Below are 144179 nucleotides of genomic sequence, written 5' to 3'. Positions count from 1 at the left end.
TACGAAAACGTCTAAACAGTCGACAATAGCTCTTTAGTTACCGAACTATACCCATCACGCCCCGTATATACACAGTAAACACTTCAAACATTACTAACTTGTACTCGTTGTTCATAAAACGGTTAGAAAAAATCGTCTTATTGGATCACTATTCCAATGGGAACTGCCAGATTGTGCCGCTTATGTAGGCTAGTTCCTGTCCGGTACTTCTTGAAAGGTCTTTTATTTTCTCGAATGACGGCGCTAGGTCTACAAGGTGCTTACACTGTCGACACAGGATAAGCAACACGCAACGCAATCGGTGAGACGTCCTTGTTAACACAAATAAAACCAGCGGAGGCTGTATTTACGTGTTGTGCTAAAAAATGGCGTTTGTTCACTACTTCAGTGAAGCTTGTAACAGTATTTTGCAAAATCGGGACCACATTGGGTCTTGTCGGGATGTCAGGACAAGGAGGTCCATAATATCTCGGTGACGGCATCTGTCACGATATATCGCTACCAACACTATATGCACTGTGAACATTTTTGCGTAAATATTTTGCTGCTTCTGAAGGTTCGTTGTAACGAGTTTTGGGTAGTTACGGTATCAAGATAGCATTCATTACCTTGAGGAAGAAAGAGAAAAGTAAAGTAGGTGTTTCGATACTTCTGATCAGATATGTACAACTAGTTGACATTGACAATTGACGTGTCTAATCTTTTCCTTCATGACGGCGTTTTATTCGCTACGGGCATTTTCAGTGAGGCGAGGGTGGAAGAATAGCAGCCCATTCTTCCCAGATATTCTATGAGCCGAAACTGGAGAATGGAGGGACATAGAAAGGTGACTTCGCTCCAGACCCTAGCGGCCGAACTCATCCCTAAGGTTTCTAGTTGGGTTAAGGTCAGTACTTTGGACAGGGCAGTCAATTCCAGGAATGTCACTGTCAGCAAATAATTGCCTCACAGATGATGAATTATGACAGAAAGTTCTGTGATGCTGCTACAATAAAACAGCATCTCCGAACAGTTCCTATACTGTAAGTAGTACGTAATGCTACAAAAGTGTTCGGTTACAGTGCTTTATAAAACGCTAAATGCGGAACAATGTGTGCGGAAACATACGGACAGCACCATAACAACGAAAACAACCCAGACGATAACACGATCTCCTATGCTCCTCATTGTTAGAACAAAACATGATGACAGAAAATGTATCACCGAATAACCAGTGGCAGTCCAAGGGAAAGGTTTGGGTTTGGCGAACGCCTGGTAAACATCACTCCAGAACACACTTTTTTTCGTTCATCCACTATGAAGTGGCATCGCCCTTTTCTCCAATCGAATGAAGTTCAAGGACACGTGCAATTGACTACTAATCTTCGCTGGTGGCGATTCTTGCGTCTGCGAGAAGACGTATGCGTGAAGCGTAGTACTACTACACCCTAGCAAAAGATCTGGCAGAGAACCCGAGAAAATTCCGGTCTTAGGTAAAATCGCCAAGCGGTCCTAAGGCTTTCATTCAGTCCCTTGTGCGTCAGTTTGGTGTGGCAGTTGAAGATGATAAAACGAAAGCGGAAGTTTTAAATATCACGTTCACTCAGGAGAATCATACAAACATAGTGTCGTTTGACAATCGGATAGACTCCCGTATTGATGACATAGTAATAAGCATGCCTGGCGTAGAGAATCAACTGAAAAGTTGGAAAGCAAATAAATCACCAGGTCCGGATGGATTTTCAGTTCGATTATACAGACGGTACTCTGATTCATGATAAATGTAAGCTAGGAAGGGGTCAATGACGCACTCACCCAGAACAAAGTCCCAAGAGACTGTAATTCTGCGGGTTCGTTCTTTTACCCTTCTTAGAAACTACGGATATCTGTCTTGAAAAAAAGCACAGGTGACTCCAGTATATATTTGCTGCAGAATCCTTGAACATATTCCCAGTCCGATTATAGTAAACTTTCTTGAGACTGAGATGCTTATATGCACGAATAATCGTGGTATTAGAACGCATCGCTCGTGCGAAACTCGTACTGCAAACAAGGACAACTGGCAAGCTATCATGTGAGAAAAGGGCAGATTCAATATTCCTAAATTTCCGGAGGGCAATTGACTCGCGCACTCAGGGTCCCATACAAACTTGATTACACTACTGGCCAACAAAATTGCTACACCACGATGATGACGTGCTACAGACGCGAAATTTAACAGATAGGAAGAAGATGCTGTGATATGCAAATGATTAGCTTTTCAGAACATTCACACAACGTTGTCGCCGGTGGCGACACCTACAGCGTGCTGACATGAAGAAAGTTTCCAACCCATTTGTCATACACAAACAGCAGTTGACCGGCATTGCTGGCTGAAACGGTACGCATTTCTCCTCCTTACACGAGGCATCACTACAACATCACGCTTCCGACTTCGATGAAGGTCGGATGGTAGCCTATCGCGATTGCGGTTTATCTTAACCAACGCGAGGAGCGATTTCGCGATGTTAGCGGAATATGGAATCGGTGGGTTCTGGAGGGTAATACGGAACGCCATGCTGGATCTCAACGGCCTCGTATCTGTAGCAGTCGAGATGACAGGCATCTTATCCACATGGCTGTAACGGATGGTGCAACCACGTCTCGATCCCTGAATCAACAGATGGGGACGTTTGCAAGACAATAACCATCTTAACGACTAACGTGGTTGCACGAATGGCGTAGAGTACACCATAGCAGGCGCTCCTTTCTGTGATGCAGCGTCAAGGGTAACCGCAGCCATGGTCTCCGAGCTGATAGTCCATGCTGCTGCTAATGTCCTCGAACTGTTCGTGCAGTCATTTTTTCGGGTGAATCCAGGTTCTGTTTAAAGCATCGCGGTGACCGCACATTGGTAGCGTGTATACTGGCGTATCACCCAGCGTGGTGGTATGGGGTGCCATTGGTTACACGTATCGGTAACCTCTTGTTCGCATTGACGGCACTTTGAACAGTGGACGTTATATTTTGTGTTACGACCAGTGGCTCTGCCCTTCATTCGATTCCTGCAAAACCCTACATTTCAGCAGGATAATGCAAAACCGCATGTTGCAGGTCCTGCTGCCCTTCTTCAGATCTCTCACCAATTGAAAACGTCTGGTCAATGGTGGCCGAGCAACTGGCTCGTCACAATACGCCAGTCACTACTCTGAAGGAACTGTGGTGTTGTGTTATAGCTTAGATGGAGTGTACAGGAACAGCTGCCCATGGAGCTTCGTTTGACTCAATGCCCAGGCGTATCAAGACCGTTGTTACGGCCAGAAGTGATTGCTCTGGGTACTCATTTCTCAGGATCTATGCACCCACATTGCGTGAAAATGTAATCACATGTATTTATAGTAGAATATATTTGTCCAATCAATACCTGTTTATCATGTGCATTTCTGTTTGGTGTAGGAATTGTAATGGGCAGTAGTGTATATACATAGATAGTTCATCGACGTCGGAAATCGAGACTCGCCTCTATCAATGTCGATAACACAATTTGCAAGATATACGTCCAGCCATTCCTGAGAAAACCGGACGGACGGACAGTCCGATAACATTAGACAAAATAAAATTTTTTCTTGTGATATGATATTTGGCAAGGAGCAAGGTTCCACAGTACCAGCAAGTTAATTTATAACTACGATTCTAGGTCGACAGGAATTACTCTGTAAGTTTTGATGAATATGTTTGCGAAAGCAAAATATGTGAATTAAGTGGGCGTATCTTTTGAGTGCATTGATTTAGAAGCTTATATTTTCTGTACCACCAAGCGACCGTATACTTTAGTATACTACATAAATTTAAACTTGAATCTTCTACCCGTTCCTGAGAAAAGGTTTGGAAGAGTCAGACAGATGGAAAACGAAAAGATCGTATGAAGATTCCGGTATTACCTACTGAGGCACGGAACCGTAAAAACTATGTCGCTGTTGGCCGGCCAGTCGCAGCTTCCTAACTGACCACTTATTTCTATTTAAGATCTCCTTTATAGTATAGGAGGTGGTGTTAAGAGAACAGCGGTATGTAGCAGTCCACATTTGGGGACATAATTGTCAGTACTTCATATAACACGCATGAGAAGAATGCAAACACAGCCATAAAGCTCACTGAGAACCTGTTTGTGAAAATGATATAGCCTGGGAAATTACAGATATTCGCATACGCAGTGTTACAAGGAATGTTTAAACGTGGGCGCCATTGCAGTGTAATGGTGTTACTGATATTCCCTGATGAAAGTTGTTCCCAGTGTGTTGTGAGGCTGTGGTTAACATATGCGATTTCTTGAACTGGTCACTGTAAAACGCACGTGACAATCACTGGTAATTTTAATTATTTTATTCCGTACAATAAATACTTTTTGGGTAATGACGAGCAGACAGGTAGTTGACATGTCTCAGACTGTAACTTTAGCATAGATAATTGGCAGTACTTTCGAAAAGAGCATTTCGGTTGCTGATGAAAGGGGTTACATGAAATGGTGTTCCGCCCCTTAATTCTAATTATATATATATATCACTGGAGACAGACAAAAGTGAATAAAAACATCAACAATACGACAATATTTGACAAAGGTAACCCTCCCTTAGAAAGGACACCAGACGCAGTTACTTACACCAATACTGACTCCAAACATTATGTTCATGTGGTTAATAGCGTGTTGTCGGATACAGGACACGCACAATCACTGCCGTATTGCGCTTGAAAATCGAACAGAGTCCTCGACAGGTTCCTTGAAGCAGTCGCACGTGACGTCCACGCTCGGCTCATTGCAGTTACTGTACGGTACAGGCCAGTTGTTAATAAGTTCGGAGCTGGAGCCCGAAAGAGTCCCAGATATATTCCATCAGGTCCATACCAGGCGAACTTGGTGGCTAAGACATCACCGCGACTTTGATATCGTGGTGCTCAAACCACTGTAATACGACTCTAGTCTCGAGATGAAGACTGTTAACCTGCTGTGAGCTGCTGTAGCTGTTGGGAACACATCGAGCATAAAGTGATGCAGATAATGTTCACGTAGTCCACGCTTTTGTGGTAACAGCCGAAAGTACATGCCTGTATTATGCTACGGGGAACCACACCGGCGTCCGCCTGTGAATCGGTTCATGTTTCACGCAGTCGTTCGCCTGGATTGTGGCATGTCCGGACGCTCCCGTATGCTGTCGAACAAGGTTTATGGTATTCATTCGACCAGGCGAGACGTTTCCATTGATCTACGGTCCTGGGCGTACTATCTCCTGACCATTGCAGTCATAACTGATGATTCTATGGGTTCAAAATGCTATCAGGTATGGTTTATCTGCTGTAGGGGACCGTACTCAGCCATGTGCGCTAAACGTTGTGCTTCGAAACACTTAATCCGGCACCAGTATTGTACTCTGGCACCATATGTACCACAGATCGCCGCCTATACTGCTTTACAGATAAGCCTCCGACCTCCACGTTCTGCGATGTCGCCTGCTCGTGATTTCACAGTCCTTCTACCACTTTCCATAGATGCTCATGACAATAGCACTTAGACAGCCGACCAACTTTGTCAAAGTCGCTTGTGTCAGTGTAACTGGGAACGAGCGTCAAAGGGCAGAACGATGCGACCCGGTAATTCCCCAATTTACGGACCGTGTCATCGCTGGAATGATTCCCTGTTCGTGTTTTCTCTGCGTGTGTAAAAGGGTCCAAATGACTCTGGGCACTATGGGACTTAACTTCTGAGGTCATCAGTCCGCTAGAACTTAAGGCATAATGACTGTCATTTTGTTAATTACTAACCTTTCAGTGGTAGAATCGATCAGACTCGTTCAGGTTTAATTGTAAGTATCCCATGCGGACGAGAATTGATCTGACATGTGCAAGAGGGTGGATTTTTATTGCGTAAATTGTGGCATAAAAGTAGACTTCTCCTGTGACGCACTAGATTCTGCACGGCCTAGCACAACAGCCGTGACATGGGGCGATTTAGAACATTAAAATTACCCATCTTCAATGATGGTTGACTCCATTTATAAATTGTTAAATTTTTGCCACTCTTTTGAGAAACGCCACATCTGGCTCTGTTAACTTATGAGACGTTATTCCATGTATTGTAATGAGAGTCAGTTGCTTTACAAATAAAATAAGACTACTGTATAACGAAGCGATCAGAAAGTAAAGGGTACAACAGCTAAAAGTAGCAAAATTTCAGATCGAAGTACCTTTGCGATGAAAAATAATTCCTCGTGCTGGTACATTCCAATAATTTGTCACTGGTCATTGTTCACAATATGAACAGGGGAGAAGGCATTCGTTTCGGTTGTCAGAATACCCTCGCAGAAAATACAAAAAGAACGCCGGAATGCATTTAGCGACCAAGATAGGAAACAATACGCAAGGGGTGCAATAAATAACGGCGTTACCTGGGGGATGCTAAACAAGCAGCCCTGTGAAAAATTTATGAGCTGCAGATGTACAGCCACAGTGGATGTTTTTCCACCGGCGATTGCGTGAAACAAGGCACGGGGCCAAAGACTGCAGGGAAGGGAGCGTGATAAAGGCATATAATACTCAGAAAAAAATAGTGGATAAAATTTAGAAGCAATGATATTATTTTGGTTTTCTGTTGCGAAGTACTGCAGTGGACTCAAGCACCTGTGATGTATTATAGTAAAAATATCTCTGGGGGATCAGAAGCAAATTGGTTCTCCGTAACAGCTCGTCATATCGAACAGTTACCCTTTTTGCGGCAAAGTTTTGAAATCACGTTTATTTTCAGAAACTTGTTCTCGTTTTATTGCTGTTCACGTATGAGTCTTGTATTCTGAACTACGCAGGTATTTACAGGTCCTGTGTCGGCAATAAGAACGTCCAACACTCTATAAATCCTGTAACTCCATGAATCTTACATCTAGAAAGTCGACGAATGCCATGTGATCACTTCCCGGTCCTAATTATAAAACACAATTGAGTGTCAGATTTGTCATAAACCTTGCTTCCATTATCAAGCGCAGCTACAGGTTTCCAGATGGCTTTACCTTACCTAGAGCCAAACTGATGGTCATCTAACAAATGAACGTGTCATTGTATGTCTACCTAGAAAAGCTTTCGGCAACGCAAAATGGTGCGAGGCGTTCTAAATTCGCTTGAAAATAGGAGTAAGCTGTGAGGAAAAACGGGTAATATACAAGAACCAAGAGAGGGAAAAACAAGAATGGAAGATTAAGAACGAACTGCTCGGATTAAAGAGTGTAAGGAATTTACAATTTCGATCTGAACGTCGAAGTAGTAATGATCGATACAATGCTATCCTATAAAATACTTCCAAGTAATTGATGTACTTCAGCAAAGCAAAAAAGACAGTCGAAGCATTTGAGGTATTGCGCTGTAGATGATTGATCACAATTAAGGAGGCTGATAGGAGAAAATAAGAATAGAATAGAAAAGAAAAGAAAAGAAAAGGAAAGGGAAGAGACCCCTCCACAAAATCGGAGAGGTGGAACAGATGTGGATAGTGTATGTTCCTATCCGCTCTTCTTGTTAATACTAAGACTAGGTATAACTTTATAGGAGAAGATAGTTCCCTGAAACACCATGAGTTTTTCCCCTCTACAATTATTGAAATATATCCAACAAACAACTGATTTGTAAACCATCCATCATATGGCTGTCTCTACGTCCTCAGTGTGTGCCACATTTTACTAAACTGTGTTTTATTTTCAGACCCGAGACATGTAACGGATTTCCCGACAGATTGTCGTCCGTTTTAAGTAACTTAAGCTACGCTCGTATGAAAGTTATAATGTTTTATGGTTTGCCAAAAATGTTTTCCAAGACTTTGGGGAGGCGCTCTTAATGTGTTAACCGGGTGACCGGCCTCACCACTTACAAAGAACTTGGGCGAGCCAGTCATATTTCCCTGTTTCTTTCTTTTAGCTCCTCAGTCGTTTTACTTAGGTTGTAAATCCAGATGCAGCACTTGTCACCCTTGACCCGTGGCCTTAAGGCGTATCTGATGGAGTGACCGTTTGCGTCAACGCGGGTGAAGTTGGTCGACTGTCGTCGCACATACTATGTACGACGTGAAATTTGACAGTTATATGTGTGACGCATAGCAAGCATCTCACATATTTTTAGCGAAGTCACTCTATTTTATTGATTTTGTAATAAAGGACTTTAAACTGTCATCTTCAGAAGTGAAACTGGCTTACCAATGATTTGACCCAAACTGTCGAAACAGGTAAAGTGAACCAAATAAACGATTTTTTGTGCAGATGAAGACTGACTTTTTATGTTTCTTGATTTGTTGTGCAGCTTCTGAACTACAACAATGAACAGAATTAAAATACTCAGTTGTTTTAGGAATTTATGATGTCGTATTTCGACGACTATATTGCATGAGCACAGTAAGTAAAATTGCGTACTATGTTACCTTTACTAGCATCGCAGTTGTAACGATTTTCAGCGTGTATGACAAACAGCGCATACGTTGCGAGCGGTCGCCGCCCTGTTTGATATGCGACAGCCGGTTTTCTCGTTCCACGCGAGCGTCCCGCAATATCCCCGCATAATTGCGGCTAACGACCCGAAGTTTCCGGATGGCTGCCACCACGAAGGTCGTTCACATACCCGCGCTTCCGGCGGGCGCTAGCGCCATGATAATAGACTAGTTACGGAGTGCAGTCCAGTAGTCTAGACCACTCTTCACTAATAGGGAACTTCCACACTCAAACGCGAACATTTTCTCAATACTGGCGGTGGTAATAAAAACGTCACAATAGGCGGCCTGGTCTGCAAACCCCTTTCGATATTTGGGAGAGCTACATTATTTGATCCGAGTCAATACATCTGTACCCACTCGAACTTTAATATTTTTATTCAAAGCTTATTTAGTCAGACAGTCGGGGGCCACACGAATATTATTCCTATGAAGGTAGGTAGGTTGATGGTCTAATACGCTTACATATTCGCTCTCGGAACCCATGTGTAGAGACCTAATAGGTTAAGAAAAAACGATTAATTAAGGTTTTCGTTTTGTTGAATACGTACTTCGAGAGCAAATCGGGTGCTAACTGGGGCGCTTGTCATGTGGTGCAAGACATAACGTAGTAATTACAACTGGAAACGAGGTGCACGTAAGTTGACACTCATCTGAACGCATGTTTTACTCTTAGGTATTGTTGTGAGGACTGGAAAAGAGGTGATAACTTTACATGAGTCGTTCAACAAATAAATTTCTTATTACTTTGCATGAGACATGAACAGAAAGATGAGAAATGGAAGCTGTCTCGGGCTATTTATCATATAAATACATCGTATTCACCCCACATATTTTAGCTTTTGGTTTGCGTTATCAGCCTCCTGACTGAGATGAAGGTGTTGGCACAGAAGAGGAATTAGTGCCGGGCCGCATCAAACAAGAGAATCACTTGCAACCTACATCCTCGAAGATTGGAATACATCCAGCAAATAACTGCCTTTCTCTACTTCCATGGTGCCTATAAGAGAGCTGTAAAGGGTAAAACCGTAATGTCCTGTCATTCTGAACTTATCCTTATCAGTGTTTTCCACATATTCCTTTCCTCTTCGGTTCTGTGCAGAACCTCCTCATTCCTTACCTTATCAGTCCACCTAATTTTCAACATTCATCTGTAGCACCACATCTCAAACGCTTCGATTGTCTTGTGTTTCGGTTCTCCTACAAATCATGTTTCATTACTATACAATGCTGCAGTCCAGATGTACAATCTCAAACTTCTTCCTCACATTAAGGCCTTTGTTTGATGCTAGTAGACTTCTCTTGGCCAGGAATGTCCTTTTTGCCATGGCTACTCTGCTTTTGACGTCCTCCTTGCTCCGTCCGTCATTGATTATTTTACTGCATAGGTAGAATATTTCCTTCAGTCCAGTTGTTAAGTTTCACGTTGTTCTCATTTCTGCTACTTGTAATCAGTACAGAATATGGATTGAGAGAAAATCTAAGAAAGACGAAAGTAATGAGATCGTTCATTCCTTTCAGAAGATCATGTAATTTTTCTTCACTTTCACTGAGGATAGCAATGTCATCAGCGAATCGTATCATTGAATTTTAATTCCATTCCGGAACTTTCTTATATTTTCAAGGTGAAATAGTATCATCATTGCTCCTTCGATGTAGAACTTGATCTGGGCTGAAAGACTAAATCCCTGTCTTAAACTCTTTTTAATCCGAGCACTTCGTTCTTCATCGGGCACTTTTATTATTTCCCTGTTTTAGCTATAAAACCCTAATTTTCAGTGTAATTCAGTGCTATGGCCTGAGTCGACCTGAATGTGAGAGCCTGTATGTCATTATGGTACCACTCTACAGGCCCTTAGTCTCACCCAATCTCTTACTGCATCAATAATATTCCCATCATTGTTGTAGTGTTTCTGACTTTCCTCGGAGTCCATCCTTCACTAGTCCGAAGCGATAAAGTGTGAATTCTGGGCTTTAGGGGTCACAAACCATTTCTGAATTTTTCTGCCTCATCTACCCTAAAGACCGTTCACATTTTTGTGGCCGCAAATACGTTGTTTCTTTGACTCTGATGTCTATTGAGAGTTGAGTATTTGACCATGAGAGAAAATGTTGAAGAGAATAAGCCTTTTAGAGTACCAGAAAACTGTAGCGATGAATTTGTGGCTGTGGGTTATATCGGTATACCCTCAGTTGCCAAAGATAGACTATGACAACGAAACAGTAATCTTTTTAGGAGACGAATCGGCAATCCATGGAATGGCACCAAACGACGTTTCATGCTTATAGTGGAGAACCCATATTCGTCACAACTTTTGACAAGAAAAAGTCACCAACAGCCTGATAACGAGCAATTATTTCGGTACACAGCAGGGGTAAATTCAAATACTGTGTGCTAGTGCACTAACATGGCTGTGGGCATATAGGTTCCTGTATTACAATAAGCTAGTCACGTTTTATCTACGTATTCCTATTTTTTCCAATACGCGTTTCGGGCTATCAACCATATTCAGTTGATGTAGTACGTAATTTAAACTTCATTTAGTAAATCGTTATAAACATTGCTTTCGGATTGTTGTAACTAAACAAAATTGCCATTTTGCACAAACCAGCAGCAGCATTTTAATTGCAGTTTGATATTTGCTATGTATTACCCGCTAGGTATACTTCTTGATGCGCCTGGGCATTGAGTCAAACAGAGCATGGATGGCGTGTACAGGTACAGCTGCCCATGCAGCTTCAACACGATACCACAGTTCATCAAGAGTAGTTGTACGACCGCATGTTGCAGATCCTGTACGGTCCATTCTGGATACAGAAAATGTTCGACTGCTGTCCTGGACAGCACATTCTCCAGATCTCTCACCAATTGAAAACGTCTGGTCAATGGTGGCCGAGCATTATCCTGCTGAACTGTAGGGTAGAGCCACGGGTGGTAACACATCTGAAATTGAACAGTGGACGTTACAAGTGCCGTCAGTGCGAACAAGAGGTGACCGAGACGTGTAACCAAGCAGCAATTATGTACTATTATTTTATTTGAAATGTACTATATATTCTACACACACTTGAAGTGACACTTACAAAGAATAAACGCAGATCAACTACATTACTTCATGGAGGACTACTATGAATTTTTTTATGCAAAATGTACTATATTACAATTATTTAACCAATTCCTACTCCAATTATTAAATGAGTATTAAACTGATAATCACACACAGGACTCGGTACATTATGGTAAGTAATTTGAAATCTTGAGTTATTTAAAAGATTTACTTGCTGAAAGTACTATTTTTAAGTCAAATTGAACTTAGACCATAGATAATATTTTTAGACGCACACAGACATCAGTTGACAATATGGCGAGTACTGCACTGGTTTTTGAGAGTCAGACAATTGAAAAAGTGTTGGTGTACCATTATAAATGCGGAAAATGGAAGAACAGTGAGCAGTTTAGAAAGTAAGTACACCTTGCGAGGAATACATCGCAGATATGCAACACGCATAGGATAGAAGCTAAGCAAAATTGTTATTGCGCCTAGGCCAGTTGCAGCATCCCAAATGATAGTTGATGTTTATGTACTAATTGATGAAATAGTACGTGTTACGCCAATGGAAAACGTGTGAATAAAAATACATTAAAAAGTGGCTGGTACATGTAATTTTTTTATGCCACTGTATTGGTCAAAGATATCGATATAATCCACAGCCACAGGGACTATGATAACGAATCAGTACTTTTTTGTTACAGTCGTCTTTTGATTGCGATCATCTGTAGTGGACATCAACTGCTCAGTGTTTGAAATTAGTACAAGAGGTTTACGTAGACAAACGTGTGCATGTTTCCTGCATCTCTTTTAGTTCTTTCACATCAGAGGATAGAGCGTGTCTCTGCCCATATGGAGCAGCTGTAATGAGAATTAAAAAGTAATGGCTTTTACGTGGCAAACGTGAACACATCGTGGCACTCATTCCCCAGCAAGGCGCTTTGGGAATCAATTCATGATGTAGACAGGCAGCCCGATGAACAGATTCTGTAAATTGAAGGTGGGGGAGGGGAGAAAGGAAAGGGAAGGGAAGGGAAGGGGAGGAACTATTGGTGTCAGCTGCATCGGTACTTAATGCGGAATCAGCGAAGACGAGTAAAAATGTGTACTGGACCAGAATTCGAATTCGCGAACTCCCGTTTACTAGGATGTTGTGTTAACCACTGCGCCACCGGGACACGGTGCTTATTGCTGTTGAGCAGACTGTCTCGGCTCATCCCTAGGTCGACCCACGTTCCCAGTTATTGCCTACTCGCAGTTCTCGTCCATGTACTCCATGCTCGCTACTCAGAGATTCCCGCAGGATGTCGAACGTATTGAGTATCCGTACTAAAGGTGGTGGCTTCATTGTTATTTCTTACAACTAATCCGCCTCCGTGGGCAGACATCATGCATTCATATAAATGAACTAATTTGTTATGACGGCTTGTAAAGCATGCCTTTTTTAAAAATTTCTTATGACACTCCTGACCTCTATTGCAGCTGTGCGCGTTTTACGTATCAGAACTTAAAAGTAACATATCACTGCATATAGAATCTTTCCAAGGTTCCGTACCTCACTCGGTAAAAACGAAACTCTAAGTGGATCACTTTGCTGCCCGTCTGTCCGACTGTCTCTCCCCCTATTAAAAATCCTATCTGCTCCTGAGAAAAATGAAGTCACAGGGCCGGCCAGTGTAGCCGCGTGGTTCTAGGCGCTTCAGTCTGGAACCGGGCGACCGCTACGGCCGCAGGTTCGAATGCTGCCTCGGGCATGGATGTGTGTGATGTCCTTAGGTTAGTCAGGTGTAAGTAGTTCTACGTTCTAGGGGACTGATGACCTCAGAAGTTAAGTCCCATAGTGATCAGAGCCATTAGAAACATTTCATTCCTGCCGGGCTATATGAGTGGCAAAGTCGTTCGCTCGAACGGTCCAAAATAGTCTTCAAAACAACCGCGAACATTTTGTAGATGACAATAAGCCATGTCATCGGGCCGCAAAATTCCATCTTTGTGTGGGTACATGGAGATTATTTGTAACCATTCACGAACTTCAAGTAGCCGAACATAAACCTTTCCACTCAATGATCTGTCCAATTGGAAAAGAGCATCCGATCCATTCCATAAAAGCACATCGCACACCCTTATGGAGCCGCCAGTAGCTTGCACAATGCCTTGCTAACGATTTGAATTCGTGGCTGCATGAGGTCTGCGCCACACTGGAACCTTACCCTGAACTCATACTAACTTAAATCAGGACTCATCTCACCAGGCCACGGTTTTCCAGTCGTTGATAGGGTCACGAGTCCAGGAGAGATGGTACAGGCGATGTGCTGTTAGAAAAGGCATTCGTGTCAGTCGTGTGCTGCAATACCCCATTAAAACTAAATTTCGCCCTAGTGTCCTAACCGATGTGTTTGTGAGTGCCGACATAATGACTTTTGAGCTATTTCAACGCAGTCAAAATTTTTCACACCGCCAAGGGACTAAAGACCTTACCTGACAAACTTACTCCTCAAAACCTATACGTGAGCTGTCTACGAGTGGGTATCAAAAACTAACGCAACACAGTGTGGGGATGTAGGACATACACTAAAAGAAAAATTGGCTCCGTGCATTATGGGACTTTATCCTAAGTTCTAGGGGACTCAGATGTTGTCAGGTTTAAGGAGTTCTAAGGACGTCACACACATCCATGCCCGACGCAGGATTCGAACTTGCGACCGTAGCAGTCGCCCGGTTCCAGACTGAAGCACCTAGAACCGCTCGGCGACAGCGGCCGGCCGGCCTGACATACACTGAGGTGACAAAAATCATAGATGCATATATTCAGATTGAGTTAATATCATATAGACAGGGGGGGGGGGGGGGAGGAGGGAGGTTGTCTTGGGGAAGAGACCAGACAGGGAGGTCATCAGTCTCACGGGATTAGGGAAGGACGGGGAAGGAAGTCGGCCGTGTCCTCTTAAAGGAACCATCCCGGCGTTTGCCTGAAATGATTTAGGGAAATCACGGATATCCTAAATCAGAATGGCCGGACGCGGGATTGAACCGTCGTCCTCCCGAATACGATTACAGTGTGCTAGCTACTGTGCCACCTCGCTCGGTATAGACAAGGCATAAAACGGAAGCGCACTGGTGGAGGTGTCATCTGAGTACTAATGATTCATGTAAAAAGGTTTCCGACGTAATTATGGCCTCAAGATCTGGAAGACTTTGAACGTGACTTCCAAATGAACGCTTCGGGCGTTCTGTTTCGGAAATCGTTCGAGCATTCAATATTCCGAGAATTACAATACCAGTAACGTGCCAAGAGTACCAAATTTCAGGCTAATACCTTACGACGGACAACGCAGTGGCCGACGGTCTTCACTTAATGACAGAAAGCAGCGGCGTTTGCGTAGAGTTGTCAGTGCTAACAGACAAGCAGCACTGCGTGAAATAACCACAGGAACCAATGCGGGACGTGTGATAAACATAATCCAAATCTTGCGGCATTAATCGAGTAGGAAACCTCTCCACATTAATCACCTGAGTACTAACGACAGCGTGTAGACAAGGCATAAAATGGCATTGCACTGGTGGAACTATTAACTCAAAAATCATGCATATATATACATTGGTGTGAAAAACTTGAGCTTCTATATCAACGCAATCAAAAGGTACCATCATTTATATGGGTACACACAAATTTACTCCGCAGAATCTATAGATGGGCTTTCAACGAGTGCCTTTCAGAAACTAATGCAACACGGAATAATGAATAAAACCATCCTGCTTTGAGAAAAAAATTAATAGACCATATTACGTCCCACTTTCGTCGCTAGAAAGCAGTATTTTTCAACATAATCTACGGCCCAATGAAGGATGCGCTCAGCGGGAAGCAGTAGGTGGTGGATGATGGGGAGGTTAATGATGCATCTAAACGTTGGGTCCGACGTCGACCAGTAAAGAGTTACCATGCAGGCATACAGCTCCTCCCAGTAAGACGGCGCAGGCCGTGGCATTGAACGTAAAGATGGGGTATTCAAAGGTGTGTGCCCCTGGCAGCCTACCAGAAGTCCTGCAACTGGGAGACACGTTTGTCAGCACTGCCAACAGAAACGTCCAGTTGAGCAGCAAGGTGGTGTTTGTGATCCAGCGATCATTTTGGGTGAGAGAGTCTGCACACCAGGTACAGCTGTGTGCTGGTGGCCGGGACGCGGGAGATGCGTTTTTATCATCGCAACAACGTCGCGCAAACCTGTCTCCTCGCCTAGCACTCAAAGTGATTTGGTTGTGCCAGGCGTCCGTAGACACAGAGAATCGCAGATATTCATATGCGCTTCCACTGACTCTCGTCTAGAAGAAACCCAGTGATAGCTGTCTGCTGGGAACCGACTCCGCTACAGACGTCATTTCGAAGGCTACGTGTAGCACCGCCCATGATCGTAAATCCATGAAACTATAGGGGATCAAGAGGGAATAATCCACGATGGACCACAAAAAACTCCAGATTTTTTTCCTCAGCCAATATCAGATGAAATAAATGAGTTGTATTACTTCTTCAACGCCCGACATACGTTAGGGTCGGCCTTGGCGGTCTACCTGTAACGCCCCTGCTCGGAAACGAGAGGTAGCTGTTATATCACGGATACTTCACTTTTGATTTCTCGCGACTTCTCACATCGTTGAGAGGTGAAGGCTAGGTGAAAACGAAAAGTGGTTCGGATTCCACGTTGCTGTTGATCTCCTTTTCCCTGCTGGATAACTGGTGCGTCAGGAACACGCAAGTAGCCAAAGTGACATTACTATTACTGCTATTATTATTATTATTATTATTATTATTATTATTATTATTATTATTATTATTGCTACTACTGCTACTACTACTACTACTACTGATACTGCTATTACTACTAATATCTACACACACAAATAAATTTGTACCGCACCTCTAGACCGCAAGCCCTATTTGCATTTGTTCGGGATTTTTTTTTTTTTTCAGCAGTTATCGGAAACCACACAGGTACTTATGAGCAACCCTGTAACATGGTCTCATCTTATCTACGTACTAATAAACGAAAGGGTGCCATCTGCCAGCTAAATCTGACTAGTCGGAAGTAGCTTTTTGTAGCAGTCGAATGGCGAAGGACCGATATCGTAACTTCTTCGGCACAATCAATCTCCGAATAGTGAGGGATCACTTTCTTGCACTCGACTCTCAACTTCGTTTAAAAAAGAAAAACCACGACAAGCCAGAACGCATGCGCGAACTGGCACTGCCTGCGCGTTAGTGCATCGTATTTATTAGAGGGACAAGTTCATTCCGAGGCGTTTGTCTGTTTATTTCAAATCTTTGGCATTAACAGATTTCTTAAACATTAAAATAGCGGAAAGCATCAAAATATCCATATAAACGTCTTAAGAATTGAATTGCACAGGTTTTTATTGCTTCTATCTCTGGATAGTAACTGTTAAGTCTCTACCACAGTTACGTTTTGCTGGAAACTTCTAATTAGTGTTTCGTTCGGCGATTTATATAAACAATCCTGACGGTAAAAGGCGGCTCTCGGGTACCACTGTGTCATTACCGCGGCGCTGTATAAGAGCTGCAGTGCTGTGGGAGAACGTATGTGCGGTATTACGGGACTCGGGCGCACCTGCGGCGGACAGTGGCGCAGATCACGCCCCTGCTATTACGTACTCCACTGTGACGGGCGCGTAATGCGTGCTGCATAAACGTCAGGCGGGCGTGCGCGCGCGCGATCGCGACATTCACATCGCGCCAGTTGATATGCGAGTGCGTGTAGCGGCGGCGTGCTCGCCTCGCTAAGCACGCGCGCGCTCTGATAAAGCGGCACGACTGCGATGGCCGATTACCCGGTCAGGCCTTATTCTGTGTTCCGTCAGACCAGACCGCAACCGTGCTAGACAAGCACGGGAAAAAAAGAGAGAGAACAGGTAATTTACCTGTACTGCGTGGGGTTCCGTCCACGATTGTTTCAGAAATGCGCAAATGTATGGATCGGTCCTTTTTTCTTTCTTTCTTTTCGCTGTGGACTATGTGAAAGTGAAAGAAAGGAAAAACAGTTGAAATAAACGTTTCCCTCCAAAACGAAGAGAGAAACATCGAGATATTTTATGTCCAAGTTGCTCCAGCATTCTTCTTGCCTTTTTCACGGAAACTTTGGCAACTCTACAGTTTCCTTCTCAGCGGCAGTTGTTCAGCATTATCTTGTTTTGTAAATTGGAGTCCGTCTACATCTCTTTTTAGATTATTTGTACCATGTATTCACTTATTTCGAGAGACTTAAATGGGTAAGTGTTTTTGTCTGTTGAGATTCGTCCTTTAGGGAGATAGCTGTCTTTCCAATATGTTCATGAAGTTGATGTGTATGGGCGCATCCAACCATAAGTATTGCAGCGGCTCTTGTATCATATCTGCTCTTTTACTGGTTCCTACGACGCTACTGAAATGGGCTTTCACGGTTTGTTAATACCACTCAATAAACAGTGAATGATGTGCTTCAAATCCCTTTGGTCTACACCTTCCGTCATTCACCCTTATTTTATTAATAAAGAAGTATGTTGTATACATTGATAATACTTTTAAAAGGAAACAACACAACAGGCCTTGTAAATCGCCTAACTACGTAGGTGAACTAGTAAAAAATAATCGTTAATATGTTTAGGAACACAAACTTCAACTCACAAATTGCCTTGAACAGACATTTAATTAATTAGCATTCAGTTGTTTACTATGTCCCCACATAATCAACTCAACTTCAAACCAGATTTCAATGCACTACCTTTTTGCAGACATTTAATAGCAAGGAAATGGCCATACATAGTAACCTCTGAACAACAATTCAATTGACTTAAAAAAAAAAAGCACAACCACCTAAACATGTTTAAAGAATTATGGGAAATAAATATTATTTGCATATACAATGTGTCCAAAACAGCTGTCTATCCACTACTTCCAGCACCTCAGAGGACACCACTTAACACACTGAATTCAGAGTCATCTAAACATACCGCACAATCTGCGCAAAACCACATAATACTCCTAATTTTAAGCGTAGCGCACTCATGCAGGAAGTTTATCACAACATACAACTTCTGAATCTCCGGGTGACTGGCCTGGACTCGTGAAATGGATCTACCAACACATCATTATGGCCAATAAACCGCCTCCACTCTCCACTTGCGAGGCACAAATAGGATATGTCCTGCAACACACTGATTAAAATGTATAAAACAGTGTTTGTTACCAGATTAACACTCACTGTCACAGGGAAACGTTATTGTAACGAACTGATGTCGGTTGTGTTTTTCAGCCACGTAATTTGTGTGTTTAATCAGAAACAAAATCAGTGGCACGCAAGGTGGTCAGTAATAGTAAGGCCCTTAATCATTTTCCCATTCAGAGGGGCGTAAAACAATAACACTTAAGCAGAGAAGTATGAATGCATTTGAGAAATTCAGTGACTTACAACTACTATGTTTTTAAATCCAGAATACAAGTCCTCACAGGATAAACGCGGCCTTACTTAATGGACTCCTAATAGTAAGGTCAAGCGTCCAAAGCACACTGCTCAATAAATACACCACAACAAGTACACTCAGTAATCGCCAGAACGATGGACACAGAGAGACGGCGAGCGAATGTTCACTAACCGTGTATGAGTCAAGCGACCTGCCAAGAGAGGAGGAGGGGGGAGGGGTGGGAGAGGGAGAAAGAGAGGGGAGAAAAGATGCTATGGGTAGAGGAGACAGTTGGAGGGGAGAAGGGTGGGAGCTCGGGGGAAGAGGGGTGGAGGAAGGGGACGGGGGAAAAAGAAAGAGAAGGGAGGGAGTGTGCCAAGAGGAGAGGTCACAGGAAGTGTGGGAGGGTAGGATCAAAGTTGATAGGAGAGTTAGATGGAGGGGAGGAGGACATCATCAGGGAGGGGGAGTTGCCGGAAGCCACCTTGGGAGAGGGTATGGAGGGTGGAGAGATGGAGACCGGGTGGGACGTGGGAATACAGGCGCGGCAGCGGGCGGGGTTGGGAGAGGATGGGCGAGACAAGCGGGTGAGGAGGATCGAGTTTGCGGGAGGTGTACAGGATCCGTATGCTTTCAAGGAAAAGGAGGAGGTGGGGGAAAGGAATGAGATCGTACAGGATCCGCGTGGGGGAGGGGAGACGGATGCGATAGGCGAGGCGGAGAGCATGGCGTTCAAGGATTTGAAGGGATTTATAAAAGGTAGGGGGGGCGGTGATCCAGGCCGGATGGGCGTAGCAGAGAATAGGGCGGATGAGGGATTTATAGGTGTGGATGATGGTGGAGGGGTCCAGACCCCACGTAGGGTCCGAAAGGAGCTTGAGGAGGCGGAGTCGGGAGTGTGCCTTGGCTTGGATTGTCCGGAGATGGCGTCACCCTCGACCGTCGCCTCTCCTGGAGCCCCCAAGGTACTTGAGAGTGGGAGTGAGGGCGATAGGACGGCCATAGATGGTGAGACAGAAATCAAGTAGGCGGAAGGAAGGGGTGGTTTTGCCTACAATGATCGCCTGGGTTTTGGAGGGATTGACCTTGAGCAACCACTGGTTGCACCAAGTGGTGAACCGGTCAAGATGGGATTGGAGAAGGTGTTGGGAGCGCTGCAGAGTGGGGCAAGGGCAAGGAAGGCGGTGTCATCACCAAACTGGAGAAGGTGGACGGGGGGTGACGGCGGCGACATGTTCGCTGTACACAAAAGGTACAGAAGGGGAGAGAGGACGGAGCCTTGGGGCACACCGGCGGAGGGAAAAAAGGTGCACCATCCATAACACGGATTCCTAATGTAGGAAGGACGGTGAGAGAGAAAGGAACCGATCAGACGGACATAGTTAATGGGTAGGGCGAAGGTTTGGAGCTTGAAGAGGAGACCGGAATGCCATACGCGGTCATAAACTTGTTCGAGGTCCAGTGAGAGGAAGATAGTGGAGCGACGGGAATTAAGCTGGTCAGAAAGGAGATGAATGAGGTGAAGGAGAAGGAGAAGGAGAAGGTCGTCGGAAGAGGACGACGGCCGAAAGCCACACTGGGAAACCGGAAGGAGGCGGTGCTGGCGAAGATGCTGGTGGATGCGGGGAGAGACGACAAACCTGGCAAACCGCCGTCTGCCGTCTCTTCCTACCGTCCCATCAGCCTTACATCGGTCTTCAGCAAGGTCCTGGAATCTAAGGAACATTAGGATACGGGAGGTTTTCCACAGGTCGGGGTAGTAACCGGTGGGCAGGACTACATTGTAGAGCCTGGTCAAGGTGGAGAGGAAAGAGGCAGGAGCTTCACGAAGGTGACGATAGGTGACACGATCGTGACCAGGAGCGGTGTTGCGTTTTGTGCGGAGTGTAGCAATGAGGTCCTGTGTAGTAATTGGGGCATTGAGTTCCGAGTGTGTAATGTTGTCCAAGTACTGGAAACCAGGTGCGAGGGGAGGGATAGAGGTGTCAGTTCGATTGCGGACTTCCGGGAAGAGGGAGTAATCGTGTTTTCCATCCCCGATGATCCCCAGTTCATCAATCAGGTAGGAGGCAAAGTGATTGGCCTTACTAAGGGTGTCAGGGAAGGGGTGATCATCATGGAGAAGAGGATAGTAGGGGGAGGGTTTAGTTCCGGTAAGACGACGGAAGGCGGACCAGAACTTGGATGAGTTGATAGGTAGGGTAGCATTTAAACGAGTGCATGTCTGTCGCCAGTCCCGGCGTTTCTTGGCCGCGAGCAAATTACGAATGTGTCGTTGGAGTTGCCGGTGGCGCCGTAATGTGTCCGGGTCACGCGTGTGGAGGAAGGCACAGTAGAGACGGCGGGATTCACGGAGGAGGAGGACGGCTTGTGGGGGTAAGGTAGGACGGTGGGGGTGGATAGCGAAATGGACACGGTTTGGATATAAGCAGCATTTTGTTCTCTAACTCGCAATGGCATCACTTCTTTCTCGTCTCTATGGGTCCGTGACTGATGTCACTAGATGCAAAGGGTAAATACATCATAAACAAGGACGCAGCATGTTCCCGACAGCGTAGGCGCCTCTACCCAGCAAGTCCGCCTCAAACGCCCAAACACAATCAGGTAACGTCTCAAACTTCCCTCTTGCCACCACACACGGTGTCGGTAGACACGGCTTCACGCTCCGCGCACTACTACCTACCGCATTGTTTCTGCTCGCCCTCCAAAATCCAACTACTCCACTATCCCAGGTGCCTCGCCGACTTCCCCCGCGAGGGGGCGCCACTTCTCTCTTTCCTCCGCGATACAGCGATAACATTATACGCGGTACGTTTGATAAATCAAACCCGAGCCGCCACGGCTCAGCTATTGACCGACTTTTTTTTCGTTCAGCTATTCAAAGAGCCATTTCCACCACCCGCATTTCTTGTGAAAATTTCAATACTGAAATCAATTTGATTAAAACTACTGCTATCAATAGCAACTTTGACTCTTCTATAGTAGATTATACGTTTAGTAAGAAAACCAGTAACAGAATCACGACCCTAGGAGTTACTAATAATGCACCTAATGAAAACAAAAATGTTTCACTATACCATTTCTGGCTCCAATTTCTTACAGGATACAGCGTCTGATTCAAAATATATACAGTTGTAAAGTAACCTTCGCCGGTCCCGTTGGTCGTGCGGTCTAACGCACGACTTTCTGGGCGGAAGGAGCGCCTGGTCCCCTGCACGAACCCGCCCGGCGGATTTGTGTCGAGGTCCGGTGAGCCCGCCAGTCTGTGGATGGTTTTTAGGCGGTTTTTCATCTGCCTCGGCGGTTGCGGGCTGGTCCCCTTATTCTGCCTCAGTTACACTATGTCGGCGATTGCTGCGCAAACAAGTTCTCCACGTACGCATACACAACGATTATTCTACTACGCAAACATAGGTGTTAAACTCGTCTGATGTAAGACGTTCCCTGGAGGGTCCACAGGGGGCCGAACCGAACAATAACTCTGGGTTCGGTGTGCGGCGGCGGAGGGGTGAAGTGGACTGTTAGTGCAGTCGAAACATTGGTCAATTTGACATTTAATTACAGGATGTGTGATAGTGACCTCGCTTCACATAATTACTAACGTACGGTTGCTGGATCTCAGCCAATAAAAATTTTTAAAATTTCAGGTCTCTAGGTATTTTTCTGTAATTCCCCGTGGTTCTGTTATCGCCTTTTTCTTTAAACTTTCTGCTGCATAAAGTGCTACCGAGCGAGGTCGCTCCATGGATAGTACAATAGACTTGCATGTGGGAGGACGCCGGTTCAAACCCGCGTCCTGCCATACAGGTTTAGGTTTTCCGTGATTTCTGTAAATCCCTACAGGCAAATGCTGGGATGAACGCAGAAGTAAATCGGTCGTGCTTCTCTACACTGAGCTTTTGTGCCGTCTCCATGTCGTCGGGACGTTGAAACATTATCTTCTTTCTCTCTTCATAAAGTGCTTTTGGGTGAATTACAGTAGAATAGTATCTACGTTTAGCATTGTCAGTGTTTATTTCGTAGTATATGCGTCCTTTACTAAAGCAAGAGTTGATGAAGAGGGAGTGTGCTGTTTTCATTTTATTGTTTCTTTCTCCGAAATGTCTTGGCTTGTAGTCTGTCCTAGATACCTGGATTTGTTAGTTATAAAATCGAAGAGGACCTATCAAAACTAGACATGGAAAATATGATATACGTACTTACAGAAATTTTAGGTCAGTTTTCTGAAGCAATGCGATGTAACTGTCAAAACATTCGAAAAAATAACCCTTCGAAATTAGAATATTTTAAGCGTTGCTAACAGTAAACAGTTTCGAAATTGTTTGCAGAGTCCCACGGTAGATGATTACGCAGCGTATACATCTTGTAATTACGATGTTGCTGGTTCGATTCATGTTGTTAGCATTTTTCTTTGCCTTTGTCTATATTCTATATTTATTATCATATGGAAATACCATGATAATCATCGTCCTCATGGATAACGTCTTTTGGCCTGCTCTGCATCAGAATTGGCCACGCGTCTCTCCAAGCGACGCCGAACACATCTCTGTCCTGTGTTGGAAACCATTGCAACTCCAGCTGAAAAACACAGACTGAACTGGAAAGACTGCCTGGAACGTATATAGTATTGCTCCTTTAGTTATCGTATTACTACACATAAGTTCATTTCTTGTCTAATAGCGATGTTGCTTTGATGGTCTCACTACGAATCGGAGGAACATCATCTCTGATGATTCGATTTGTCATGATTTATCTGATGTTGTTACCAAAGTAGCAGCTTTGCCTTTGCTGCTGAATGTTGGACCTCCTCTTTAATGTTTCTTTCTGTACTTTATGTTTTAACACGCGTTGCTTGGTTCCACAGAATTGCCTGATCCGACCGCTCTTGGCTCTAAATACCTACAGTGCAGTTTTAAAAGAATTCAAACTATTTCATTTGTTCAGTTATTGATATCTCTCTAACAACTTTGGCTCCTACAAGTTCCAATCCATGAAAGTCTTTGCCATTAAATACAGACTGATGATATCGATAGATGAAACAAAAGTCAGTCTCACTCAACTAGAGCACCGCAGTCAGCAGCGTCACGAAATCGAACTTACAATAGCAGATTCTGAAGGAAAGCTATTGTGGTAAGTTGATTATTAGCATTCTTAAGGAGTCACTTAATATAATCAACATTGATATCGTCAATAAATACATTAAAGAGGGTCGGGGACAGCAAGTAGCCTTGTCTACCTTCTTGATTAATATCGACAGATTTTCTCCCACTCTTTAAAATACAGAACATTATTACATTGTAGTTGTTTGACAGACAAGATACAACGGAAAATGCTATGGGGATCACTTACGGCAATACTATCGTTATACGTCTTTTCATAATTGATAACGAACATAATCGGTACAAACACAATGTATTGGCAATCTAAATTTTCTTCTTTCTCCAGTTTCTAGTCCAAGGAGTGCTACAACAATGTTTTAGGGAAGACGGACCATGTTCCAGATGTAGTTTCAAAAGTACGTGCTGCCTCTGTTGCTATCACCCTCTTATCTATAATTTTAACACACAGTTGGTAGGTTGCACATTGAACTGTCCCATTTCCAACAAAGGAAAAAAATCCGCTAAATTCCTATTACAAAGTCGATAAAACTCAAAGCATTATTCTATCCCTCCTGGCACGTGTCCTTTCAGCCATAATATATTTCTATAATATAAACATGGCGCTGATTAAATGAAGTTTTCACAAACTAAAACAGATTTTTAAATTTTCCATGCGCTGCGACTTTTCTTTGTTCCTTCGATTACTTTTTGAGTTCTTCCATTGTTATTACATAGAGAGAGTAATTGGTATGATGTTTTTCTGTTGTTCTCCTTCATTATCGGCCCATAAACAAATTTATAAAGCACCTGAAAGAACAAGATTCAAATGGCTTTGAGCACTATGGGACTCAACTGCTGCGGTCATAAGTCCCCTAGAACTTAAAACTACTTAAACCTAACTAACCTAAGGACATCACACACATCCATGCCCGAGGCAGGATTCGAACCTGCGACCGTAGCAGTCGCGCGGTTCCGGACTGAGCGCCTAGAACCGCTAGACCACCGCGGCCGGCAAAGAACAAGAACGAAGTATTTTACAACAAAACATAATATCCGGAAAGCAATGGTTAATTGTGTCCTCTACTAAGGTTTTCATGTTTAAATAAGTGTTTATATAGTTGTTGTTGTTGTTGTTGTTATCTTTGCTTCATTCTTGTTCGAGATTAGTTTACTTGCGCGTCTGACCTTTTATCTTCCATCTTTCTGTATTAAACGTTTATGATGCTAAGAGTTTACGTTATTTGTTTCACTGATCGGCATATGATAGTTAGTTCTGATTTTCTGTTTGAGTAATCAGAATGACGTTTCGAATTTTCTACCAAATATTAATTCACATTTTCACATGACTTGCAGCAGAAAGTTAAATGGATACCTTTTTTTATTAAAAGAGTAGAATTCAGAATTTGTTACTTATCATTTAATTGGTAAGTAATTATTCTGTTTAAATAATAGCTTCAGTTCAATTTTGTACAAATTTTCTTTTACTGTTATCTTAGCTCACCCAGATGACGGCGACTGATAACCGTATCGGAACGTTTTATAATATTACGTAACAGCGCTCGCAAATCTTATTCTCAAGAAAACTTGAAAAAAATCGTCTTTGAAGAGTATATGTGGTACTGCTTTAATAAACTGATGTCTAGGCATTGACACTGAAATATTATAAATATGAAAAAAATAGAAAGAGAACAACAGTCCACAAGGTCACCTATTTTAAAGAGGAAAAAAAAGCACGCTTGCAAGATATCAGCCCCAGCAATCGAATCTACCGGAAAATTTGAGCCATAATCCTGACACAACGCAGTTCTAGCCTTTTCGAAAGTAGAGTATCTTAACTGCCTCGCGCGCCGGTTGATACTCACTCCCCAGTGAGTGGGACGGACGAGTGTAGTGAGTAAGAGATGCGTGTGAAATACTACAGGGCCCTTCAAAAAAAGAAGGAACGAATTTCTATCTTTTGTAGTTTGGTAGCAATAAATGCTTGAAACATAGTTCCAACGTTCCTGGAAAGAGAAAATTTAAAATGTTTAACACATGGTGCTCACACTGAATGCATACACACCAAACATCAAAACAGATAACGTGAGACCAAGTGTTTCTTGTGTGGCAGGAAATAAGGAAATAATTCACAGCTTCAACAATGCGTTGTCGCAGACTTTCAAGAGTGTCACGCATAGGCGGGTTACAAACGCCGTCTGATACGTAATCCCACGGACAAGAGTCACAAGGTGCGAGGTCTGGAAACGTGGAAGGCTATCGGCAATGAAGTTCATCTTCATATTATGCTCCTTATCTTCCAATCCAATGGCCCGGAATGGTGAGATTCAAGTAACATAAGACGCGCTTAGAGAAATGAGGCGAGGTACCATCTTGCATGAAGTCATCTGAATCATCTTCAGATTGAGAAAATAGGACGAACCTATGAAGACGTGCTTCAAAACTGGCTGTCACAATTTTCTCTTTGGCGTTGTTGCTTTCTCCTTCAAAGTGGTGTTGAGTGGAACTTCTATCCGCGCTGTTCAAATTGTAAGCTGTTATCTGTCCAGAAACGTTGGAATCATGGTGCTGGATTTTTTAATCTGTAAGATACAAATGTTTGACGTAGTGACTAAGCATGTTGTAAAAATACAGAGCTATTCAAAAAGAATGAACAGGTTTCAAACATTTGTGTTTGGTCCCTGAGATCTCTTTGCTTTAAACGCCACTATGCTGCCTTTCACAAATGCAGTGTAAATGAATGAAACGAATTATTGGGTGGGTCATTAAAGAAGTAACGTAGCGCTCTTTAATAATTAAAACTAGCACTGTTAATGACTCTGTGCGTCTCCTCCTTTGGCTTCTAAAGTGTGGTACATTGCAGGAGACTGGCTATATGTTTCAACGTGATTACGATTAAATTGTAAACCCCATTTCATAATAGACTCAAAATGTATAAACGTAAGGAACTGACGAACTGAGACGTATGCAGGACGAATCACTAACTATTGCCACCTAGAATAACTCCAAAAGTATGATAGTAGCTGAAAAGTTTTTGGGACAAATGTTACATGAGGAAACGGGGACCATAATATGACGTTGGTTTTTTGTTGCCAGGTGGGGTTGCTTCAGAGATATGAAAGTCAACTTTATTTTTATTTTAAATGGGATGCTACAGTTGATACACATCACCGGATTCGTTTCGATGGCCGCTATCAGAAAAAAGTAACAATAACGTCTTTGAAGGTCAACTAAGGTCAAAAAGATGGCATGAACGACAATTTACAGAAGGTGTTCGAAGTGATGACCATTGGTATCAGTGCAGTGCTGCAAACTTCTTATCGTGGATTGAGTGGTATTCCTCATCACTTCGCCACTTATCGAATCACATGCTCTGACACTATTTGCACCATATACGAGACAGAATTGAATATTGCCGAATACGGCGTATTCATCTAACGTGCCATTCACATGTAAACACCATTCGACGGTTTCGCGATACAACACTATTAGGAACGGCAAGACTAGTATCATCGAATCAAGCGAATGTGATTGATGTACTTAGAAGGAACGCTAGCCGATACGCTTCTCATTTACGGAAAATGCCAACGAAATTCAATGAGAGCTAGAGCCTTATACGCTGAAAGATAAGTGCGCAACGTACGTTGAGAATAAGGCCATCCGATGTTCACTGTTAACACAACGGAACATTGCCGAGAGGTGGAATCACACCATACATGCAAAACGTACAGGACGGTTACAGTACGCAGTGTCAAACGGTATCAGTCCCGTCTGAGGAGTGCCAAGTGTGCTGTGTTGTCGTTTGCAATGGAACCGTAAAGTAACGAAGAGTATGCCATGAGCCCTACAGTACACGAAATTCATACCCGCAGTGCACGGGAGGCTTCATGCTTGTACCAAGAAACACATCCTGATCGAAGACACCCCGAAAGTCGTACGTTTACAAGGTTACGCCAAATGAGGTGACCCCAGACCCAAGATCACCTGATCTAAATTCTTGGGATTTTTGTAAGCCAAGTGTACAGCACACCCGTTAACGCGGGTGAAGAACTGGAGTAGAGAGTTGCAAATGCTTGTCAAGAATTCCGGAATGATAAAGGGGTTTCCGAAAGGATTCAAAATTAATTGCACACATGAGCACAGTATTGCATCCGAATGCAAGGAAAACACTTCGAACACGTCCTTTAACAGGTACCCCATACGTGAAATGTGAACTAATTGCGACGTACAAACCAATAGTAAAGTCTAAATTTCAAATTAATGTGTATTAACTACGACGATGTTTACCATGACGTCAGTGGCGGCTTGGTAGAATACAGTCGTGATTATCTCGCAAGCGGCTTGTTTGTGGACCCAAGTTTACTGGGACAATTGTGCTTGAAGTTATATGAGCGAGAGGTTGACGTATTGTTTACTGATATTCTACGAAAGAATATAGATAAATAACAGGAGTACCAGGTGTTCTCTGCCCAACGCGTTTTGGGATGATGTTCGAGGAGTCTATCTCCACTTCCTCTTCCTGCGCCTTCGACTTCCACTGAGCAGGAGGGCCCTGGTTTTCTCTTCCGCGCACCCAGGTGTTAAGTGGCTGCAGGGGGACGAAGCGGGTGACAATTGACCGGTGCGCGCTCGTGTTTAGATGCTGTGTGGCGGGACACAGTTACGACCTTCTTGCCGCACGTAATCATGACCCAAATTTTCATGCTGGATCGATTGCTGTGGATGCTAGATTACAAGTTTACTTTTTCGTCCTCAAAATGTGGGGTCAAGTTGATGATGTTCCCTTGGGAGATACCATGTGAATGCGGCGACGGTCATGTCGCAGTTAGCGAGCACCGAAGGACCGCGCGCGTCATGGCGAGTTCCTTGAGCCGGACATGCGCTCATTTGCTGCGCATACTCACTGCGAGAATAAGAAATATTCGTTCTTTACTGGCTTTCAATCTGATGACAGTGACGGCGGAGGGCGTCGCCGAAAGCTTCTAAATTCACATCTGACACGGCATGAACACCGTGAAGCATTTACTAGACAGTATTGCTGCAAAAGATTACGTAATAATCCACAATACCGTTGATAATCTGAGCACCTCCATTGTCTTACACGATGTCAAATTTATAGTTGCGCTGTATGCTGGCATTGTTCCTATAGTTATTCTTCCACTCGTAATTATTTTTCGCAACGGAGTGTGCTTTGACTGGAATCTCGCTGGTAGATTAGAATGAGCCTCGATACGGAGTCTTTTAGTTCACAGGCGATGTATTTATAGACTAAGCTATCCAGGTAGACTCCCGACGGGTCTCTGCAACATACGTCAACACACTTACTCCTACTTCCTGTATGAGCATTGCCAGAGAAAGGAGGATTCCAGGATTTAATCTGGACAAAGTTTGTTCAATCACTGTAATGCCAAATCCATTCTCAACGCGTGCTGTTTCTACCGACATAGTCGTCTTCGTTATCAGTGATATATTTCAGTTTGCGAACACCGCCATATTACCTCTTCCCTTCATCATATCTTTGGGCTCGTTCGGTAACGGAGCTTCCAGGCGTAAATGTGGTGGGCGAATGATAATGTTCTTCTCCGGTGTGCAGCCGGATCATAACGTCATCTTGACACAATATTTCAGCGGTCCATCTGGCCGCCATCTTCAGGTGAGAGTGCTGGTGCGCGATCTCGCCGGAACTGACTTCTCAGTGGTTTTTTTTCTTTATTGTAATTTTAAAACCTGTATAACAGGCAGGCTGTCAGCAGCGTTTTATGCTGCTCTTCAGCCAGAGGATACAACAGGAGAAAAAACAGAAAGATTACACATAGGTTACAGAACGGTGGGCAAAAAAACAGTTGACACAGAAAGGCAAACACGGAGCCGTTCACACTTGACGATAGTCCACACTTAAAACTGGTGACACGACGCACAAACACGGAAGACGGCGATGGAACAGGTGAACGATGGAGTGCGACGGTGAACACTGAACACTAAACACTAAACACTACGGCACACACGAGACACTGATGGCGATGATCTACGGCGCGCGAAAGTCCACGTAGCGTGTGTGAGTCCGGGGACCTGCCAAGAGGGGAAGAAGGGCGGGGAGGGGGGGTGGAGAGGGGAGAACAAAGACGCCAATGGCTGAGGACATGGGAGGAGGAGTAGAGGGACAGGGTAGGGGAAACCCGGGGGAGGAGCAGGGAGAAAGGGATGAGGGAGGGAGGATGCCTAAAGGAACAGAGACAGGAAGAGGGAAGGAGGATCAAAGTTGGTAGGAGGGGTATATGGAGGGAAGGAGGACATCATCAGGTAGGGGGAGCTGGCGGAAGCCACCTTGGGAGAGGGTAAGGAGGGTAGAGAGATGAAGACCGGGTGGGACATGGGAATACAGGCGCGGCAGCGGGCGGGGGCGGGAGCGGGAGAGGATGGGCGAGACAAGCGGGTGAGGAGGATCGAGTTTGCGTGAGGTGTACTGGATCCGTAGCCTCTCAAGGAAAAGGTGGAGGTAGGGGAATGGAATGAGATCGTACAGGATCCGCGTGGGGGAGGGGAGACGGATGCTATAGGCGAGGCGGAGAGCATGGCGTTCAAGGATTTGGAGGGATTTGTAAAAGGTAGCGGGGGGCAGAGATCCAGGCCGGATGGGCGTAACAAAGGATAGGGTGGATGAGGGACTTCTAGATGTGGACTATGGTGGAGGGGTCCAGACTCCACGTATGACCGGAAAGGAGCTTGAGGAGATGGAGACAGGAGCGTGCCGTGCGCTGGCTTGGATTGTCCGGAGATGTGGGGTCCAGGAGAGTCGACGGTCGAGGGTGACGCCAAAGTACTTGGGGGTGAGGGCGATAGGGCAGCCATAGACGGTGAGATAGGAATCAAGGAGGCGGAAGGAGGGGGTGGTTTTGCCTACAATGATCACCTGGGTTTTGGAGGGATTATTCGCAGTGCAAGCGGCGGCCCCTATATAGGCCGCAGGAGGCCAACAACGCTTGCACGAGTAGGTGCCGTAACTGCCCTCAAGCACAAGCAAACATACCGCGCCGCCAGTGGTGGAAACAGGCGAAATCGAGATATCAGACATTAAGAAACAACGGTCTGTGTTTCGATCGTCGGAATAATTTTTAATAGCGATAACACCGGATTCCAAGTCTTACTTAAAACGTAACCCTTGGCTCTATTAATAAGATTGTGTTTTAAAAGAATCTATGGAGATTCATTTATCTGATAGTCTCAATAGCGAGATGCAGGGGCAACCATTTGTGTCTCGTCGTACAGCATTCTATGTCCCTCGGTGAGACAGTGCCCTGCCCCTGCAGATGTCTCAGGTTGAAGCAGCCGTGTGTGCCGCTGGTGCTCAACACATCGGTCCTGAATGGTCCGGATTGTCTGACCAATATAAGCCTTCCCACAGTGGCAAGGGATCTTGTACTCACTGGGCTTCCTCAGACAATCCGGACCATTCGGGACCGATGTGTTAGGCTGAAGCAACAATGTGTGCCGCTGGTGCTCGGGAAATTTGCAGTTGACGAACAAGCATTTTATCTAAAGTGGCTCTTAATATGTAAATTTCTTGTCATACTCGCCTGGGGCTATACAGTTTCTCTCTGTGACGAATCTGTTGTCGCTGGTTGGGGCAACCATTTCTTCTTGTAGCAGGTTAGATCATATTTTTGCTGTAACGGTAATAACTAACGAACCTAACACTCCAAATCAGTAGTTTCGGACAAGTTGTGAATGGTATGTCTTTTTAAATGAGTTGCCAATGCATGCGTTTCGGACGTTCTGCCGCAAGAAGTGAAGCGCAGTGTCGATACCGAAGATGAAGTACCCCGCGCGCCTATCCGTGTTGTGAGTTAGCTACCCTATGCGTGTCAAAGCCCAGTACAAAGTCTCTCGAGGTCACCATCGCGTGCAACACTGAGACAGCTCCACTATAGGGAAAACAGCGCTGCTCTCACTTTGACGAATGGAATAGTTCAAATTTTGTGACTCAGGAATGTACGTAATATGGATTTGGAGTTGCTCAGGCAATTACACTCCTGGAAATGGAAAAAAGAACACATTGACACCGGTGTGTCAGACCCACCATACTTGCTCCGGACACTGCGAGAGGGCTGTACAAGCAATGATCACACGCACGGCACAGCGGACACACCAGGAACCGCGGTGTTGGCCGTCGAATGGCGCTAGCTGCCCAGCATTTGTGCACCGCCGCCGTCAGTGTCAGCCAGTTTGCCGTGGCATACGGAGCTCCATCACAGTCTTTAACACTGGTAGCATTCCGCGACAGCATGAACGTGAACCGTATATGCAGCTGACGGACTTTGAGCGAGGACGTATAGTGGGCATGCGGGAGGCCCGGTGAACGTACCGTCGAATTGCTCAACACGTGGGGCGTGAGGTCTCCACAGTACATCGATGTTGTCGCCAGTGGTCGGCGGAAGGTGCATCTGCCCGTCGACCTGGGACCGGACCGCAGCGACGCACGGATGCACGCCAAGACCGTAGGATCCTACGCAGTGCCGTAGGGGACCGCACCGCCACTTCCCAGCAAATTAGGGACACTGTTGCTCCTGCGGTATCGGCGAGGACCATTCGCAACCGTCTCCATCAACCTGTGCTACGGTTCCGCACACCGTTAGGCCGTCTTCCGCTCACGCCCCAACATCGTGCAGCCCGCCTCCAGTGGTGTGGCGACAGGCGTGAATGGAGGGACGAATGGAGACGTGTCGTCTTCAGCGATGAGAGTCGCTTCTGCCTTGGTGCCAATGATGGTCGTATGCGTGTTTCGCGCCGTGCAGGTGAGCGCCACAATCAGGACTGCATACGACCGAGGCACACAGGGCCAACACCCGGCATCATGGTGTGGGGAGCGATCTCCAACACTGGCCGTACACCTCTGGTGATCGTCGAGGGGACACTGAATAGTGCACGGTACATCCAAACCGTCATCGAACCCATCGTTCTACCATTCCTAGACCGGCAAGGGAACTTGCTGTTACAACACGACAATGCACGTCCGCATGTATCCCGTGCCACCCAACGTGCTCTAGAAGGTGTAAGTCAACAACCCTGGCCAGCAAGATCTCCGGATCTGTCCCCCATTGAGCATGTTAGGGACTGGATGAAGCGTCGTCTCACGCGGTCTGCACGTCCAGCACGAACGCTGGTCCAACTGAGGCGCCAGGTGGAAATGGCATGGCAAGCCGTTCCACAGGAGTACATCCAGCATCTCTACGATCGTCGCCATGGGAGAATAGCAGCCCGCATTGCTGGGAAAGGTGGATATACACTGTACTAGTGCCGACATTGTGCATGCTCTGTTGCCTGTGTCTATGTGCCTGTGGTTCTGTCAGTGTGATCATGTGATATTCCTGGGGTCAGATACGTGTCAATAAAGTTTCCCCTTCCTGGGACAATGAATTCACGGTGTTCTTATTTCAATTTCCGGGAGTGTATATACATTGCTGAACATGTAGTGCTTTCTGAGGTACTAGCTGGTCACACGAAGAGGAACGGAAATACAAAAGCAACACTAGTGAATGATGACTATTTCATTCGCGTTGTTAGGTCTGTATGTCATGAAAATCACGAGCTGTCTTGTAAAGGACAAATACAGTCAGCTCTCGCTATGAACTGTAATTTTTTTACATTTTTACGCTGCTGTCTATTCGTCGTTTTACGTTCCTCCTGTCATTCGTAGCAGATAATTAATGAATGAAATGGAGTACATACTGGTAACTATAATATACACCTGTTAACTACACCAGCTTTTCAGAGCAATTTTAATGGCCAGTAATCATTTGCATATCACAGAATCTTCTTTCTCTTTGTTAAATTTCGCGTCTATAGCACGTCATCCTCGTTGTGTAGCATTCACACAAAGTTGGCGTCGGTGGCGACACCTACAACATGCTGACATGAGGAAAGTTTCCAACAGATTACTAATACACAAACAGCAGATGACCGGCGTTGGCTGGTGAAACGTTGTTGTGATGTGATGCCTCCTGGAAGGAGTATAAATGCGTACCGTTTCCAACTCAGATAAAGGTCGGATTGTAGCCTATCGTGATTGCGGTTTATCGCAGCTCGGAGACCTTGGCTGCTGTTAACCTTGACGCTGCATCACAGACATGAGCGTCTGCGATGGTGTACTCAGCGACGAACCTGGGTGCACGAATGGTAAAACGTCATTTTTTCGGATGAATTAGGGTTCTGTTTACAGCACCATGATGGTCGCATCCGTGTTTGGCGACATCGCGGTGAACTCACATTGGAAGCGTGTATTCGTCATCGCCATAGTGGCGTATCACCCGGCGTGATGGCACGGGGTACCGTTGGTTACACGTTTCGGTCACCTCTTGTTCGCATTGACGCCACTTTGAACAGTGGACATTACATTTCAGATGTGTTATGATCAGTGGCTCTAGCCTTCATTCGATCCTTGCGAAACCCTACACTTCAGCAGGATAATGCAGGACCGCATGTTCCAGGTCCTGTTCGGGCCTTTCTGGATACAGAATATGTTCGACTGTTACCCTGGCCAGCACATTCTCCAGATCTCTCACCAATTGAAAACGTCTGGTCAATGGTGTGTGAGCAACTGGCTCGTCACAATACGCCAGTCACTACTCCTAATGAACTGTGGTATTGTGTTGGAGCTGCGTTGGGTGCTGTACCTGTACACGCCATCCAAGCTCTGTTAATAACGGCCTTGATACGCCTGGGCATTAAGGCCAGAGCTGGTTCTTCTGGGTACTGATTTCTCAGCGTCTATGCACCCAAACTGCGTAAAAATGTAATCACATATCAGTTCTAGTATAATATATTTGTCCAATGATACCCGCCTATCATCTGCATTTCTTCTTGGTGTAGCAATTCTAATGGCCAGTAGTGTATTTTTGTTACGAAAGACTTTTCACTGGCTAATTCTCAGATAAACTGTCTGTCAGACTATGGATTTTGCAACTTGAAAGTTTCTGCGCCTATCCGATTATACGTCGTACGTCGGATGTGTCTTTTGCGTGTGGATCTAAACCTTAGTGTTACAGATCTTGTTTCGTATCAGTGGCTGTTTCAAAACGTCAAGTTTAAATAATTGCGGCGTCGTCAACAAAGAAAAATGTCTAATACTTCGTGCACCGTTAAGCCTCAGGGCAAAGCAAACGGTCGTCGTAAAAAGGAGAAGAGGCTATAAAGTGTCGGACAGTACGTGTGCCACAGCTGTAATGAGCCCTAGCTCGAACTATAGACCCAGCACTGCGTCGAAGACTTCATATTCTTTTTTAATATTTTTCATTCTGTTCCCCTGTACGTGTGTGTGTAGGCATTGTAATTGTTACTCCTCTTATTAGGTAACCTGACGACCGACGCAAATTCAGTCCCAAGTTGAAACAAGGTGATGTATGCTGAATCAGAGAAATAAGTATTCGTCCGCTGCTCGTGGTTTAGTGGCTAGCGTTGCTGCCTCTGGATCAGAGCGTCTAGGATTCGGTTTCGGCCGGAGTTTGTATTTTCTCTGCCCAGGGACTGGGAGTTTGTGCTGTCCTCATCATTTCATCATCATTCTTGAAAGTAGCTAGATTGTGTAAAGACAGGGACCTTGCATGGGTGCTAATGACAGAGCAAACCAGTCCAAACATCATCGTAAGTCGGAGACGCAATGCCCACATCTAGCAGGCAGGTTCTGGGCTTAGTCAGTTATTCCGTGCAACACAGATTACCGACCAACCTGAGTCCACAGTAAGACAACAAGTATCAACTAATATTTAAAGCAGTCTCACCACCGAAAGCGACGTTCCACATAAGAAAATATCAGAAATGATTGCCCATCAGTTCAAAATGGTTCAAATGGCTCTGAGCACTATGGGACTGAACATCTGTGGTCATCAGTCCCCTGGAACTTAGAACTACTTAAACCTAACGAACCTAAGGACATCACACACATCCATGCCGGAGGCATTATTCGAACCTGGGACCATAGCAGTCGCACGATTCCGGACTGAAGCGCCTAGAACCGCTCGGTCACCGCGGCCGGCCCTTCATCAGTTTTTAGGGGTCTTTCCCACTCGTTCCTTATAGTGTGCCTAGAGGATGCTGCGTTCTCGGAATGCTATGCAGCAATTCAAACAAATAAAACTACTAATGTTGTTTCTAAAAAGCAAATTGACGCATCTCGCTAAGACATTTGCTGTTAACTCTAAAGTTTGCGTATTGGACTTTGCTACGCTCTCAGATTGTGGCGATCCGTATCAAGTGCCTACTTGGACATAGCGTCTTGCTATACACAAACATGTTAGGGCCGATCTGAGCGGCCGAGGCCAGCAAGAGCGGCGTTTATATTGACGTCTTCTAGGTGTCACTCTTAGCGCAGTGCGGTTCAGTTCAGCGCGCCATTGGCCGATGTTTTCTCAACCTTCTCTGTTCTAGCGTTCCGCATCTTCGTTCTGGCGCTTGTGGTTACACCAGAAGAAATATGAACGTAGCAACACCAAGAGTTTTTCGTGATCTGCATCGTGACGTAGTCAGTGCTGCGCAACTACACATAAGCACTTGGTCCCAGGGAGAGTGCTGATGGCTTTTGGGCGACGTAGCGCAGTGATGCGGCGTGGTTCACAGTCAGCTGTACTCCAACATATGAGACACCGTAAGCGACCGGTGAAAATGCGACTGCAGCTGGCCGCTGCTTCTCGAAAGCTTGTTCTGAATTGGTCGCTCCTGTTGGTCGTTAGAGTGCAGTATACGACCAGAAGGTATTTCCTGCTGTATCTGATCAATGATGGTAAGTTGACTTGAGGGTATACTCGCTCTCTTCACTGGTGCCTTAAAAATATTAAAACTAATGATAAACTCAAATGGGCCACGGACCGCATAAAGGGTCAGCTGCCTCATTATACCGTCCTAATCTTCGTATGAGGACGTTTGGTGACGGTGGTGTCCTCCGATACAGCTTTGCTACTTGTTCCTGAAATCGCTCGAGGACAGTTGGTTCCTTCGCCGCATTGTGACGGTAAAAAGCAGGGAAATAATGCGAGACATTGAAAATGCTTCCAAGGGCTTAGTTCTTGAATTAATGCAATATCGCTATATGTGTGTGAGCGGCTGACAATAGTCTATGGTGAAAGATTATAGGCCACAACTTGCCCAATGTCGATCTGTATATTCGAAGGCCACACTGAACAGATAATGTCTTTCATTCAAAAGGGCATAAAGAACTCTGAGGTGTCGTCGACATGATGCTTCCAGGTCAACAGCTGGTCAAGGATGTGTCTCAGGTATTTTTGTTACCATTCCTTGCGCACCGAAAGAAAAACATCTCGTTATGTGAGACATCCACACTCCATCGTCTCGTAAATGGTAGTGCCTGACTCTGCGCAGAATTAAATTGAATTCTCCGGCTAGAAGCCCATTCCTCGATATCACGGCAGGCAGCCAGAAGATCACGATGAACCACCATTGAACTTTAGTGGCGACAGATCGTGGCAGTGCCGTCCGCGTAGACATACTTTACACTGCGGATTTACGTACCTCACTTCGAGTTGAAAACACTGTACAGGATGGGGCACAACACCGAGCCCTGCGGGACTCCAGCAAGGACACGGCGACTCGTAGCGTCTCCAACTCGCACAACGAAGGATCTACCCTCTAGATAACTAGCAAGTACGTGCACCAAATGGCTCGACAAGCCATACATGAAGAGCTCGGTGCCACATGCTGCCAGAAGCTTGTGAGACATGGAGGAGAATCAAACCGCAGATCTCTGTATGTTAAAAGCCTACATGACGTGCGCGACCACCCGTCAGAGATAGAGGGGGTTGGAATGGCCTTCACAAACCTAAATTGTTCAATTGGCGATACTGCTTCAATAGCGACCAGCTTCACTGAGAGTTGAGAGAAGGCTGATACGCCGATACTGGTTGGTGTTAAGCGATTCTTTCCCGATTTGGGCAAACGACGACTGCCTTCTTTATAATTTCAGGATACTTCAGGGTCAGTTCGGCAACACACGTTTATAGGATCTGTAGGCCTGGAAAAAGCTTTAGACAGTGTCAGATGGCGCCAGATGTTCGAAAGTCTGTGGAAAGTAGGGGTAAACTATAGGGAGAGACAGGTAATATATAATACGTACAAGAGCCAAGAGGGAATAATGAGAGTTGAAGACCATGAACGAAATTATCGGATTGAAGATGGTGTAAGACAGGGATGTACTCTTTCGCTCCTACTGGTCAATCTATACACCGAAGAAGCAATGATCGATGACAACTCTTGAACTTTTCCTTTACATCAATGTCCTTTCCCCTTGACCTTCAGTTCCTGATTCGCTAATGGCATTACTATCCTCAGTGAAAGTGAAGGAAAAATGTTTCAAGTGGCTCTAAGCACTATGAGACTTAACACCTGAGGTCATCAGTCCCCTAGACTTAGAACTACGTAAGCCTAACTAACCTGAGGACATCACACACATCCATGCCCAAGGCAAGAATCGAACCTCCGACCGTAGCGGTCGCGCGGTTCCAGACTGAAGCGCCTAGAACCGCTCGGCCACAATGGCCGGAGAAGAAAAATTACAGTCTCTAATGAGCACTGAATATGGACTGTGAGAATAGCGAGAAACTTAACATCTCATCCGTCTTTATTCGTTTTACTCTTTTTTGCTACATCAGGATTGATGATCATGGATTACATGAAGCCAAGGAATTCTGCTGTGTGGGCAGCAAAATAACCAATTACGGACAGATCAAGGAGGATATCAAAAGCAGATTAGCACTGACAAAAAAGGATATTAGTAGACTTCTCTCGGTCAGGAATGCCAATTATACAACCATGCAATTCTGTGGAACAAACGTATCTTCTCAGTCCTTAATCTGAGGAAAACATTTCTGAGACGTGGACTTCGGGAAAACCTGAACGGACGGGAGTCGAAACATTTGAGATGCGGTACTACAGACGAATACTGAAAATAAGGTGGAATGATAAAGTAGAGAATGAGGTAGTTCTGCGCAGATCCGAGAGGAAAGGAATATATAGAAAAGAAGAAGGAACTGTATGATAGGACATTTGTTAAGACGTCTGGGAGTAACTGCCATGGTGGTAGAGGAAGCTGTAGAGGATACAAGCTGAAGGCAATTATTTACTGGATGTATTCCAATCTCTGAGGTCGTAGGTTGCAAGTCCTACTCTGAGATGAAATGGTTGATAATTTCCCCGCCTGAAATCGGCCGGACTCGTCCTCGTCACTGCCCTAATGCTCCGAAAGATTCTGAAGTGGTTGCCAGACTACTTCTTTGCTGAGAGCTTCCTGTTATTCTCCTCGTAAGGGTCTGTATTCAACCATCTAGCCTGATTTATGGGCTCTTCTAAACGTGTAAAGTTGCGCTCGAACACATCAGCGATGGCAGTAGGATTTTCATCTGGTTTGTAGGCGTGTCTGCCATGCGTCACTAGTGGAAGTGCCATGAAACTCATCTTCGTGAAGGGTTCCATGGGCGATCTGTCGGTGGCATCAATGCTGACGTGCTGCCCACCGATGATTTCGATGTTTTATGTGGGCAGCCTTTATGCGAAAATTGACCCGAATCTTAACATCGCGGTCTTTCATTAGATGGCACTCTTCACTCAAGCGGTTCTTTTCCGATAAAAAGAGGAGGATCTATCTATTCACACCTCAGCCGCCCACGATGGGCGCAGCCCGTAGCCATGAAGAAGTGATGCCTTTTGTAATGGTCGTTATGATGTAGGTAGCGGCCTCTTCAACGTCAGCGTCAGCTGGTAACGGGTTTGTAGTGAGGGCATGGTGTAGTCTGCGACTATAGTTGCTCACCGAGCGAGTTGGCGCAGTGGTTAGCACACTGGACTCGCATTCGGGAGGACGACGGTTCAATCCCGTCTCCGGCCATCCTGATTTAGGTTTTCCGTGATTTCCCTAAATCGTTTCAGGCAAATGCCGGGATGGTTCCTTTGAAAGGGCACGGCCGATTTCGTTCCCAATCCTTCCCTAACCCGAGCTTGCGCTCCGTCTCTAATGACCTCGTTGTCGACGGGACGTTAAACACTAACCACCACCACAAACTATAGTTGCTCAGTCAGTCTTGGCAGTACTAAGCGATAAGCCGCTCTGGGACAAAGAAAATGACCGTGAAGTGATCAGAGGAGGGCACATGGACGGTCTCAGTTGTGCGACGAGTGCAATGCACTTGACTATACAGGGCTCCAGTACGTTTATCTGGGTACGTTTCTTGGAATAGTTCATGGGTCCATCAAGAGCACTGACTCAGGCTTCGAAGCAGCTAACTAAGGTAAATTGCAGAGTTCGTACTCTAAGCCAGGTAAAGGAATTTCGAGTCACCTATTTAAATTGAATTTATCAGGAATGATAAGCTTTTGCCCGTGCCTGAGGTTGACAGCATCCTCTTTTGAGAGGTCTCCTTCGGGTTGTCTGTAGACGGCCATAAATGTCACGACTCTGTGGCTGGTTTCGTCTTTGCGGAGCTGAAACTGGGAAGCTGCATAGTGGCGGAGCGAACAGACTGCCGTTCCGCCGCTGGCCGTAAGGCGATCCGTGCAATGGCATGTATAGATCGCAGTATTGGCCCTTAACCCTGGCTCCAGGTGAGTCTCACTGACCACACAAATATCAAAATTAATGTGGCTTAGGAAAATTTCATTTTGTAAAATATTTCTTGTAGCATTCCAAGTTGCGAAGGTGATCTTTTCCATGTGCCTAATCATGGTCATGACTAATCTGTGTGGTATCACTGGTAATATATCTCAGTACTCTGACAGCTTCCTGAAGAGTCGAGGTAATGGGTGCTGCTATAGCGAACAGCGTTTCCCTAAGTTCAGTGACATTACATATCATGCTGAATTGATTCGTGAGCTAAGACAGGCTTGCAGACGACAGTCTAAGTACTTCCTGGTTCCTATGATTGACAGCAGAAGACGTCTGAGGGCTACGACTAATCCCTCCGGCTACGAATCCCCAGATCTTAAAGATCCCATCGAGCAAATTCTGTCTGATTTTAGGAGATTAATCACTGTCGCAGATGTATTCATTCGCTTTGGCTGGTGGCTGGTGGATTGAGTTCGATGACATCTTCTGAGCGGCTTCCTGATTGCGGAGGGTGGGAGTCCAGTTTGCAGCACAAGAATGCTCGACGACTGCACTCAGCTCCATAGCTGTTTGGATGGTTACTTTGACGAAGGCAGTAGACCGCTGGTTCTAGCCTCGGGGACTTAGTTGTAACACTGATTGTGTTAAGTGAGACCGTCAGCGATTGTACCACACGGCAGGTCCCTGCGCAATGTCGGCTCATTGAGGCCCCTACAAGAGCGCATTTTCTCAACAGTCACAGCAGGCTCACAGAACCACTCCATTTGTAATATTTCGAGATGCTTCCCAGTATCAGACTGACTCAAGATTCCCCGAAGTGGATCGTCATTCTGTCAACCCGCGTGGCGATGAATCCTATTTCGTGTAGTACTGTTGTAACGTTTTCGTGAAGTACAGTCCGAGGAATGCCGTTGATTACAGCCATCATCCATTTCAGTTTTTCCGGCGGAAATGTGTAGCTGGTAATACCTTCGGCGATTCCGTACTCTGTAACCTCGACATAATCTAAAGCTCACACTCCGGAATGCCGCAGTTTTTGCCGCCAGCCAGCTTAAGCAGTTAGGAGGTTCCGCCAGGATCTCAATCAGCCAGTTATTTAACAGCTTAAAGTTCTCCTTGTAGTGCAGCACGATAGCAGGAATTATGTTCTTATGTTGCTCCAGTTGCTACTTCTGCTGTTTGTGTAGCTATTGGACCTGTGTTGCAGGATCACCTTTTCGCAGTGCTGCAAAAGTTGTCAATCGGTAGCACAGGCGGCATTTACGCCACTCTTGCCATAGCAAGCCGAGTGTGCCTTTTCTTCGGCGACAAGACGAATACCAATTCGTCGGCGCCGGTGACTAACTAGTGATTTACTCTCTTCCTCCTGGAGTCGTTCGCAAGGTGTCTGCTCTGCTTGTTCTCTTCTTCACAGATTTCAGAATCTGTAAACCTTTGGTAGTCGTAGATAGAGCTAACGATAGAGCAGCCAGTGTATGAAACCCCGCCGGCCGGCGATCGGCCGACTCCTGCGCGATAGGGGCAACTGCCTCGGCCACGCTAGTAAATAACGCGTCCTCTCGTTCAAGAAACCAGCTCTCCAAAGCTGACTGTCAACTGACTGAACTCACTACCTGCCCGCTGGAGCCCGCGCCATGGCTTAAGTACACCGCAACGGAGGAACATCCGTGGGATCTCGAGGCTCACGTAATCTCCGGATGTAAGGTAGGCAGCGCGCGCAGCAGCAACATCGGCGGTGCTGCTATCACGGACCGTATGCAGCGGCAGCGATCTCCGGTGGTGCTTTTTAGAGGTGAACCCGTAAACAGAATACAATAAACACCGAATACAAGCACAGGAAGTACTGGCGAGATGAGTAACTGTCACTGAAGGACGAGCGCCTTCGGGTGTGAGGAGCAGCAATCGGCAGAGCGATAGCGTCGTGCCAGAAGAGGAGTAGCAGGGGCACACCGCAGCGTATACTACAGAATTCACCGTGTCGGTGACATGTTCACAGGATTCTGACGGCCATCCTGATTTAAGTTTTTCGTGATTTCCTGAAATCGCACCAGGCAAATGCCAGGATGGTTCCTTTCAAAGGACACGGCCGTCTTCCTTCCCTAATCCGATGAGACCGATGACCTCGCTGTCTGGTATCCTTCCTCAAAACAACCAACAGGATCCTGATGACAGCTTGGATCAGGGCGGTGCGAGCGTGTTGGCCAGGCACCCATCAGAGCTGACGCTGAGTCATTTGGAAATTTGTGGTAAGGTCGTATGGAACCAAGCTGCTGAGGTCAGCGGTCCCTAAGCTGTCTATCGTTGCGAATGGGAAACAACGTGACTCCCGGGGCGTGTGCACGCCTACACATCTGATCATATTGCGTGGAACTATAGAGCTATATCGTGGGTTTCTGTAACATCGCTGGCTGCTGATCAAGTAGTCTTAAGACACTGGTTTTGCTGTCAGCGTCCAGTACGTCCTTATGCCGGAAAGAGTCGCTACAACGAATACTTCTTTGGTATACACAAAGAAAAGCCGATTTACTTGACATACGCTGCTTTACTGATTTAAACAAAGACGTCATACTGGACATACTACGATGAAATGATATTAGTGTTGTTTGTTCAATGTGGAGTGAAAATATGCCTTCGTGTCTAAGTTTATATGACAGTTTTTAGTCCATTAGAAAGTTATGAGGTAGATAAAGAAAGAAGTCGTTTTCTTGATCAATTCCCAAACTACAAAAAATAGAATGTACACAGACAAAATAATGAAAAGTACAGTGTTAATTGACACAGAATCCTGTGTACCCTTTTCCATTGTAGATAATGTCTGCGCATTGTGTTCCTTTCCCCTAGCTGTGTCTTTCTGGACGACACAAAGATGCGAGCTGGTGCAAGTGCCGTAGAGACTCGCCATTTCAGCGAGTTCCACCAGCGCCTCGTTTGGCGCTGAGGGTCATGATATCGACTTGGCCTACGCCAATTGTCGGCAGAATACATCCGCCAATGGCCGGACGACAACGGACAGAATTCCACTCGGAAGACCGAAGAGCAGCTCCCGCCCAAAAACGGTTCAAATGGCTTTGAGCACTATGGGACTAAACATCTATGGTCACCAGTCCCCTAGAACTTGTGTTATGTCCTTAGAACTATTTAAACCTAACTAACCTAACACCCAGCCATCACGAGGCAGAGAAAATCCCTGACCCCGAAGGGAATCTAACCCGGGAACCCGGAAGTGGGAAGCGAGCTCCCGCTCACTCGGTTGTGTGTCATTGTCCATTACTGGCTTGGACAGGGAATTTCGTTTAGTGAGCTCCTAGAAGTGAACAGACAGTTGTTGGAAATTGCATTTGCTGTATTCTGTAAAGTCTACCTACGGTTTTTTTCCACTTAGCCACTGAGGGCCTTTTTTGTTTTATATTACAAGCAGTGTTGCAGACTTCATTTTTTTCAACTAGTCACAAAGATAATCAAACGGTTATAACTCTTTTGTGTGACTTACTAATTTGTTGGTGTGTTGTAAAAAATTCGTTCTCCTGTCGTGTTGTCTGACCGTGTCGTGTTGTCTGACCGTGGTGCATATCTGTGTAATAATGGCACGGAGAAATCGTCTCGGCGATGTACTGCACCACAAGCCGTTTCATGAACTCACAAACTCGGCCTCCACACAAATAGCGACGAGGCGTTTCCAAAACTTTCGACTAGGGTATAAAAACCAGTGTGTTCCGAAATTCCTCTTACACACTTATGTACTCTCCCCTCTAAAAAAAAGTGATAAAATGTTCTGAACTGGAACCCATGTTCCGAAACGAACCATTTCCGTGCCACAGCCGTTCGGAAACACGTTTATTAGGTAGGTTTGCGACACGTTAGTCTTGGTCGGGGGTGCTTACGTTGGATTGGTTGAGATCATTAGACGCGTGAATGATTGACGACTGACCTGTCTCTCTCACTTGCTTCGTACAAGTGTTAGAGGTCATATGGAACGCTTGAGGTGGTGTGCATGTCGTTGTTGGCTAGTCACAAATTATCACACGGTGTTTAGAGAAACATCCATTCCTCACGCTACTGCCGTGCGTACTCGTTGACGGCATCTGTTCAACATGATGCAGTACGGCGTCTTCCAATCCGGGTGTGCGGCGTCCCCTTGCAACACCACAGTCATGCCTGCTGACGATGAAGGTGGCCTTTCTCTAAGCCGTTGCGATAAGCGTATGCTATGGAGTCGCATGTTATACATAACGATCTTGATAAAGTGTAAAGAGGCTGTTAAGGTTTTTTTATTGGTAACGCCACCGCCACGTAGCGCTCTGTGTGAAAATCACTGGCTGTGCCGTGTGCAGTCTGTGGCTGGTTTGCATTGTTGTCTGCCATTGTAGTGTTGGGCAGCGGCAGCTGGATGCTAACAGCACGTAGCGTTGCCCAGTTGGAGGTGAGCCGCCAGCAGTGGAGGACGTGGGGAGAGAGATGGCGGAGTTTTGAAATTTGTAAGACTGGATGTCATATATATAATAATGGCTATTAAGGTAAATACATTGGTTGTTCTCTATTAAAATCTACTGACAGGCACCGTTAGCAAATGACAGTTAGTGACTTCCGTAGTTTGAATCTTTTATTTAGCTGGCAGTAGTGGCGCTCGCTGTATTGCAGTAGCTTGAGTAACGAAGATTTTTTGGGAGGTAAGTGATTTGTGAAAGGTATAGGTTAATGTTAGTCAGAGCCATTCTTTTGTAGGGATTATTGAAAGTCAGATTGCGTTGCGCTAAAAATATTGTGTGTCAGAAAAATTATACAAGACTGTGCCTAAACTAAGGGGACGTTTCAAAAGGCTTATTCACTACCGTGAGGTTCGCCATAGAGAAAAATCGCGACGGCGAATTCTGCAAACGTGTACTCAACTACTTTTCTCTGACAGAGACGGGTGAATCAGGCTCAAATCAGGTCAGAGAGGTTTGCAACAGGGTAATCATGGTGGGAGGTGCTTACGTCGGATTAGTTGTAGAGGGGAGTGAGTACACAAAATAACAAATACGAAGCTTTGTCCGGGAACGTACTGTTTCCGTGCTACAGCAGTTCGAAAACACATTTTTTAGATAAGTTAGTCATCTGACGTCTGTCCTACAAGTCTTGGAGAATTGTAACGGAAATTTCTGAACACCTCTGTAATGGCGCCTATCTATACGTGCTGGGGACATGGCATCTGTCATATCTACGGTGATAAATATTTGTCGGTACATCTATGAACGGCGACTTCATGGAAAGTGGGCAGAGGCGAATCAGTCCGAGTAGATCAGCGTTCTGTGTTAACATTAAAATTACATATTATGCCACTACAGCAGTAAAGTATTGACGAATATGGAAGGCTGTTCTCGCTCGTGCTTTCTATGACAGCCATTATGTATTAAAATGAGATATGTAAATTTACACCGTCGCCCTTTGTGGGTATATATGATGTAGAAGTATACGAGTACGCACTTGAAAATAGCAGAAATTCGAAATGTGTTGACAGTGGTATAAATGACTGTTTACAGAAAGAGAATCTGATTTTCAACGCTGGCTATTACATGAACATAAAGATGTTTGCGAAAAAGGATTCATAATTGACGCAGATTTAATGTCTGTTAGTGGTAAGCTATGCTATATCATAATCTCTACAACTATCATCGTGAGGATAGCAAATGACTCTTAAAGATTAACTATTAGTAGACAACGATTGTGTAGCCTGGAAGTCCCTTGCGACGGATTTGTACCATCAAACGTTCTCTATGTACTTGCGGCGGTAATTCTCTATGAGCAAAGTTTCCTAGTTCTTTGTCGAAATATCCGAATTCCAATTTCTTGACTTGGCTTCTCTAACTCCATTTCGCCGCCATATTGTTCTCACCTTACGTGTACTACATGTGATACAGACTTCTGCTCTTTATGACACATCTGGTACACGCATCCGGTACTATAACGTCACATATCATCTAGAAACAAAGACGATAATTTGACGTATAACGGTACGTCAGCAGAGTATATACATTTGTAGCTACAGATATGTAGACAGACGTTAAGGATGATTAAGAATGCTCCGTTTCGTTCGCATTTATCGTGCTCGGCGTAACCGCTCAGGCCCCATGAAACCCCGTCTTCGTATGTGAATCTCGTTCCAATTCCACAAGCGGGGAGAAGCGACAGCGAATCTAAAATGAGAATCTCGAATCTTGGTTTCCATCTCTCGTGCCTGTAACCACTTATTGTTCGCAAACGTATTGGCGAAGCATGCCCCAGTTTAATATAGCATCGTGTATGGTTCTTTCGCATCCTGGCTTTCTGTTCTAAGCTGAACTCTTTTTGTGTATTTATTGTGGCTAATAAATTATGACGAATTGTTCCTTGAATAACAAATACAGAAGTAACTTCATGTGTGTCCCAAGGGAAGTGCGCTGGGACCATTACTGATAGACCATTATATCAAATGACGTAGTCACCTATAGTGTAAACTGACTATTTATGCAGCTTTTTATCAGATAGCAGTTCAGTACTCGGATTTTGATAATATTTCAAAGATTGGCGACGTCCTTTAAACGTACAGAAATAAAATTTTAAACTTCCCAAATGAGGAAATGTATTCTACGACTAGAACATTAGAGAGTCGTAGTTGGATTCTTTAACTCATATACCTACGAGTAGTGCTTCATAAGGATATGGAATGGAATGGTCACATAGGCTGTCATTGGTAAACCTGGAGGCAGACAAGTTCCTTACTACAATACTAGGCAAATGCAAGCAGTCTACAAAGCAGGCTGTTCGAGAGAAACTCGGGTGACCCATCCTAGAAATATTGTTCCTGTGTATCGGACCCGTAGCAAAAATGGCTAACCTGTGACCATTCTTGCTGCCCTTCTCTCATTATGTTCAGTGTTCATAGAGTTGATTTTTGAAACCTACTAACAAAGGATATTGAAGTAGTTTGCGTCTACCTTCACGCGTCTGCCACTATAGTTTCTTCATCATATCTGTGGCGCCATCCCCATTGTCAAACTGAGTAGGCTATCAAGTGATAAATCAAGGAACATTCTGCAGCTCTCTACATAGCGCTCCAGAATGGATCACGAAGACAAGATTACACTAATTACAGCGTTCGCAAGGGGCGTTTCAGCAATAATTCACAGATTCAATGGGACGTACCCTCCACTATGCACTTAGCGGTGGTTATCACACTGTGGATGTAGATGCAGGTACACACCAAGTAAAATTCTGAGCTGCTCTCTTCCAAAATGTGGGTGGCCTCATTTTGTATGCATTCCTAAATTACTGTCTTGAATACAATTACTGAACAACTGTAATTGATTGATTTTAGTTAAAGGGCAAGCTTCAGATGGGTGTTGTTTACAGGAAAATGAACAAAATAGTTCATATCATCAGGTGTCTCAAATCTGACAGTGTGTCGGCAATAAAAGAAATTAGTACTAGTACATTTCATTAGCTACAACACGGTATAAATTTCTTCCATGTTACAAAAGAGACCGCCATGGAATGCAGTGCGCGTGTTGTACGTGTCGTGATGGACTGCCTCACTCTTTTGCATGTTCCCAGCTGTAGCAGAATTGTGTGACAGGTTACACTGACACGTTGCTGATTCAGGTGATCGCGTACTGACTCTATGAACAAATACAGCAGTATTTGAGCGCCGCTGAAAGTAAAAATCTCTTTGGTTGAAGTCTAGTGATCAAGGTGGCCAAGGAACAGGACCTCCACGTCCTCTTCGTCTCCTGTGCTGATGAGGTGTCGACGAACAGTGAAAAGTATACTGTATCTTCCGAAAGTAACTTACGGTGCTCTCAAGCTATTTACGCTAAGCACTGTCCATTTCATAATCAACTTTTAGAAAATTATTATTCCCACGAATAATGAGAGTAATTGTTTAGTAAGAACATTGCAAAAATGTGGATTCGATGATTGAATAATAGATCAACCGAATGTTGTATTGTCTACTGGTTAGGACTTCCTGAAAAACCGAGAGAAGTTTTGGATCTGTGATAAACTGAAAATCTTGTAGAAAAAGAAAGAAATTGTGTGAAGTGTGTGTTCACTGGACAAGAGAAGGAAAGAATAGTAATTATTAATGTATTTTGTAGTCAGAATGAGATACCACAGTTTCATATGTAGTAGTTGGTCAGCGTCCATGATCACCTTTTATCAGAGACAGACCTGTATATTAATGAGAGTTAAGCCAGCGGTAATATAAGAGAGCTAGAGTCATTTAACAATATTTGTATCAATTACTTACTTCAGCGTTTCCATAACGTAGTGGTACATTTGTTAATTATAAAACTTCTTTTTTTGTAATATAGTGCCCTCACCTGTGCTGTCACAGTGATCACGGCATATTAATTAAAAGTACAGGTTAATTAAGGTGTATTACACTGTTGTTAATATCCGTTTTGCAAAGGAATTCATTTCCGAGTCAGATTCCTGAGAACTTTATTTCTACACACATCAGAGCAATAAACGTCACTAGAGCATGAATTAATAATTTAGGCAAACCTTTTACGCTTTTGCCCACAAACAGTTAAAATACTGACATAGCATCAGTGTGTTGTTGACGTCATTATTTCCAAAAGACCACATTAATACTCAATCATTGCATTAGAAACTGATGCTTGTGCTTAAGGATAGTTACATTAAATATGCTTCAAACGCAAACGAAAGTCAAAGATCAGTACACACGCAGTACACCACATAAACACTATACGACACGTCACGTCACAGTGTCTTGCGTATCCTGACATCTGCGTCAGCTATTCTGCTAAAATGGTTTGGATGTAAAAATTATTCCGAGCGGTCTAAGGCGCTGCAGTCATTGACTGCTCCGCTGATCCCGGCGGAGGTTCGAGTCCTCCCTCGGGCATAGATGTGGGTGTTTGTCCTTAGGCCGTGAAATTTTGTTCACTGAATTTACACTGAAGAGCCAAAGATACTGGTACACATGCCTAATATTTTGTAGGGCCACCGCGAGCACGCGGAAGTGCCGCAACACTACGTGGCATGAGCTCTACTGATAACTGAAGCAGTGCTGGAGGGAACTGACACGCATTTATGGACAGCCCTGCAGGATTCATGGTAAGAGTGGAGACCTCTTCTGAACAGCACGTTTGCAAGACATCCCAGATACGCTAAATAATGTCGTGTCTGGGGACTGAGTTGGCCAGCGGAAGTGTTAAAATCCAGAATAGTGTTGCTGGACACACTCTGTAGTAATTCTGGACGTGTGGGGTGCCGTATTGTCCTACCTGGAATTGCGCGAGTCCGTCGGAATGCACAATGGACATGAACGGATGCAGGTGATCAGACAGGATACCTACGTACGTGTCAGCGGTCGCAGTTGTATCTAGACATATCAGGGGTCCCATGTCACTCCAACTGCACACGCCCGACACCATTACAGAGCCTCCAACAGCTTGAACAGTCCCCTGCAGGCATGCAGGGTCCATGGATTCATGAGGTTGTTTGCATCCCGTACACGTCCATCCGCTCGATACAATTTGAAACGATACTCGTCCGACTAGCCAAAAGGTTCCCAGTCGCCAACAGTACAATGTCGGTGTTCAAGGGCCCAGGCGAGGCGTAAGGCTTTGTGTCGTGCAGTCATCAAGGGTACACTAATGGGTCTTCGGCTCCGAAAGTGAGCTCAGGAGCGTTGTGGTCCCGTGGTTAGCGTGAGCAGCTGCGGAACGAGAGGTCCTTGGTTGAAGTCTTCCCTCGAGTGAAAAGTTTAGTTTCTTTATTTTCGCAAAGTTATGATCTGTCCGTTCGTTCATTGACGTCTCTGTTCACTTCTGCCTTCGAGTTCCACCTCGTTCCACGACTTCTTTGCAATATTTAATTGTGCTTTTTTCCTCCATCCCTTAAATTTCTTAAGTTTCTTGCTTCAATCCATAATCTATATTTGCGTCTTTTAATTGGTTTTGACAGTATGTACCAGATGATGAGATTGTTGACTACCCTTACGAAGAACACGAAGAGGAAATACTGCGACTTCAATCTAATGGTATTTCTTTGGGTTACATGAAGGAAATGCTCCAATACTGGTTAAAGTCCCGCAGCAATCAGCAAGGTATCATCACCACACGCAGTGTTTATTTCTTACACTTGTTGGTAATCATAGAAATGTTCGACAATCGTTCGATCCCTTAAGGAACTTTCCGATTCCTTACAGTTCGGAAAATATTCATTGACCTTGTTATTGAAGTCGCGAGCTATATTTGCTGGATTCATATTGCTCACGGAATACATCTCACGTATGTAATGCATTCTCGTCCAAAGTAGCGAACAGTCAACTGCCAGCCAGGGAGCCTCTCTTCCCTGCGATATAGTCGACTGACGTCGTGTGTTTCGATGTTTCTTTAGGTGTAGCGTCCCCATGCTACGACGCAGTTCAAAAATGGCTCTGAGCACTATGGGACTCAACTGCTGTGGTCATTAGTCCCCTAGAACTTAGAACTACTTAAACCTAACTAACCTAAGGACATCACACACATACATGCCCGAGGCAGGATTCGAACCTGCGACCGTAGCAGTCGCACGGTTCCTGACTGCGCGCCTAGAACCGCAAGACCACCGCGGCCGGCTACGACGCAGTTACTTCGCATCGGACGGACGGATAGACAATAATTGTCTGAAAATACGAAATTAAACTTTTCACTCGAGGGAAGACTTGAACCAAGGACCTTCCGTTTCGCAGCTGCTCACGCTAACCACGGGACCACGGCGTTCCGGAGCTCACACTACCCTTGATGTTGCCTATCATGCGCATGGACTAATCAGTTTGTATATTTAGCAATTTTTTTTCTTTTTTCATTGTTAGATCAATCGAGGAAACAGGAAGAAGTAGTGTGTGTGTTCAGTTTTTCAAGGCCTATTCGCTGTGCCAACTTATAAGTAAATCTGAGGGAGGTGCGATGGGGAGGTTCCTTTGTTAGTACAAGTGTTATTGCAATGTAAAGTGTTTACTGAGATAACTGCGAATGTGTGTGAAAATTTAGTGCATTCATTAGTACGTAAATTGTTTACGTTTTGGCCTGTTACCGTATACAGTAACCATTATCAGCTGTCATTAAAATTGCAAGACCAAAAATGATTTTTATTGATGCCAGATACACTACAGATTAACACTGACGAACGTGAAATATATGTATGGGAAGAGAGGGAAGCAACGCTGTTTCATTTTGCAATATTGAGCTGCTATATTTATCATGTAGCTCTTACTGAAAAATTACGTACTTAGAGTTCGTCATTTGTAACTAAAACATTTTTTTCTGGGTTTCACTGTTGCTTTACAGTTGGCGAATGTTATCAGTTTCCCAGTACTTACTTTAACACGCTTTCGCTGCATTCTCAGGAAACCGGTTGCTCAAGTTGATTTGCGTGTGTTTTTCGATGCTCTTGGCGAGATTTCATATCGTTATGTTTTTGCGACCGTTCCACACAACGATAGCCTGGCCTAGCGTGTTTCTGCAGTGAACACGAAACAACGGAATCGGCCCATTCCGCGCACTGATTGCGTGATGCCATTATAACAGCCAGGAATCGCTTCATTGCTCTTTCGTGACTCATGGTTTGTGACTATTTTTTTCCTCTTTCTTGAGCTACGGCATTTTTCAAAGGAAACGAAATTGAAAATCACAGTTGGTTGTAACTAGGCTGCTGTAGACAGTCTGACAAGGAACAGCGTGAGTGCGAGGTCGCATGTTCCATCTTTAGTAAGGCTCATTGGAAAGTGTTGTTAGCTACTAATGAATCCCTGCGTGCATCAGGATGGCGACAGAAAATGAGTGTCCAGGAGGTTCAGAGATCAAGCTTGTATGAGATTATGTATTAAACTTCATTGTACAAGTTAATGGTTCCTTTTCAATATTCCGTGAATGCCTAAGATGTCCGTTTATGAACACAGAGCTTGATAGTGTGAATCTTTGTGATCATTGTGGCGAGCTATTTTTCATTCGGACTCCTTGAAGGTTACAAACCGTGCATGACGTTCAGCTACGTATCCACTCTTCAAGAATACATGTCGAAACGTATTGGAGTAACGGCATGGTAAGAACTGATGAAATGTGGTGGCAAGCAACCGAATGCGAAACAACCGGGCTTGGAACTTATCGTGCACTAGCTATGCTTTAAGGCTTTGTTACTTCTGTGTCTACAAAACAATAATAAAATTTCACAGACCACTTAACATATTAACAGTAGTAATAAAAAAATGATCGCCGAATATCGGCCACACTTGGTATTGCAAGTTCATGTAACTGCACTGTACCCTGGTTCCGTTGCACTTATCTTGAATTACAAGTGTTGCTGACCCACGTCCAACTGGTTTAAGGAATGACTGCTCCGTGTAGCCACTTTGATTTCCGCTAACGACATCTAAATGTTCCACCACAAAATGGCCCTCCATTTAGAGTCTGTCCAGGAGCCCGACGTTGACATGCCCGCCAGTGTAAACTCCCGCGCTCTCCTCAGCATCTGAGATAGCCACGACTCTTAAACAGATCCTATGCTGACCAGTGATTGCCTACTGGAAATGCTGCGTACAAAGTCAGCGCTTGGTGTACTTCGAGGACGCACGGTGTTGACATCCAGCGCTTGGCTCTGGTGGCGAGCGGAACTGGAGTGTGAAAGCAGTCTGTCACTTCCTCCAACCGAATCTCAGCTCGCGAGCCGTGGCCGTCCTAAATGGAGAGCGCCTAACTTCCACAGAGAAACTATCCTGCCAAGAACATAGCAGGAAGTCACGGCCCAGCCTCCAATTTCCAGGGTTCCTTTCATACACATTTCGCCTTCAAATCCAGATTGGTCGGAACTGAAAACAAATATCTTAGTGAATGATGGGATAACTTTGCTGAATATGCCGGAAAATTTGTACATGAGATAAACAGTTTGCTGTTTTGCTGTGCTTCGTCAATTTGACGCTTTCCTTGAAATTTCGTTATCTTACGTCTTCGAATTTTGTAGTACTGTTTGACATTTTGCAACTACCCACTGTTTCACTGTATATCACTGGAATCAAGGTCGATCGCTATTTGATGTGCGTAACATAGTAGTTCATTATCACGCATATCCTGTAACTTGTTTGCGCGTTTCAAGGATGCTCCATACATCTGTTTGATGCAAGTGCACCTTAGCCTCCATGGAATATCCATAGTTCACAGCAATATGAGCGTGTAGTGCATAAGAAAAACTTACTCGATCTTTTCATTTTTCCTATGCTACGGATGACCTCCCACGCTCGTAATTACGTTTGGTACCCTCTCGTTGGACAGCGATCGTCCTTTACTACGTTACACTCGCCACGATATGTGTCGCTCCGTGTTCCCCAAGCATGATTAACTACATGGCTCGGCTCGTGACATGTTCCAGTATCACTTTCACTTGTTAAGCAGCTATTGCCTTCATTGTACTCCTTATGTACTGGGTGATCAAAAAGTCGGTATAAATTTGAAAACTGAATAAATCACGGAATAATGTAGATGGAGAGGTACAAATTGACAGACTTAGTTCTAATAAAACCCCATGTCATTCAAAGCATAACAAAATACAAAAATTCAAAAAATGTCTGTTATGCTAATTATTGTTATTCTGATCACATGAAGCGCCATCTGTCAAAGTAAGACAAAGCAAAGATGATGTTCTTTACAGGAAATGCTCAATATGTCCACCGTCATTCCTCAACAATAGCTGTAGTCAAGGAAGAATGTTGTGAACAGCACTGTAAAGCCAGTCCGTAGTTATGGTGAGGCATTGGCGTCGGATGTCGTCTTTCAGCATCCCTAGAGATGTCGGTCGACCACGACACACTAGCGACTTCAGGTAACCCCAAAGCCAATAATCGAACGGACTGAGGTCTGGGGACCTGGGAGGCCAAACAAGACGAAAGTGGCAGCTGAGCACACGATCATCACCAAACGACGCGCGCAAGAGATCTTTCACGCATCTAGCAATAAACATCGTACGTTCTAGCAGGTTTCTTCAGCCAGGCTGGGGATGGTGCGATTCTGTAACATATGAGTGTACCTCTCACCCGTCACGGTAGCGGTTACAAAAACAGAATCACGCATGTCCTCGAAGAAAAAAGGCCCGATAACGGTAGATGTTGTAAATCCCATACCGTGACTTTCTCGTCGTGCAATGGAGTTTCCACGACAGTTCTACGATTTTCGGTAGCCCAAATTCTTCAGTTGTGGGCGTTGACAGACCCTCAGAGCGTGAAACGAGCTTCGTCGGTCCACAACACATTACTCAACCAATCGTCATCTTCCGCCATCTTTTGAAACGGCCACACCACAAATGCCCTCCGCTTCACTAAATTGCCAGGTAACAGTTTATGATGCCGATGGATTTTGTACGGATAGCATCGGAGGGTACGTCTCAGAGCCAACCAAACAGTAGTGTATGGAATGCCGGTGCGACGTGCGACTGCACTGCCCGTGCATAGACGAACCCGCTACCGTCTCAGCATTACGCCTTGTGCTCGGTCGGCCACTACGGGGTCTATCGTCTAAACAATCCGTGGCTTCGAACTTCGAATTCATTCTCGCCACAGCTGCAATTTGTCAACAGACCTTTACACGTTCGAATCCCCTTCCTATGGCGATAGGATCGTAACGCTGAACTAGCACATTCTTCATTCTGATAATACAGCTTCACTAAAAGCGCCTGTTCAGGTAACGTCAACATGCTGTGACTGCTGACGCATCTGATTCTCTTTGTGCATGACAATCGTGTATGAAAGGAGCTGTAATGAGAGAGTCACTGACGTTTTGCTGTCCAGCGTCATCTGTCGGATATTTTGTGAATTTTTCCTTGTTCTAATAAAACCCCGTGTCATTCCAAGCATGTGTTTTAATTTTTACCTCTCTATCTACATTATTCCGTGGTTTATTAAGTTTTTAAATTTATACTGACTTTGACCACCCGGTATATTGTACGCACAGTTGAGCGTATACGAAGCCACACATTCCACTGAGTGATCATGCAGGACCGCTAATATTTCATCTGCCACTTGTTTCTCACTTTGCGAAGTTCCTTGGGTTCTTTTATGAAGAAACGTCAACTTCGGCAACTGTTTTAGATACAATACTATGTTTGCTATGTTTATCGTTGCCGTTGTTCTGCTTTGTATTAAGACCACTACACCTGTATTCCGTCCAGCAGGAAGTTTTCAGTCCAATTACGTGTTTGTCTTCATAATAACAAGGCGTACTCTTTGTTCCATGAAATTACGGAAATTCAGTAATATCCAGTGAGTCACCAGATACTTTTTTATTCAACAACGGTTTTTAATAACTAGGGAGATGTCTGGCTCAAAATAAGCGCCTTATCTTCTAAGTTTTCTATAAACGAACTGAAGTGATAGTCATCAGGGGTGACAGTTTGTTTTATGTATGTAGATGATACATTTGTGCTGTGACACGTAGGAGGGCATAATCTTATTTTTATCCGTCCATCATAACTTCCAGAAAAGGGTCATTCGTCCTTTTCCGTCTTCATGGTGAACTGGATGTTTTAATTCATCCAAGACCCCACGACCCCAGGGCACCCCGGGACCTGATGTTCGCTTGCAGATACCAATCCATGCTTGTCCTCTTGCTGCAGGCAGTTGCCACTGTGCAAGGAACACAAGTAGTGTTCTCGGTACACTCGCCCACAGGGCACATACTACGTCGGAGTAGGACGGAGGAACGAAGACACCTAAAAAAAAATAGGATAACAGCTACCCGCTACACATAGTCACAAGGCTCTGCAAAGATGGGTCACCTCCAATAAGACCATGACAAGTAGTCACCCATAAATCAGAGGATATTTTCAGTAGGCGAGACAGAACACAGAAAACTAGTAACGCACGGTGGTTGCAGTAGTTCTAACTAGGCGGGCGTGTGCTGCAGAACAAGTAATGTTTCTAGACTCGGGGTGCTGAAGCAGAACCAGCCGCACTAACCGTATCTGAAGGGTGCGTAAAATATTTTCTTGTTCCAGGTTTTTATTATCAGTTATATGAGAGGAAGTCGCAGTACAGGAATTCTGATGTATTGCAAATTAATTGATATGAAACTGCTGCATCAAATTAAACTGTACTTGCAATTACGTGTGAATGACACATTAATTGGTATACATCAAAAAGTGCATATTGAGATTGACTGGCAGAGGTGCATAGGCCACAGCCGGCGGGTTGATACGCCCGCCGTTTTCAGTTCGCTGCCCACCCGTCACCATTTGTTATTATATATATTTTTTACTTGTCTTTCATTCCCTCCTGGAAAGGAGAGGGCGAACCCTTGTAGAATTTGTCATTCCAAATTCGGACGTCTCTGCACAAATCCAGCTGGACTGGCGTGGCTCAGAATAATTAAATTTCCCAGCACTTTATATTTGATCTCGCACAAAAACGCAGTCGCAGCAACAGTACACGAACCGCTGACGACTGAACTGTGTCGTTCCCTGCAGACGCACGTGCAGCTGTTCTACAGTACACACCTTGAGCCAGTGTGCCGAGTTCGTGACCTTATTGAACAGTGCGTCGAGCTGCTTTCGAAGAAGCGGATAAGGCACTGTTTTATATGAGTCTGCGATCATTTACTTCATGGTAATCAAATAATATAAAAAACGTATAAAATATGAATTTTTTGCTAAGGAAGTACCAAAACTCGTTTTTGTTATCTGATTTTCCAGTCTAATTGTTCAGCACCTGATTTAATTCGACTTTATTCCTCCTGAAAAATTGTAGCTTCTTAAATTTCCTGTCATTGACGTCTAAGAACTTGTAAGTTTTTTTTCATCCTCTTTCTGTGAGTATCAATTCAAACAAAACGAGAGTAATGGAATAAATACATTCTGACCGCGCATTATACAAATGCTCACTGTTTAACTTACACAGAGTGCTTCATCAACGTATGCTAATTCGCCATGAGCACATTCCTTTAAACAAATAGTCATGCTTTCACTCAAATTTTTCTATCGATAATACTTTCATACAGAATCGCGTTTGCATACGTACCAGTATTTGATAAATGACACTTTATTGACACATATTTTTTTAAATATTTTAGTACAAATTTGACAAATTTTTCTATCGTATATGATTCAAAGATTTTAAATTTCTTCAACACCTTGTGGTTTGTTGCTATGTTTGTAACGAAGCATTCTTCAACGGAATAGGTCTCAATGTTGCCCTATGTCATCCAGGTGTTAAATTGTGACGGCTGACAGTGTATTACGCCTCAGTAGAGCCTTTTATTACGATTTACTGATGTACTGACCAGTGGGACGTGGGTAGTACGTCTCACTGTCACATCAGCTTCACTTGTTCGTCAGTGCAAAAGTGATGACGGGTGGCGCGAACTTTTGTGACTGTTCACCTGCAGATTTCCTGGACCGTCAAAAGTCGGGTAATAATAATGTAGGTAAGCAGCAAACAAAGAAAATCGAGAGACAGGATACAAGTCCCCCGTCAATTATAAGTTTTTTGTAGTCTTGCGTAAAAATCGGTCTCCAGTTACACGCCACTTGTATTTCAGTTGTTTATCTTTCTGTGTTTCGTAGTGAGGGGAATCAATATAGAAGTCCTTTAACGTCACAGCCACGAATTAAGGCGTACAAAGCAAAGGTAACGTCACTGCCATGAAATATTAACAAAACTCAATCGACATTGGAACGACACAGTAAACGTCGCAGCTGGTTTTATGCGCAGTTGTCTGTATCCATTTTGTACAGTGGAATGTCGTCTCAATGTATCAATAAATATTTTTCGTTCTGTTTGCGATCTTCCACTCCTCACGGAGTATAATGCCTTACAAGCACCGATTGAAAAAGATACCATCTTAAGTATATTAACCACTCCTTTTGTCTTAACTGACAGGCAAAACTGGCTCGTAAAACGAAGACCAATTGATTTTCTTAATGTCACTGTCCGTCGAGACACAATGTAAACTTTCCTGCATTTTGAAGCGATAGCTTTTCATTTTGTGGCCACCACAACGGTTGCTGTAATGCAGATAAATTCAACGAGATAGGCCCTAACTACTTCATTGTATAATGTGCTTTGAGCATTACAGTGAAGTGCTGTGGAATCATAAATAGCGTGATATGCATAGAGAATAAGTCTGTCGAATCTCATTTTCAGCATGTTTGTAAAACAGTCGCTAGCAGTTTCATTACCCTCAAACGCTATTTGGGCGAGCGGGTGGTACCAGGCCACAAAAACGAGTTTAAAACAAATTTCACAAACACATATTTCAGTTTTAATTTAGGAAACTTTACCAGTAACAGGAATCATCGTTAAACTTCAATTACTTACACAAGTTGAACCAACTTGACCACACTGAAACGAAAACTTGAAATCAATTAGCGTAACAGAAAAGACGTTAATTTGGATTGTTTGCATAGTACTGAAGTCAACAATTATCAGCCCGCCTGCTTAGCTGAGTGTGAACGTGCTTGCCTCCCATGCAGCAGGCCTGGGTTCGATTCCCGGCCGGGTTGAAGATTTTTCTCCGCTCGCGGACAAGGTGTTGTGTTGTCCTCGTCATCATTTCATCCTCATCGTCGGAACGCAAGTCACCCAATGTGGCGTCGACTGCAACAAAACTTGCACTTGCACTTGGCATGGCATTGTTGGCCGGAAGCCCCATTCGGGAAATTTCGGCCGCCATCATTTCATGTTTTAGAAATTGTCTCCTCCAATTTGTCCCCGTCCCTTTCAACTGCTTTACGCCATAGTGGCACTGAGGCTTGTGTACCTGCATGGTAGAGTTCAGAACCAGATCTTTGAGCCACTGTTTTGCAGACTACAAAATGGACTCGCCATGGTTCAAATGGCTCTGAGGACTATGGGACTTAACATCTGACGTCATCAGTCCCCTAGAACTTAGAACTACTTAAACCTAACTAACCTAAAGACAACACACACATCCATGCCCGAGGCAGGATTCGAACCTGCGACGTAGCAGTCGCACGGTTCCGGACTGAAGCGCCTAGAACCGCTTGGCCACACTGGCCGGCGTAGACGCCATCTTCAGATTTCGTTCCACGAAGGAATTGTCAGTTTAAGAAGGATTATACAGACATAGTGCCTTATCAGGGCTGTAGGGTGCGTGTGTCAACGTTTGTGGCGGCATCCATTAAAATCCTCGCTGTCTACTTCGCGAAATCCTGTTTCAACTTTATTTATATTAGTGTTCTGCACAGTGAACTACTGGTCAATCTGATTGGGAGTAAGAGAATCCGATTGTGAATAGGGTGCAGATTGTCAGGAGCCTGTGTAGTGCTCGGTCTGAAGCTAGGCGGAGAGTCCCGACAATTCTAGCGTGCACCTTCGCCGGACAATCTGCTTGCCCAGCGACTAACTGTACTGCGATCAACAACGTCATCCTCATACACCTTCTTCAATTCCTTGTAAACGTTTTATTATCGTCTCGTTCTCAGAACACAGGAACTCTAAAACAGCGCGATGCTTCAGACGATCATCGAATACAGCAGCCATCTCGACGACGAAGCTGGATTTTTGAAAAAAAAAGAAAATGGCAGTTCTTTTGGATTCATGCTCGTAAAATAGCCATTGGTGAGATGGTTGCCGTGGTATTAGCTTGTGGAGAGCGTCACAAAATTTATTAACAGTAGCACAGCTGAGTGGGTTGCAGAATTAATTGTCACCAGAAACTGCTTACCTCATCCCACATCCATCGGTAGTGCGGAACGACTGTGTGAGATTACAGCATACATAAACGTATTCGCAGCGAGAATGCAACCAACAAAGGACAAACATAAGAAGCAGCTGGGTGTGAGCTATATCTGTTCTCTGTGTGTGTGTGTGTGTGTGTGTGTGTGTCCTCCAGACCACACACGCACACACGCACACACACACACACACACACACACACACACAATGTTCCTCTGCCAGGAATTTCTGTAATAATAGCAATAAATTCGTATTTCAGGTCTCACAAACGCGACTTGCAGAGTTTCTTACTTCTCCAGTGAGCAACGTATTGAAATTTGATAGGTGTTGGGTCTGATCTTTCGGATATATCCGAAAGAACAGACATCGTGCACATAACTATATGCGCCGTGACGGGAATCGTCATTCAGTACTTATGCATTCTTCGTCCGTACTCTAGCCGGTTCCAAGATGAGGCCGCGAGCAAAGAGGGTATTGGACAGGAGACACGACGTCTGTAGTGTGTAACAAGGTATGATTTTGAGTTGGACGGAAAACTTAATCGGATAGCCGAAGCCGTTAAGGCATCCGTGTTGAGCGGAAAACACGTGTTCGAGTTCCTTGCCAGCACAAATTTTCAGGTAGCGCCATCGAATTCATCTCAGTACCCCACATTGGTACTACAACAAATCCGATAAATTTTGGATATACAATAAATCGCACAAATATAAGGGCTGTCAATTCGACTAATTACCTAGGAATTACAATTACAATTACGGGCAATTTAAATTGGAAAGACCGCAAAGATAATATTGTGGGGAAGGCGAAACAAAGAGTGCACTTCGTTGGCAGAACACTTAGAAGATGCGATAAATCCACTAAAAAGACAGCCTACATTACACTTGTCCATCCTCAGCTGGAATATTGCTGCGCGGTATGGGATCCTTACCAAGTAGGATTGATGGAGGACATCGAAAAAGTGCAAAGAAGGGCGGGTCGTTCCTTGTTATCGCGCAATAGGGGTTCAAAATGGTTCTGAGCACAATGGGACTTAACATCTAAGGTCATCAGTCCCCTATAACTTAACTACTTAAACCTGACTAATCTAAGGACATCACACAACACCCAGTCATAACGAGCAGAGAAAATACGTGACCATGCAGGGAATCGAACCCGGAAACCCGGGCGCGGGAAGCGAGAACACTACCGCACGACCACGAGCTGCGGACGCAATAGCAGTGAGAGTGTCACTGATATGATACGCGGGTTAGGGTGTCAGTCACTGAAACAAAGGCGGTTATCTTTGCGGCGAGATCTACACTCCTGGAAATTGAAATAAGAACATCGTGAATTCATTGTCCCAGGAAGGGGAAACTTTATTGACACATTCCTGGGGTCAGATACATCACATGATCACACTGACAGAACCACAGGCACATAGACACAGGCAACAGAGCATGCACAATGTCGGCTCTAGTACAGTGTATATCCACCTTTCGCAGCAATGCAGGCTGCTATTCTCCCATGGAGACGATCATAGAGATGCTGGATGTAGTCCTGTGGAACGGCTTGCCATGCCATTTCCACCTGGCGCCTCAGTTGGACCAGCGTTCGTGCTGGACGTGCAGACCGCGTGAGACGACGCTTCATCCAGTCCCAAACATGCTCAATGGGGGACAGATCCGGAGATCTTGCTGGCCAGGGTAGTTGACTTACACCTTATAGAGCACGTTGGGTGGCACGGGATACATGCGGACGTGCATTGTCCTGTTGGAACAGCAAGTTCCCTTGCCGGTCTAGGAATGGTAGAACGATGGGTTCGATGACGGTTTGGATGTACCGTGCACTATTCAGTGTCCCCTCGACGATCACCAGAGGTGTACGGCTAGTGTAGGAGATCGCTCCCCACGCCATGATGCCGGGTGTTGGCCCTGTGTGCCTCGGTCGTATGCAGTCCTGATTGTGGCGCTCACCTGCACGGCGCCAAACACGCATACGACCATCATTGGCACCAAGGCAGAAGCGACTCTCATCGCTGAAGACGACACGTCTCCATTCGTCCCTCCATTCACGCCTGTCGCGACACCACTGGAGGCGGGCTGCACGATGTTGGGGCGTGAGCGGAAGACGGCCTAACGGTGTGCGGGACCGTAGCGTAGCTTCATGGAGACTGTTGCTCCTGGGGTTGTATTTAGAAGATTTAAAAAAAAATAGTTCAAATGTGTGTGACATCTTATGGTACTTAACTGCTATGGTCAGCAGTCCCTAAGCTTACACACTACTCAACCTAAATTATCCTAAGGACAAACACACACCCATGTCCGAGGAAGGACTCGAACCTCCGCCGGGACCAGCCGCAAAGTCCATAACTGCAGCGCCTTAAAAGATTAGCTTCAAACTTGAACACTTTATAAATGTAGCAGTACTACAAGATGTCAAAACAATTACTGTTCACTCTGTTTTAGAAATGAATACTATTCCAGCACCTGTAGAACTTCAACTCTGAACTAAGAAAAGGACTTAATTATATATACGAACTTCTCGTGTACGCCTTACCATCCTTCCTGAAAATTTATTTCAAATGCTATATTCTTTCGCCTTTCCTATCCATGCTTTTTGTGAAATATATTGAGAATTATCTCTATCTCCAGTGTAAGTAATAAAAAAATTGAAAATAATAAAAGTGTGCAAAGGGGTCAACCTCATGATCTTCGCATCACCATTCTGTAATCTTTCTGATAAGCCAAACGCAGGCTGGTAAATACTCTATTGCTCCTGCCTCGTATGACCCGCATCAAAAACCCATTTTACTCCTAAACGCTTGTCCCTCTGTATCTCAATCCATGTATAAGGTTCACGCAGGGCTTGCTAGAAATTAAGTCGGTGCTGACAAGTAGACGTGGTAGTATGTTGTGCTGTTGGGTAAGGCCTGGCATAACCGCCACCCTAAGGCTTCACTTTTTTTTTTTCACTAAGCTGCAATCGATGTAGGAAATCCAAAGTCGGCGGATACTGCCAGACTGTCTTCCTACCTTGTCATATTCACGACAAAATGGCCTGTAATTTGTTACAAATAAGGCTATTTGATCAAGGGCACTCCAAGGTAGGAAATCACAATGCAGTGAGCAGGCTAAAGGTTTGCGTTTTGGTTACCGTAGATTAATAGTAACACTCCAGCCGTGCAACATGCAGACGCTCGTTGCAGCTGACCCAGGGCAGAAACTACATTTCAGACAACTAACTTGTAACTCCATCAAACGCCTACTAGGCTCTGTCGTAAGGTGTCACAGTAGAAGATGGCCATAAAAAGGCACGTCTTAGCAGAGGCAGCAAGATTGATACTTGCTGCTCAGAACTGCAACGTCAATGGGTTTACAGAAGTTAGAGTGCTACTACAGGAGTGGCGAGTGTGTGTGTGTGTGTGTGTGTGTGTGTGTGTCGACTCGATGGAAATGGATGTTCAAGTTCGGTTGACACAGGTGGCGTCCGTCGATCGCGACAACCCCGATCTGTAACTGTTAAAGCAAACTCCTCGCTTTGTTTGGCTAGTTTCAGATACTATATCCCTTTATCAGCGTATCGGTGGAACAGCACACCGAAATGTATAAGCGGCCCTCGCTTATAACTGAAGCAATGGTGTTTGTCTTATTAACTGCTACACACAGACATCCTGCAGTGACTGCACCACTCGGTACCGTAACTACTCGCTTTAACTGAAACAATAAACCAAAATATCCTTCGCGTGTTCGCGGCGGGCTTGTAAGCTTAAGCGAAACTTGATAACAGTAGTTTTTATGCCCAGTTTGCAAATGAATGTTCAATCGTAGATAATATGACATCTCGAATTAAAAGTTACACCATTCAAGCCGATGCCACATTATAGCCTTGAGAGGATGTTGATTTGTAAAGTAACATAGCGTCGTTAACTAGTCGCTACGGTGCTAATTCAACAACTCCTACCTCGTAAATCCAGAGACAATCTATTCTCTAAATAACGTATACAGAAAGCGTAGTAATACAATGTTCAATTACTGTTCCCTGTTAATAATGTCACTCAATCACCTATACTTATTTTCTTGGTAGTACGCCGAAGCTATTCACAGTTACACAATATAGTTCAATAAACTCGGTTATAACTTAGATCGGTGTGCCTCCCAGTGCAGTGGTTAGATAATTCAGAAGTTCAACTCCTTGAATGATAAATACTTCGTGTCGTCTACATCATTCAATTGAAGCTACGATGTACATCAGCAATTCTGACATTTATGAAAGATTCCGACAACACAGCGTACGTATGAGTTCTTGAGAGTTTATGTCGGTGTCTGGTACATTGTTGTGTCCTTCAATGTTCGTGACAGTCGTCGTAATATGTGATTAACTCGTGTGATACTTAATCATTTCTGGTACTTACTTTTCCCTCGCGTATAATACCTATTTCGTTGTTGGATAAACAGTAAATGTTCTATCACCTTTCTTCAGAACTTGACGTCTTAGTCAATCTAATATCAGTCAATAAGCGTGCTTCTATCCCGACGTCTACAGGAGAGCGAATCAACATCACCATTGAAGTTTTTCATTGTAGTCGCAGCGAACTTGCAGCTCGATGCTGCTACAGCTCTTTTCTTGGATAAATGTTATCACTGACAACTTTATCTCATCTAGGTTTTAACTTTCGTAAAGCATATATTTTGAATTGTTTATTTAGTTTCATGCATCGTAGATTAAGTGATCATCTGATAGTCTTTCATTTAGTTCTTTCATGGAATAGATGATGTTTGTTCCCTAGTATTTCTGTTGGTCAAACTTTCAGTAGTGTTAATATTGTGTTGCCAGTAGCTACCGTCAAGGTTAGGATAACATCCCTTTTGACAGCGAAAGCTGTAAAAGTTTGTCATTAGGGGCTCTATATTTGGGGTGTTATACCACCCACAGAAAGGCGGAGGACGGGGCCGAGCGAAGGAAAACACGGTTGTTGCGGCCATAATAAGAGTGGCAGCGAAGCTTAGCTTTCAGCTGAACGCTGTCCATAACAAATTTGAAGTTTGTTTATTCAAAATACAGAAACCTACGTACCTGCCGAGTAGGGGAAGGGGAAGAATCTAGATGTGGTTGGCCAGAGGTGCCTTGGAGATGCAGAGGGGCTCGCCAGATTGACCGAAGCTTCTTAGATATGCCAGTGGATTGGTGGATCGACTATAGGAAGAGAGAAATACTGGTGAACCGACACGATTCCTTAACAACCCATGTTTTTTTGCATTGAGAGCGATTTCTCAGTCAGACATGTAGGACCTTAACGAGGCTGGCCTCGAGTGACATGGAGTCGGCACCCCAGCGATCTGTTTTGTAGCACATTTAGTGCAAGCTTGAGAGCAGCAGTAAGTGTTCACTGCATCTTTTAGCACCTGTCCCCGTGGCTTCAGACATTGCTACACTGATTCTAAACATTAGAAAAAGCAATGGAGGCAGTTGGTTGCACATCAGAAGCCGGTTATTCCGATGGCAAATGAGAGTAAATGGTGCTAATCAGACCCCTGATTTTCATGAGTCTCCTCCTGCAACCATCCTGTCGAGTCCCAGAATCTGCATCTCTGGTTGTTGCCATGTGACAGTGTGTGGGGCTGATCCAATCCGCCTCCACTGGGAATTTGCAATTTCTGATCGATGAGGATAGAATGCAGAATCACCTGTGTCAGGACACGACAACCTGCCTGAAATTTTTTCATTCTCTTTTGACGTAAGGAAAGCACTTATTTAATCAATAATCCGAAAAGTATCAAACTGACCACTGTGCCCGATAGGGTGGTGTCTACTGGGCAAATAGCTGCAACAGGTTAAATATACAGATAGAATTCAGTTTAACCTTTTAAAAAGTGCATGTAGCGAAAAAAGGAATTATTTACAATTCAAATTATTATATTATGTCGTTATACTATGTAAATATTTATTACGCACAAAATGTAGATTTTTTTGAAAAATATTAATGTTACTACCGAGAAAAAGAAACATTATCGTCCTAACCAATAGCCATGCACTGTTCGTGGGTCCACATACGTAGCACATCCTGTGCACTTGGCCTCAAACTCAATATTGGAAACCTTCATGGAAACCAACAATCCAACCCTGCCAAGCTATTGTTGATCCCTTGCAAAATCACCTGGAATATTATTCCTCTCGGTCAGTTAAATGCTACCCTCAGCAAATCCTTAAATGTTGAATCGAAAAATCTCTTCTTCAACAACAGGAAATGGTAATAACTTTCCGATGCTTCATACTAGGTGAAACCTGACTGGAAACCTGCCTTTATCTTCTTGTGGTCATTAGCATTTTCCCTTCAAAACACACCTCTTCAGCGTATTGCTTGGAAGTAAGAGTGATTTCAGGTGTGCCGCAGGGGAGTGTCATAGGACCGTTGCTATTCACAATATACATAAATTGTGGATGACATCGGAAGTTCACTGAGGCTTTTTGCAGACGATGCTGTGGTGTATCGAGAGGTTGTAACAATGGAAAATTGTACTGTAATGCAGGAGGATCTACACCGAATCGACGCATGGTGCAGGGAATGGCAATTGAATCTCAATGTAGACAAGTGTAATGTGCTGCGAATACATAGAAAGATAGATCCCTTATCATTTAGCTACAAAATAGCAGGTCAGCAACTGGAAGCAGTTAATTCCATAAATTATCGCTGAGTACGCATTGGGAGTGATTTAAAATGGAATGATCATATAAAGTTGATCGTTGTTTTTGGATTGCATTCCTTAGGATTCTTCCAATGAATCTCAGTCTGGCATCTGCTTCACCAAAGGAAGTAGGTTACAGTACGCTTGTTCGCCCACTGCTTGAATACTGCTCAGCAGGGTGGGATCCGTACCAGATAAGTTTGATAGAAGAGATACAGAAGATCCAATGGATAGCAGCACGCTTCGTTACAGGATCATTTAGTAATCGTGAAAGCGTTATGGAGATGATAGATAAACTCCAGTGGAAGACTCTGCAGGAGAGACGCTCAGTAGCTCGGTACGGGCTTTTGTTAAAGTTTCGAGAACATACCTTCACCGAAGAGTCATCAGTATATTGCTCCCTCCTACGTACATCTCGAGAAGAGACCATGAGGATAAAATCAGAGAGATTAGAGCCCACACAGAAGCATACCGACAATCCTTCTTTCCACGAACAATACAAGACTGGAATAGAATGGAGAACCGATAGAGGTACCCTCCGCCACACACCGTCAGGTGTCTTGCGGAGTATGAATGTAGATGTAGATGTAGAACGCGATAGGTGGTTGCAGCAGTTCTGAAGTCTATGCCATGCCGTGCTTCACTGCTTGTATTGTTCTGTCCATATCCTCCATGTCACATGCATCCCATCATTTTCTCTCCTTACATGGCTCGTGTACAAGTAATTTATTATTATTACTTTTATTATTATTATTATTATTATTATTATTATTATTATTAACCGTTTGGCTGTTATTTACTTATAACAAATATGGAATGTAACAAACATGAAGAAAATAATTTATAGTAGAGGGCAGGTAGAATGGACAGGGCAGCTGGCATATTGTGCGACCCTTGAGCTCGCCTAGATGCCATTCCATAAATGTTTTTGTTACTAAGTTATTAGGAAAATTTGTAACAATTACATGAAGTGAGAGCCTTATGAAGAAGGAAGGATGATGTTTTGTTTCGCGCAAAACTTTTATATGGTTTTGAGAGATTCTAATATAAGGTAAGCTATGTGTAGCTGAAGAGGCTTGAGTGACAACTTCATGCAGGTGCTATATTGTAAGAAGTCAATTATTCAAAACCCCGCTATTGCTCAGTATCTTCGCTCTTCCTCTACTTGTTGATATAAAAGTTTATTTACGCTCTCCGTACATCAGCAAAAATTAGAAAGTTCGTGTCAAGTTCCACAACGATACATATGCGACCTACCGTTAGCTTGGAAATTTTTGATAATTTGAAGCAGCCTACCTTCCTCCGACATCATGACTATTCTGTTTTTCCTTTGTCCTGTAGACTAGAACAGACACGGCTACTGTGCCTCGATATTTTAGAACGACCGTGGGCCGATAAACGCGAGCTTATCTCTTTTACATAGAAATCGAAGGTGGACAAAAAGGGTATAACAAATTCTGGCAGGATTTCAAAGGCATGGAAATTCGGGCAGCGGACTGTTTTTGTAGCATCAGTAGATTGCGTTTGGGCTCTGAAGATTACAGATAGACTCATGGGCTTCAGAGTATAAAGCTCCACGGGCGCACCGTATCAGCAACTTCACCTCGTAGTGGCTCACAGTATCCCTCCCTCCCATCATATACAAACATTCCCTTTCTATCGTCTCTTTCTTCTGGTCTGCTGTACACAGGCCGGAATCGCTACTCATCGTCGGTGGCCGACATGCGCGTCGCGGGTTGCCTAAGCGGGGGGCGTTCCGCTTGCCGAGTCAATCCCGCAGCTGAGCTCGACTGCTACCCCTCGCGATCCATCATCGATTTCCGATCCGTTCTGCTTTCGGCTGCGCCGCCGGCGTCCTCTGTTTTTACTCGAGGGAGACCGCGTACGTTTCCGCACGCGAGGCGACGTTTGCGTGACACGGTGTCCTTCAAATCATGCCACTCGTCCACACCGCGATAAACATCCTCGTTTCTTCCTATTCGCTTACTTATTTCGACAGTGAATGACAGTAACACTCTACTTCTCTGCTCGCCTTAAAAGAAGAAAGAGCTATATTATTTTTATTCGTCTACTCTACACACCATTAATACGTTTTTTTTGTTGTTGTATTGCTGTGTGGAAAACACTAGAAACTTTTCCTAAAAACTAAGAACATAACTGTCTCATCAGTCATAATGTTATTAAACGACCCTCGTATTTGTATAAGTAATGCACCACGTTTATTTTCTCAGCACATATTTGTTGTTAAGAGTCAGAATTTGCTGACAATATACAACTTATCTTGTCCATGTCCGATTTTTCAACGTAGCCTCCATCACGTTCAGTGGCCGTACGCCAACGTTGTGGAAGAGCATTTTTTCCATTCTGTCAAAAGCTCTTGTCCTGTAAGCGTAGCCAGATTTTCACTGCGTGACTGACACCGACTGGGAACACACATTGAAGATGACGAGAGTGTCAAAGTTTACAACAATTCAGATGAAATGGCCTTTCTTTCAATCTTGTGGTCCGCTTTGAGCGTTCATGGAATCCATCGTGAGCACCTCTTTGAATACCCGAGAGTCTCGTTCACTGTATACTCTGCTGACCGCCAATTGTAGAGCCAATTGTCGAGTAGTGATGCGCATGTCGGAACGAATAATGGCATCCGCACGATTCACCATGCCTGGAGAAGTAGTGGCTGTGACAGGACGTCCCGAGCGTGGCTGATCATGGATCTCTGTTTCTGCATTTCCAGAGGCTGTAACTTTCTTTACCCATCGCCCAACTGTACGCCTATCAAATGCATCATCGCCATACACTGCACACAAACGTTTATGGATGTTCACCATGGTTTCTTCACTGCACTGAAGAATTCAGTGACGCGTCTTATGTAGACGCCATTTTGACGCTGTACTACGGCTCTCCAATCTGTCAGAACCGTTCGAAACTTTACCGGTACGCAGAACAAATGTCAAATGTAAAGCACCAACACGGACATTAATGTTTCGCATTTTTTCTAAAAAACCCATTAATATACATACATAAATTATTGAACCGTCCTCTTTCAGTTTATTGGTTGACTGCTTTAGTTATAATATTTTTATTAAAATGTTGCATTTATTATGACGTCGAAGGCCAAGTAGAAATTAAAACCATAAATGTTAAATACTTAGTCTATATTAGAAAGCTGCTATTTGTTATGTTGTTGATAGTCATGTAATTGTCATTTATCTCTTAACTTTTCTCGGTTATATAATAAAAATAAGTCGTCTCTCAAGTAAAAGATTCTGTTAAATGCAATCTCCATTACAGAATTAAATGCCATTTTAAAGATATTGGAAATATGTCTATACTGTCCCCTTCGCTAGAAGTGATGGTTTCCGGAGCATGCTGATAAAGTGCTCTGCTTTACCTCCATCTTGCCGGCGGTATCTGGTTGAGCACCTCTCTCCGACCATGATGACACCACTGTAAATGTTTTGACGCGATATTCATGGGAAGGAGCTTATGTGAAATAAGAAAGTGACACTGGGCAGAAAGTACTCTCCGTCAAATACCGTGAGGTGGCTTGCAAAGTACAGATGTACACACAGATGTCAATGTCATCTCTGTTCCAAATGCGAATGGTTTCCTGAAAGAACGATCCGTGCTGTCTCCGTGTGGGCTTGAATCGCTCGAATTTTATATTCATTTTTGTTTACCAATATATTTGTAGGAGAAAGTTAGGTATTGGTTGATTTTTTTTTTTTTTTTTTTTTTTAGGACCGCACATTTTCGCAACTTGTTCAATAAAAATAAACGTCATGCTGAACGCATTTCTTTCGGCGACGGCCACTGCAGATAGATGAGCTTCTCTGTGACCTTTTCGCGTTTACTAAACGAACTTACAGCGAGAAGTGATGTTTTTTCTTGGCTCTAGGAGATCTTTGTATGTAGAGCTATTGCAGCGATTCACCATCCTTGTCAGTCACGTCATATACACAGATTTGCTTAGTAAGCACTCGCGGAACTCGCATCTTTCTTCCTCCCTTCACATGACTGTTTCTTTTTGTCATTTCACGACTACCATGGCCACACGGCATTCCTGCTGTCTTGTCCGCCCGCCTTCGTCCATACGCACCTTCCGAGTCCTTCTCACTGCGACCTGAGTACTGCCACGCTGCCGTCCCTTTGTGCCGTGTCTCCATATGCTTGGCACGCTGTGATTGTGCTCTTCAGAATATCAATTGATAAATGCAGTTTTTGCTATTGTGTGCCCTTACACGTTCCCTTCTCAAAAGTTTGCTGAGCGACAGACTTCGTCAGCATTAAAAGTGCCGCGCAAAAGCAAAGAGGCAGTGTGTCCAGCGGCAAAATACGACAGTCATTTACATATTAAAATATAATAGAAATCAAATAATCGAACATCCGGGATGGAATAATGAAAATATGAAAATCATAGACTGCTTGTCACCATGTAGTGGAGATGTTGAGTCGCACATGACCATTGTCCCTGGCCGCCGAAGCCAGATTTTTTGAGAAAATTGTGACAGTAAGGACGAGAAAGAAAAAGAAATCTCGACATTAAAATTCGAGCTTAATTTCATCGTTCTTATCAATATGCGGATCCTCGGGAGACACAGTCAGTTCTCGTGTGTGTGTGTGTGTGTGTGTGTGTGTGTGTGTGTGTGTGTGTGTGTGTGTGTGTGTGTGTGTGTGACGGCGTGACTCGAACACACACACACACACACACACACACACAATTTTCCAATCTTTAGGTACGAAATATTCTGAAAGAAACCTGACTCGTATATAACTGCTAAATATGTATACAAGCGCCCCCTCACAGAGTATGCTGACGCAACAACTCCAATCTGGACCAGAGGCGTTGCCATTATTAAGTATTTGAAGCTGCTTTGATACACCGATGATAACTACTTTTTGTTTCTCATCTTGGCAGTTGTTATTTATTGAAATTCAGGAATATTTACTTCGTCGTCTTTGGTGAAGCAGTTTCGGAAAACCGTGTTCAATAACTCTCCTTTAGTGGCACTGTCATCTAAAACGTGATAAATTAAAAACTGAAGTTTACTTCCTCTGCAGATGTTTGTGCAACGAACCTCACCGAAAAAGAGACGTCAAAGTTTGTCTAAATTCTCTGAATTTTGTATTTTTATAACATCGAACGTAGGTCATCACCCAGATCAAGTACATTTTCTAAATATTTCCCGTCCTTGCATTGTGGCACCGTTGTTCGGCGAGGACCATTCGCAACCGTGTCCCTAATTTGCTGGGAAGTGGCGGTGCGGTCCCCTACGGCACTGCGTAGGATCCTACGGTCTTGGCGTGCATCCGTGCGTCGCTGCGGTCCGGTCCCAGGTCGACGGGCACGTGCACCTTCCGCCGACCACTGGCGACAACATCGATGTACTGTGGAGACCTCACGCCCCACGTGTTGAGCAATTCGGCGGTACGTCCACCCGGCCTCCCGCATGCCACTATACGCCCTCGCTCAAAGTCCGTCAACTCCACATACGGTTCACGTCCACGCTGTCGCGGCATGCTACCAGTGTTAAAGACTGTGATGGAGCTCCGTATGCCACGGCAAACTGGCTGACACTGACGGCGGCGGTGCACAAATGCTGCGCAGCTAGCGCCATTCGACGGCCAACAACGCGGTTCCTGGTGTGTCCGCTGTGCCGTGCGTGTGATCATTGCTTGTACAGCCCTCTCGCAGTGTCCGGACCAAGTATGGTGGGTCTGACACACCGGTGTCAATGTGTTCTTTTTTTCATTTCTAGGAGTGTATATAAACTATTATAATCAGGAGACTGATAACACTACTCTGTTTGGTATCAGACAAAAGCTGAAAATAGGTTTGGAATCAGCATAAAAATGAAAGTGATATCACATAGTAGTTTTAAATCATGTACAGTTTTGCCGAAATTTGACTAAAGATATGTATTGCTGTGTCAGTAGCTTATGTTTATTCTAGGAGGGAAATTTCTCTGTACGGTCCTGTATGCCTTTCGGCTGTTACACCTGTTAATGCTAGCTGTTGATGAGTGACTCTGAAAGTGTTGCTTAGCTCACAGGCTTGGATTACCAGTGCTGTATTGTGATTACTCTGTATATTTAACATAGTATTGTTACTACTATGGCAACAAGCAAGTGTGTGAAGAATGTAAATATTTCTTTTACATTTTGAGAATAATACAGTGGGTGCACAAACTTTATGTAAAAAGCTTACCATGCTTATTTTAAAATGAAATTTGGTGGCCAGCGCAAGGGATGGGCGCCAGAGTCAGTTTGCTGCTGCTGTGTGAAAAGGTTAAGATTGTGGACAGAATAAAAGAAAACATGCATGCTATCTGTGACTCCAATGGTGTGGAGCGAGCCTAAAAGTCACCTTAATGGATGTTACTTCTGCATAGTTAATGTTCAGGGGTGCAGTTTGAAAAATAAGAGCAAATTTTTTATCCAAGCATTGATTCAGACATTAGGCCAGTCTGCCCCTGGAGAAGATCTGATTCTCCAGCTGTTGAACTGGAATAACAAAGATACTAATTACAAGACCATTGTTGGAAAATGTGGCAAAATTTCAAGAAGATGGGTTATTATATGAGTGTGGAAGCCCACTTCCTACACTCACAAATTAATATATTGTCCTAAGTTTCCGGAAAGTAGTCAAAGAGCAAAGAGAATGTCCCTCTTCAACATCCAACAGTAGTCGGCCAATACCGCTGCAGTCCAGTGACACTGGTACCCCTCTTAACATCCCAGTGAAAACAGACATCATACACATGGATCTGGAAGCAAGAAAACATTAGGGGGTTCTGACGAATATTTCTAAATGTATTTTATTTTTTAAACGTGTTTTGATTCAAAACTCTCCTTGTGTGACATGTTGTAATATTTTGAGGAGTTTCACTTCTGAGCCCACAAATATATTCTGTCTTATTTTGTGTAAAATCTTGACGTGATAGGCAAAAACCGCAATTATTTCTAGAATTAGCATAAAATATTGCTTCACGAACGCCTGCTTTCAACAAATTAAATTTTTAGACAACATAGTTGAGTGGAGATAACAGCGATTGCTTTAAATGGTTCAAATGGCTCTGAGCACTATGGGACTTAACATCTGTGGTCATCAGTCCCCTAGAACTTAGAACTACTTAAACCTAACTAACCTAAGGACATCACACACATACACGGCCGAGGCAGGATTCGAACCTGCGACCGTAGCAATCGCGCGGTTCCGGACTGAAGCGCCTAGAACGGCTTGGCCACCGCGGCCGGTCGATTGGTTTACTTATAATCAATTATTCAAAGTGACAGTCACAATCTGATTATTTAATTTGCGGCCAACCAGTTTCAACCCGCGATGGGGAATCTTCAGGGCAGTTTATACCATTTGGTCGCTCGCTAAAGTTGTCACCCTGCCTGTGCACGGCACAGTGACGACTCCAGCCAGCGACCAAATACTGTAAATTGCCCTCAAGATGACCCCGATTGTGACTACACTAGTCTGCATTTAAAAAAATGTTGTCATATAATTTGTTGAATGAAATATTAGTAGTAATCAATTATTCAAAATGACAAAGTTTAATATGAAATATTTTTAATAAATTTTGGACAATTCTCGAAATATATTGCTCGCACATTATGTACTAGTATTTAATAGATAGTATAAAAGAAACTGAAAGTGCTTTTAATTCATTCATTTACTTTTTAATAAATGATGAGGTAACCAACCATCATTACTATGTGTCACCTATACGCACTCTACTTGACTGTAGGCTCAACATACATGCTTTTATAATTTAATGTTTCCCTGAGACATATAATTATCTTTCTATTATCTACGATTATGATCAAAGCAGACGGAGTGAATTAAAATTTGTGCTGCAGCCGGGACTCATATGTTTATGTTGGGCAGGGCACTCAGCTTAGGTAGTTCGTGCAGCAATATTGACCATCGTGCTGTGGTAGTATAATGAATTAAAATTTCTGCTGCAGCCGGCACTAGAACCCGGGTCGTCTTGCTAGGCAGAAATTCTAACCATTTCGTCTGCTTCGATCATTATATATGCTTTAATTATTTCAATCTTTCTGTGATGTAAGTAACAATTTGCATGAGGTCTCATGTATTGCAGAATCCAGTTATAAATGTCGAGAGCTTTTATAAACCCCGGTATCGACTACTGCAGTAAAGGAAACGTGTCTGTCCTCTGCAGAATGTATCTCACATGGTGGGGGGCCCACCTCGCCACCCCCACGTTACGGCCCTGAATGCTGGTGATGAGGGCTGTCGCTGTATCCCTGCCCTGCATCGTTAGGAGGGAGACGCAGCCGGGTGGCTATTCTGGGTCGCAGGCCGGGGTCAGCCGGTGTTGTCGCGTGAGGCCCGACGTCCGCCGAAATCGAAGCCGTTATTCCGGGTTCTCCGTGGGACGCGGGCGACAGGTGGCGGTCGATGTCGCGCCATGTCTTATTCAGCGTCACGCGCGACGCGACGCGACGCTCACGCACGCCGCACCGCCGATAAACACGGGCGGTGCCGCGATCCGCGAGGTTCATGTCCGGACACGCGGGCCTACGCACCACCACCGCCGTGTCAACCGTGCCCGGGTCAGCGAAATCACGGGATTTCCGGCATGGACACAGCACTCGACCAAGAGCAAGAATTTCTGCAGACTTCATTTTGTCGAAAACTGCCGCGTGAGTAGCTTGCCTGCGATAAAAAGAAGAGTAATTGTAAGGACCGTAAACCAGTCAAGAGTATCGATACAGATAAATGGGCAAGAACAACGTTAAAAATTTACATACCATATTATTTGTCTATTTGTCAGAGATTATAATTGTTCTTCATGTCGTCCGCCACACTACACACTGATCGGTGGTCTATTTCTGACCATACCCGTGTGGCTGAGCGGTTCTAGAAGCTTCAGTTCGGAACCGCGCTGCTGCTACGGTCACAGGTTTGAATTCTGCCTCTGGCATGGATGTGTGTGATGTCCTTAGGTTATTTAGGTTCAAGTCTAGGGGACTGATGACCTCAGATGTAAAGTCCCATAGTGCTCAGAGCCATTTGAACTATACCCGACCCACCATATCACGGGACACATGAGAAATACGGGCCCAGCAACGAATTTGTGACGTCACGATAGTCGGCTTGTCCGTCATACTTCGCGACCGCAGTACCAATAGGAAATCAATATGCTAGTGAAAACATACCCAATAAAGGTATTAACCTTTTCGTCTATCAAGAGTTTACTAATTCCTAACTGCGCCTTTAAATGCATGCAAACTCGTCTGAAATAGCTACTCGCTCCCCATCGAAGACAGCTGTTGGCACTCGTAAGACCTGCAGTGTCATGTGCTGTGACGTACGTGATCCGGCCTGTCTTTCTCGTCGGCCTCGGTGTACTAGGGATGATTTAAGAGCAGCCGCTGCGGTGCGGTGTCGCAAGTTTGTGAGGTTCTGTGGTAGACTTGGAATATAAACGGTGTCCGTCATCAAACAAGAAAGAAACGCGAGGTCTCCAGTTTAGCGACCCTGGTGGCCGCTCCAGTAGGACCAGGTCAGCGGCCGCGACATGGACTGTGCAGCGCCGCGGCAACATCTCATTCCAGTAATCTCCTACACAATTTGGAAACGTCGATGGTCGCCATCTTGCTCAAAGATGATTATTGTTTCATATGTCTTAGCATGTCGAGGAAGGTGATGCCATAGGCAGTACTCTTAGCGAAGAAGAACACAGACTGTCTTGCTGGACACTGCACAGCAGGTGCTTTCTGGAAATCGTGTACGTGAACGAGAGTTGCATCTGATTCATTAGTCCCCCATATATCATTGTCGTGTCGGTTGATCTTACACGACAGGTGGAAAGTGGTATAGCTACTGAAGATTAAAATCACCACTTCGCAAGAAAATTAAAGATTTTTTCGGATATTAATGCAGTACTGCAGACAACGAAATTTGTCGTCACGTTTATCAGGAGCTGCCATGTTTTCGTCTTTACTCGTAATAGGTTACGAAGGATTTTTCACACTGTTGGCTGAGGGATGATCAGTTTTGCACTAGCCCGATAGGCAGACTTCGTGGGACGTTGTACGGTGTGAAACATATGGTCCGGTGTCTGTTCTGACACACCCAGTCGTACTGAACAGTTGTCATTGACTGAGAAACATTCTTCTCGAATTTCTTGTACCACGTCACTGTACTGTTTTTAGCTGGTGATAGTGAACAACTTTCCGTGGCTAGTTTCGTAATAACTCACTGCCGACTGACTACGAATAGGGTGGAGAAAACATATTGTGTATTAGAATTTGTCCGCTGCCAGTTTGAGCAACTACAATCCATGACGCCCTGTCGGCGGTTTTCCAGATTTTCTTGCGGTATCGGATTAAAACAAAAAATAAAGTTAATTTGTGTCATTTGGAGAGCTCGTATTTTCACGCATTGTCCGTGGAAGCAATCAGATCGTAAAACATGGATGCACTCATGCATTACGATAGCATTAAAAGTGCGCAATGATGCAGAATAACAATAAAAATATGCTGTACCAAAATTCAGTTCCGTATCTATTTCCATTATCTTTTAAAACAATAAACAACAATTTTCTCCGAGTTTTGTTCACCTAAGCACACGCATTTGTCAGACAACATTTTTGCACATAGGTAATGATCTTCAGTCACAAAAAGTGACATATGGGTAGTTAATTGTTGTAAAAATGCCAAAGAGCTCCAACTTCATCTGGCTTTGTCCGAAAATCCTTCAAAGTATTTTTTTTTTTCAATTACCAACCTGTGGCTTCCACCAACTTCATTACTTCAGACAAATGCACAAAATTTGAATCATGACCTGATTCGCATGAAATCAAATCTGTTTTCTTGAATGTCACTTCTGCATCTTTAGTGCAAGCTGTATTAGTAGCTTCGAAAGTGGAGAAAAAATCGAAGGCTAGAATTTACGGCTTTACTACAGAATGGAGCAAATAAATGGCAACTTCATTATATTTGCGGTAGTTTACTGTCCCTTGCCGACTTAGCTTCCTAAAAATTATTGTAGCAAAAATGATTGTACTTTGTCCGCAAAGCTTCTTTTAATCGAATACTATGTGGCAGTTTATCTCTAAATGTGGCAACACGGACGGTTTCTTTTGAAAATATTGTCAGTAGGGAAAAAAGAACAGCGTAGTACATGTCAGAATTATCGAACTTTTATATCTTGTACGTTGCCATGTTTGTGTTGGATATCAGTGTATTCACATTGTCGTTTTATAGACGTTCTCTCTCACCTGGCCGGCCTTGGTGGTTTCGCGGTTCTCGGCGCGCAGTCCGGAACCGTGCGACTGCTACGGTCGGAGGTTCGAATCCTGCCTCGGGCATGGATGTGTGTGCTGTCTTTAGGTTAGTTAGGTTTAAGTAGTTCTAAGTTCTAGGGGACTGATGACCACAGCAGTTGAGTCCCATAGTGCTCAGAGCCATGTGAACCATTTTTTTTTATCTCTCACCTGCACAAAGTAGCACGTGGTCTAGATATGTGGTGCCCTTTACGTTAATATAAAATATTGTTATTGTTGTATATATACAGGGGGCATCGCTTATATATAATAGGACCATTTTTTTTATTATTGGCAACAAGTGTATTTTCTTCTACAGACTTCTGCCGAGCTGAACTGTCCCAGACTCACGATGAAGTTGACAGACTGTAGCAAAATTCTCGAAATTACTTATTTTCTTCACTTCTGGTGTAATTAACACGAGATAAACATCAGAAAAAGGTGATATCACGCGACTTATTTTTTTGGCCTCATGACAATAATACGCATTCGCTCTCCAAATTTCCAAAACACGCATACATGCATGAAACACGCATTTGGGTGCAAATCCGCAGTCTATTTATCTGTTAACTGTGTTGGCACATGTACGCCAGGATCATCCTCCCGCCGAATTCGCACTGAATGCATCGTGCACCGGACGTCGTTGACGACGGTCGCTAGAACTTCTGTAGCCAGCGCGCCGTGCCGTCAGAATCCACGGACGATAACAACAGGCTCTTACCGTGGCCGGCAGTCGATGGCTGCAGCATAGCCTTTTCATTGCACCGGTTGTCCACAAGCTAATGGGTTTAAGGAGGAAATATAAACTGCAGGTGACGAAGATGGCGGAAGGGAATACAAACATCTAAAAATGAGACTAACAAATAGCGCACAACGGCTAAGCGAGAATGGCTAGAGAACAAATGCAAGAGTGCCGAAGAACACATAATTAGGACAACCCAGTTCTAAGCCAGGGAAAAAGAGATGAAAGTGTTGTATGAGTATCTCGGGCTGTCACAACAGTAATTCGAAGATAAGGGAGTAGGAGACAGAGGAATGCCCATTAATATTCTGAAGTTGTCTAACTGAATACTCGATCACATTTACTTGAGAAGCAGTCATGCAGAACATAAAAAGCATTTCCAATCTCTGAGCCGGCTGGGGGTGGCCAAGCAGTTCTAGGCGCTACAGTCTGGAACCGCGGGACCGCTATGTTCGCAGGTTCGAATCCTGCCTCGGGCGTGGGTATGTGTGATGTCTTTAGGTTAGTTAGGTTTAAGTAGTTTTAAGTTCTAGGGGACTGATGACCACAGTAGTTAAGTCCCATAATACTCAGAGCCATTTAAATTGTCCAATCTCTGAACAAATTCTTTTCTCGACTCAATAGGAAACTGTCTTTCTAGCTGCGCTGTTACTCGCGGACCTCACAAACTATGACGTCAGCTGCCACCGTTCCTTGGAGCTGAGCTGTCGATCTGAGAAAACGATCAGCGCTGACCAACTGGCCCTCGAATGCTGACTTAGGTGTCCTTTTTGTAGTGTCGCATAGTCTTCCCGGAGAGGGGAGGTGCTGCACCTGATCTGAGTATGAGCCATGCTGGCACCACCCCTTGGGGTCTACAGATACTGACCTCCGCGCTGGCGGGGTTTTGACGGTCAGCGCACGAGTGATGTCCTACGATGATACCACAGACATCAATATACGTAGGGGCTTCACAAGAGAAATTCTACTTCCATTATCATTTCTGCAGTATTCTCTTCAAGTTAATTTAACTTTTCTGATGAGATGGGACGTAACGAAGAGAAAGTAGTCCTCAAAGACCCAAGGGAAAATGAGGTGGAGTATATTCCCTTGCCATGTTAGAACTGTTCGTCCAAGATGTGTGAGACTGGCGAAATATCCTCAGACTACATTAAAATGTAACATTTCCAGCACCGTGCGTAAATACTACCGAATTATCAATGCCATTCAGGAAGCAGCGAAGGAATCGAAGGAGGAGTCTGGAAAGTGAGCTGAACTTCAGGAAGAAGAACTAGATCCTTTCAGGTTTTCCGAAGGCATTGTAATTCTGGCACAGGCAGGAAACGACGTCGAGGAGCAAAGAGCTGAATAAAATGGAGAGTGTAAAATGAGCACGTACAACCTTAAAACAAGGGCAATGCGTCTAGTCCAATTAAAGCGGGCGATTCTCAGAAAGTCAGATTAGTAAATGAGACATTGGAAGTATTAGATTTGTTAATTGGGCAGCAAAGATACTGATGATAGCCGAGCTAGAGTGGATATGAAATGTAGTCCGGCAATAGCAAGAACCGCTACTGAAAGAGAGGAATTTGTGATTTGATACCAATTTAAGTGTGAAGAAGTCTTCTTGATGGTATTTGCTTGGACTGCATCAGTGAAACGTGGAGGATAAGCAGTTCAGAAAGGAAGGAGAATACATTCCGAAATGTGGTTTTACAGAACAGCGCTGAGGATTTCGCGGGTAGATCCAATAACTAATGCGGAGGTGCTGAATCGAACTGGGCAAAAAGAAATGTGTAACATAATTTGACTAAAAGAAGGGGTCACTTTGTAGGACTCTAAACATTCATGGCGGTGTCTGTTTGTTCTATATCGTGTCTCCCTACCACTTTCGCGCAACGACGCTCTGAGTGTGTTTTTCAGGGAATTGACTAGATTGAACCTGGGACCCGTTACTGGTAAGGAGACGCCAGACCACACATGCCATATAGAATTCAGAAGAGTTCAGTGAGACTAGCGATGATATAACCAAATACTAAATGATCTCAGCGTCAGCTCCACTGCACTCCCTGTAAAAGAATCTTAATACAAACTAAATTTAGTGGAAGGGATTCAAGGCTTTCCTAGTTTTAGTTAACTTTCGACGTTATTTTACCAGCTAAGTTTACCATTGGAAATTTTATTCTACTCACAAAACATAGTTTATAAATTGCACTATTGATAAAAGGAAATGTTTCGATACAGGATGGTAAAAACCAACTGCGTTCAATGAAAATGTGAAAGAATATTCCCTGAGTGGGTTTCCAAGTTCTACAAGCGATCGAAGGATGACCTATGCCATATCACATCTATAATCTAGGTTTAAATTAAGTTTCACAAAAGAGAAAACTATCAAAATGGTCTACAGTGAGCCTCAATTATTTTTAATAACTTATCTAAGTAGATCTAAATTACAGTGTCTGATGTTGCTTGTCAATAACTATATAACAGAAAAATCATCGCGTTTCAGATTTTTACTTCAAGTGGCAAATATGAACACCATGAGCTTTAATTGACGATCGACCCTAGTATTACGCAAAAAGGAGGTGTAACAGATGAGACTTCTGCAGTTCTGAGTGAAGCTTTATGCGCTGTTATGCGGCATCGCGTGCGTTCATTATCTTGTCGGTGTTCGTCAGGGAGGCGGCGGCCGGCGCAGCAGCCATCCAGCTCGCCGTCTCGGAACTCACTAACTCCTAACTTCTCCTTACTACAATTTACCGAAGTTGGTTTAAAAAAAACTATCTGGCTCTGTCTTCATCTGACCAATAAGGGTCTCAATGTTAACCTTAAGCTCGGCCTACAAAAATTCTGTCTGTCCAATGAGAAACGTTATAGTTTTCGTGGTGGGGCAATGTTTTTAAAGTTTGCAACGAAACAGAGACGTGAAAAAGTCTCACGCTAAAACCTGCAGCTGGTGTGGTCCTTTCATCGTTATCGTGAGATCTATACTGTTTTCCTGGAGGGCTCTAGCTTTTAACATGGGCTAGAGGGTGGTCCTTGACATAACACAGACGCGAAAAAGTCTCACGCTAAAACGTGCGGGTGGTGTGCCCTAGTGGTTAGCTGGCGACGTGGGTGTCCAGTCCGTCCTTTATCATAGAGCTTTCTAGCTTAACACGGTTGTGCTCTCGGCTTATGTTCTCGTTTCGGAACTGCGTCGTTCTCACGGTGGGAAGGTAATTTAATGTCACGATATATTCGGAGCTACGTGACATACTACTGGTTTTGCTTATCATGTCAGGGTTTTCATGGAAGGTGTTGGATTTGCCTGACACCTTACAGGAGAAATAGTGTGACATGAAACAACTGTCACTTTGGTACTAGAAAGAAGTGTGTGGGGGTAAAGGGTTGTAGAAGGAGACGAGGACTTGAATGCTGTAAGCAGGTTAATGTGGATGCAGAATGCGATTGTTAATCAATGATGAAGAGGGTCGCATCGCAAGAGCTGCACCAAACCTCAGACCACAACAACAAGAAGTTGTGCAGAACATGTGATCAAGACGAATGATTAGTTACTTCAGGGAGAGAAGACTCTTCGTCAGGAACGGCGGTGATTGCGACAGTAATGAAACCTGTCATGGCTGGGAGCTGCTATGTACGGTTCTACACAACTGCACTGGACAACACTGCGATGTTCACGTGTGGTCCGAGGCCCAGCCTGCCTAGCAATTACTCGGTACTTCTCGGCCTTGTTCGGTAATAGCACAGCGCGACGCTTCATTTACCAGTGCGGTGCGGCACTTTCCTGTCGGCACAACTTTCTTTCTTTCGTTCGACAGATTCGTGGCGTCAAGGCCATTGATCATTTGCTTGAAAATGAATGGAAATCACAGAAGAACACAATGAGGATTCCTAACATTTATTAAGCGGTTGCATAATCGACTGGTACCACAAATTTGGTATTGAATGCCATTAAAATCTTTCTGCAGGATGTTGTAAAGACTTTGTAGATATACTGAACAGTGTGTTCCCTAGAAATTTTGTTGACAAAGAAAATGCCAGAAATGACAACAATAGTGACAAACACTTTTTGTTGCATTTTCCGACAAATACACTGCCAGGTGCAGCGGTGTTTTCTGGAACTGAATAAAGAAAATGGAGACTATATAGACTGTGATGTACGTTGGTTAAATCAAGGGGCATATCTAGAACGATTTTTAATTTGAAACCTGCTATTGTTGAATTCTGAAAGGAAAAAAGGAAAGCGGGAACGAAAATTAGAACATCCAGACTGGGTGGCAGATCTCACATAGTAAGAGGACTTAATCGCTTTGCAAAATGTTATCGGGGGCAACGTGCAGTTAACAACTTACTTTAAATTGATGGGGACGCATATAAAAAGACGATTGCACTGCGTAACTAACACTAATGAACAATGAAAATGGACGGCGGTGGTTTTTTTAGAGTAACCTTGAATTCCGGAGTATTCGTCGTGGAATTGAAATAAATAAAAAGACAGCTAAAAAACAGATTTAACATTATCAGTATTCACAAAACGTTTAGAAAACTGTTTCCGTCACCATTTGCTGATTCACTTGAAAGCGCCACTGCCTTGTGAACGTACAGATTTAACTGCAAGTTGCGCTGCGGATTGGTCCGTTCTAAGACAAATTCTTTCACACCAAAATTGACCAGGAGCTTTACTTTCTGTTCCTTGCGAACCCCCAAGATCCATAATAAAGTTGGAAGTGTGATAAAATCTTTTCATCAACAATTTCTCCAGTTATGTTGCTCCGCATGGATTTCTATAACATCACGCGGAGAAACATTTCAACGGTCATTGTTCCTGCTCTCCGTACATGTATAGGAGGTAAGAAGCTGTAGTCGGTGTCTTATGGGAAGTTCACTTTGTCATGCGTTCCACAGTTCTGTGGAGGGTATGGAAGTATTTGTAGATCAACCTCTTATGCAAAGCCGCGTCTCACTATGATGAAGTTCGCAATGGACGCAAGTAGAGTTGCTTTTCCAGGGACTTAAATGGTGGAGACTGCACATTAACTCGTTCCAATGAAATAAGCGTTTCACTCAACTGACTAATGGCGGCCCATCTGCAGGCGACTTCTTGGATACTATTCAATTTACTTATATCTTAATTTCACTATTTTCAGTTAAGATTGGTTTATTACAGTAATGAAATATTTTGCATTGTTTGCTTGGAGTGAAAGACATGTGAAAGGAAGTAATATTTCGTTCCACAGGTAAAGTTTTTCGGCCGGCCGAAGTAGCCGAGCGGTTCTAGGCGCTTCAATCTGGAACCGCGAGACCGCCTAGGTCATGGATGTGTGTGATGTCCTTAGAACTACTTAAACCTAACTAAGTTCTAGGGGATTTATGACCTCAGATGTAAAGTCCAATAGTGATAAGAGCCAAAGTTTTTTCTACAAACGCAAAAATACTTCCGAACACATTTCGAAAGCGTATCAGTGAATCCAGACTCTAAAACTAGGGCATGATATCGTTACGAAGCAGATGCATCTGCTCGTCTATTTGTTTATTTCTGCCTTAATGAACTTCTTTTTATGAAATAGATACATAATTCTACGAACTGAATAATAGTGTCTTCAGATATAAAACCCTATGAATGAAGAAGATTTTTAAGCAACTGAATGATAATATCTAACCCGTTGCAAGAGAATTATCTTGAAATAATTTCCGTGTCTGTAGTGTGTTAAGCAAAAATAATAAAATATTAACGCTTTTTTGTGTAGAAACTGGACGTTATGAATAGAAGCAGATTTTATTTCTTATAAAACAGTAAAACAACGTAATATTTTACTATTGTGATATCATCGAAAACGTCATTGTGGTAGGAATCATTTCGTTTTCTGTCTTCCTTACAATCAGGAAACTAAATGACTCACAGCGCAACACATAAAGTGATTCGCTGAAGTACTGCACTTATGTCGCTAGTAAAAAGAAAGAGCTGTTCATATAGGTTTCTAATGATTTGTTACCGTTTCTGCCAGCCAAATCTAAAAAGAGTAACCATGAGAGTTACCTTTAAATAAAATAAATAAGAGTGAAAGTTCTCATTAAATAATAGAAACAGAACCTCAGTCATATTTTTGATTATCAGATCTGATCTGTAATAATAATAATAATAATAATAATTAATTGTCGTAATGAAAAGGGAACCGTTTCATACAGTAAAATTTCTAAATCTTCTGCAAAAATTTTGAACAGTAAAAACTGCCTGAATAATGAATTTTGACGTCAAACGTTCAACAATTAGTTTTGCAAAGCTGGTCACAAAAACTGTCTCTGAATGACATTTAGTCCTTATGTCCATTCTGCGGAAATCTGGATAACGCGTTGCAGTACTGCTCTCTCTTGCGCTCCGCTATGCTAAAGCTGCTATTTACTGTACGTACACAGAGAGACACTAGAGGTGCAATGAGTTCTCTGTTAGTTGCAAATCGAAGAATTTTCCGAACACACTTGATTCCATGATCAATTAAAAATTATAAGAGAAAAGTTGGTTAAAAAATGAAATATTCGCATAAATGACAACAAAAAAGTGGTTGAAATGGCTCTGAGCACTATGGGACTTAACTTCTTTGGTCAATAGTCCCCTAGAACTTAGAACTACTTAAACCTAACTAACCTAAGGACATCACACACACCGATGCCCGAAGCAGGATTCGAACTTGCGACCGTAGCGGTCGCTCGGTTCCAGACCGTAGCGCCTAGATCCGCTCGGGCACTCCTGCTGGCAAATGACAACACTAAGTGCTTTTGTATACGGTGAAAAAGAGCTCATGGCTGATTTTTAATGTAATGACCATCTTAACATTCTAACAATACACTTTCCTATGTCTCAAGTCTAGCAACTCTGAATACAATAACCAAGTCAGTCCGATGGCACAGCAGTGGTGAATGTGTGTGTGTGAAATCTTATGGGACTTAACTGCTAAGGTCATCAGTCCCTAAGCTTACACACTACTTAACTAAATTATCCTAAGGGGACACACACACACACACACACACACACACACACACACACACACACACACACTCACTCACTCTTGGCCGAGGGAGGACTCGAACCTCCGCCGGGACCAGCCGCACAGTCCGTGACTGCAGCGCCGAAAACCGCTCGGCTAATCCCGCGCGGCAGCAATGGTGAAAAAAAAGTAACATCATTATAATATTTGACATTCCATTACACTTCGTCCTTCATATATCAGAGTCAAATTCCGTTACAATCTTGATATAATCATGTGCATTAAACACATTGATAAATTCAGACCTTACATTTGAAACATAACATTTCCGTTGCCTCCTCAATGTAACTCAGCCAGCCAGCCGGCCGGAGTGTCCGAGCAGTTCTAGGCGCTACACTCTGGAACCACGCGACCGCTACGGTGGCAGATTCGAATCCTGCCTCGGGCATGGATGTGTGTGATGTGCTTAGGTTACTTAGGTTTAAGTAGTTCTACGTTCTAGGGTACTGATGACCTCAGTAGTTAAGTCTCAAAGTGCTCAGAGCCATTTGAACCATTTGTAACTCAGCCATTATCTGACCTCGCGTCTCGCACACACCAAAGATATTAACCTAACTTTTGCGATAGAGCTTTACAATATCGCTACACGCTCACAATCAATTCAGATAACAAAATTATACATGGCCCCTATCAGCCATCCCATTACCATCGGGAAGTTCGGAGAAATTAGATTAGGTGCGCCACTACAAGTGTAATACTAAACAAAAAGTCGCAAAGATGTTAAAATCAGTACTTGATTTCAGCTATGAATGAGAATAACTGAAACTGTTGGATCGTCTTACATAGCAAGTAACAGCAGAAACTGACCCTCAGTTCCGTGAATTAGAATTAGAATTCATACATCAACGTCGGAGAGGTAGTTGCGTGCGCCGGTCTATATGTATCCGTGGTCTAAGGCCAAGGTAGCTGGTAGTGGTGAAGGTCAGACACGTGTTGCGGTCCGCGCTTGGAGCCACCAGAGAGACGCCGGCTGTAGTCGGGTCACGTTTGGCCTCTACCCGCGTCCCTACCTCTGTTTCCAGAATGATGCAACACTTCTGTTTCACAGCATTTTGACCTCAGTGTATGGTACGTAGGTAGCCTAGCATTTGTATTTTCAGGTCCTCCTACCTTTTTTCTTTAGCGAATCTGATACCAGTAAAGCATTCTTCGACTGTGGCAGTCTACTTTGCCTCCGCCGTCCTGCATAATATTGCTTTCATAATTATTTATTTGCTACTTTCTATTAGTCTCTTATCTAGGTACAAAGATAGACCGAATGTTGCCCATGAATTAGTATACATTCTTGAGGGTACTTTGTAATTGCAGCGACGGAACAAAACAAAAAAAATGGTTCAAATGGCTCTGAGCACTATGGGACTCAATTGCTGTGGTCATTAGTCCCCTAGAACTTAGAACTACTTAAACCTAACTAACCTAAGGACACCACACACATCCATGCCCGAGGCAGGATTCGAACCTGCGACCGTAGCAGTCGCACGGTTCCGGACTGCGCGCCTAGAACCGCGAGACCACCGCGGCCGGCGGAACAAAACAATGCGTGTCTCATTTTTTCTTTTGTTCTTCTTCTTCTTTTTCTTCTTCACCACCAGACGGCTTTCGCTTTATTGAGGTAAATCACCGTCTGTGGTCTGTAATTAAGTTATTTACATATTGATTTGCTTTAAGATCGAAAAATTGTCCGTTAACAGTATGTTAGTTCGTTTTTCTAATTTGCACTTGATTTCTCCCTTACATCGGGAAATGCTGTCTGATAGCACATTCTTGATGTTTTTCTTCGTCAGCAATGGGAGTTGTGGTCTAATTCTTAGTCGTTCTGCAGTACTACGCATTTCTTATGTTTTTCACACCACTGTTTACTGTTTGTTTTTATACTAGTAATACTACAGAACACAAACCGCAGTCTATACTTGGAAGTATAAAAACAAGCAGTAAACAGTGGTGCGAAAAAGTTTGGTGTGAAAAACATATGAAATGCATAGTGCCGCAGAACATATAAATATTATACTAGAACTGCCAGTGTCTGAAGAAGAAAAACATAAACGATGTGCAAGAACACAGCATTTCTCAATGAAAGCGAAAAATCATGTGAAAATCACAGTAACTACGAACCAACATATTGTTAAAGAAAATCAAAATGTAAGTAACTTAATTACAGACCGCTGATGGTGCTTTACCTCAATAAAGAGAAATGCGTCAAGCGAAAGAAAAAGAACACGTATTTTCGTAGTTGAAACAAAACAACAACAAAAAACACAGGAATTGTAAGGCAACTGAGGACAACATGGCCACACAAATGAAGAATTAGTATACATGAATATAACAATGAAATTATTTTAAATTGTAAACGAGTTCCACTAATGCGTCATTCCTGTTAAGCAAGACGTTATTCACATTTCTACTTTTATATAAAGGTATCACTATCTTTCCTCTTTTTCCTGGTATGTAACAATACAACATACAAGTGCAGAGTGCACTTACACAGCGTTGATTAGAAACATATTTTTTTTCAATGATGAAATCTATATTCAGGAACTATTGTCGTTCAGATAAGAATTCAGTTCGGTGCTCAGTTTTATTAAAAGTGACATAAAACCACAGTGACTAAGAAATTCAACAAGTCCACAAGGAAAAAACAATTTTCGACGCTGAGGTAAGTGTGCAAAATTTATACGTTATAATATTATGCTGCATTTCGAAGACTTAGTGAACGAGGTATGGAGGTTGTGAAAGAAGCTATCACTTAAATGATGTGTGTTGCAGTATGCAGCCATAATATCATAACCAGGAACAATGTTACTAATTTCTTTCCTTTCGCGTAGTAAACTGGTGGTAAACTCTTTAGAACTGCGGTAACGTGACGGTAACATAAGTCAGTATCATCATCTTTGTGTTCCATACAAGTTTTTAGTACATTTTCCCTACCTTCGTTCCTTTCTTTCCGCGTTTGTGATGTTATATCATCATAACTACGAACTTTTCCTTTTTGTCCTGGCACACAGCTCGCATCGTTCGTTATCTCAGATGTTTCGCCACTATTTCGTGTTGTATTTGTATCTGACAAATCTTCTTCCAGTTACGCTGAAAGATACAGTTGACAAATTTGATCTCTAGTGCAGTGAATAACATAAGAAAGCCACGATGACAATAATGTCACTGGAATATTTGTTCCTCCAAATCTGTGTTGTGGAACACCATCAAGGAACAATAACTGTTCGTGTAGCTTATTTTTTTAATTTTTTGAGGCAGCAGAGCCATTTCTTAACTAGCTTTTCTTCTTGAACCTCTGGCAACCGTCTTTTAACAACTTTCACATCTTCTTACAGTCGTCATCTATAAATGGAAACAACATTAGTTACATGTTTTTGTTTATTTTAGATTCTTGGATAAGGGCGGAAACTACCGGTCTTTGTATATCGTGGTTCAAATGGCTCTGAGCATTATTCGACTTAACTTCTGAGGTCTTCAGTCGCCTAGAACTTATAACTACTTAAACCTAACTAACCTAAGGACATCACACACATCCATGCCCGAGGCAGGATTCGAACCTGCGACCGTAGCGGTCGCTCGGTTCCAGACTGTAGCGCCTAGAACCGCACGGCCACTCCGGTCGGCTGTACATCTTACATATCAAGAATCGTGAAACAACTACTGTTGATTTTAAGAACAAGAATTTTGGCATACAAGGAATACAGCTAATGGCGTTTACGGTGTAGGTCGCAAACATGCTCGGGCAAGAGCATTTTTTAATTACATCTGCATCACTACTCCACAAGCCACCGTACGGTGCGTGGCGGAGCGTACCCTGTACCACTACTTGTGGTTTCGTTTCCTGTTCCAGTCGCAAAAAAAAAGAAACGCGTGACTGAGACGTTATTGCTGAACAATCGCTTTCCAACAAAACAAAACCGATATAACAGATGAGATATGTCTCAATAATTGGCAGATCAGAAATCCATGAACGACTCTGTTGTATTACGGGGGCTACGATCCTGAATCTTTCCCAAAGTAACAATGACTGAGGTTAAAGACAAACTTAAGGAATTAGAATTTTATGTGCACAGCACTCCGTCTTCAGGACACAAGTGACCCATCGGGACCATCCGACCGCCGTGTCATCCTCAATGACGATGTGGATAGGAGGGGCGCGTATCAGCACACCGCTCTCCCGGTAGTTATGATGGTTTTCTTTGACCACAGCCGCTACTATTCTGTGGAGTAGCTCCTCAATTGACATAATGAGGCTGAGTGTACCCTGAAAAAAATGGCAACAGTGCATGGTGGCCCGGATGGTCAAGCATTCATGTGACGGCTACGCATGATAGCGCTTCGGTGATCTGACGGGAACCGATGTAACCACTGCAGCAAGGCCGCTGCCCAAAATTTTAAAAGGGTAGGCTGTTATTCACTTGATGAAATTTACTGGGTATGCCTTAAAAGAGTTCTAATTCAACCTGATGTGAACGGCCTTGCAGGTCGTCGACACTGTTCAGAATACGATGTTGGTGGCTGCAACATCGCTCCACTTCGTCGTGAGAGCACTCTCGTTTACTGCAGATGTTTTTAAGGCGGGTTCCAGATGTTACTTAACACTGGCCAATATCTCGTCTTGCGCGAGATGCGACCATCCACTCTTATATCGTGACCGGTAGAGGAGGCCTGAACGCGCTCTCTCTGACGTAACAAGGGAACACCCAGAGGCGTTGCTACCATTAGATTACTCTCTAAAAATAAAAAAGAACACCAGGCTTCATCTATCATTTCCCTACTGTCATGAATTAATGTAATAACAATTTGTGTAAAATCAGACAGTTTTCCAAAATGTGTTTCAAATATGGAAAACATATTTTGTTTCACTATGAATAATTTCGTACAGGAAAAAACTTTGTTTTTCTTTTAAATTTTCCCTGAGAGTAATTGTCCTTTCTATGGAGTAGCGATCGACTTATAGGAAAGACCAGTGGTGGAGCAGCCATCTCGATGCCGGCTTTTTTGCAGGAAGTAAGGCCTGGCCTTTGAAGTCCTACATTCACCGCGAGGTGGCGGTGCTTCCCCTATTAGCCCTGAGAGAAATAGGTTTCCTCTTCCGGCAGTTTCGTCTTACTGAGGGTTTCCTCTTCGCCGCCACTGCCGTTGGGGCCTCGCAAGTCCTGAGTTCAACCTGGGAACAGACGCTGCTCCCTCAGTGAAGACTATTTGATTACATGTCATTTCGTTTCTTATTTGGTCCTGTTGATTATAAGTTGTACAAGCAATGTACTAGTTGCATAGGACAAGTCTAATGGTGGAATACGTTACTGTATGCTATTCTCTAAGAAAAAATGATTTCACGTAATATTACAACCTACGTTGTACTACCGAGCGAGGTGGCGCAGTCGTTAGCACACGGGATTGAACCGTCGTCCTCCCGAATGCGAGTCCAGTCTCCGGACATCCTGATTTAGGTTTTCCGTGATTTCCCTAAATTGTTTCAGGCAAATGCCGGGATGGTTCCTTTGAAAGGGCACGGCCGATTTCCTTCCCAATCCTTCCCTAACCCGAGCTTGCGCTCCGTCTCTAATGACCTCGTTGTCGACGCGACGTTAAACAATAACCACCACCACCACCACTACCACCACCACTACCACCACCACCACCACCACCACCACCACCTACGTTGTACTGGTACAACTTTATGTGAATGATTGGAAATATGGAATAAATAATTTTTACCTTGATGTCGTAACTAAATGAGTTTGTTTTTATCCCCGTAAATTAAAGTACTGAATTAAAGTATATCTTTATTACATAACTGAAAGTACCACTTGTTTTCTCGAAAGAGTGTATTTTTTACCTAAGAGAGTTTCTCTTTTAGTACACTAAAATTGATTCGAACTCTGAGAATTCACCGGCCGCGGTGGTCTCGCGGTTCTAGGCGCGCAGTCCGGAACCGTGCGACTGCTACGGTCGCAGGTTCGAATCCTGCCTCGGGCATGGATGTGTGTGATGTCCTTAGCTTAGTTAGGTTTAAGTAGTTCTAAGTTCTAGGGGACTAATGACCACAGCAGTTGAGTCCCATAGTGCTCAGAGCCATTTGCACCATTGTTTCTAAGAATTCACTCATTTTGTGAAGAAGTATTAAAAATGAAACTAATCTTCGAACGATGTTCTAAACTTGTTTTTATGTTGATGGGAATCATCAGTACTTTTATACCTCACTCAGTAACTCACTAGTAAACTTCTGTGAAGCGTTCGAAATAGTAATGTTCTGTCTCGAAAGGGAGAAATGATTGCCAGTAGAGCGCACGCTGAGCTACTACTAAACGCTGTTCAGTTTGCTCCTTCCAGCTTCATTAATTGAACGTCCTGACACTTAATTTCCCTCGCCCCTCACCAATCAGCACGATAGCTATAACGCTGTCTCGTCGTACAATATCTTGGGTCAGTGTGGAAACTATGAAGACTGCAACAAACGCAGTTACTGAAAAAAACATACCTTTAAAGACTTTTTATTTGGGTGAACAATGACATTATAGAATGTGTCATTGAGTTTGTGTGTTTCGGTAGCCATATTTCACCTCTTCCAAACCAGACATAGCGATTTATTTCGTAAATTCTGCTGAGAAAGAAATAACAACTCACTAGAAAAAGTAATGCATTTATCCTTTTGAACCGTTGTCGTTAATGGGTGGAAGTTAGTAAACTGTCGTGACGATGCCGAGAGAGAATTTCCTGCTGAAAGAAAAGTTTCAGTTGAATGCCATTTTCCGCTGGTATAGCGAGATTTCGTCGGCAAGAAACTTTGTTAAATGTGCTGATTGAATTATTTGCCTCTCCTCTCGGCGACCAACAGCTGAGTAAGCAGACAACCGTGCGGCGCCCTCACAGAACTCCGTTCCGGAGTCAAGATTTGCTTGACGCTTATTTCCTCTCGAGGCTGCACGGAAGAACTACAAGTGCACGTTGCTGCATCTTCCCTTAGCAAAACCGAACAGTTTACAGACATTATGGAAGTCGCCGGAGAAAGAAATCCCAGTAATAATTGCCTATTGGAAAAGATTAAATATTGATATGCTGCTAGAAAAAAAATGAAACTTGTGGGAAACTTCATCTTTGGTAAAGCCTGTGACACTATTAAAAGGTGTTGTGTTTACAGTGCGGTGCATAACTAGAACGACTACGCTTCAGAGGGAAGGGATCCATAGCAATCTCAAAATTAGTTATTGTAAGAGTAAGACCAACTTACGTTAAGACTTTAACATTCTTTGTTCGTCGATAATAAGAACATTTTCGGACGAAACTGTCTCTTTAATCCAGCCACAACCATGAAAGATAAATCCATCAGGATATTATTAAGCAGCACCGTATTAGTGGTTAGTGTCCGGAACCTCACGACTGCTACGGTCGCAGGTTCGAATCCTGCCTCGGACATGGATGTGTGTTGTCCTTAGGTTAGGTAGCCTGAAGTAGTTCTACGTTCTAGGGTACTGATGACCTCAGATGTTAAATACTTGGTCCAAAAATAGCTCTGAGCACTATGGGATTTGTGTTCATACGTCAATACTTTCTTCTCTTTTACGTACTCTCCTGTTTTCGTAAGTAATTTCTGTCTGTAGCTCTATTTAATGTTCGACTAATACGGAATTAAACGCACTAGGTTTATGAACTTACATTGGAAGTGCAGAAACGTTTATTTCAAAGATATGGAAAGTACAAAGGGTGAACATTAATAAAACCAAATAGCTACAGGAATGGATTCATTACTGGAATTTAAGGAGAAAAGAGTCTTAGGAACTTGCGTCAGGAAAAGCATTGTTGTCACCGTAGATGGCGCTGAGGAATGACAGTTTCTCTGGCCACGTGTCATATGTGCCTTGTGTGGTGTGGTTGCTGTCTGTCGACCGTTTCCATCTACTTGGCCATGCACAGATAGCACCGCTATACCCTCACAAACACCATATCAGCTTGTTTGCAACTTGAATGACGCAACGTGCTGTAAGCTTCATAATTGTCCAGTAATCACACGGCTTGAAACACACAACGTTTCAAGCCCTTTTTGAGCATTTGTGTGATCATGAGTCCTTTCACACAGTCGAATGTGCAGAGAGGCGGCGAGCTGTATAATTAAATGCTATTTACGAATTGTAGCTTAGTACGCTCCAAAGCCATCATTGCACATGTTAACACGAATGTCATATACATCGAGCAAAATCCAAGTATTATCTATCTGCCATATTAGAATAGCAGACTTTATTTTCTTTCATCTTGGCTCAGTACCATGGCGATCGAATTTAAATATTTCGTTCGCCTCACTGACGAAGTCCGATGCGTGCGGTTATTCAGAGCACGAGCAACGTCCCCTATCACCTGTTGGATATCCGCAGTAGATAAGGGATACTCAAGTCGCCGAATTAATGTCCAGTTGAAAGCCTTGCATGCGCCCATGAAGCCACAGGCAATAGTCTCAAAAAAGTGTTAAAACTGCGACTTACCTGATCAAAATACACCTCTCCAATGTGGTAATGCCCAGTTTCTATGTTGGTTACTCCACTGATGACGTGCAGCATTACATGCGTAAGCAATGCCCTTCCGCCAGGTACCCGAATCCAAATGCCCCTTGCACGCCGTTCCCTTCGTGATGTTCGCTCGGAAGCTGTGTGAGAGATGGGCCTGCATTCACTAACGGTAGCAGTTCCTGTGGAAGTTGAAACGGACTATCTTTGAGAAGGCGTGACTCTCGTCTACGAATCGTGTCGGATAGATTCTTTTTACGGCCACTTTTATTCCACTGACGGTTCGCGTTGGTGCACCAACAAACCTAGCTGTTGCATTCACGGTGCGCTGGCGGACATGTTGCTGAAAGGAGGGAATTAGCGAGCGTATTTGGACGTGTCTACGACGACCTATGTTACTGTGATGATTTGATACAACCGGCTGGCACATACGCACCAGTTCCGTCTTTCGAAGTCAGCAGAGGAGAACTACATGACCAGCTGGTACCAGATACACACCATCTACAATGGTCCAAACCAACAACTTTGCTGTTCAATTGGAAAGACTAACATTTTGCCCAGTGAGCCTATTTCATAATTTTTGCAAGTGCCTCAAGGCAGAGTTCATCCACACTGAAACGACAAATAATATATGTCAAATTATTCAAAATGTTTATATGCCAACGGCATATTAAACAGTTTGTATTTCGCACTGATAGTTTTTTGATCCTGAGCTCTTTTAATAAAAAACACACAATGCCCTGGAACTCTGTCATGATGAAACTAGGAACATGAAATTTGTTCATAGTAGCTCTGATGCTCTAACGTCTAATTATATGTAATTCGTGTTTTCTGTCGTTTCAGGTAAGCTACCATGAGTAGTCAAAGACCAGTTGGCATACTCTTCTCCAACTACGAGTACAAGGATAAGTCAGCCTCATCGATTGGCAATAAGCCGTTGGTTATGTACGGTTCGCTTCATCGCAGCATTCAGGTACTGTAAAATGCTGCATGCCAGTACTAAGAGCCTTCAGGGACATATATATATACTTGTGATGCTCTGCTACCTTTAACACTGAAGATATTGATTGTTATCTTCCTTGTTTATGTTCTGCGATGTCATAGTGAGGTTATTCGTAGTCCCTTAGTCGCCGTTCTAAACAGACAGTGTACAAAACCATCGGGAACATTGAGTTTGCTACAACATCTGGAGACAAGAAGAATCGTATACCAATCAAGTCTGTCGCTGCTCAAGCCTTGCTGGACGGACCTTCTGTGTTCTGTGGGTGCCGACTTAATTTTAGTTTAGAAATTAATGATTCGTTTGGTCATGGTTAGAACGGCGACGGTATCTTCTGTACGGCATCTTGGCAGCGTTCAATGTAGTTGCCTGTGCAGCAGCAGCAGCGCGAATGTTCCGCTACGCGGCGCTCTATCGCTTATATGGAAGTCCTATAACGCGTGACCTTGAATCGGACTTAGAATATTTCACACTGCCAGCGGAGCGTTATCCCGGACGGGAGCACTAGCCGTACTAGGTGCTCCCGTCCACTGTGCGCTAAGTCCACCGCTGGCGCGCTGCCAAGATTGCGTTCGCTGTTCGGCGGGTTGCGTTGGCCGCTTTTGTAGGCGAACCATGCACTTACATCTTTGAGCGCCCGGTTCTAGATGTACCCTTGTCCGGTTCTCAGCTACGCTACAGATCAGTTTGCATATAAAGAATTTATTTATGAAAATATACAGTACAATCACCAACAAACCTTACATATTCACATACACCTTTACCTTTTAACCAAATGAATACAGACTCATTTACAGATAGTTTCCTCCTATTACGAGTATACAACGACAGAGTCTGTATTCATTTGGGTAAAGGGTAAAGGTGTATGTGAATATGTAAAGTTTGTTGGTGATTGTACTGTATATTTTCATAAATAAATTCCGTATATGCAAACTGATCTGTAGCGTAGCTGAGAACCAGACAAGGGTACATCTAGAACCGGGGGCTCAAGGATGCAGCAGCAGGTTTCGCCTACAAAGGCGGCCAACGCAACCCGCCGAACGGCTTACGCAATCTTGGCAGCGCGCCAGCGGCGGACTTAGCGCACAGCGTTGATGAAACGCAGCTGTTCTGTTATTAAAACATAGGTCAGGTTAAGAAATGGAAACATTAACGATTCTGGTGTCGAAGAAACTTACCAAACGACTAGTTGACACCGACATACTTAATTGATCGCAGTGCTTGTGTGAGGTAGGGTTGGAAGTGATGTTACTCAAAGTCTCGATCATTTTACAAAAAACAATATTTTTCGCCCTTGATTTTGTTGTAGCGTATCTTACGTACTTCTTCCGCATCGCTAATTTGATGCGGTCGGCCACGACTTCTCTACTGCGTCAACATCACGTCAAAATAGTTATTTGTGTAGGAGGTACAGCATGACTGTGTTGAGGACGTTGGCTGCAAGAACTTTTGCTAAGACCTCAAAGAATGAATTGTAGCAGACAGAGATTGGCATACATCCAACAATTTTTTCACATATTTCTCTCCTCGCCGACTATGTGATGGATTTTCTCAGTCCTTATCGTATCAGTCCACCTAACATTCATCATAGTCTATATCACTACGCCTCAAACGCTTCTATTCTCTGCTTTTCCGGTTTTCCCATAGCCCGCGATTCACATCCGCACAATGCTGTGCACCACACGTACATTGTAGGAACTTTGTCGCCGCATTATGGACAATATTTGGTCCTCGTAGACTTCATTTCCTTGGGAATGCTCTGTTCACCTGCCTAGTCTGCTCTTTGTGTACTCCCTCTTCGTCCGTCACTTGGAATTCTGATGTCTTGGAAGCAAAATAACATCATTTCACCTACTTTTGGATCACCAATTTTGCTGTTAAGTTTGTTGCTGATCTCGTATGGCCGGCCGCTGTGGCCGGGTGGTTCTAGGTGCTTCAGTCCGGAGCCGCGCTGCTGCTTCGGTAGCAGGTTCGAGTCGTGCCTCGGGCCTGAATGTGTGTGATGTCCTTAGGTTTGTTAGGTTTAAGTAGTTCTGTCTATGGGACTGATCACCTCAGATGTTAAGTCCCATTGTGCTTAGGGCCATTTGAACCATTTTTTGATCTCGCACATGTTACTACTCATTACTTCCGTCCCCCTCGGTTTACCCACAGTCCTTATTCTGTACTCATTAAACTTCGATTTAATAGGCCTTTCAATTCTTCATCACTTTCACTGAGGCTAGCAATGTCATCGAGGATTCGAACGATTCTTAATCGCACTCTTGGATCTTTCCTTTATATCCCTCATTGCTTCTTCGATGTATAGGTTGAACAGTGGGGCCTAAAGACTACACAGCATCTTATACACTATCAAGCCGAGTATTTCGTTCATGATTTTCCATTCTTTTGCTCCCTCTTGGTTCTTTTGCATACTCCATATTACCTTATTTCACTAAGGCTCACATTCATTTTCCTTATAGTTTCAGACATATTGGTATGATATGTTGACCTATAAAAGGCGTTGGACAATGTAAAAACGGTCAATAAGTCTTGATTCTTCAAGTCTTCCTTTCATTAGCCAAGCGTAGTGACTGCGCGGTTGGAGGCACCATGCCACGGATTTTGCGGCCTATGAAGCCGGAGGTTCGAAGCCTCTTTCGGGCATGGAGGTTTGTGTGTTGTTCTTAGTATAAGTTAGTTTAAGTAGTGCGTAAGTCTAGGGACTCATGAGCTGGGTTCCTCAGGAATTCCCACACATTTGAACATTTTTTTGCTTTCATAATCAAGTCATAGAGCTGACTCTCCGGTGCATTTTATCTTACCAAAGCCAATCTGATCGTATTCTAATGCACCATCAATTTTCTTTTCCCTTCTTCTTTGTGCTATTATTGTCAGCTGCTTTACTGTATGCGCTGTTAATTTGATTGTATGATTGTTCTTGCTGTTTTCGAGATTTTTGTGGATATGTGAGAAAACTGATGACATATTCCGGGAAGCCTGCTGATATCCCTACAGGTTCGTAGACTCTACAAATAAAACTGAGTGGTGGCCTTTAGTGCCAGAAAGTGAGGCTCTACCTAACAGTCACCAACAATGACGGCCCAAACATCGACAGAAATTCTTTGTTGTTGACTTTCTTCAACAATTGCTTGACGATTGACGTCTGCCCACACATACTGTTTGTGAATATTTACAATCTAATCTCGTTGAAACGATACTTGTTTGATAATGATGTTTGGATTCTGTAACATTTGGGAATTTGTACGGGCGCTGATGATCACGCAGTTGAGTGCCCCACGACCTAAATTTTTCACAGTCCGGTCTAACCAATATCACAAATAATAATAATGATGATGATGATGTGTTTGTGTTATCATCATCGAGTCCACTGGCAGAGAAAATCCCCAACCCGGCCGGGTATCGAACCCATGAGCTCGTGATCCAGAGGCAGCGACATTAGCCACTAGACCACGAGCTGCAGACGAGATGACACGTGATCTGTGAATAGCACCGTTTTACTGAAATTAGGGTTGACACTTTGTTGACTACACCATCTCAGAAGAGTACCAGAGCAGGAAAATCAGCTGCTGATGGTACCTGCACACGCTGTAAGTGGTATGGATACAGGTGGTCCTCGTGTAACACTCGCCAGACGGTCATGTGGTCAACACTCAGTGTTGCAGCTACATTTCTGGCGTCGCCGTCAGCGGCATGAATAACTGCCGCCTCCCGTTGTGCTGTTCTCGTCATTCTAGGCTCGCCCAGTTACGAGTGTCAACGAACATGGCGCATTTAAGCCTAAGTTGACGATCAATGGCTTCAAACGTTTTCGTGTCGAGGCACCTTCGCTCTGGAAATCTCTCCCGGTACAAACGATGAGCGCGAGCGCCATTGCTGTCGGCTAATACATGCAGCAAACGTGCCTCTACCATCTCTGAATCTGCGAACACTGCGACTGTACAAGCCAAGTCTGTAATTAACTCTACATAGTAACCCGTGTGCAGCTTGTGACGGTGGTAGTGATCGCTGGAAGATGTGATGTAACATGTAAACAAGCAATAACGGACGTCGCACGGCAACACGGACATGTAAAGCAAAACACTGGCGGTGCACAACGTAACAAGACGTCACCAAAGGTGCATGTTTCTCATGATTCGAACGTTCTGATGTGTTTCCAGTGATTAATGAGTTGGAGAAAATGTGTTTCTACACCCATGTTCATATAAAGTAATTTCTTCGTCTACGTGTGACGTATGTGTCCTGCAATTTGTGCTCTACATTTATTTTACCTCTTGTGTTTATTCCTCAACAGTCACCTTGGCGATGGAGACAATTTCTTCTAACGAGAGAGTTGTTTGTTTGTACCGTCTCTATAGGATATTCGACTTCAAAATGAACACAAACAGTTCCGATTGGAAAGAACATTATTTTGCAGTAACCGGTTTCGATCAGTTTTTGACGATCTACATATCTCAAGTATGATAGAAGGCGGTGGCGGTCAAGTGAACAGGTGTTACTACTCCACGAACGTCAACTGCTCGAAACTGTTAGTGTTCATTTTAAAATACTAAAGAAATAGCTGTTCTCCACGGGAAATGTCCTCAAAACTTAGATGTTCGACTATCTTGACGAAGTCACAATTTCACACTTACTTGCACCCCTTGATTACCATCAAAGTGAAGTCGTCGAAGGCAATTTGCAACGAGATGAAAATCGGATGGGGCCAAGTTGGAACTGTATGGAGGATGGTCGATGACAGTGAACCGAAGATGTCGGATTATTTCAGATGTCGCAACGCTCATGTGAGATCTGGTATTGTCATGCTGAAGGATGTGGTGCTCCATGCGTGGACAATCAGCTCGAAACTCGATTACTGCATGCTATTTCTACTACACCGATATATTTACATTACACACCGCCAAGTTCCACGCTACCATACATATCTCTCTAGCGGCAGAGGACTGTAAATATGTAGACTTGAAGAATGAAGCTTTCTAAATAAAACAAACGTTATTAACAATATACATCGTTAAGAGTTTTCAAGTAAAAAGAAAAATGCGGTGGCATTATTTCTGAGCACGCTCTTGTATACAAACGCTTTAAAATTTGACTTACTGTGTGTTATATCGTTAGCAAAGATAAGAGACAGCTATTAGCTAACAATGTGGTATACAAAATTACCTGTTCTGATTGTGCCAAGTTTTACATTGGCCAGTCAGGTATAAACATAGCAACTAGGCTGGCTGAACGTGGACGCAGCTGAAGGTTGAAGAATTCTGACTCCACATTTGCTGACCATGTACTGAGTAACAGCCACAGCTACCAGCCAGGGTCCTATGTCATTCACTTACTAAACAAAAGCGACAAATTCCATCTGCTGAAAGTACAGGAAGTTAACAAACACCTAGTTCACAGTGCAGATCTAACCTTAAATGACCAGACATAGCTTAATAATTCCACTCTGTGCAGAACCATGATGTCAAAGATGTCATTTACTGTGCGTTGGTTCCTCAGTCTATATGTGTATCTCCTTCTCCAGTGTTGTTTACAAACATTGTAAAATATTTTGCCGACAGGAATCAGCTAGTATGTGTTAACCTTGTAAGCGAAAAACCGGTTAATACCGTAAATTAATACTGTAGAGCAAAAGCAAATCAGGGCTTTTCATTTATTAAAGCTTTACTGTAAGGTTACGCCTCTTAATGATTATGTTATGACAGCATTTTAAATTCTATTAGCTACATTGCTGACCATTAAAATTGCTACACCAAGAAGAAATGCCGATGATGAACGGGTATTCATTGGACAAATAATGTAATAACATGTCAGTTCTAGTATAATATTTCACGCAATTTGGGTGCATAGACCCTGAGAAATCAGTACCCAGAACAACCACCTCTGGCCGTAATAACGGCCTTGATGCGCCTGGGCATTGGTCAAACAAAGCTTGGACGGTGTGTACAGGTACAGCTGCCCATGCTGCTTCAACACGATACCACAGTTCATCAAGAGTAGTGACTGGCGTATTGAGACGAGCCAGTTGCTCGGCCACCATTGACCAGACGTTTTCAGTTGGTGAGAGATCTGGAGAATGTGCTGGTCAGGGTAGAAGTCGAACATTTTCTGTATCCAAGCCCGTACAGGACCTGCAACATGCGGTCGTTCATTATCCTGCTGGAATGTAGGGTTTCGCAGGGATCGAATGAACGGTAGAGCCACGGGTCGTAACACATCTGAAATGTAACGTCCACTGTTCAAAGTGCCGTCAATGCGAGCAAGAGGATACCGATACGTGTAAGCAATGGTACCTCATACCATCACGCCGGGTGATACGCCGATATGACGATGACGAATACACGCTTCCGATGTGCGTTCACCGCGATGTCGCCAGACACAGATGCGACCATCATGATGCTGTGAACAGAACATGGATTCATCCAAAAAAATGACGTTTTGCCATTCGTGCATCCAGGTTTGTCGGTGAGTACACCATCGCAGGCGCTCCTGTCTGTGATGCAGCGTCAAGGGTAACCTCAGCCATGGTCTCCGAGCTGATAGGTCATGCTGCTGCAAACGTCGTCGAACTGTTCGCGCAGTTGGTTGTTGTGTTGCAAACGCCCCCATCTTTTGACTCAGGAATCGAGACGTGGCTGCACGATTCGATACAGCCATGCAGATAAGATATCTGTCACCTCGACTTCTAGTGATAAGAGGTCGTTGGGATCGAGAACGGCGTTCCGTATAACACTCCTGAACTCACAGATTCCACATTCTGCTGACAGTCATTGGGTCTCGACCAACGCGAGCAGCAATGTCGCGATACGATAAATCGCAATCACGATAGGCTACAATCCGACCTTTATCAAAGTCGGAAGCATGATGGTTTGTATTTTTTCCTCCTTACACGAAGCATCACAACAACGTTTCACTAGGCAACGTCGGCCAACTGCTGTTTGTGTATGAGAAAGCGGGTGGATACTTTCCTCACGTCATCACGTTGTAGGTGTCGCCACCGGCGCCAACCTTGTGTGAATGCTCTGAAAAGCTAATCAATTGCTTATCACAGCATCTTCTTCCTGCGCGTGTACCAATTTTAATGGCCAGTAGTGTATTATAACAGACACTGAAAATCGAATATATGTTACCCCTGGAGGCCTTCAAATATGCAATCTGCAACTGTGACTTGGTGGACTGTGTGTCATTTAAACGTGTTTTCCATGACTTGCTGATATGTTAATGTGTCGCACAGTCTACCCCTCCCGGCCCCCCTCATCTTACTCTTCCCTCCCCTCCACTTCCCCTACCTTTACCCCACCGCTCCATTTCCCCGTGCTTCTCCCTCTTACCCCTCCCATTATCCCTCCCACTTCTCCTCCCATTACCCTTTCTCTTACCCTTCCTCCTAACCCTCCCCCTGCCCTCCTTCCCCTGGGAGTCTCGTTAGTTGTCGTTTCTGCTGGCATAAGTCCACCTGTACCTGTATTTTGATCTTTCCGGTGGTAATTGGCGAAAATCTGATGTGTATTCGAGCTGCAAGCACATAGACCTCCTTTATTTACTGGACATGAGGACGTTACAACAGGCAGTTGGGAGTAAAAAGATTATTCTGAATACCGTATTCAATTTGGACTTGGTGATGACTGGACTCGCGACGCCGACAAATGCAACTGCAGCGTTTCCCCTGGCCAGATGACAGCGCCATCGGCTCCTCTGTGAGCTGCGCTCGCCGCCATTGTGTCACTTGCCGTCTATTCAGGGCCCAGTCGTCAGAAGGGCCGAGTGCGGCTTCCACGGCCGCCCAGACGCCGCGGGCTGGCAGTGAGTGGCGGCTCAAAGTGTCTGGCCGACCATTCAGCGGCCTCCGGGCTCCCCACTGTCTCCGCTCCCTGCAGAAATGACGCGGCGCTGTTGGCGCGCCGCGCTTCTCATCGCTGCTCGCTCCGTCGCTGAAGAACGGGAGGCAATTAATATCTCAGAAGACGGCTGCGGCTCGACAACTAAGCAGCTGCTCCAGCAATAGGCGCTCTCTCGTGAATTGGCGCCACGTTGCCGTGAAGTACGCGCCAGTGGATGCATAAAGTCACTCGGCGTATCGAGTGGTTGTTGCCCGTCTCGGGTCGAGTCCAGCTTTATTTCTCATTGTGTGTCGCTAGAAAACCTTTATTACTTACCTTTTAATTTTTTCCACTTTCGGTTCGCGACATCTATATCTGTAACACTAAACGCCAGAATACTGGTTGCATGTGGCCTGTCCATCTGCTTCCAGGGACAACAAAAATTTGGTTTTCAGTTTTTCGTATAATTACTGACCGAATTAAAAAAATTAAAATGATGTACTCACTAAGAGGTACAATCTTAGGATGAAGGTTTAGTGTAACAAGTATTGAAGTTGAAAACTAGGTGTATTTCTTGAGGCAGCTCAATTGAAACACTCAGTTTACCCAAACTATGTTCATCCAACATATGAGAATGAGGGCACCTCCTGACTTCCAACAAACTTGACTCAAAGTTTCAAACCTTTTTCAAACATTTTCCCAGTCACACCCGCCACAAATTTTATCCTTTACTACATTTTCGCTGCTGAGACAGTAAAACTTCTGTTATAGACATGACGTTTTAATATATTATTTTCTTACCATTTACTCTGTTTAGTACCCGTTTTTCAGACAGTATCTGCTTGTACCAAAGAATATATCAAAATCATATCGCTGTACGTTATGTAATTCAGGAGATATTTTGTCGTAAAGTTTTAAATATATAAAAAGCTAACGTTCCCTAAAAAGCGGCGCAACTCTTTAACACATTCTCTCGTTTGGAAAGTAATAAGAAGCGTGAAAATATGGAAGTTCGATTACTTAAGGAATCGTCAGTTTAGGGGAGGGGGTTTCTGGTATTCTTCAGATGTCCGCTTTTCACTGTAGCTTCTATTATAGAGTTGCAGTTTTGGCCTATGTGTTATCATCAGCAGTCTACAAATATACAATATCACACACCAGGAGAAAATAATAGACTGCTAATTCCGTTCAGCATAGCGTGGTTCTCCTAACATTCACATTCTTAAGAAACTTGATACATATGTTACACAGGCATTTATTTCAAAACTGCACCGTAACTGCTAAAAACCAGAGTTTGAAAAACCAATCACATCGTAATAATTAAGCCCCAGTGATAAGTCACATTTGTGTGAGTAGCAGTCATTCCCACTACTCAATTGGCAGTTTACATTTTTATACTGAATTGTGTGCTTCATCCACAATAAGAGGCCGCTCTAGAAGATTATGGATTTGAGCTGCAAGAGAACGGGTAGAGTTTGCCTTTTCGGAATCAGTCAGTACAAAATCACTTCACTGCTAGGGCTCTTACCCACTAGAATCTCCACGTCTCATCAGCCGAGCAGCCAACAAAGGCCTCTGTGAGCGAAGGAGCTGAGGTCATGACGTGGCCAATGACTGATTTAATAGTAATTTCAAACTCCGCCTGCAGATTGACTATGTGAGATTTAGCCACAACAACGAAATGAGCAGAAGGACTAGTGTGTAACGGCGCATGTTGTAAATAGACAAAAACCTATTTGTACTCGTAATACTACTGTACATAGTGTGTGTGTGTGTGTGTGTGTGTGTGTGTGTGTGTGTGTGTGTGTGTGTAATTATCTTATTGTGTGATGGTGATGATGCCAGCGAGGGTGTGAAACCCCGGTGCCGCTACATAACTTACTCCTCGCGAGTAGCAGCAGGTGGGCAGCCAAGCACAACTTCTCCATCCGACGGTTAGATCACCATCAACAGTGTCAAATGCCATTACTTCATGGGAGGAGATCAGGGACCTTATGCCACCACATCTCCTCCACGTGCTGACCAAATAATGTCAGTGATATTTTTTTTCCCCTCCACCAGGATTTGAACCGGCTCACCGCTGGCTCGGACGCCACCCCATAAGCATGCGTTAGCGACTTCGGTCACGGAGGCGAATTTCTAGGGCTAGCCAAATGAGGTTCACTGAGTTTAACTTCAAGTTTCATTCGTAACACTTGGTTGCAGATTTTATAACTTCGGCCGCAGATGCAAACAGCAAACCCTAACCATTTGTAGCGCTACTTGCGTTTTAATACTAACATTCTAGGAATGACGGTACTACTTCACGAATGTAATTGTTTTGCACTGATATGACTCAGATCCCGGTCCTTTGACCAGCTTTGTGAAGATATTACCTGAGATTTGTCAAAATTTTGTCAGATATTGTATCGTCCACTTTCATGCAACAAGTGAAATTAACCGTAATTCTTAATGAATAAGGGATTTCTTAGCTATGAAATTAAATATTTCTGAGGGCAGCGATTAGTTGTATCTGTTGTAGAAGAAGTTACGTTCAAGAAACTGTTGGAGAATACAATACAATAGCTGGCTGTATAATAGATGTAGACGTCCGTCGATGTAGCCGGAGATGTGGTTCCTCTCGGTCGGCTGGTACTTCGATCGGCGGTGCAGTACAGCGGCTTCGGTGATATCTTCTCGGAGACTCTGCTACAGCGGTTGCCATTAGCAGCGGTCGAAGACTGCTCCAGCTCACTATATGGACCCGACCGGTCGAAGGCAGACCAAATAGAAACCCGGCGTAGGAATCCGTGGCCGGATACGTCGGGGCGACCTCTGCAAGGAAATCTTCGGCCTGTTTGCCTGTTTGTTGGTTTGTTTCCTTCATAGCGTGGCTGTTATGCGGTGCTGCCTGTGATTTAGAGGAACCCAATGGCAGACAGTACAGTATCAGATAAAAGGGTCAGTTCACATACCTCTAGTCAAAACATACCCGTGGTCACTTGCACACATTATAGCATAGGAAGAGCTTAAAAATAAGAACGACCTGATAGGGCTCTCCCAGCCGTAGTAGCCTGTAAATAAATCTTAAATACATACGACAGGCACGGTGCCACAGATGCAAACTGTGTGTGAACACATACCGCCATTGCAACGAGGATACTTACAATACAGTCAACAACTGTTACCAGTAGCATGAATAACACAATGTGAAAACCTGTGGTATTCAAATACAGGTTGAAATACGAGGTCTGCTAAAAAAATTCGAGAACTTTGTCCACAATGTTTATTTGCGCCTACCTCTTACTTAGAAGTACTGTGTATGGTCTCCCGCGAAATGCTCTCCTTCACAATCGATACACGGCTCCCAACGCCGTTTCCACTCCCGGAAGCAGCCACAGTCTTGGTACGGATCTTGCTGGAAGGCGTGAGGCCCCGTCTCCAAATTTTTTTATCTAGTCTATCGTTGCAAATCTCCGTCCTTTCAATAGGGTTGTCAATTTTAGAAAAAAAAGAAAGAAAAAGTCTTGAGAGTACGGAGAATGAGGCAGCACTGTGATTTCGTTTTTTATCCAATAGTCACGCTCCAAAAGGGATGAATGTGCGACTGCGTTGCCGTGATACAAGAGCCATGAATTGTCTCGCCACATTTCAGACCGTTTGCTTTTCAAATTTTGTCGCAGACTTCGCAACACGTCCCGATACTACCGTCGATTAACAGTTTGTCCCTGTGGCACGAATTCATGCTCAACAAATCCTTCGGTAGACGTCGAAGGGTATCCCGGACGATGGTCATCTTTCAGGCCATTTTTAAATCCTGTGAACTATTCGTGACAACGAGTACGCCTTAAGAAAACCTTTACAGAGACACATCACGCGTGCTTGAGTTTCACGCAAAATTCAATGCAGCGTAGCTCCTCTAACTCTTCCATCTCGAAACTGGATAACTGTTCGGTTCAACATTTTTCTCAGTACAACACTCAACAATAAGTAACAGACGTACAACATATTTTGAACATGGATGTGATCAGTAACCGTACTTAATCAATAATTTCCAGCCAACCGGTAGCAAATAGAATTTAAAATTCGGTAACTAGTTTTCAAGGCCAACTATGGCCGTCTTCTATGAAGAAACTATTATCTTACCTAAAAATATCACAAGAAGGTACATTAATAGCAGGCAGGCATTAGAACAATACAAACTGAAAATACTTACATGTGGTTAAAAGGAAATTTGAGCGACATCGCTCTATTCAAAATAAACGTTTTCCACCTGAATACATAACAGGTATAGTAAAAATTTTAAAACAATATATAAATATGCCACTAAGGGCACTACAGTGGTATAGGGCACGAATGAGTAACAGCGACTGCGCGAGCGTGCCGTAGCAAATGACGACGTGAACATTGTAGATTCTACTACAGATGGTGCGAGCTGTATAAAGGTTTAACAAATTAATTAATATAATTAATTAATATAATTAATATTAAGTAATATTAAAATTAATTAATTAATGTTCATTAATAAAATTAATTAATATACTTAATTAATATAATAGTGATTTCGGAGGAGTTACAGAGCTTCAAATATCTTTCTCTGAATGAATGAACATAATAAATAATGATTCTTTTTTTTCGAATACTTAAAGATGTCTGACAGTATTTAAATCCTGTTAATTTGTCAGAGCCCAACAGGGAAGCGAATAACCTACATTAGTTGTTTTCCTCCCCTTGATTTAATGATTTACATCACTATTATATTATTTTCGCATAGATATTGTTAAACTTTTGTTAATTCTGCTACTAGCTGGCGCGAGCAGTCAGATGTTTGCTACGGCCCGCTCGCGCAGTCGCTGTTACTCATTCGTGTCCTATACCACTGGTGTGCCCTTAGTGGCATATTTATATATTGTTTTAAAATTTTGACTGTACCTGTTATGTACTCCGGTGGAAAATGTTTTGGTTTTTACTGTTTAGACTAGAACGATGTCACTCAAATTTCCTTTTACCCACATGTATTTTTACGCAATTTAGTTTGTAAAAATTAAGTGTTTGTTCTAATGCCTATCTGCTATTAATGTTCCTTCCTGCGATATTATTAGATAAGGTAACAGTTTCTTCTGAAAAAGGTACCCCTAGTTGGCGTTGAAAGCTAGTTAAAGAGTTTTAAATTCCATTTGCAGCCGGTTGGTTGGAAATTTGTGACATTGAGACATACAACAACGAAACACTTCAAATATGGGCTTGTGCAGGGATGCCAACCGCATTTCGCTCCAACGCACCATTGGCGCGAAATTACGTATGTTGCGGAATTTTTTAACAGACCTAGTATAACTGCTTTTTGTATGCAGTCAGCAAACGTAGGGAAGAGAGAACGACGCTGAACGTATCTACACCAAGGGGTAACTCATCAACACAGCGTTACCGATATTTACGCTATGCACGCCAGCTGTATGGATAAAATTGAAATCGTATAGTTAAACAGTGGGGAAGTTGCTTAATACCTGGAGCTTGAGCTAATTTTCACTATTGACGAGGTTAGGCAGTAGTTCTGCTAGTGCAGCATAGCGAACAGCAAATGGTTCAAATGTCTCTAAGCACTATGAGTGTTAATATTTGAGGTCATCAGTAACGTAGACTTAGGGTAGTTAAGTAGTTCTAAGGACATCACACACACCCATGGCCTAGCCAGGATTCGAACCTGAGACCGTAGCAGCAGCGCGCTTCCAGACAAAAGCGCCTAGAACCGATCGGCCACAGCGGCCGGCTCGGACGGCATGGCGAAAAATGTTTGACAGTAGAAATGTTATGCTTTAGGATCTGTGTGTGACTTCCGAGTAGAGTGAAAAGAGCAGGTCGGTCGTCATTTTCTTCTGCCTCATCAGCGTATGTCTGTAGTTTGAGTAAAAAATAGTCCTTAACTTTTAGCGTCCCTCGAATTTTGTTTACACCGTGTCACAGCTGTCGGCAGTCTGTTCAAATGCTTCCAAGTCTCAAAAATGAGATCGACAGGAAGTTCATAATGACTAAGCAGGGATGGCTAGAGGACAAGGATGTAGAGGTTTATCTCACTAGGGTTAAGACAGATACTGACTACAGGAAAATTAAAGAGACCTTTGGAGAAAAGAGAACCACTTTTATGAATATCAAGAGCTCAGATGGGAACCCAGTACTAAGCAGAGAAGGGAAAGCTGGAAGGTGGAAGGGTTATATGGAGGGTCTATACAAGGACGATGTACTTGAGAACAATATTACGGAAATGGAAGAGGATGTAGACGAAGATAAAATGGGAGATACGATACTGCGTGAAGAGTTTGACAGAGCTCTGAAAGACCTGAGTCGAAACAAGGCCCCGGGAGTAGACAACATTCCATTAGAACTACTGACGGCCTTAGGAGAGCCAGTCCTGACAGAACTCATCTTGCTCAGCAGATGGTAGTCTTTTAGAGGGGAAATACCCTCAGTCTTCAAGAAGAATATAATAATTCCAATCCCAAAGAAAGCAGGTGCTGACAAATGTGCAAATTACCGAACAATCAGTTTGGATGCCGTAGATTCCGTAGACATATTGGAACATGACATGTGAGGCAGTACTAACCCTACGACTTATCTTGGAAGCTAAACTAAGGAAAGGCAAACCTACGTTTCTAGCATTTGTAGACTTAAAGAAAGCTTTTGACAATGTTGACTGGAATACTCTCTTTCAAATTCTGAAGGTGGTAGGAGTAAAATACAGGGAGCGAAAGGCTATTTACAATTTGTATAGAAACCAGATGGCAGTTATAAGAGTCGAGGGGCATGAAAGGGAAGCGGTGGTTGGGAAGGGAGTGACACAGGGTTGCAGCCTGTCCCCGATGTTATTCAATTTGTATATTGAGCAAGCAGTAAAGGAAACAAAAGAAAAATTCGGAGTAGGTATTAAAATCCATGGAGAAGAAATAAATACTTTGCTGTCTCTGACAGAATTACAATGTGATCGGCGAACCTCAAAGGACTTGGAAGAGCAGTTGAACGGAATGGACAGTGTCTTGAGAGGAGTATATAAGATGAACATCAACAAAAGCAAAACGAGGATAATGGAATGTAGTCGAGATAACTCGGGTCATGCTGAGGGAATTAGATTAAGAAATGAGACACTTAAAGTAGTAAAGGAGTTTTGCTATTTGGGGAGCAAAATAACTGATGATGGTCGAAGTAGAGAGGATATAAAATGTAGAGTGTCAATGGCAAGGAAAGCGTTTCTAGAGAAGAGAAATTTGTTAAAATATAATATAGATTTAAGTGTCAGGCAGTCGTTTCTAAAAAAAATTGTAGGGAGTGTAGCCATGTATGGAAGTGAAACATGGACGATAACTTGTTTGTACAAGAAGAGAATAGAAGCTTTCGAAATGTGGTGCTACAGAAGAATGCTGAAGATGAGATGCGTAGATCATGTAACTAATGAGGAGGTATTGAACAGGAGTAGGGAGAAGAGAGGTTTGTGGCACAACTTGACTAGAAGAAGAGATCGGTTGGTAGGACATGCTCTGAGGCATCAAGGGCTCACCAGTTTAGTATTGGAGGGCAGCGTGGAGGGTAAAAATTGTAGAGGGAGACCAGGAGATGAATACACTAAACAGATACAGAAGGATGTAGGTTGCAGTAGGTACTAGGAGATGAAGAAGCTTGCGCAGGATAGAGTAGCATGGAGAGCTGCATCAAACCAGTCTCAGGACTGAAGACCACAGCAGCAACAACAACTATTTAAATATTTCTGTTAAGGATAAACGGCCCCCTCTGTATGCAAGTGGTGTATTCTAGATTCCGTGTAGGTGTGGTAGGGTGTACATTGGAACTACAAAGAGAAGTGTGAATACACGGTTGAAGGAACATAAAAGGCTTTGCCGACTATGGAAAGCGTACAAGTCAGCCGTGGCGGAACATGCTGGCTCTGAGCACTATGGGACTCAACTTCTAAGGTTATCAGTCCCCTAGAACTTATAACTAGTTAAACCTTACTAAGCTAAGGACATCACACACATCCATGCCCGAGGCAGGATTCGAACCTGCGACCGGTAGCGGTCTCGCGGCTCCAGACTGCAGCGCCTAGAACCGCCACTTCGGCCGGCGGCGGAACATGCTCTTCAGTCGGGTAATTACTTAGTGCATAAAACTTCCGTTTCCGAAAATTTCACCATCACCAACTGCCTTATACAGCAGCCATCGAAATGGAGACAATTTTAATAGAAAAGAAGAAGCCATGAACCTCAGCGATATATGGAGTGGCGCTACTGAATCAATGAGAAGTTTTTATGTTTGACGTATTATGATCGATAGTTATGTTTTATGCTTGAGAAGGTTCATCTCTGTCACATGAAATCCAGACCAAACCCGCTCTCCACGGTATTTAGGCCGTTCTTCGACGTCTGACTCGTCAATCGGAAAGACTCAGCACAAAGAGATGTCCAACGTAGCTTTGGACGAATCGTCACGGATAGAAGAGTTCCATGGACCACGACCATAAAACCAGGGAGAATCCTCGGCAGAAAATTTAGTTTCCTGGTGTTGGTGGTAGGCAACAAGTTATAACGAGGCCTGTCTCGTTAAGAGCCGGGTCAACGTGTCTGGTGCGTACGAAGTTCTGCCAGGCTGGTGCAGCATGCTTTGTCGTAGAGAAACAAAGAGATACAGCAGACTTGCGTGCAACATTTGGTTGAGCTCTCTGTAAACGGTGGGGAGCTTGCGTGTATTATTATTTCTACTGCAGATTAGTTGGAGTGATTGGAATGAGATGGTAGGCGTACTGACTGCTGAGATTCCAGTCGACCACTTCGGACAACAATAATGGAGGATCGTTGTGTTGTGCACCAGGTATATTGTAACCCTTCCGTGTATGCGCATGCAATCTGGGAACAATTAACTGATTCCCTGTCACATTCTGTCATCCCACATTAGTCGGAGATTAGCAGCGGTCGGACTATGCAATTAACGTTCCAGATGTAGGCGGCCATATGCATTACAAGACACAAAGGTCAATTTGGCGTCGTGGCGTGACCAGGAAGCATGCTGATGAACGACATCGCATAGTGTTCAGCGAGGAACCGCAGTTTGGACTATCCCAAATGGCCATAATCGGCGTGTATCACGGCGACCTGTGGAGAGATTCCACTCTTTCAACATTTTGGAGAGGCACAGCGCTGCAAGTGTGATATAGGGAGCCATGGAATATGACTACAGTTCTCAGACGGTAGGTACTCTGACGTCAAACTTGTACCTCACAACATCCTGCATCCTCATGTGTTAAGTTTCTTGCAAGGGTACAGTTGTGTCAGTTTTCAACAGGACAATGCTCTTCAACTGCTGTTTGTGTATGAGAAATCGGGTGGAAACTTTCCTCGTGTCAGCACGTTGTAGGTGTTGCCGCCGGCGCCAACCTTGTGTGAATGCTCTGAAAAGCTAATCATTTGCATATCACAGCTTCTTCTTCCTGCGTCTGTAGCAGTTTTAATGGCTAGTAGTGTATTATAACAAACACTGAAAATCGCATATATGTTACCCCTGGAAGCCTTCAAATATGCAATCTGCAACTGTGACTTTGACACACAGTCCACCATGACTTGCTGTCATTTAAACTTGTTTTCCATTTCAGAGATGCTAATGTGTCGCACAGTCTACCCCTCCCGGCTCTTCACGTGTCTTTACGAGCAATCTGCCTGTTTTGGCGACGGAGATCCCTTGATATTTCGCCCGTACAACAGGTGTGGGACCACCTCGGATGTGAAATCTGTCCCAGTTTCAGTCTCAGAGATTTCAAGGAGTAGTTGCAACAATTGTGAACGTGTCGGCGTCAGTAGACGACACAACGGCTTTATGTCACCCTTCCTATTCGAATCAGAGCCTGCGACCAGGACATACGTGGTGTGTCATACTGACAAGCTGCCCATACTACCAAGTTCTTTGTAAATGTGACTCCGTTCTGCAATCAGTGAAAAAAAATGGTTCAAATGGCTCTGAGCACTATGGGACTCAACTGCTGTGGTCATAAGTCCCCTAGAACTTAGAACTACTTAAACCTAACTAACCTAAGGACATCACACACATCCATGCCCGAAGCAGGATTCGAACCTGCGACCGTAGCAGTCGCACGGTTCCGGACTGAGCGCCTAGAACAGCGAGACCACCGCGGCCGGCTTTGCAATCAGTGAAATAACATCACAAAACCCTATCAGTCAGTGAACTTCTATATCGATTCCTACTCCCCTTCCGAAGGGTTTCACTTTTCTTTTCGGTCAGTGTGTACAGGGTGATTTTCTTTTATACCATGTACAGGCTGTAGCAATTAATTGATGAGAGGATACGGAACAAAAAAGGTATAATGAACATCGGAAATGCGTGGTTTCAATGCTAGAGACCATTTATTCCGCCATCCTTTGTATAGAGACTGCAGTTTAATACGCGCTTTACGATGCAGGAGCAGTTACAGAGTTTCCATGTGCCTCAACGCATGCGTGTACGCGCCGTAGCATGTTCTGTCTCAAACGTTCATATCGGCGATGCTACATCCGACCAGTTTCAAAGGCAGCATGGAAACGCTGTTCCAGTGTCTTCACATTTGGCGTGGACTCTGCATACACGATGCTTTTGAGATGGCCATAACAGGAAATCGTACAGGTTGAGATTCGGTGAACGAGCAGGCCGTGCAACTAGACCCCTCACCCGATCCATCGACCAGGAAAGACAATGTTTAGATGCGTCCGGACGTTAACGGTGAAGCGGACTGGAGCACTGTCATATAAAGCGTCGAATCATCAATGGCACTTCTTCCAGCAGGGGAGGCAAAGAATCCCTTAAGAAACACCGCTAGATCCGGCCTGTTAGGCGACGCGGAAGGAAGACGTCCCCAAAATAAGGTCACCAATTATCCCGGCGCACAAAATCCGGCTGCGCCGATGCTGATGATTCGCCGTCACCATATCATGGTGGTTTTGCACCACAGACGACTATTGCGAAAGTTGAAGATAGCACTCTTCGTAAAGATGGTCTCATATGTAAATAGGTTACGTGACACAGATCCCAGACTCGTAGTTGCCTGGTGAAGAAACTGCTCCAGATGTAGAAAGTCTGTTGCTAGTAAGCCCTGAATACGCTGTAAGTGATAACGATAGTAACAGTTATCATGGAGAATGTGCCACACAGTTGGCTGTCTTACCCCGTACTGGCGAGCTAGTTGCCTGGAACTGACTCGGAGGAAAATGTGATTAACACTGTGGAAGATGACCGCCAAGTCTGGTGTCCAAACATTTCGGGTACGTCCTCCATAATTTCCTGCTTCCTGAAACGGCCCTGTCTCAGACAAAGGGCGAAACACTGTTGCAAACATTGAATGCTGTGATTGCTGTTGGCGGGGACAGGTCTCCTGATACAACCTTGCTGCACGCCGCCTGTTGCCATTTGTCTTTCCGCAAGTAAATACCATGTCGTCAAGCTCTCGACTCGAATGCAGATACATTGTCTACAACGCTGTATCACATCCACTACCTGGCGAGCCAGCAAGAGAAGTGAATCGGACACAACATTACCAGTTACTATTGCAGGAGACGGTGCTAGGGCGTGGCGTATGAAGAGCAGTACCACCGTCTAGGAGTAAACCATGCATGCTGTAACTGTGACTACAAACTACAACACGTATTAGACCAGTGTCTCTGTAAGAATGTATGATTGAATGAATGGGCTCTAGCAGGAAAACCGTGCAATCCTGGACGTAAGTTCATTGGATCTTTCTTGTACCGAATCGTACACCGAGGAAATAAATTACCCTGTATATCTTTTCAGACTACATTCATCAAGTATCTATCAAGCAGCCAAACATCTGAAACGTAACTCAAATACACAGAAATGGAAACAGAAATTAAAATAATGATTTAATGCATCTTTCAACGACTTTAAAGCGACTGAGTTTTTACCGCTCCAGAGATTTTCATGAGATAAGTAGAATTTTTTTTGGACACGTTTCCAGTGGATGTTTATCATCACATCTAAGACATTTAAGTAATTTATAGGATTCTTGGCATGATCTTCTCACATTTTCGCAGCCTCCTGTTAGGCCCGTATGATACTAATCTGACACTACCGATCAGTATTGTGGGAGAAATTCGTGAATCTGCAGTTGTGCAGCTACCGAAGAACGAACCAAGGTCTAGTAGTTAACTTCACTTGAAAAATAAGATAATGCAACTGCTTTGTACACTAACAAGGCAATCGGATTTTTGCAATTGCAAGAGCAGTACAGCTGTTCGATGCATCTCATAAAGATGGGCGGAGAAAATCAAAGTGATTTTCTCCAAAATGTAACACCTAACCGATGGTCAGTTTTCTTGAAAAGGATATGATATCAATGAAAATTTTTAAGCAGAGTTGCTTTTTCTATTTGCATTTCTGTGAAGCGTAAAAAAGATACTAAATTCAATAGCGCTCTTCATATGTTACCGCTTTTTCGAGTCTCACTTCACTCAGTGTTTCTTTTCGTTTTTTTCTCTGTTCATTTAGAATATCTATGTCATTTAAGTACAAAATTCATTAAATATATGATAATAAACAAATATATAACTGTCACTACTAAGAAAACTGCGTGTCTTCTTATTTATAATAGCATATACCATACCTAAATCCAGTTCTCATTGCTCTTAACTTCACTATGTGATCACAAGTATCGGGACACCCCCACAAATGTGGGTTTTTCATATTAGGTGCATTGTGCTCCCACCTACTGCCAGGTACTCAATATCAGCGACCGCAGTAGTCATTAGACATCGTGAGAGAGCAGAATTAGACGCTCCGCGGAACTCACGGACTTCGAACGTGGTCAGGTGATTGGCGTTCAGACGTATGACACAGATGACACCCAGATTTCCACATTCCTAAACATGTCTAGATCCACTATGTTTCCACTTCACTATCACATCGGAAACATAGGGATTGCACAGTACAAAAACGCCGACCTCGTCTGTTGACTGATTGCGTGTTACACATACCGACCGTCTTCAATAGTCGGAGGTCTCTGGAATTTCTGCGTGATGGTCTGGATAGATGTCAAACTGCATCAGTATCCACTGCAAGTACTATGACAGTTAGACGGGAGGTGAGAAAACTTGGATGTCATGATCGAGCGACTGCTCATAAGCCACACATCACGACGGTCAATGCCAAAGGACGCCTCGGTTGGTGTAAGGAGCGTAATCGTAGGACGATTGAACAGTGCAAAAACGTTCTGTGGAATAACGAATGACGGTACACAATGTGGCGACCCGATGTCAGGGTATGGGTATTGCGAGTGGCCGTTGAACGTCACCTGCGAGCGTGTGTAGTGCCAACAGTAAAATTCGGAGGTGGTGGCGTTATGGTGTGGTCGTGTTTTCCATGGAGGGGCTTCCACCCCTTGTTGTTTTGCGTGGCACTATCACAGCATAGGCCTACACTGATGTTTTAAGCATCTTCTTGCTTCCCACAGTTGATGAGCAATTCGGGGATGGCGGCAGCATCTTTCAACACGATCGAGCACCTGTTCATAATGCACGACCTGTGGCGGAGTGGTTACATGACTATGCAAGCCAGTCCTTTACAGGGATGTTATTGAGTCCTGACCTGAATCATATAGAACACCTTTAGGTTGTTTTGAAACGCCGAATACTTGTAAGGCCTCACCGACCGACATCGATACATCTCCTTAGTGCAGCGCTCCAATAAATCTTCCAGAACCGGACTGAATGAATGCCTGCGAGAGTGGACGCTGTCATCAGGGGTACGGGTGGGCCAACACCGTACTGAATTCCATCATTACCGATGGAGGGCTCCACGAATTTTGAAGTCATTTTTGCCAGGTGTTCGGATACTTTTGGTCACTTAGTGTACCAATAGTTTATAAAGGAGTGGTAATATTCTTTAAATTGAAAAGAAAAACACTACAATTTTTTTATCCTTACGTATTTTATGCTTCACGGAAATGCTCATGGAACATGCACCTGTGTTCAAAATTTTACCACAGTTGGGAATGGAACCCATTCCATTTTCGAGAAACCTCAGAATTCTATTACAGAGTTACGTTGTTTGAAATTTCCCGATTGTGTTCAGTAGCCTGCAGGAAGCTCGTTTTTCCATCAAAGACGATTTTCTCGAGGATTTTTTATAGTTGCGTGGAACTGCTTTTGTTGACCGGTGTTTGCATACCATACCGTACCGTCAACACAAAAAAATTAAAAAATACAGGAATCTGAGTGCCGTTTTCTTTTTTTCTTTTTTTATCACCTAGCACGCTATGCGAGAGCACTAAAGGTTTTCGATCTGGGAACGCCTGACAGTTCGAAGTATATGGGACATCAGTCATGTAGGTAAATTCTGTTGCCGGCATAGAAGTAGGTGTGACGGAGGCGTTGACAGGCAGAGTTGTCGGCTCCATTTCCAGCATAGAACATCAAACAGTTCCAAGTTATGTTAAGTTGCACATGAATCCTCTCGAAGCCTATGGATGAAAGGACGAGTTTCATTACAACAGTTTTCCAGTTATCTGCAGTGATCCATTTGAATAGTACTCTATTATTTCTTCTGCTAGTGATACTTTTGCCCGCTCCTGTACTATCTGCAAGCGAATTTTCCTGATCGTTGGACTACGTCTGGGCTACGCATTAAGTTGCGCTAGTAAGTCTCACAGTTTTTCGAGACTGGGACGTAAGTCAGACTCGATCTAGTACGTCAACAAGGTTGAGTGGCGATTTTAGACGGCTTTTCAGGCTCTTTCAGGCAAATTCTGTGATATTTCCTAATCTCCGCTTCAGAAAATATGATATTCCAGAATTAAAAATACGATAACATAGTAACATGATTCACAGGGAGCTAGCTACCCTACAGGACTTGGCTCCATTTGGTTGGCCGACGTGTGTTTTGAAAGCGAGGGCGTCCCAAAGCTGGAAGAAACAAATATCCCATTTCAGTTTAGATTTTGTTATTTTTCTCATGTGGAGAGTTGAGCTGTGGACACTATAAAATGGAGCGCCAAGCGAATAAATCGGAATATTTTCGACGTATTTTTCTGTCTGAGTTCAGTAGAGGGGTAACAGCAGCGAAGGCAGTCAGAAATATTTGAATTTTGTGCGGGGATAATCGCAGCGGACAGAGCACGGTATGTGTTGTGGTTGGCAGGAGAGCCAACACAGGGTTAATAAAGGAGGCCGAAATGCTCGCGTTTCAGCTCACGCAGTCTGGCGTGAGGTCTGGAACATGGCAAGGGAATTAGAATTGAGAAAAACGGATGTAGCTGGTGGAATACTTAACTTTAATCCATTAATGACGAACGTCGCTCTTGACATTACATGATTCTCTGTACCAATAGCAACAGATAATGGCGCCTTGCTAGGTCGTAGCAAATAACGTAGCTGAAGGCTATGCTAACTATCGTCTCGGCAAATGAGAGCGTAGAAGTCAGTGAACCATCACTAGCAAAGTCGGCTGTACCACTGGGGCGAGTGCTAGGAAGTCTCTCTAGACCTGCCATATGACGGCGCTCGGTCTGCCATCAACGATAGTGGCGACACGCGAGTCCGACGTATACTACCGGACTGCGGCCGATTTAAAGGCTACCGCCTAGCAAGTGTGGTGTCTGGCGGTGACACCACAGTAAGATAATGGTTATCTCGATTTAAGGGGATTGTTTCCACATTAATGACTCTCCACGTTCAGGAAGAACTTGGGGCTCAAAAAATGGCTCTGAGCACTATGGGACGTAACTTCTGAGATCATCAGTCCCGTAGAACTTAGAACTACTTAAACCTAACCAACCTAAGGACATCACACACATCCATGCCCCAAGCAGGATTCGAACCGCGGAGGGCTAAGGTGCCAAGCTATAATCGATAATAGCAGCGACTGGATTAACTATTAGGGAATTGTGCAATTAGTAATAACATGTATTTTCATGTAAACATGTATTGATAACAGCGTTTTTTTGTTTCATACAGACAACGGCGTACACTTTCTTGTGGAAATGACATACATGTGAAATTCACTTTTCTGACATTTAATGACTGTGACGGTGGAAGGGGGGGGGGGGGAGGGAGAGGCAGGGAAATACAAAAAGATTTGCACTGTTGTTAAAATCTTAGATTTCCATGTTTATTTGTTGTTTAGTAGTCATTACATTGTAAATAAAGCAGACCATTTCCCCGTACCTAGCTACCCGCTAGAATACAGCCATGTCTCCCCTCCAAAACTTGTAGGCTCGTGAAGCGTGGCGAAGGATATTCGACATCCCCACGGATGCCTATCTTTACTCTCATTTCTCGCAAATTCAGAGAAAGTTTTTCAGCAGTCCTACCACGAGCACTCGCCAGCATACAGAGGAGTCTTTGCAGGTATCTTCAATCTCATTAATTAAAAAGGAGCAGTGATGGAAATGCCGCTTCACTCATAAAGCAGACTGGAATCTCGAAGTCAGCTTTTTGCGACCAAAATTTCTCATTTCCACAAAGATATGCAAGGTCCATTTACTGGATTACTGCAAGGGGGAGAGGCCTTTGATAAACTGGAAAGCCGACGGACAATGGAACTGCGCGCCGCTTTACATCGTCCTGGTGAAAAGCCAGTTTTGGGAGGAGGGCGACGACAAAAGGACATCACGCAGGTGGAACCACCATTTGGCGTTCCCGAAGTTGCTCCCATCGCATAGAAACGTCTCGAGTCTTGACTGGTCTTCCTTCCGGACCGAAAAAACTACGAGGAAATAGACGTGGCCATTACAATAAGAACATTAAAGGCTTTTAACTAAACACATTTTCGGTTCAGGACGCTGAAATAATTCTAAGACCTTAAAATTAAACAATAACACCGCCCTGTATGAAAGTCGGAATGTGAGCTTTTCATCACTTGCTTTTGCTTGTATCTCCTCCCAAGAAATAATGAATTACCTGAATACAAGTAATTCTTAATGGAAACATTTGAATCAAAGTAGTTTTCAAAGTGACGTTACCGGAATTATTGTGTAAGGCATACGTTGTTTCCATCTACAAAACTATATATCAAACTTCGCTACAAAATACGTATCCAATGAACTGTGAATTTCATTGAAATTTCATATGCTGTCCTTACATACAGGACCAAGTTTTAGAAATACGTTACAACGTATTCAACAAAAACGTGAATTTCATTAAAGTTGCAATCTTGCTAAAATTTCAGGCACCAACTTTGCAACATTATCAAAGGATGTTAAAAATAACGAACCAGTTGGCAAATTTATGATTTTGGATTTTCATTTTATTTCATTGTTTATGAAAGCTGATAAGTCATTGTATTTCAGAGATAATTTATGGATAGAATCGGAAATATCAATACGTCCTGCACCTTTGCATTCGCAGCGAATTTATGTATCCAGTGTGACATTCTGGAAATATCACAATGTATTGGGTACCTTATTACAGTTATCTATTCGTGGAATCCATTTTTGTCTGCACTATAACACGAATCAAACTAAGATATTTACAAAATTAATGTCACTGCTGTTGAGTGCAAAATTCATTCCGAACACATGTCACCCATTTTATATTATCTAAATCAACACTGAGGGTTCGTCGTTTCCATAGTTCCTAGGTAATACCTAGATAAAGCAGACGTTTATAATTCTTTGTGAATAAAATCCACAAAGATGTATCTTTAAACCTCCCTGAAGATTAAAATTGTGTGCGAGATCGGAAATAGAACCAGGAGCCTTTGTATTTGTGGGTAAAGTACTTACCATCTCATCTATTAAGGAGCGACTGCCGATCCGTCCTCACAGCTAAATTTCCGGCGGTACCCATTTCCTAGCTTACAAACGTCGGCGAAACTCACCTGCATACGCTAGTGTCCCGACACCCCTATGTGATGCGAAGTTGACCACTAGATGGCAGGAAAAGTGTATCCTCCAGTGTAAAAGGAGGAGGCAAGTATTGTGTTGTCAGAGAGAAGCAGTAAAAGACAAGTGGTCTGTCAGGAGGACTCAGTTACGGCGAACGTGTAGTAGTCAGTGGATGTCACCTAATTAACAGATCCATCAGGGCCATTTGAACCGTTTTAAACCAGTTCATGTCGACTGCTGTTAATGTAATTGTGAAGCGGAAACGAGAAGGAACAATCAGAACTAAACCAAGACCAGGCAGTCCTCACATACTAACGGACAGGGACGCCGAGTGGTTGTAAAATACATCGCTTGAAATCAGGGAAGGGAATCATTCTCGAGTTACAAGCTGACAGCACCTAGCACAATTACTGTGCTTAGGGCATTGAGACATTTATGTTGTCAACGCTGAGCGACGCATGCAATGGCGCAAAAAGCGACGCCACTGGTCAGGCGATGAGTAAAAACGAGTGATTTGGAGTGATGAATCGCCCTATACCCTGAGTGAAATCCGATGGAATGATTGGGTTTGGATAATACACGTTTCACACGATTGCGTACTGTATGATACCGTCATCCTCTTCAAACTGTTCCTCTACTGCAGAGTGACTATCCACCTTGTCATAAAATTGCGTTTGCGAGGCAGCGTTATTTGGACAATAACGTTACTGAAATGGACTGGCCCTCCCAGAGTCCCGACCTGAACGCAGTGGAACACCGTTGGGATGAGTTAAAACGTCGGCCTCGCTCAAGACCCCAGGGACCCGAATAATACCTTTTTTTGGTTTGGGTTTTGCGGAAGAATGAGCAGCCATTCCTCTACAATCTTTTAGACACCTCATTGAACGCGTCCCCAATGGAGTTAAATCCATGGTAAAGGGGAAAATTAGAAAAACTCCATCTTAACGTCCTCGTATTGGTGCCCAGATGTTTTTCGTCGCATAGTGTGTCTTGCTGCTGTTGCACCCCTGGAAGAAAGGATATAGGGGAGTAATGACCTAGCCACAGCCTAGAGGTTGTCTCCAGAATGAATCTTTTACTCTTCAGAGTAGAGGAGATTCGAATTAGTGTTGGAGGCATGGCTATGTGGTTTCAGTGTAGCTCAGTCGTTAAGAGCATTGCCTACGAAATCGGAAGGTTCTGGGTTCGAATCCCGATCTGCTAGATAGTTTAAGAAATATCTCAATGAATGTTATACAGAAATACAGTTTCGTACGTCACAAGAAGTCGATTAAAATCGTCTGTGTCAGAAGCCACACTACCTAGAAATAACAGAAGGCTTTTAGGTAATGACAACGAAGTCTCATCGTATAGCTCTCCCATCCTTTCGTCATTCGAAAGAATTTCAGTTCCTGAAATGAAGAACGGGCTTGTGCCACAACCTCTTCCAGCTATCGAGCTGTTGAGTACCATACACAGTCATAAGAACTGGGTCTTCTACATATGGAGTAGATCACACACTTTAACACTGCTGCAGAGTAGTTTTCTAACATCTGTACCTCCATATTCCGCCCACTCCTCGCAGAAATTTCCCGGGCTGGAATGTTAGACTACAAAATGGTCACCGGTGTACAAATCGTTTGTCACTTCGAGCAGTGTCCGAAAGCCAGTTAGCAAAACGGATGTCCAGTAAGAACAACCGGGCACTATACAGCCACCTGGATTCGTTCGAACATTATAACATCGCCTGAGAATTGATTACATCACGAACGTGATTAACTGTGACACTGATGTTGTCATTTCAAAAAGTTGTCATTACAAAATGTTTCTAAACATAAACTGATGAACGAAAACGTAGAATCCATGGCACGCAGAAGGGATGCTCTACTGCAAGTCTTCGGCAGCTCACAAAATTCCCATAAATTACGTGGAGGTGGTTTGTGAAAGCAGAAGCGGGGCGAGACAGCGTCCCAGATGTGTTACATTGGGTTCGGGTCAGGCGAATTTTGTGATCAATGCTTCAGCGTAAGGTCACTGTCATGCCGCTCGAACCTTATAGTAAGGTTATGGGATTATGACATGGGTATGCTGCTACAAGATACTACCGCTCACGAGGAACACACAAATCATTGGGGGATGCGGGTGGTGGGCAGTAATGTTCACGTAGCCATGATGCGATTCTATGGCACCTCTGGTAGCAATCGACGTCAAGTCGCTGACGGCATAAACCTGCCCTCACCGATCTGCAACCATGGTGCGGTACGTGCTTCAAGCAGCAGTGCGCCTGGATGAATTCGCATCAGGATATGGTCGTCGACGTGGTTCATCCGTCCAGTTGCATTAATGCACAGTCCAGTATCAGTGATCCAGTGTCTGCCGCACTGGTAACTGGAGATGCCTTTCGGTCAATACGAGAATACACAGGTGGCAGTTTTTGATGCCACAGAACGTGCCTTAATAATCTATCCCTTCTTTTAGTCAAGTTCTATCAAGAAACCTTCTTCTCAGTTCGATTTAGTATCTCTTCATTGTTCAAATTCATATCTCTTCATTGTTTAATGGATCAACTCGTCTAATATTCAGCTTTTCTGAAACTCCACATTTCAAAAGTTTGTTCTTGAAACGTGAACGGTAAAGAGTTCAAAGAAGTAATTTCCGTACAAGGCTACATGCCACACAAATACCTCCACAAAAGATTTCCTAACTCTTCAATTTACATTTCATGCACACAACTCTCTTTTTCAGAAAAGATGTTCTTGCCTTGTCAGTCCGTATTTGATATTCTCTATAAGTCAGAAATTGTCAGTTATTTTATTGGAACGACAGCAAAACTCGTCTACTGCTTTTGAAGTACCATTTTCTGATCTCATTCACTCAAGGTTCCCCGAACTGATTTTCGTAAAACCCATTACTTTTGTTTTACTTTTCTTGATGTTCATCTTATGACTTCGAAGAACATGCAGTAGAAGAAGCTGAAAGGATTTTAGAGAACATCTTATCTTAGCTGTACGACTTCCTGTACACTGTACATCATCATGATAACGAAGTTAAATAGCGAGAGAGATGAAACATTATGGCTGTCTTCACTGGGGTCATAGCTCGTGAAGGTTCAACACGATGGGTGGGCGGATTACTTCAGAACGCGTGACAGGCGACTTCGAAAACCACTGTGGGAACGCTGGAAATAATCTATTTAGGTTAAGGTGAAACTCGTGGGAGCGAGTCCTGCGGACGGCTTGACATGGCAGAGCGTAGAGCATACAGAAGGAAAGTTGACAGTACAGCTGGAACAAACGCCAGAGGGAGAATATGGAGATATCGTTTGCAGTGTCTAAAATGTCATGGAGCAGAGTGACGAAATGTTTAAGATGTTGAGGTCTCGTACTGCAAAAGCGAGACAGCAATAGATAATCCGCTTTAGAAGTTCTGCTTCTCGTCCATTTACTGAACATAAAAGCTTCTTTATTCACATTTAATTGAATACCTCTGTGATTTTCTTACTTATCATTTTTTACAATTTAAGCTTGTAATGAAATTTTGGTAATCTATGTTTGTGTAGCATGTCTTCGTTAACCGAAAGCGTTTGATATGATGCCCCACTGTAGACTATAACCGAAGATGCGAGCATACGGGATTGATTCCCAGGTTGGTGAGTGGCTTAAGTAATACGATCAAGCACGTTACCCTCGACGGTTTTCGCTGATGACACTGTGGTGTACAGGAAGGTGTCTTTGGTAAGTGACTGTAGGAAAATACAAGATGACTTGTGCAGTATTTCTGATTTGTGTGACGAATGGGAACTTTATCTAAATATAGAAAAATGTGAGATAATGCAGATGAGTAGGAATAAAAACATTCCTAATGTATGTATAGAGCATTAGTGGTTTGCTGCTTGACAAGTCAGATCCATTAAATACACTATTGGCCATTAAAATTGCTACACCACGAAGATGACATGCTGCAAGAACCGTCAGGAAAAATATGCTGTGATATGGAAATGATTAGCTTTGCAGAGCATTCACACAAGGTTGGCGCCGGTGGCGACACCTAAAACGTGCTGACGTGAGGAAAGTTTCCAACCGATTTCTCGTACACAAACAGCAGTTGACCGGCGTTGCCTGCTGAAACGTTGTTGTGATGCATCGTCTAAGGAGGAGAAATGCGTACCATCACGTTTCTGACTTTGATAAAGGTTGGATTGTAGCCTATCGCGATTGCGGTTTATCCTATTGCGACATTGCTGCTCGCATTGGTCGACATCCAATGACTGTTAGCAGAATATGGAATCGCTGAGTTTAGGAGGGTAATACGGTACGCCGTGCTGGACCCCAAAGGCATGGTATCACTAGCAGTCGAGATGACAGGAATCTTATCCGCATGGCTGTAAGGGATCGTGCAGGCACGTCTCGATCCCTGAGTCAACAGATGGGGACGTTTGCAGGACGACAACCATCTGCACGAACAGTTCGACGATGTTAACCGCAACAATGGTCTCCGAGCTGATAGTCCATGCTGCTGCTATCATTGACACTGCATCACAGACAGGAGCGCCTGCAATGGTGTACTCAACGACGAAACTGGGTGCATGAATGGCAAAAAGTAATTTTTTCGGGTGAATCCAGGTTCTTTTTAGAGCATTATGATGGTCGCATCGGTGTTTGGCGACATCGCGGTGAACGCACGTTGGAAGCGTGTATTCGTTCGTTGGTTACACGTCTCGGTTACCTCTTGTTCACATTGACGGCACTTTGAACAGTGGGCGTTACATTTCAGATGTACGGTTTCGCAGGGAAGAATGAAAGGTAGAGCCACGGGTCGTAACACATTTCAGCAAGATAATGCACGACCGCATGTTGCAGGTTCTGTACGAGCCTTTGTGGATACAGAAAATGCTGGCCAGGACAGCAGTCGAACCACTTTCTTCAGATCTCTCACCAGTTGAAAACGTCTGGCGTATTGTGACGAGCCAGTTGCTCGGCCACCATTGACCAGTCAGTACTCTTGATGAACTGTGATATCGTGTTGAAGCTACATGGGCAGCTGTACCCTGTACACGCCATCCATGCTCTGTTTGACTCAATTGTCAGCCCTATCAAGGCCGTTATTACGGCCAGAGGTCTTTGTTTTGGGTACTGATTTCTCAGGATCTATGGAGCCAAATTGCGTGAAAGTATAACCACATGAAAGTTCAAGTATATTTGTCCAATGAATACCCGTTTATCGTCTGCATTTCTTTTTAGTGTAGCAATTTTAATGGTCAGTAGTGTATATAGGCGTAACTTTCCCAAGCGATATGAAATGGATGTGCAGGTATGGACGATAGTATGGAAGACGAATAGTCAACATCGGTTTTCGGAAGAATGTTAGGAAAGTGTGGTTCATCTATGAACAAGACCGCCAATAGAAACTAGTATCACTCATTCTCGAGTATAGCTCAACTATTAGGATCCGAAATAGGTCAAATTACAGGCAGACATCGAAACAATTTAGAGGCGGGCTGTTGTATTTGTTACCGGTAGGTTCAACCAACACGAGAGCATTACGGAGATGCTTCGTGAATTCAGATCTGAATCTCTGGTGGGAAGACTATTTTCTCAATAGCAGCGCGCAAAAAGAACGTAGAGAGAACAGGATTTTGAAGTTGAGTGCGGAATCGATTTGCTGCCGCCATCGTACACTGGTAGTAAGAACAAGAAAGACAATATGAGAGAATTTAGGGCTCGTAGTGTGGCATATAGACAGTCCTCTTTCCATTGTTCTGTTTGTGACTGGAACAGGAAAGGAAATTGCTGTTGGTGGTACAAGGTACCGTCCGCCATGCCCCATACGATGACTTGAGGAGTATTTATGTAGATATACAGGGTTTCCCATCACACCTCCCAAAGTTGTCAACAAAGCATGAGTAATTAAAATGTCTAGTAAACATGGGCTCTAAAATGCATACCTTACAAGTTATGATCATTTGTTCATCTTAGGTTCTGTGAAACAGACATCTTCTACTGCAACGATCTTTGCTTTCATATTTTGGGAGGAGGAAGTATTGACCAAAACAAGAAAAAATGTCTAGTAAACATGGGGTAAAATTCATACCTTAAAACCTTTGAGGACTTGTTCAGTAGATGACACGTGTTTGACGCTAACGAAGATGAGGAAGTGCTCTTAGCTCTTCAGGTAAACGTTTTAGTGCCCGTGTTTACCCGATATTTTTTCCTGTTTTTGATTCATACTGCATCTTTCAAAGATATGAAGTTTCATAGTGGCGAAGATGAAGAATGGTAGATTTCTCGAGAACATATAAACTATGTGTGAGTTAAAATTCAGCCGAATTTCTGTCTTCGTTCATTTAGAAGATAATATGTTCAAGATGTTTCAAAAAAATTAATACAATTTCAGGAAAATATGTTTGTTGTTTTCATAAGCTGACACATAGTATCTGGATCACTGTTTGTATTCGCGACTGTCAAATATTTTTTTTTTAAATTACAGTCTTTGATCACAATATAAAGACATTCGACGATGACCATTGTCCGTGTTGAGAGGTAACAGATCTGAAGTTCGTCATTACTGACTGAAACCGGAGTAGTCGACGGCCTTCACTATAAAAAAAGAAAGAAATGAAAGTGTACAGCAATAGCTCAGAACCATTGCTGAGCTGAAAACACCTATTCAGGAGATCGTCGACAGTTTATATATTCTCCAAAAATGTACGATTCTTCACTTTGATGTCAAAAATGTGTGTGGATTCCTAAGAGACCAAATTGCTGCGGTCATCGGTCCCTAGTCTTTCACACTGCTTAAACTAACTTAAAGTAACTTATGTTAAGAACAACACATACATCCATGCCCGAGGGGGGACTTGAACCGAGAGAAGCGGCCTTTTCATAGAGTTGTCCCTGCTGACATACTAGCAACACTGCGTGAAATATCTTCAGAAATGAATGTGGTACGTACGATGAATGTACCCTTCAGAACCGTACGGCGAAATGTGACGTGAATGGTCTTTGGCAGCAGACGACCGACGCGAGTGCTTTTGCGGACAACACATTGCATGCATTGTCTCTCTTGGTCTCGTGGCCATCTCATTCGGCCCCTAGACGACTGGCCGTTAAAGTATGAGTCGCGATTTAAGTTGGTAAAAGCTGATGGCAGGTTTCGAGGGTGGTGCAGACCCCCTAGAAACCACTCAGCAGAGTTATCAACAAAGCACTGTGCAAGCTGGTCGTGTATCCATAATCGATGTGGACTATGTTTACATGGAATCGACTGGGTCGTCTGGTGGAACTGGAGGCATCATTTATCGAAATGTTTATGTTTGACTAGTTGGAGACCATTTGCAGCCGTTCACGGACTCTATGTTCCCAATTAACAGTGCAGTTTTTATGGGGCCACAGCAGTTCGCAACCTGTTTGAAGAACATTCTGGACAGTTAGATGGGACTCATGTCGTGCGATCTGGGTGGCCAAATCATTCACTCGAACATTTATTGGACATAATCGAGAGGTAATTTCGTGTACAAAATAGTGCACCGACAACACTTTAGCTCTTGTGGACGGCTATAGAGGAAGCATGGCTTAAAATTTCTGCAGGAGATTTCCAACGCCTTGTTGAATCCATGCCACGTCGAGTTGCTGCAACACGCCTGGCAAAAGTAGGTCCGACGCGATATTAGTAGGTTCATCATGACTTTTGTCACCGCAGTGTATAGCCTTACATATTAAATGTTGATAGCATTTAGAACATATTAGTCTGGCCTGAACGTCGAAACATATTGCCGACTAACTGCCTCTAAGCCGACTTTCGCGTTGGTTCCACGCCGTAAACGACGAAGGAAGTGTTGGGAATCGAAAACGCAGATGAGTCGGTGTCTGATCGTGTCATGGAACCTTTGAAACTAACATTATGACATTCACTACCACAAGGAAGGTATACGCTTAGCTTCAAAAGAGTAATTAACGCGGCCTTTATCCACTTACTGGGCGAAACAGCCTGTTTCTCACGCGCTATGGAATACAGTGAAACGTTTTCCATATCGTTTCAGGTGAGTTACAGAAACATGGCGTACTGTATTTTGTCGTGATTCGTTGTATCACGAGCTTCAGGCAATGTCAAATCCACACCCGCATAGCGAAGGGCCAGTTGTAAAATTTTTGGCTATTGGATCTGCAGTCGCGACGATTCCTACGGACGACGTCTCAAACTCCCGTCGTGCCATCCACATTTAGGTTTCCCGTGATTGCCCTAAATCGCTTCAGTGAAAGTCCGGGATGTTCTTCTGAAAGTGCACGGTCGGTTTCCTTGCGCATCCTACTCTATTCCGATGTAATCTCGCTTCCGTCTATCACTTCCAAGAAAAGTTCCGCAATTGCTTTTATAATGTCTCCAAGGCTGCTATCGGCACGTCCGTTGAATATTACTCCTAAAACTACGGTCATCGACGTGCCCAAAATTCTCTTGATGATCTTAATAAACACTAATTTCTGAACATCACGATTCCTGACAATGTAACGATATCTTCTTAACAATGCTGCGGCATTTCTTATTCACGTGGATGGTTGTTGACTGTTCGTAGCGTTTCAATCATTGCAGTGCTACATACCTGTCCATGACTAGTTAGGAGCCTTCCTCACGATGCCACGAGAGAAGTTATCCTCCCATATGCTGACAAGTCAAAACATTATCACCGTTGGCAACGATGACGCTGCCTGTAAGGGAAGTTTACGGTGACAATTATTGAAGTACATGAAAAAAAAAGAACGTAAATTAGTTACGATTTACGGCGTGCACACTTTATTCAAAATGCAAATGTCACTAGAGATATTTGGATTTGTGTTATGACATGTTCGATATGCTTGCCATCATTAGCGATGATGTGGCGCGGACGAATATCGAAATTTTGCATAACCCGCTTAAGTGTCCGATCATCGATGCTGTCGATGTTCTCCTGAATGGCTGTTGTCAGCTCAGAGATGGTCCCGGGGTATTGCTGTACACCTTGTATTTTTTTTTTATTTTTTTTATGGTGATGATGAGGTCTCATACTCCGAGGAACGTAGGGGACGATTCGGGAGACCCGCACCGTTGTACTAGGCAAGGTCCTAGCGGAGGTGGTTTTTCCACTGCCTTCCACCGATCGTAATGATGATGCTGATGACGACACAACACTACCCAGTCATCTCGAGGCAGGCAAAATCCCTGACCCCGCCGAGAATCGAACCCGCGACCCCGTGGGCGGGAAGCCAGAACGCTACCGCAATACCACGAACTGCGGACATTTTTTTAACACAGACTCCATGTACAAATTCGCGACCACCGGCGAGAGTGGGCTGCCCATTGCTACTCTATCTGTTTGCTTATGGACTCCCTAAGGTCCACAAAGTCTTGGTGGTACAGGTCCTTGAGGTGACAATTTCTTGGCGTCTCCCTATGGTAGATCCGCGTTCTTGAGTAGAGCCCTGGTCTTGTTCTCCACCTCCTTAGTGGGGTCAGCGTTGATCTTCCTAGAGGAGTCGTCATCTAGCAGGCGCTGCATGTTCTCAATAGTGTCCTTACGGAAAAGAACAGCAGTCGCTGTGTCTTTGTCAGCAGGTAAGATAACAATCTCAGAGCACTCTCTTAGATCCCGAATAGCGGCCCTCTCTCTACTGGTAATGTTAGTCTTCGTAGGTTTAGTTCTGGTCAGAGCCCGGCAGGTTTCCTCTGCCGCTTCAGGTGGTAATCGCGCTGCACCCTGTTCCACTGCACTAACGATGTTGGCGACCGGCGTGAACCTAGGGGTGGGAGCAAAGTTGAGTCCCTTCTCGAGAACCTAAACCGCCTCATGAGTCAGCTCCATATCAGTAAGATTGATTATCGTCTTGCATGGTGCCTCCAGCGATAGTTTATCCGAGAGACGAGAAAATTTTGAAATCTGACGTCCAGTGGTCTTTTTATATGCAGGATCGGCTGTCGTCCAGGTAACAAATGGTTCAAATGGCTCTGAGCACTATGGAACTTAAGTCCTGAGGTCATCAGTCCCTAGAACTTAGAACTACTTAAACCTAACTAAAGACATCACACACTTCCATGCCCGAGGCAGGATTCGAACCTGCGGCCTTAGCGGTCGCTCGGTTCCAGACTGGGGCGCCTAGAACCACTCGGCCACCACGGCCGGCTCCAGGTAACACCATCCACCCAGTCCAAGGTCCACGAATTAAACTGATTGTCCAGTTTAAGATGAAGTTTAAACAGTTCCTGGGAGTTGTATTCAAGGCTGCGGCGAGTAAAGTGCACCCTCTCACGTAGCAAGGGAAGGCTGGCCCGTCTCTTAATTCATTTGGCTGCTGCAGAATCGATGTGATGCGTGACCTTATCAAAGTTCGGCACAATCTGCTTGGTACGACATCTCTTCAGGAATGCAAGAGCACTCAGCAAAAGTATCGCAGCTTGAAGAAGCTCGACAAGCTGCGCCACGGAAGATTCCATCTCCTCCCCGTAAAATTATATGATGTGATTCTTCAGTTTCACCCGGCGCAATTTTTGCTCCAACGGTCCATGGGTATACTGCCGGTTCATAGTGTGCAAGGGGCACAATATTTCGGCGATCAGACATGTCACCATTGTCAGGTGCGCTGACGAACTGAGCTCTTGGGGGCAGGCGGCCGTGTTAAATCTACCCGAGGTCCGATCACTTCGCCGTCCGCGCCTACGCGCCGGCGGTCGCGAAGACGCGGGCGTCGGAATCTTTCGTAGCGTCGATGTGCTTGCTACGTCCGCCCTGGTCACCAGTTCGTACTTCTTGCTGAGAGTCTTCTTAATTACATTCAGTGCCGGGTCCCAAGACTTGCTGAGATTGTAGCCGCAATCTCGGTTGATAAGATCTTCCCCGGTGCGAATTTCGATAGCCTCCCTTATAACGCTGTCCCAATATTTAGAGGTCTGAGCCAGGGTCTTGGTACGCTCATAATACATTTCGTGTTTCTCGGATAAACAGTGCTCTGCTACCGCCGACTTATTTGTATATTTCTGTTGAGTGTGCCTTTGATGTTCTCGGCAACGCGGGGCGAAGGGCTTAAACTGAGCTCCTGAGGGCGGGCAGCCGATTTAGGCAGCACACGTGACGATGGCGACATAACTGATCACCGAAATATTGTGCCCGTTGGACACAATGAACCGGCAGTATACCCGTGGACTGTTCGAGTGTGGTAGATGTCATTACAAAGAGTAACCTTGGTAAGGGGACAGGTTTTTTGGAGTACAGTGTTTATAACACAAATCTTTTACTAACACAGGTAATATGGAATGAGGAGAGTATCTATGGCCTTGTGTCTGCTAGAGTTTCCAGGAGGAGAGGCAGTCAGGCAAGCTCGGGATTACAACCCCAATCACACTAGCGTGACAAAAGTCATGGGTTAGCGATATGCACATATATAGATGACGGTAGTATAGAATACATAAGGTATAAAAGGACAGTGCCTTGGCCGACCCCTCATTTGTACATAGGTGATTTACGTGAAAAGATTCCGGCGTGACTATGGTGGCACGATGGGAATTAACAGTCTTCGAACTCAGAATAAAGGTAGACGCATGGGGCATTCCATTTCGGACATCGTTAGTGAATTTAGTATTTCGAGATGGACAGTGACAAGACTACGCCGACAGTACCAGATTTCTGCCGTTACCTCTCAATATGCACAAAGCAGTGACCAAGAGCCTTCGCTTAACGGCCAAGAGTAAGTGTTAGTGTCACTGCTAACAGGCTAGTAACACTACGTGAAAAAAAACCAAAAAAACGCAGAAATCAGCGTGGAGAGTACGGCGAACGTATCCCTTAGGACAGTGCAGCGAATTTGGCGTTAATAAACTATGGCAGCAGGAGACCGACGTGAATGTCTCTGCTAAGAGCAGTGACCTCTCGTTTGGTCCCCGAACGATTGTAAAACCGTATCCTGTCCGATGAGCCCCGATTTCAGATTGGGAGAACTGATGGTGGGATTGGAGTGTGGCACAGACCCCACGAAGCCATTGACCGAAGTTGTCAACGAGGCTTTGTACAAGTTTATGGTGGCTACATAGTGGTGCGTGCTGTGTTTACATCAAATGCGCCATATCCCTGAGCCATAATTGTTCGCGATTGGTTTGACGAATATTCTGGACAATGATTTGGTCACCCAGGTCGGTCCACATGAATCCCATAAAACATTTACGGAACATAATCAAGTGGCCAGTTCGTGAGCGAAATCCTGCGCTGACAACGCTTAGGCAGTTACGGATGGCTGTAGACCTATCACGGCACACTATTTCTAGAGAGTACTTCCAACGACTTATTGCATCCATGCCACGTCCTGCATTACGCCGGGAAAAAGGAGGTCCGATACGAATTATGAGGTATCTCATGTCTTTTGTCACCACATTGTACCGTGTCCGCACTTGTATAGACACAATGTGTTGAAAGAGCTCAACTTCAGGAAGCAAAATTTATTGTACACAGAACGCGCTGTCTGGATAGGTGAAGAGTGATTCACTCTGTGTAGCAAGACATGTAAACAGAAGTGGAACATCGTAAAAAAAGAAGCATTGAGGCCGGAAATCACCTGATGGAACAATACTTTTGATACAAACGACAAAGTTGACAGTAGTAATGGCACAGTGTAGTGAATACAAATGATACCGGTTGTCGGGGGTTAAGGCTTAGCTAACCGATGTTCTTGTGCTCTGTCTGACTGGAAATGGTCCATAGCCGGATTATTATTATTTTAGATCCATAGAAACGAGCGACCAGTTGTGAATTCAGAGCCATAAGTATGCTCGATCATGTCGCAGTGGTGTATCCGGTTTATGAGTCCGGCATGGTACAATGGAGACAGCACCTTTATGGTACTTCTGTCTACGAAGCATTGCCTAATAAATTCCCCTTTTCAACGAAGTAACCTCAATCTTCTCCTATAAAGCCAAAAGCTGACGAACTAATCCGTGGGAAGGGCAGGAAGATCTGACGTGTCGTAGCAGCACTCATAATTTTTTGTTAGTATACTTTACAGAAGTGGCCAGTAGCTTCTTCTGCCTGATGATGTATAACTAGATTCGTTCCACGTCGCTGAAGGTTTTTTTTTCATGTCATTAATGGAAGAGGGTGTGTAAATGAAAGAATGATGTAAGGAATTAGTAGAGTGCTCTCTGATAAATGCTATTAGATTTGTAGTGGTACTTTCAGATTTTTCCTAGAGTGCTACATCAAGGCACTAGAAAGCATGTATTACACTTTCTCAGTGAAACACTCGCTAATGCCAGCAGTGGTCACGACACGATTCTAATTAAATACGCAGTCAGTTATCTTTCTCCAGCGCAAGTTACTGTTGCTGTTCTCGGAAAGATGAAAATCCTCCAGTTACCGGATGCACTACTTTTACTGACGACGTTTTTCTCTCCCCCTGTGAAAAATTCCGCCGCTCACTAGCGAAATGAAAGACCGGACAGGGGGCGTCCTTTTCAGTCCGAGGAGCTGGAAGGCGAGGTCTCGGTTATTTCACATGCGCAGTTTCCCCCACCTAGATGAATGAGAAGTGAGCGGCGAAATAAATCCCTCCATCAGGTCCGCCATGGAGCGGTGCGAATGAAAGCGGCTGTTCGCCTAGTCTCCCCCTCCCCTCCCCTCCCCTCCCCTCCCCTCCCCTCTCCCCCTCTCTCGAGTCGTGAATCACTATGCACGCCGAGCCCTGGCACCCACTCGTGCAGCGTCAGTCGCACGCCCCCGTTACTGTGCGCCTCTTTGCAGGCGGTCATTTTCATTCCTCGTTTCGGAGGCAATGCGTTCACCTAACGCATTTTCTTTCCTCCTTTTACCGAGGATCGCACTTCCCGTAATGACTTGGATATTTCTTCGGAAGTGGAGGCCAAATATATGCAAATGGTACCGGATTAAAAAAAGGGATGCAAAACCGATGGTCTCTGCGACATTGTTATTCTCTCGACAAGTGCCGGAACTAGGGAAGTTTGAAGCGGCAATCTCCTACCTGTAAGTGCTATTACGAGTTCTTATTTGAAAGTTAACTCTCGTAAGCTACGAAGTGCGAAATTTTCTCATATCGTAATTCTAGGTAATGACAGAACACTAGTTGATGGTGAAAAATCCTGCCACTTTTCTAGATGTACTCTATATATTATAATATACGATGTAAATTGACACTAGGCAATGATTCTGTAAGCTTCCTGATTTATAGGCATTCTTTCAGATAACGTGTTTATCTCTGTAGCTTACAAAAAATGGTTAAGATTTAACTCAGTAATCCTATAAACATTGCTCTTCTACGAAGTTATGAGTATAGTTTATTTAGTTATTTTCTAGAGAGTTTCAGTTACGAGTGGTATTTATTTAAACAGACCATTAAATTAATTAGTTCCGTAGTATAAAATAAACTGACTTGTAAACAATCGGTTGATATACAGTCTCTAGCAGTATTTCTTAGGAAGCTGCAAACGTTGGGAATTTTACAGGTGGATGCAATATGTTGTACGTAACGCTGCTGTTGTCATGGAACGACAAACTTACTCGGTGAGATGTCTGGAGTAATGTTCAGAGAGACTGTATAATCCATCCTTACACTGCATGGGCAAACGTGGTTCGCTGTTCTACAGATACTCGCACAAACTGTGAGAAATGTAATAATAGTACTTTTATTTATTGCTACCAGTTTCGAGCAGGGCTCATTTTCAAACGATACCTAAATATAATCAAACTAGTGTGTGTGTGTGTGTGTGTGTGTGTGTGTGTGTGTGTGAGTGTGTGCGCGAGTGCATTTTGTATATAAATAAATCATCTGCTACCACTCACGATTTTCTTAATGTTATTTTACGCACGACGCATTTCGGGAAATGATTCCCATTTTTCAAGTGCGTTTTTTGTGTTTGTTGTGTCATTCCTATGTGATGTTGTCGATGTGTGAGATTCTGCTTCATTTCGTTGCCTTTACTGAAATATATAAGAAAACAGACTATTTCTAGTTATTTGTCGATCTTTTTGTGAAGTTAGTGGCGAAATTTAGAAGAATTTGTTCTTACAATTTCCTTATGATCCATTTGTGTAGTTTCACACACGCTAAACATTACACACAACGTGTTGTACACTTTCCAACATCGGAAAACATTTTACATAAACAAAACAGTGACACAGATGTTCTTACAAGTAGTCAACAAAGATGATATTGTTGGTTCAAATGGTTCAAATGTCTCTGAGCACTATGGGCCTTAATACTTGTACGCTAAGTCCAGGGGATTGATGACCTCAGAAGTTAAGACCTCATGCATGATGTGGCAGTTTTTCACAAATCAGGGTTTATGACGTCATATCTCTTGAACTCCGTGTCCTTAGGTTGGTTAGGTTTAAGTAGTTCTTACTACTACTGCGACACCACTGCAGTCGAGTCAGCTTAAGAAAATCCTTGACACTTCGAATCGTTTTTGACACCTTTCAACTGCGAAATGGAAAGAGCTTCATCTGTTTATAGACATATGAAGCGGCATTCCCATGGAGGCTTTACAAAATCGCATTGTAGACACGAAAAGCAGCTTTGCCCAGCTTAAAAATGCTTCAAATGGCTCTTAACATCTGAGGTCATCAGTCCCCTAGAACTTAAGTCCCATAGTGCTCAAACTACTTAAACGTAACTAACCTAAGGACATCACACACATCCATGCCCGAGGCAGGATTCGAACCTGCGATCGTAGCAGTTGCGTGGTTCCGGACTGATGCGCCTAGAACCGCTCGGGCACCGCGGCCGGTTACAATGGATCAAATGAGATTAAAAATAAAAGTGTCTTTCATTAAACATTTCCGTAGTTTTTAGGTAAACAGTAAATGGTACAAAATATGAGGTAAAATTCAGGGGAAGTTCCTTGAATGTTTTTAAATTAAAATGAGAGTGAGACAAGGTGGTGGACTCTTTCGGACGGTAGTGCATGCTCTGCAATGTTGTTTTATGCTGACTACGGGGTTGGAAGGGAGTTCTTGTGGTAGAGCGTTTTATTCCTACACCAATGCGACTGACAACTGCTGGCTGGACGTGCTACAATACGTCTCCCCAAAGCATACCACATATGGTCAGTGGAATTCAAACTTGGGAGACGGGCAGACCATTCCATTCGCCATTCCAAAAGCTGATCCACCTGCGCTCTACAGTGCAGTATCGCGTTGTAATCCATGTAATACCGTAAAACCTGTAGGAACAAAAAGATCTTAAGAGGAAACACTTTACCCCACCTGTAATATTTTCGATCCTCACCATATGAGGGTACCTCCAGCATTGTCGAACATGACCGTTTCGTAATCCAGGTGCTATTATGTGGGGAAGCACACTGTCGCACGGCCGTACTGGCCACCAAACCTTTGAACAAATTACTCCTACCGTCACCGTTGTTGTGATACTGTACCCCGTCCCATGTGCGTCTTTATTTTCATGGATGACAGTGCGCGACCGCATCGAACAGCGCAGGTAGAAGGGCTCCTGGACTGAGAGGATATTCGTCGAGTGGACTGGCATGCCCTTGCCGCGCGGGGAAGCCGCCAAATCTTGGGCATCTTGTCACGGTCCGTGTGGAGTTTCGAGTCCTCCCTCGGGCATGGGTATGTGTGGTCCATAGCGTAAGTTAGTTTACGTTATATTAAGTAGTGTGTAAGCTTAGGAACCTATGACCTAAGATGTCAGGACCCATTACATCTTACCACTTAACTTACTTCAGACATACACCTTCCCGACTTAAATTCCATCGAGCACGGGCAGGATGCATCGGTTAGCTGTATTGCAACACGTCCACCAACGACTAACGAGCAGTTTTCAACCGCACTGGTGGAGGAATAGAAACACCAACCACAAGAAATCATTACCAACTTTGCGACCAATATGTGAGCACGTTGCAGAGAATGCGTTCCCGTCTGTGGTGATTAGACACACTTGTAAGGACGATTTCGCGCTTTCTCTTATACCCAGAGGACCATCACGAGTCGCACTGACTTCAGTGTAACTATTGTCTTTGGATAAAATTGTTATTTCTGCATGACCGCCTGCTTGGTAGAGCGTCGGTCCATCTTCGGAACGCAATGCAACGCGATTCTGCGTGGTACTAATCCATAAAGACCTTGGTAGATTTCTAAATGTATGTGTCACTACATTTCTTTTGCACGTGCCACACAATTCCCGTATAGTACGTAGCTGTGGATTGTGAGCGCGGTGCTTTTGTCCTTCACCGTCCCAGAAGTGTTCTTTGGGGTTTAGATCCGGTGAATTTGGCGGCCAACACATCAATTTCCCTCAGTCTGTTCAGTCTGGGTGTGCTACCCATATACATTTGAAGGATCAGGAATTATTAAGTAGGAGTTTATGGGGTAATGGTGTTGTGTTGGTTGGGTACTGTGAATGTGTGTGTCTCATGTCTGTGTTGAATGTCGTAGTTATGTTTAAATAGTGCTTTGATTTATGTATGTAGGTGTGATGAGTTGATCGAAAGTCGAAGCGCCTAGTGACTGTGTGCAACGGTCTCCTATAAGTATTATTTCTATTTATTTCCCCTAGTGCAGATAAGAGTGCGTGTGGTGATAGAGATTTTTTGAAGAAGTCAGTGGCTCTTTCTGTGATGATGATAGACAGCTATCTAACCACGCGCAAAATTACGGTGCGTGTGTGTGTGTGTGTGTGTGTGTGTGTGTGTGTGTGTGTGTTTGGCAGGTACCGAGTTGCGTCTGTAATTAGCCTCAGGATCCGTTTATGCAAACGCTGGATCTTTTTAGGGCGTGTGTCTGAGACCATGCTGCAAACGTCCGACCCGTAGAGAACGACAGGGAAGGATGACTGTTTTGTATAAAAGGAGCTTGGCTCAGGTTATGGGGCCTTTAAGGAGGGGATAGAGCGGTAGGCCTCTGCCCCTACCTTCATTACGTGCTTCTGTTATGTGTGTATTCCAGGTTAATGTATTGTCAGTTTCAAGGCTTAATATGTAACAGAGTTCATCGAAGGAACGTCCAACCCGTCGAGGTGTATCTGACGTTGTGGTGGAGGTCTTTTGTAAGTGCTCATATCTGTCGATTGCTGTAAAATCGCGATGCATTTTATGTTTGGGCCATAACTGTCGATTGCTGTTTATCAACGTACAGTGCAGTCTCGTTGCCATGGTGTTGGGGGATGTCATTTGTGTACAGCAGGTATAGAACCGGCCCAAGGACAGAGCCTTGGGGTACAAAGGCCTCTGCGGGTTTTCTGCTGCTGGCTCCGTCAATGTGGGCATAAAAGGTTCTACCCCGGAGGAATGAATGCAGGATCTTGATCAGATGTCCGGGCACCTCAAAATCGGCGAGTTTATGCAATAAACCTCTGTCAGGCGCGGTCAAAAGCCTTCGTGATGTCTAGGAATACCGCGCCAGTTCCGTGACGTAACGAACATGCATGACATACTTCGTCCACTATCCGTATTGCCTGGTGTAAGGTGAGTTCATTCTCGGACGATTCTAGTCTTGTGGCGCGATCAGTCAACCGGCTGGAAGTTGTCGTCAGAATAGTGGAAAACGTCAAGCATGAATGAATGGAAGTGGTACGCCCTAGTACTCACGCACCCTACAGATGTTTAAATCGTTCAAGTGGCTCTATACTTAGAATTACTTAAACCTAACTAACCTAAGCACATCGCGCACACCAATGCCCGAGGCAAGATCCGAACCTGCGACCGTAGCAGCAGCGCAGTTCCAGACTGAAGCGTCTAGACCCGCTCGGTCACAGCGGCCGGCTCCACAGTTGTCATGGTCCTTTCGGTTACTACTACAGATCTCATGGGTGCCAAGGTGAACGTTCCCGGTAGTACAATACTGCCCCACCAGGCTGCATCCGTGTCGCAATACATGTATCAAGCAGCCGTTCACTTAGTGGCGTCTCCTGTCAAACGTGATTCATCCGATCCACCGTACAGTCTCGGTGATTCATTGCGAACTTCAGTCGTAGCTGCCGATATCAGTCGGTCAACACGGAATACATTGTTCAGCGGATGCTGTTGAACAAGCGGCTCAACACCAGATCAACACTGCGGTTTCTCCTAAGGCGTACGACGACGGATTACAATGTTTGTGCAGACATATCAGTCGCAGATCGATTGCTATACTGTTGTATGGACTGGGCAAGCCTTCGGCCTCCACGCTTTGTGATGAGGCATGGACGTCCAGAATGTTGTTGCCTACTTTTAGTTTCACAGGCCTTCAACAGCCTTCCGTAGATGCTCACGACAGCAACATGCGGCCAACAGACTGTCTATGCCGTTTCAGGTAAGCTTTGTCCCAGGCTCCGTGCCATAACAATCTGCCCTTTACGTCACTTACGTCGCTTATGTCAGTGGATTTCTCCTTTTGCCGCCGGTATCTTCGCTACAGTATTTCTCAGTTCGTCTCTGTTCCTATTGTATACTTCCTTTGGGTAGTGGCCATGATGTTTCGGCAAATCAGTGATAAAATAATCACATATACAGCGGAAACCGGCACGGTCAAAGTATACTGTAATAGATGCAGACTTTCAGGTAACTAAGAGTGCGTAAATAAGTCGTTAGGGAGAAAATTGCGACTGTGTGGTTACGATGTACCTCTTGCATCAGTACCTGTGAATGACAGTGAGCGGTGGAAAAACACGTGAGGCTTTCGTTGTTAATACTGCCACTTCTTGCAGTAAAGTGGCTTCTTCCATATAATTAAGAGAGAGTCGTTGATAATCGTGCCAGTGAGTTGTGTATGAGTGCACCAGCACAAATTCCGAAATTGAAAAATGACCTCAGATGTTAAGTCCCATACTGCTCAGAGCCATCACTCCCCTAGAACTTAGAACTACTTAAACCTAACTAACCTAAGGACATGACACACATCCATGCCCGAGGCAGGATTCGAACCTGCGACCGTAGCGGTCGCGCGGTTCCAGACTGAAGCGCCTAGAACCGCTCGGCTATCTGCGGCCGGCATTCGAAATTCGTTTCAGACGTCGACAATGCGCTGGAATTGCTCTACCGCTAATATTTCGTAAAGTCAGCTCAATCTCAGAGTTTCGGTTTCTCTACTACAGAATAAATTTCAAGTATTCACCCTGTTTATTTGTAAATAATTATTGTTTTTACAACGTGCAATAGATATTTCACATTGAATCTGAAGGCAACCACAGTTATTGCTTAACACTACGCTGACCACAGAATATATTCGTGCTGACCAAATATGATCGCGGGAAAGATTTCAGTTCTTCTTCTTTCTCTGTTGTTCAGTATCTTCCCAGTAATTATTCATATTCTCCTCCTGATACCTTCTCCTTTTTTCTGCCCACGCTGTCCCCGATTTCTTATTTCTTATATACAGTGTCTAATATTGAGGCTTTAACATAATGTTATACCTCTTAATGAGTAGATTATACAGCAGTTAAAATTATTGAAACTGGTTAATAATTGCGAAAAATAGCGGAAATCAAATTTTTGTTGCTCTTGGATGCCCAATTGGACCAGGTGATCGGCTGATCGTTTCAATTGTAATACACATCTGGACTGGAGTTTCAGTACGCCGAGCTCCGCTTCGGAGGCGCTCCAGAAGCCCTGGTACGGCGGCGCACAGACACATTGCGTGTGTGGTCCTTGGGCCGTCCTTGAGTTTCGCTCTCGGGATCGAGAGAGTGGGCGGAGGTTTGACGCGCGGCGACACGGCACAACACGCCCTGCGACACCCGGCCACAGCGCAGCACGGCACGATACGCTACGCAGGGCGGGACGGAGTGCGTCGTACCGCTCGATACGCAGCCGTGCCTCGTTAGCCTCCAGGTCAGGCCGAGAACTGCGGCCGTCCTGCGTTGTGTGCGTCGGCAGAGCGTGGCCGCGGTTCAGGGATCGGTGTCGCGGCTGTTGATAACAGATGCACGACACGGGGCGCTTGTAAACTGTCAGCGTATTGACGTTGCAGTGTGACCAGTAGGACAGGACTGTCTTTGGAAGCGTAGTTACCGCGGCGATATTCTCGGTTCAATTTTAAAATCTTATTTTTGTGACGGTTCACATCCTCAACGTGTTTTTAGACTGAAAATGTGGTCCAAGTGGTGCGTTTTCTTTTTATTATCCGCGCAACTGCCCAATGTCAACAGTGTGTCAAATGAAATGAAATGTGTGTGAAATCTTATGGGACTTAACTGCTAAGCCCATCAGTCCTTAAGCTTACACACTACCTAAATTAGACGAAGGACAAACACGTACACACACCCATGCCCGAAGGAGGACTCGAAACTCCGCCGGGACCAGCTGCACAGTCCATGACTTCAGCGCCCTAGATCGCTCGGCTAATCCCGAGCGGCCAACAATGTGTCACTTTGACCACATATCTGAAATTTCCAGCTGGAAAATGTACTTGCAACTGACCAGTTCACTCGTGGATAATTTTCAAGGACAGCGAAACATTTAACCATGAATGAAATGATGGTCCAAATAGGCTGCATTATTTTCATTAACTACTTATCCCGTCAGTTTTATACGTAACCTCAGGTTCTCAATGACTTACGCTGTCATCATAGTCAGCAATTTTCTGTAGTAGAGATTGATAAATAAAATGCCGCTTAGTTGTAAGGTTTTTAACGCATGAACGGTTTCGGGCTCATAAGGACCCATCTTCAGGTGTCGTACTGAAAATAGCAAGAGACGGTAGATAATTTTTACACGCAGCATTACACACAAACAAAAAATAAGTCCATAAAGAAATTTAAAAACCGCCGGTCGGGTTATGTGCTGTGAATCCCAAGTCAATGCCAAAGTGACAACAGACAGCACTACGGACAACTACCTGGGCAAATAAATATGGAAATAATACCAGTACACTTAGACTAGGTGCTGTGAGCCGAGCGGCACGGTGGACGAGCACAAGATGCGGTGCGCTACCAACGAGCGCAGAGCATGGAGTAGCGGAAGCGAAGGAGGCGGCAGACTGGCGAAAGTGCTGCCATCTGTTGATGGCAAGAAGAACGCGAGGCCACTAGCTCGGCCGTTAACAATTTGAATTACTGATTTACATTTAATATGAGAATGGAAAAATAGAAACATTACATCGAAAGTTACATCAAAAGCATTAAAAGTGCATTATGCACGGTAAAGGAACATGTTGAGTAGGGCAGTACAGAATTGCTATAAAACAGAGTGGAAGATGCGACATAAGATTTTAAAAGTAAATCACTAATTCAAATTGTGAACTGTCGGGCCAGTGGACCGCGTTCTTCGTCTTCCCACCAACAGATAGCGGTACTTTCGCCGCTCCGGCAAAGTGCTAACACTTTGCTTCCTCCTTCGCGTCCGCTACTCCATCCTCTGCGTTCGTTGGTAGCACACCCCATCTTGCACTCGATCACCTCGGCGCTCGAGGTCACAGCACCAAGTGTAAGTATCCTTGTATTCTTTGCATATTTCTTTACTCAGGCAGTCGTCCGCAGTACTATCAGGCGTCACTTTGTCATTGACTTAGGTTTCACAGCACCTAGCCCGACCAGCGGTTTTTAAATTTATTAATGAATATTTTTTGTTGTCTGTGTGTGTTGCTGCGTGTAATAATTACCTCCCATCTCTTGCTATTTTCAGTATGGCACCTAAAGATGGGCGTACAAGAGCCCTAAACCGGTCGTGTGCTAAATAAAAAGAATCTTACAACTGTAGCGGTATTTTCAACCTCTGGGATAATGCTGAGTTGCGGATGTTTCTCCGACAGGATTGTTTGTAATTTTCTTTAGGTCGCGTGGTACTTCATTCAGGTGGTAAGTGTGTTTGGGCGAAACCACCACTCACTGCTAAGCGCAAAACGAAGGATGCTACCGCGGTGGCAGAACGGCCGTCCCACATCATCTCACGCCCTAGGTAAGGACTTAACTGCAGGTCGGAGGGGGGGGGGGGGGGGCAGGCGTCCATACTTCAGCAAGTGCAGTAAGGAGTAAGGACTACTGCCAGTGGCCG

Source organism: Schistocerca gregaria, chromosome 5 (assembly GCF_023897955.1).
Source record: "Schistocerca gregaria isolate iqSchGreg1 chromosome 5, iqSchGreg1.2, whole genome shotgun sequence".
Lineage (NCBI taxonomy): Eukaryota > Metazoa > Arthropoda > Insecta > Orthoptera > Acrididae > Schistocerca > Schistocerca gregaria.
Note: the sequence above shows the minus strand (reverse complement) of the source record.